This window comes from Telmatherina bonti (genome assembly GCF_933228915.1).
Source record: "Telmatherina bonti genome assembly, chromosome: 16".
Lineage (NCBI taxonomy): Eukaryota > Metazoa > Chordata > Actinopteri > Atheriniformes > Telmatherinidae > Telmatherina > Telmatherina bonti.
This window is the reverse complement of record NC_136614.1, coordinates 24,702,287-24,846,465: the sequence shown is the minus strand read 5'-3', so window position 1 is coordinate 24,846,465 and position 144,179 is coordinate 24,702,287. Positions and strand designations below refer to the sequence as shown.

At 39.1% G+C, this 144,179-nt stretch overlaps 3 protein-coding genes across 5 annotated transcripts; 2 read left to right on the top strand and 1 right to left on the bottom strand.

The window, feature by feature from the left end:
- Window positions 1–29,645: 29,645 nt before the first annotated feature.
- epb41l2 (erythrocyte membrane protein band 4.1 like 2) lies at window positions 29,646–72,435 on the bottom strand. 2 transcript variants are annotated; one of them, XM_079255452.1, is made up of 23 exons: window positions 72,295–72,435; window positions 60,064–60,302; window positions 59,721–59,906; window positions 58,099–58,356; window positions 55,539–55,643; window positions 55,341–55,383; window positions 52,927–53,002; window positions 48,385–48,481; window positions 48,093–48,217; window positions 47,541–47,628; window positions 45,328–45,480; window positions 45,136–45,233; window positions 44,401–44,573; window positions 43,525–43,610; window positions 39,024–39,083; window positions 36,830–36,994; window positions 35,071–35,139; window positions 34,030–34,656; window positions 32,771–32,899; window positions 32,390–32,488; window positions 32,002–32,082; window positions 30,558–30,672; window positions 29,646–30,242 (listed from the first exon to the last, which is right to left on the bottom strand). In XM_079255452.1, exons 2-22 carry the CDS (start codon window positions 60,286–60,288, stop codon window positions 30,568–30,570), a joined length of 3,048 nt encoding a protein of 1,015 aa, XP_079111578.1. In that variant the 5' UTR covers window positions 60,289–60,302; window positions 72,295–72,435; the 3' UTR covers window positions 29,646–30,242; window positions 30,558–30,567. The 2 variants fall into 2 exon arrangements, with proteins under 2 accessions (XP_079111578.1, XP_079111579.1); XM_079255453.1 differs by lacking the exons at window positions 36,830–36,994; window positions 39,024–39,083.
- A 14,110-nt stretch (window positions 72,436–86,545) lies between these two features.
- Window positions 86,546–111,377, top strand: itpkb (inositol-trisphosphate 3-kinase B). The gene is made up of 12 exons (XM_079255229.1): window positions 86,546–86,708; window positions 90,558–90,729; window positions 91,001–91,151; window positions 92,000–92,275; window positions 92,901–93,851; window positions 106,952–107,051; window positions 107,363–107,400; window positions 107,541–107,716; window positions 108,054–108,258; window positions 109,657–109,758; window positions 110,316–110,387; window positions 111,122–111,377. Exons 2-12 carry the CDS (start codon window positions 90,683–90,685, stop codon window positions 111,329–111,331), a joined length of 2,328 nt encoding a protein of 775 aa, XP_079111355.1. The 5' UTR covers window positions 86,546–86,708; window positions 90,558–90,682; the 3' UTR covers window positions 111,332–111,377.
- Window positions 111,378–116,141: 4,764 nt separating this feature from the next.
- On the top strand, window positions 116,142–134,903 carry coq8aa (coenzyme Q8A-a). Of its 2 annotated transcripts, none has more exons than XM_079255469.1 (17): window positions 116,142–116,224; window positions 119,118–119,217; window positions 119,809–119,891; window positions 120,050–120,297; window positions 120,387–120,582; window positions 120,680–120,746; window positions 123,656–123,730; window positions 126,810–126,938; window positions 129,099–129,184; window positions 129,353–129,493; window positions 129,842–129,923; window positions 130,447–130,540; window positions 131,810–131,951; window positions 132,093–132,200; window positions 132,318–132,383; window positions 132,502–132,588; window positions 132,910–134,903. In XM_079255469.1, exons 2-17 carry the CDS (start codon window positions 119,124–119,126, stop codon window positions 133,204–133,206), a joined length of 1,995 nt encoding a protein of 664 aa, XP_079111595.1. In that variant the 5' UTR covers window positions 116,142–116,224; window positions 119,118–119,123; the 3' UTR covers window positions 133,207–134,903. The 2 variants fall into 2 exon arrangements, with proteins under 2 accessions (XP_079111595.1, XP_079111596.1); XM_079255470.1 differs by lacking the exon at window positions 116,142–116,224 and adding an exon at window positions 116,519–116,575.
- The last annotated feature ends 9,276 nt before the right edge of the window (window positions 134,904–144,179 follow it).

The following is a 144,179-nucleotide window of genomic DNA, read 5'->3' as shown; positions in this document are numbered from 1 at the left end:
GGGCCTACTTCCTTTTTTAAACTCATGTTGCCAGCCAAGAAGACAAGAGGTAAGTATTACCACTAGCTGCTGAGCATTTAAATTTAGACACTTGAAACTTAAACAAAGTAAGAATGTACCAGAAGGTTTTCAATGTACCAATGCTGATTAAAATAGTCTTCACAGAGAAAGGAAACGCCAGTTCCCCTCCACAAACACCCATCAACAATTGACTTTAAACAATTTTCAATAAAACAATCAATCAGTCTGCTTACTTATTACCATCATTTATTTAACTTCTGTATCAACTATTCACTTTTCAACAGTCACAGGTGATGGAGCCACATATTCCATCCAATTAGCATTGTATTCAATATTAATTTATTGATCAATATTAATTGACAGTACTCTGATTAGTTCATTACAGCGCAACCTTTCAGGCAGAACTTCTTCAGTTCCTTCTTTAATGTGATTTTAGGTTCAGACGCCTTCCCTCGCATGTGAGCACATTTTGTGTTGGAAAGATAATTCCAGCCATGGGCTCAAGTAGCTACTTGTGTGTTTCATAAATGAATGATTCTGCAGTTCTGCATGTGTGAGCATTATCATTAACCAAATTGTTCCAGATGCAGCCCTTGGGGAGCTAAATGGACTTTCTGACAAATCAAGAGCAAGAGGAAAAACATACTTCAAAGCAGTCAGTGAAAATGATTTATTTCCCTCAAAAGGATTGCGTCTATCCCTAATACCTCTTTCTTTCCCAAGCATCCCTATCAAGATCTGCTCATCAGCGTTGTGAGAATGGCCGGGGTAGTATCCAAGACAAGTGGTCAGAAGGTGTTGCTTTTATACTCACTGATATCTTATCCAGAACAGCAACACCTGCTCCAAGCAGGTTAATCCTTTAGCATAAGTTACTGGGGTGAATTACTCTGGTAAGAGGTGAACCAGCATTGTAGGATGGAAAACCCCGGGTTAACCCTGTAGTTACCGCAATAAGACAAACACTAACTTTGTAATACAGGCTTCTAATCTAGTTTGTTGTTTTAGCATGTTTGGCAGCTACATTTTGTCAACTGATCATAATTTGGGGAATGTATTCAACAGCAACAGGAACATTTCTTAGCTGTTACTGTTCAGGTATGTAAAAGGTATGTAAATTCCTTATTGCTTCTCAACCTCTTTACACAACCCCACTTTCCTGTTTTGAATGCCATATTTGGTTAAATCATCTGTGTGTACCATTACCTCCATTTGAGCAATTACCAAGTCGTACTCTGCAAGTGTTGCCCTTTAAAACACTGACTGTCTATGACCTTTGCATTTATATGTTCAATGAGACAGCACTTGTTTAAAGTAGTTCCTGTCAAGTACGCCCTACATAAAGTAGCTTAACCTGGATTTATCTTTTGCTTGAAACTGGTGTTTGTTCTCTGTTTTGGTTAATAAATGATTAATATATCTGCGCGGAGGAGTGCATGCACGACACTTGGACAATCCCTTCATACTCAGCAACGGAGAACTGTTTACTCATGGTGTCAGAGCTTGTGGGGGTACAGCTGTCTTGGATCATGTGACTATAAGCCTGTGCAAAGCAAAGTTATTTAAGGGAACGCTGTTTTCACTCGTCTTATGAATTTATCAATCGAAACGAAGAAACAAACCAGTAGTGCAATTCTTGACCTTCTATGTGGTGATATCATGAACCTCTGGAGGTTCTCCTTACAAGGGAATCAAAAATATCAGGGCACGGTAACATTTCTGCAGACAAACATGCTAATGCTCAGTTCCCCTGTTTCGTTTTCTCTCTCATCGAGTCTGTCTACCTCCTCTCTGAGATGCACACATGACTCCATTTACAGTTATGAATTATACACAGAGCTGCCTACACTGAACTTAAAAGCTGGTGTGTATATGTGTGTGCAGTCTGTGTGTGTGTGAAACTGACATACCTTAAACACACTGCAGCCTGAAGACTTTGACTGTAACAGCTGAAAGACAGAGTAATTGTTCTTTCAACAGCATGTACAAGAACAAAGACCAGGTTTGAATCCAAGTGTTCACCTTTTAAGTCATTTAGAAATTATATAATGCTCAAAAAAAGCATCTGTAATTTAAAAAAAAACAAAAAACTGTGCACACATTAACAAAACATAACAGTGGTCAACCTGAATTGGGGGAATTAAACCATTTTTTTATTCATGCATTCCTTTTCAGTTTATATCATTTATATTTAATTGATCATTTTTATGATTAATAGCTATAATCTTATATTTGTATTTGAAAAGACCAGAACATTCAACACTGCTAATGTCTCTGAAAAAAAATCCACATTGCACATCTGTGCAACACTTAAACTATTTAAAACAATACAATACCATTATGCTGGGCTGGGTGGAGGGGGGTGTAATGTTAAAAACATTAAAAAGAAAGATTCAAACAAAACAATCCTTAAAGCCTTCAAATCATAAAGATGCTCTTGCAGCCAACAGCAGAACATTTGGTGTGTTTAGCTTGTAGCTGAGACACTGGAGAGTCAGCAGAAGGGGCTCCAGAGAGGTAATAACAAAGGCAGACTGGGAGACAGCTGGTCACTTGAAAATTTAAGAGGGTGGATCCATGCTACATGAGTGGATCTGTTCACCAGCTGTGAACAAAACTGAACTGGATACCAAACATTCAAACACTTTCTGATCTATTTTTATAAAGGAAAGAAACAACAGGATGAACTTTTTTCACTTTTCTAATGAGTTTTTACAAATACTAGATAGGTAATACTAATAATACAAAATGTAAAAACAAAAAGCAATCTTGTAAATATTTTTGATGGATACTGTCATTTAGTTTGTTGACATGACCTATTTATGTTGTGTCTACATGCGATAAGACAGTAGAGTGTTGAGGCAAAATTAGGATGTGTTAAATTGATTTCTCTTTATTAAAAAAACCGATTATGCTGTCTACATGATCAGTTGAATTATCTGATGTCTCTGGAAATAAGATTATGATCAGCTTTTTGGTGTGAATGTAAGAGGTTCAGTAATTCTGTTTATACCATAAAAAACAGAATTACAAGATGCAGCTGAGGGGCAGAGTTACCAATTTTACGTATTTATTTATTCAACTTTTTGCAGATAATGTGGTCTTATTGGTTTCATCAGAGTCCTCAAGCAAGGCTAATTCTACACACAAATCTGATTCAGTGTATTAATTGTCATTCCAAATTCAGAGCACAAGATGACCTCTTAGTCTTGAAGTGAGGTGCTGTTTCAAATGGAAGAGACTGAAAGCTTTTTTTTTTTTTTTTTTTTTTTACAAATGGGGGTAAAGCAGAGAAGAAGATTGACAGGTGGACTGTGAAAGCATCTCATCATGGGGAAGAGAGATATGAACAAGAAGGCAAAGCTGTTGCAACTACAAGTATCTACAACTATATCCTACACTCACCTATTGTCATTAGATGTTAGTACTAACAGAACGACGAGCTAAAATGACCTTTCTGTAAAGGGTTTCTGGGCTCACCCTCAGTGATTGGTGAGGATACTCAGCTGGGCAACAGCAAGATTCACTGTACATGATTTGGCTGTTTCGTCAAATGCTTTCCTGACACATTCCAGGTGGGGTATTTCTTAAAAGTCCTTTCCAAAAGAGGACTAAAAAGAGTCAACCTAGGGCTCATTGGAGTAATTATTCATCTCTTCTGGCTTGGAAACACCTGTAGGTCTTAAGAAATACTATAGCAGAGGTGATCCTTGAGGGCCACTGTTGTGCAGGTTTTTGATGTATCCCTGTCCCATTACATCTGGCTTGCATTGAATGGATCCAACAGCCTATGAAGTTCTGTACAATGACTGATTAATTTGAGTCAGATGTATTGGAGCAGGGATACATGGAAAATCTGCAGGACCCCTCAAGGGTTTGAATTGGAAGCCCCTGTGCTAAAGGATGTGGCTTGGGAGATGGAAGAGTACTTCGGCATTTGCACTCTTTTCGTGGTGCCAGAAAAGCAGCAGAAAAATGAATAAATGGTCAGTTTAATACGTCTAAAGCCAACTCTGATGGGATTGCATTGTCGTAGCAGCAACATGAACACACTGAAGATGCTTATAAGCTGATGTCTGGCTGTGATGTTGACCGTTTGTATCATCTCTGTTGTGGTAGGTAGCATGCTTTCTTGTTAGCTCTGATTAAAGTATTTAATCCCAAACAATTATTGCAGATATTTTAACTTTGGTTACAGGCCCCAGATTCAATATCAGGACATCACTATGAGATAACAATTAACTTGAGATGGTAAATATGTGTGCCTAATTTTATAACAACTCATCATAAACTTTTTGTTTTTTCCATTTCAGTTTACTGTAGTTTTGGAGGGAAATTAAAAGGTCAGTAATATTGTATAAAATATCTCGTCATGTTTATGAAGATTTTATGCAAACAGATCAGATACACCAACACACCCTTCCAGCATTAGGGCCATGCCTTTAGCACAAAATATGCACACATGTGAAGTGTGTAATTTCTACATTAAATTGACATACATACCTCTACATATCATAGAGGTCATTCCGTCGCTGTTATTGCACATTATGCAAAGCTTTTTTTCCTGCTCTCATTCATTCATTCATTCATTCATTCATTTTCTTAACCGCTCAGCCTGGGGAGATGATGCCTATCCCTGCAATCCACATGGTGCTCTTGTTTATCTGCCCAGAAAAAGTTAAAAGTCAGCCAAGAAAAAGTGCCAAAACAAGAAGAAACATTACCATTAGTAATAGTGATCTAAGCGCTGCTGGAGCAGCCTGTTTGTTGTTAAGTTGTTGCTACCTCAACCTGACTTCAGAAAAATTGTGTAATTTTTCAAAGTGAACAACTTCATCGCAGAGATCATCTTTAATCTTTATTTCCCCTTTCCCTGTGTTACTTTATCCTTCCTTTGTTGCAGTTACCCTCTCCACAACACCTACCTCTGCTCCCTCTTATCTATGTTTGAAACATTATCCTGGCTATTCTTCCCCAAAGATTCACCAAATCCTTTTTTTCTCTGCCTCTGTTCTTTTCACCCACATCATTTTCCACTTCGTCTCTTCCTCTGAAGTATGAATTAATCAATTCCAATTTCTTTATGTATATTTCTGTATGAAAAATCCTCCAACTCTCCTCTGTAAAGCTTCTCCAAAATTAATATTAAATGAAACACTGGATTAGAGATGCTGTGGTTCTCTATTTAATCCCCAATTTATTCTAAAAGGCACCCCTTAATGAAGGGGATACCTTCATATCCGTGCCTGCGTGTGTGTGTGTGTGGGCATCTACTTGTGAGACATGGCATAAATTCAAAGTGTACCCTTTACTGGGAACCTTCCTCATGGGGCTGGCACAAGGACTTGCTGTAAAACTACACAAAGACATGATTCATGCTCTTTTCAAAACAGCAATGAGAGGCAACTCCCTGGGAAACTGCCTGGTCTGAATTCATTTGAAGATACTAAATGGGGTGAAATACGATGAAGAATACTTGAACATGAAAAGCAATGATGTAAACGTCTAAAAGGATTCACTGAAATAAAGAGACGTGCAGATATATGAGCACAGCACTTGACTTTTTTTTTTTTTGGCGTCACCCCAGCACGTTACAAACCTCAGTTAGTCATCAAGAATTGTTTGCGTAAGGACTTTTTTCAATAAGCATGATTTGATTGTCATGAGGTGTAACAAATAGTTTCAGAGTTGTGAGAAGAATAAGAAGTAGCATATCCTGTACTTAAAACTTAAAAAAAAAGGAAAGTACCTCTGCTTTACATCTAAATAAGGTAAGGCAAGCATTCACGAACATCTGTATACAGCGTCCACCATGTCTAATGCTTGTTGTTGCATTACACATGGTGGACAATGAGGTGGGGGGGGGGGGGGCAGAGATCTGGGCATATAAGCACAACTTTCCGCTTTGCTGCTGATCAGACCGCTCACCTTACAAAACGTGGGTCTTTTGCACTCTTTGTCATCTCTGTCATTATGTACGTTGTCCTGATGTGGGGATAGTTGCCACCATGATGCAATGTCTCTGTAATTTAGCTGCAGCTGCTAACTTTAGTTAATCCTCCATTAGAAATCTCTTAAATCCTTGAACTCTTAACTTACAAATGTTGCAAGAGACCAGAACAAATGCATGAAGTGTGAAATTAAAAAATTATCCCAGTTGTTATTAACATGCTCTGTTTTTGTAACATAAAAAAAACATTTCCAGCTAGTAATATTGCCCCCTCTTCTTTTTATTCTTGTTTAGGAGGTTTTTTCTATGAGCATATGTGTTTATTACAAAGTATACCATGGACAATATTGGCCATCAATGGCTGGGAACATCTATCTTTAATCTGTACAGCACTGCCCACAGTGTCAGAAGACAGACGTTTATGTTCCACATAAATATTAGAACAAACAATCCTGGGTAATTGGCCCCCTTTTTATTTTTTTGCCTGAGCTCAGATGAACTGATGAGATGAGAAGTTATTGTAAGCAAGAGAAGTTGGCAAAGAGTGAATACATGACATGAAATAAGAAAACAAAAGTGTGTGTTAGTCTGACCAGATTTCAATAAAGCAAAGCTCTCAAAACTGCACTAAAACTGAAAGGGACAAAACAAGACAAGAATCATTATAAGATCATCTTTTGCTGGCTGGAGATATCTAACAGGTCAGGTAAGATGCAAGTTGGATGTCAAATGTGTGTCTTTAAGGTTTTATTTTTCCCAAAAGGTGTTTCTACCACCTATCAAACACAGCCGGGACTGCAGTTTTAAAGCTCAGAAGGAACTCTCACACACAGACTTGTTTTTCTGTTCTGAGACTCCATAGTAGAAATTTATGGCCCAAATATAGTGGCTGTCATGTATTTGGACACATGGCAAGTAGATAAAAATCACTTGATCAAAGAGAATAAAAGCATAAAGGTAATTTTAGTAAAGGGGATAGATAACAATACAGTTTTCAATGAGACATTAAAATTTTGTCATCAACCTGAGGTTTGAAGATTATGGTTCAGATGAGAGCGTTTTAGACATTTGATTACATGTCAATTAAACAAAACGTAAGGAAAGACTGTTTAGTTAAGAAGGCGGTTTAATTTGTTTTGGGTTTTTTTTTCCAACTTCATAGCCTGCCTGCATTTTTTTTTTTACTCTTTTCAAATGCTTCAGATGTTTTATACACAGTCTACAGCGATCAGCCACACTTCTGTGAAGAAGATTACCCTACATGTATACTGGGACAAGGATGGGTGCTTTGAGAGGGGAATTGGAGTTCTGGGCCCTCACTTGTGCAAGAAGCTGCACACTGTGAGAACCTGTGATTGTCATGTACCAGAAACAGATAACTATGTCACTGAGAGAAATTATTCTGCAGTTTTTCATATTGTGAATATCTTTTCATCTCTTGGCAACAGCCAGACAGACTTTGCTTAGATCCACAGGGTATAGCAACATCCACTGGATGAACTGGCACAAAATTTAAATGAAATGTAATTTATACACACATCAGTGGTTCCTGAACACTATTAGTGTGTGGAAAGTTAGTATCTTTTTGAAAAATAAAAATCAGTGGATGTTTTCAGAAGGAGGGAAGGTGCTCTACTGTGCTGCTGACAGCTTCGTGTCTTAGCAGGTACCAATGCAACCCATCATTTTTGTTGCACAAAGCCAAAACATTGGGCTGTGTAACTAACAGCCTTACTTAACTGATGCTCAGCTATATGCTCTGAATTTGTAGAAGTAACTTAGAATTACAGCTTCTATGACAACTCATGTGGCAAATTTGTCTGACTTTTAAATTATAAAGCGCCATGCTGGAAAGAAATAAAAGGAAAAGGGACTAAAGATGGACGTTACAATAAAAAAAAAGACAAGGAAATTGATGGAAATCTGAAACAAAGACAGGCAAGTATAAATCCCATTTTCTGTCTTCCTCTTCGTCACCCTCTTTATCTTTACCCTGTTTCTGGGTAACCTCTTTGACTCTGCCAGCAAAGCCTCCCCCCCATCCCCTTCCAACACCCACCGCTCGTCCCTTTTGTCTGAGGTGAAACGACCCCACTCAGTACAAGAGCATCATCAGGGGATGAGATAACCTTTTAGTCCATCCTTTTAATCTGTTTTACACACATACACATGCTCTCTTTGTCTTTGTGTTCTGTGTCTTTCACTTCTCCATTAGTCTCCAGCATGCGGCTGCTTGTGTGTCAGTGTGTGTAAATATGCAGCAGACTCAAATGTCAATGTGACTTATACAAGAAGATTCAGTTACAAGCAATATTTTTTCTCTCCTCAAGGCAGATTAATGTTTTAAGAATATTACAAAGAGCATGTTGATAAAAAGCTTTTTCCCTTCACCTCTTCCCACCGTGTCCCACGCCTTCATAAAGAGTTTGTAGCATCTGGTCATGCAGGTGCCACTCTAAAGTGATTGTGTCAGAAAAAATATTTGAGTTTCTGTGATCCTTGTTGCAACTCCTCGTCTGATCGTTCCCTGGCAGGAGTACACGACTGTGGTTGTACAAACAGAAGGTCAGTTCTGATGTGCACAACCAGCTCTGCTTTGTGGAAATACAGATGAACTTGTGCATCACTTTCTCCCACAGCTATGGCTTTTAATTGTCCTTTAAACTGAAATGAGTACACAGTTTATCCCATTTTTCATCCTTACCACTGGTAATGCAGATATATTTCAGCAAAGCCTGATTTGTTTTGCTGGAATATTGCTGCAGATAATTTCAACAATACATAAAAGAAGTATAAAATCTGGACAAGCTGACTACTTGCATGCAAAATTTTGTATGTCAGCAAAGAACCCAAAGAGACAGGCTTCTGTAAGTTTCTAGAGTTACAACTGAAACTTTAAATCAGGAGAAATATTTCTTGAAGTTTTGACTCGCCGTTTGGTGATTTTAGTGGTGGTTATAAGACATGAAGTGAGCAAATGGAGCCTTATAGACTTTCTGCAGAAACCTGTAGATAACTGATAGTACAGTAGCAGCACAACAACATGTGTCAACATGTGTGCATCCAATAAAAAAAAAAAGAAAAAAAAAGTGATCTTGATGTGACTTTTTATCGCAACTTTTAAAAAGAAAAACCTGTAGCAGCATTTGAAGTTACCTTTGAAGCATGGTGTTTATGCATTCGCTGGCCAATAGCTCAATTCAAGACCGTTTCTGTCATATTAAGCTTATAGGTTAGCAAACTACCAACATACGCAACACTGGACCAATTACATCAAAAGGCTAACTATTAATGTCACCACATGTCACATGTTTACAAGATGAGGTGAAGAGAAGTTGTCTAAGTTGGCCTGCACAGCAAGCAAAGTGGACATTTTTCAGTTGGAAAACATCAAATGACATTTACATCTGCTAAAGTTGGGATAAATACATTTTTAAGTCTATTTAAAATTCATTATTAAAAGATTTTAAATAAGAATGTCTATCTAAAAAGAAAATGTTTAATATGACTTAAAGAAATAAGACTTTGTTTCTCAAAACCTGCTGATCGACTTATATAGTAGCTTAACAGACACCACTATAATGTGGTGGTACTGATGTATGGAAATTCTATGTATATGTATATGTATATGTATATGTAAATGCACTTTAGGTAGTTGGAAAGACAGGTTATCATGTTAATGTATAAAGTAACAGGATATCAGTTAAATTTGCATTTAAGGAACTCCTTTTTACCCCAAACCCTTAGATATCTATCTACTTTAGGCAACATTCTTGATCAGGTATCACACTTTAGTAGCCTAAGCACGGATGAAGCTAAGAAAAACTGAAAAAAATCATCGTTGCCAGTAGGTATTTGCCGGACTTACAAAGAAATTTACATTTATATTAGTGTACAAGTAAAGAGGACCCACAGCACAGTGGAAGAATCAGCTGTTCGTCAGCTCATGTTGATCTAGTTAAAACACATATCATATTTCTAATATGCAGCTGGAATATGATGACTGTTTATCTCCACCACAGCTGTAATTAATCATGAGGATTACAGTAGCAGAGCTGTGTCTTGGAGATTAAAGGATGAAACCTGAGATATGAGATTTTCTCTCTGCACTGTGAGGTGTGCTCAAATGCTTCCACTCATGCAACTCATATGCACACACACATGCACTCAAACACACACTGTTGACAAGCTGATGAGGATCCTTGCTGTACCATTGTTTGTGTGTGTAAATATAATAAAGCATGCTGTTGGACACTCTTATGTAACCATCCTGCTGGCCCTAATGCTAAAACGTTGCTATAGCGATGTGGTCCTAAGCTCTTTCCTCTCTTCTGCTTCCTCGTGGTTTCATTACTCGCTGTCTTCACCTTTGTTCTTTTGTTCTTTCGTAACTTTTATTAAAATGAGCTTCACTGGAATGAAGTATGAGAGAACTCCCGCTCTCATTTCTTCCCAACCAGTCTGCTTCCCTGACTTCCAGCTGTCCTCCCTCCTCCTCACCCATCCTCCCCCATCTCTAATTCCCCTCGGGTCTTTTCAGCACAGCCCTCTCTCTCTCATATCCGCCCACTGAGTCTCTCTACCCTCATCATCCTCATCCTCCCTCCTTCACTGTCTGGCCCTCTCTTTCCCGAGTCCTCATCCTGTCGCTTCTTTCAGCTCGTCTCTTCTTCTCTTCATTACCAGATTAATTCATCTAAAACCCTTGTCAGTTTCTCACCGACTGAAAAAGTGATTCAGAAGATACGATACTGAATGTTTTTTTTTTCTTGTTCTCTCTGGCCTCATCACTTTTTCCTTCACGTCTCACACTTCCACCCACTATCCCTTTGTTTTTCATCTTTCCATTGGTCTCTACAGCAGTTTATATCTCTCTGAACACATTATTCTTCCCCATTACAATTTAATTAGCTGTTGACAGATTAATATGTTGGAATTTTGTTTATCTCTCACCCCTAAAACCGTTCACTAATTGCCGACTAATTACTAACGAATGTCATGTTTTATTACCATGCCACCCTTATTTTAAGCATCAAAATAAGGACATCAGGGAGACAAGAAGAAGATTGAAGATTTTTTTTCCTTTTAACCATCTCCTCCTTCTGATTGTCTTTAATTGACTGCTCACTACTCTTCATGTTTTCTCCTTTTTTTTAAATTTTTATTTTCAATCTTGAAATTTCAATCTGCCCCTTCCTTTCTATGCTCTCAAGAAAACAGGCATCAGAAATAACCTGAGGCAAAATCATACAGTATGTGCTGTTTTGTGTTTTCAGGAAGGACAGCAAACACACACTCCCTGGTGACTTCATTGGGTGTCTGTATATAATCTAACGGATCTTTTCCACACTTTCAGCACTTATAATGCTCAGCTGCTTAGTATTTACTGGGAAATGTTTAGTGGTTACATCTGTAAATGCCAGTACGCATGAAATACTGAAACTACAAACACAATACTGAGATAATACATGTATGTTTCTGTTAATCAAATGAGAAATGACTGAAATGCTGAATTTGTCTCTGGACTGTTGAATTATGTTACATTACATTTTGTACACTTTGTAAAAAAACAACTGAGTGTGATGACTTAGCACATCAGACAGAAAACCACTGTCATTCAACATGTTTAGAAGTAAAAAAAAATGTATATGTACATTTTTGTACTAGAGACACAAAGCTGTGTAGTGCAAGAGTTTCAACTGCAGCACACACATGACTTCACATTATCCCAGTGTCCTTGCAGCTTTATAATTAACAGGATGGTGATGGGAGACTTTTGATTGATGCAAATTAGAAAAAAAAAAAAAAGATCAAAGGTACATTTGTCTAAATTTGACAAGATTAAAGATAAGTAGCTGTCTCCAACAGGGATACCCCAGTGTGCACAGTAATTACAGTGAGTAAAAAGAAATGTCCAGCAAGAAGAGTTAGACTGGTTTAAACAGTTCAACCACAGTGTTTATTTTATGTAGTTATTCTTTAAGTACTTTAAGGCAGTTTTATGATATGCAGTATTTTGTATAATTTTAATGCCATCATTACCTTATGATTAGCTGTTTTAGAAGTTTTAATTGGCAACCATTTGACTGCATCTTCAACAGCTCACTTGCCCGTCACTGGGCTCTCCCTTTTCATCCACAGTGACAAAGCAGTCTGGATTTACAACAAAATCCATCACAATTATATTAACAACTCATCAAAATGCATATTAGAGTTAAACACTTCGTAATGAACGTTTAGTGCAATCAAACTGCAACCAGAGAATAAAATGATAATAGTGTGGGGGAAAAAAAGCAAGACAGAAATATAGCACATTTGTCTATTTTAGGTACAAGAAGAATGTAAACCAGAAATATAATGACATGACCAGACAACATTCAGCCAAAATGATGACATCCAAGTAATTATCATAATGACTGCACCAGGTCTGGTGCTGCTGAAACAGCTTTGACCCTTCAGAACGTAATTACATGTCCACTGGAAATGTTCTGCAGATGCTGAAGGGGCTTTTGCTAATATGTCTTGTTCCAACACAACCAGCGGGTGATTGAATCAAACTGCAGTCTGAGGAGTCTAGAGAATAGGTCAATGCCATGAGCTATTTATTGTGTCCTCGAGTCATCCATAAGCAATTTCTGTAGCACGTTGTCTTGCTGGGCGGAGGTGACAGCTGTAAGTCATTGTTGCTATGAGGGTGGGGTGGGGCAGGACAATCATAGTTGAATGTAAGGGTCTAAGGTGCAGAATGATGTTCAAAACTTGTAACCATCTGACTGATTGGTATAATGCACAATGCACATAGCAAGTACATCTGTATAAGAAATGGACAAACACAGAGACACACACTCTCTCAGAAAGGTACAATTTGTTCACCATCTATCCAGCCCTGCGGTGCAGAAGGAATTTAAACATCAGCGGGGGATCTTCACAGTCTCCATATAATAATCACAGATAGGAGATGAAACCAAGATAACAGAAAAACTACAAATTCATTGGTTAGAGTGAAGTTGGGGTTTTTTGGGGGTTTTTTTTTGGATCTCTCCCAAGAAAATAATAGTTGTGATGGAGGTGAAGATTCAAACTTATACCACAATATGCTTCAGTAAAATGTCTTGAAAGTCAAATGTTTTAAAATATAAAGGCAGCTATATCTTTTGGCTAAATCACAATATCAAACACTCCTGCATCAAATGGATGACAAAACATTCATTCCTTTTTAATAGCAAGATTTCCAACAAAAAATGGTATGGACATTAAAATATTATAATTCGTAAGGACTGGAATGCTTTCACCATCGGCGTAAACAGTTGCTAAAAATCACCGGGGTCAGGCATAAAAACCAGTGTTCACTCCGGAGAGATCAGGTCAAAAATATTATTAACAATCCTGATCACATACTGGCATCTCAGGTCAAGAGTTTACTCACAGGTTGCAGTTTTCATTAGCTCCTAAATAGATCAAACAGATTCAAGGGTATCTAAAGCCGGCTCTTCAGGGCCGCTGTCCTGCAGAGTTTCAAAGTTTCCCCACTCCAACACATCTGGCTTACATTAAATAGATCCAACAGCCAGTGAATTTCTGTACCATGACTGATTAATTTAAGATGTGTTGGAGCAGGGATACATGAAAAACCTGCGGGATTGTGGCTCTGGAAGGGCCGCTGTCCTGCAGAGTTTCAAAGTTTCCCCACTCCAACACATCTGGCTTACATTAAATAGATCCAACAGCCAGTGAATTTCTGTACCATGACTGATTAATTTAAGATGTGTTGGAGCAGGGATACATGAAAAACCTGTGGGATTGTGGCTCTGGAAGGACTGGAGGTGGACATCCCTGCTGCAAAGCTTATGTTCCCTCAGTCATCAGACAATTCAATTCCAATCAGGGTCAATCTCAATAATTTCAGTTCAACACTTTTAACTTTTCTTGTTTTTTGTTTACCACTTCCTTACAATGGATACTATGTCCTTGGCTTTGTTATATGGTATGTTATGAATGCGTCTGAGTATATCAAACCATCTGCTTGTGTGTCAATAGAATATAGATTAATTGGCCTTCTGTTACTAATGGTTTTCTCTGAATCGGAGTCTGCATAAATCTTGAGAAAACCAAAAGAGGCTAAATGACTTGATTTATTTTCTTTGAGATTAGAGAAACAAGAAGCATAAATGACATGGCACAAAAACAGAAAATAGATTAATATGTTGCTTTTTCTGTCACAGACATTTAAGTTCCACATCTGGACAGGAAAAACCTCAGACTGAACCACAACTTCCTCATTAGAGGACAAGTCAGAGTGAACAGCTGCCTCCCGAATGCACGATAAAAATGATTTATATAATCCTTTTTTTTTTTTTTTTTTTTTTCTAGTGTTCACTTATAATCTTATTGTTATATATTTTGTTATGGTAGCATTACAGCCAATCACAGGGTTAAATCAAATCCTACACGGGGGCCTGCATCCGAGAGACCACCATAATACTTTGACGTGAAAGCATAAATCCACCTTAAGCCCTTAAGGCATTTACTGACAGCAGCTGTTGTGCTGGTATTTGGAGTTAGAGCCGTTAGTGTTATTCTCTTCCTTCGAAATCAATCCCTATCAATATATCTTGGCGAATGCAGAGTCCAGAAGTGTCTCTGTGATTGTAGGTAAATGTCACACATCTTGGGCAGAAGCTGTGAATCTCATTAAAGGAAAAAAATCCCCAGTAACTATGGCAATGTGCATCACTGACGACCCTTGATGCAACTTATGCTAAAAAGGCCAAGAGGTTGCTATGACAACTGGCAGGAAAACAAGACAGAGGGAGAGGATAGAAGTTGGAGTTGAATTCTTAAAGCCTGCAGACATTCATACTCACATATATTATGAAAATAATCTTCAGTGCAACATCTCCAGGCATACAATCAAAGCAGTAAGGGAAAAAAATGTATGAAAACATAATACCTTGTTAATTTTCTGCCTCCAGACCCTTTTTTATTAATTGCTCTACAGGTATGCCTCCCAGCATGTGAACTTGTTAGAAAGTATTCAGATTAATCTTAATTGACTGTAATATTTGAGTTACTCAAATCTCAAATAACTCTACCCCTTGGCGCTTTAGGATTGGTGGAGGACTTTTCAGGACCAAGGCTCATTGGCTACCTCCTCTGCCACTCTCCTATTTAAGGGACGTCATCAGCATCATTCAGGGCAGCTGTGTTTGAGTGTAACACAGTTTGCCACTTTTGGACTGTTTGTGGGTTTTGCTGAGGTTTTGCCTTCTGGGACTTTTTTTGACTTGCTGTAGAGTTACAGAACCTGTTGTGTTTTGTCTGTGTTTACAGAGTTGTTTGGGTTTTATTTTATTAAGACTTTTTTTTGACTTGCTGTAGAGTTACAGAACCTGTTGTGTTTTGTCTGTGTTTACAGAGTTGTTTGGGTTTTATTTTATTAAGACTTTTTTTGACTTGCTGTAGAGTTACAGACCTTGTAGTGTTTTGTCTGTGATTAGAGTTGTTTGGGTTTTGTGTTATTGTATTAAGTTATCTCTTTTGTATTGGGAAGTTTTGAGTTATCCCTTATTGTTTTGGTAAATTCACCTATTTGTAAATAAATCTTATTGGTGGAATTTTAGTTGCCACTCTTTTGTGTTGCAACCCCCTTTTTTCCCCTAGACACCACTGGGGTCGTAACACTGATGAGCTCCAACATCAGACAGAAGATTATTCACATCATATGAATGCATTTCTTGCTTTGTATCTGTATTAATACAAAACTGCATTATAGTTGATTTCTCACTTTGAAATCCATGCCTCTCCATTCAGCTCTTCTACAAACCCAGGACAGAACTCAACCATCAGCCTTTATATCAGCCTGTCTGTCCCAAAACAACAACCCTCCTCATAACTTGCTGTGAAAAGAGCAGTGAAAATGGAGCATGGTATCTCCTGTTGGAAAAAGTCAAATCACTGACTGCTAAACATAATAAACCTTCTTCAGTAAATGTTGCTAACTTTAGGTGCATGAAATTGAACCAGCTGAAAAAAAAAAAAAAAACATGCATCCAGAGTAAAATAATTAGAGTTCATGGCAAAGAAGGTCATAAAGCGGTCATAGGCCACAACCACGGAGAGCTGCCTGGAAGGAAAAGACATTAGTGAAAGTTACAAATAGGGTTTTTCTGGAGACGTAAATTTAGAGAAAGGATGGTTGATGATAAATTACGTGATTCAATCTAAAATGAAGAAATGAATAAATTAAAAAAAATAAATTAAACTTTAATCACATTTAACATTTTCCCCTACCTTTATTCAACTATCATGCCAAAGCTTCTTCTTTCAAGTTTTTACGCAGCCTGTTGGTTTGACTGTTGATAGTAATAAAAATGAGGAAAGGAAAAGGAAGGCAGATGTACAGATTTCTGAAATCCATCAGCAATAAATTATTCAATTACAGTCTTATAAAAAATATCTTTAACAGGACATTTTTTTTACAACAATTAAAGCAACAACAGACACACATGAAAAAGATCTCCATGCTGTAACATGGGCCTTATTTGTAGCTGAAATCTATAACTTTATTTGCCGTCACTAAAAAGCAAAAAGAAAACATTTGTTAACAGTCACTTTAGATCAACCTTTTTGTTTGGTGCCTGTCAATTCCATAAAGAACTGGCTGCACTCTCATCTGCCTTCTCTCTCTTCAAAAGGCAGCACAGAAAATCAATCACAGCTCTGCCTGAAAAACAAGACAGGTTGTACTAACTATTCTATTAAAGATACAGGGAGGATTGGATGTGTGTTAACACCTCTTGGAAAGTAAACAACATTACACCACAAGTTTTAAAAAAAAAACATTTAACTCGGAGTCAGTACAAAGAACAGACTAAAATACAAAAACTAAGTACAACTTTGTTGATTACATGATCATTAAGAAAACATGAAACCTATGAAAACATGAAACCATGAAAGCTATGAAAGCAGAGGTTTTTGGGAGTTTACTGGTCTGGAGCATTTAGGTGTGTGTGTGTGTGTGTGTGTAACCTCAATGCCAAGGAGGAGAGACACGAGTAATGATCTTAGAGAAGAAATTGTTGCCACTCATGAAATTGGGAAGAATTGTAAGGGCATTTCCATGTGATTTAGAGTCCATAATTCCACAGTGAAAAAGACTATTTATAAATGGAAAGTCTTTAAGACAGCAGACAATGTTCCCAGGAGTGCATGTACCACAAAATTCCCTCCAAAATTAAATAAATGAAATGAAAAACAATCTAACAGAAACTAACCTGCCCAGATCTAAGTTATAATCTTAAATAAAGACATTCTTCTCATGATAATAATAATAAAAAAAGAACAAGTTTTATTTAATCATTCTTTAACCAGGAACGTCCCGTTAAGATCTGAATATCTCAGATCTACACCCTAGACAACTAAAACAGTAAAAAGCAGTATAAAAGGTTAAAAACAACAACAGGTTAAAATCTTCATTTCCAAGCAGGTCCTTCAGATTAGCATCAAATTGGGAAAAACAAGTATGACTTGTTTAAAAGAGTTGCAGGAGAAAGTCTCATCTTTTTTAAAAGATAAAGGTTGCACGGTTTATGTCGTGGAACAGGACTATAGTGGAGATGTTTGTACATACTTCACAGTGACACGTTAACTCAAATGTTAAGTTTACCAACCGTAAAGCACGGTAATGGCAGTGTGATGATTCGGGCATGGACACCTTGCAGTCAGTATTTTAAAGTCAAACATAATTTTGTTTGTGTGACGGCTAAAAAGAAAATCTACAACAGTAGGCCTGAAAAAAGAAAATAATAATACTGTGTTAGTGTGTCAAATGGCAGACTTCAGTATGAGATTCTGCAGCAAGACCTTAAAAGAGTGGATCCAAAATAAAATATACATACAGAAAATAAAGGTGGTTCTACATACTGCTGTACGATGGAGTGTTTGTAGATTTTCACACTGTTTGTAGCTGTCACCCTAAAACAAGTTTAGATTCTCATGTGATAATGTGATAGTTTTATTATATAAATTCAATATATCATGTTATATAGCGTGCTCATTTATTGTAAAAAACTGAAACTCATTATGTTATAACATGATAGTTTTATTGAAAAACGTTTAAACTAATTGCAATTAATGTGATAAATTTTGTAGTAAAAATGCTGAATATAAAGTGTATTTGTCTTTGAATGAGGAAACTGTTCATTCAGTAGATCTGAGAAATGTCTAATTTACCACATGTAATGAAGTTGTACTTCATATGGGAGGTTGTATAAGAGTGAAATTTGGAGGACACTGAAAAACCAGACAGGACTACGTCTTTGTGTCAGTAACTTAATTCTCCCAGTCCCAGGAGTACATTGCTTGCTTTTGGCTAACATGAACCACTGGTTTGCATCATCTCACTGCATGCAGTTTGGTGATGTGCATTGCTCATAACTGACCAACAATCCTGTGTGTACAACAATAAATCGGAGTACTGCTTAATGCAATAATGCTAGACAAATAGAACTTAAATGTTTGTGACTGATGAGAATAATTTTCATAAAATGTATTATCATCCAATATTTCAAACATATTCCAACATCTACATACAGTACTTTTTGTTTCACATTCTTACAATAAAACTTACTACTTATAACGTGATACATTTCATGTTTTTTCAATAGAACTACAACAATTATTACATGAAAAGGTCACAATTTTATTTTCAATTTGGGTGACAGCTCCCTGCTTCCGTATAAAATATACTGTTGTTCATCTGAGGTAATTATGGAACTTGATATTCAATAAATTGAACATTGTTAAATAAAAGTGGAATTAGCATAGGCCTATAATGTATATTTTTCTAAAACTTCAGATTCTCTAAAATAACTTTAAAAGACAAATGTGCTTTTAAACTTTCGCGTCTTCTGCAACAATCTACACCCACAACAAACACAACCTCTCTTTATACGTTACTCGTTAGGTTGTTTTTTTGTTTTTATCTGGTTCCAATTAAGTTTACAGCCTGGCTGTAAGAGACAGACAGAGAACGTTCATATGGTTTCACCTCACAATCGATGAAGCACCATTCTCACAGTACTTATGACACATAAGCACACCCACCAACGCATCACAACACACAAGCTCTCACACACAATTACATCGGACTGGGCTGAATACTGCTTCCTAACAACATGCAAAAACATGAAACCTTTATCTAACAGTGGCCAGTCTCTGACTTATGTTTCTTTACAGTTTCTGTATGAGCCCTTTGTCTCAAACTACCAACAGCAGAAAAATGAGAGCGATGAGGTAAAATAAACAAACTGAAGAGCCTTTTAGGCTGACAGAAATGCTGGTGATGCAACAACCAGAAAACAACCCTGTTACTCAGCGCTATTTGTCCTAGATAAGAGGAAGCTTGCAGAAGTGATCTAAAATTCCTGCAAGCATGAGAGTAAAAGTCTGGAAGATGCATTTAGCCTGAGTTCAATCTGCTCAGAAGAGTATTTTTAAGAGAGCAGAAACTATATTTACTCATTCCACATGGGTCACCTAAATGTTTCATCCATCCTGTCTAATAAATAATGGACATCTGTGATGTTTGTGTCCTCTACATGTGTTTTCTGTTGATGTTCTCACTCAGATTATTTAATTAAACATGGTATTTATCAAATGATCAAACAAATAAATAACAGAACTAATCAATTTCATTGGTCTTCATGATCCACATGATCTCATCACCCAAAGTCTGCTTCCCCCCCATGAGAGAGTAGTTCTGGTGAGTCAGGGAGTCTCTGCTCGATAACAGGATATCTTGAGGTGTCGGGAAACAACTGTACACAGAATAAATAAACATCTTGCTTTGGCAAGTGTGGAGGCCTCAAATGTGAAATATCCGCATGTTGAAGCTCCTGTAATAAGACTACCAAGAGTGACGGACATGGCCTGCTTTAGGTTTGTTGGCATGTTTTCTTTTTGAGAAGTGGTTTTTGTCAGGCATCTAGTTTAGCATCCATGTTCTTCTGTTTTATATACTGGCTAAGGAGCCGATGGGGTAAGATAAATGGAAGCTAATTTGTTAGGGCTCAGGGTGTGAAAGTACACCTTGAAACTGAGTCAGCCAAAGGCGTAATGGATCTAAACAGCTACTTGGGGCCCCAAACACCGGGGGCTTCACATGTCAAGATATTTTAGTTTAAACAAAAGAAAACTGAAAAAAAAACCACAAATATATATTTCATTAGTTTAAATAAAGTTGGTAACACACACATCAAAAACTCGAATTTAGATGATGAACCATAAAATTTCATAAACACACAAATATTTTTATTTGAATCAATCGTTTCTGCCTCTGCTGTTTGGTACATTCACAGTTTTTGTGCAACAGAGTCTTGTACAACCTTTGAGGTTCACTAATATAACAACATATAGACAAATTGGGAACAATTTTAAGTGGCAGATCACATTTCAGTGTACTTTTGTACCTCTGCTTCAAATTCAGAATTAATTAAACTGATTAAATAAATGCATCTTGTCTGCTGATATTTTCTCTCACTTAAAATTCACTACGCTGAACTCATACACAACACTGCATATTAAAAAAGTGCAGATTAACACAAAACCATATTTCTGAATTTTCTACACCAGGCCCTGGCAAAGTGACACCAGTATGGTGTAGGTCAAGTACTAATGCATATTAATCTGTGTGTTACATTTACCATGTATGATCAAACACATACTGGTACTGAGATTGTCTAGGGGTGCCTCCAAATCATATTCTGTTTGGAGCCCTGTAAAGGCTTAGACTGGCCCTGCCTTGAATCATCTTTCTTGAGCCCCCTGTTTCTCTCTCTTGCTCACTGAGGTAAAAGTCAAAGATAATTTAGAGTCTGCAAACACTTTCAACACTTCTAAAAAGCTGTGCGGTGCAGAGCCACAAAAGGAAAACAAAATTTAATCTCTTTCATATGTGCGCAGAAAACCATGGCTGATTGAACCTCAGAGGAACAGAAGCATTAGGCTGCTTGAGAAGAAAACATAGCCAAGGTAATTGAGATTTCTCATTCCAAGATCGTGCGTCTGCAGCAACGTCATAAAGCGATTGGACTGTCGATTATCTTTACACAGATTGGTCACGTTTTTTGTTTTTTTTTTTTTGCAATTCTGTTACTCATATGTGCTCTTGTTGTTTTGTTTTTTTTAAATCTTTTTTTTAAATGTATTTTCTCTTTTTTACTTATATTAATTTGACCTATATTAGGGACCAGCACCTTATTACAGCAACTGCAATTAAATTGTACCTGCAGCACATTTGTACTTGTGCAATGACAAAAAAGTTTTCCACATCTGAATAAATGTGGTCAGTCTGTGCTTTTTTAGAAACATTAAATTTACCTCATCTTACTTCAAATCAGATTTCAACCAGCATCACAAACTGATGCCTTGTCTGTGAGGCATGGTAGGAAATGTACTTGATTGACAGTTCTGAAATGAACTTACTTCGATATTACATAAACTTCACATAACTGCTAAAAAAAAAAAAAAAGTGCCTTTTTGTAGAAAAGAAAAAGCTGCCAAGAATAAAAAAAAAAATACTGTTGATATTGTTCTTTAAACAAAAACAAAAATGAACACGCATTATTGTCACAATACAACTTTGATAGTAGCTTTTATGTAACCAACTGCTTTCTCTCTTTATTTTGTTGCTGCAGCTCGCGGTTGTGTTATCTGCTCTGTTTTAAAGTAATCAATATGACCTCCAATCAAAAGGGCAGCAACTTTCTTTGTAGTGTTTGTTTGGAACAACGAGTCTTAGAAAGAAGGAATACAAAGAAAAAAAAACAGATTAGAGAAATTACAATTCAAAGTGAGGACAAGGACCAGATGAAAACTGTGTCTGTGTGCTTGTGAGTTTTTTATGGCTCAGCTTGGACAAAGGTCTAAGCTTCAGTGATCAAAGCAGTACTAAAGTCCTAGTGCACATGTGCACACAGTGTGATAAGCGTAAAATATATAATTCTTTTAACTCTTTTCATGTTTTCAATACAATTACACTTGGTTTACAGCCACAAAATATTTCCCTACTATACAGACAAATATACAAAAATACCCACAAACACAGGTTTGGGCGCTGCTAATCTTCTTACTAATCACAAGGCTTGACTGTTGAAACAGAACAAAGTTCACATTGTTAACAGCAGTAGCATTTATTTAGGAGACAGAATCACAGAAGAAGACAGAGAACATCGGAGAGCCAAAACTTTTGTTGTCATCATCGTTTTCTCTGGACTTCAGCAATTTGGGGCAAAAATCGGGTCTATCTACAACATACTGAGGCTGGCTGAACCCCGAATGTTTCAGAGTTACTCTCTTGTGAAACAGTCATTTACAAACCAACAAAGCTGAGCTTCAACCAAAGTCTGACTTCTGGAGGCCATTTCTAACATCTGTGGAGAAATATTCAAACCTATACATCAGAAAAAACTGTAAGTAGATCCTATCTCATCATTTCTTCTCTATCTAATTAATATTGTTTGGTGAGGGTTCTTGTTAATCTGTTTTTTAAATATATATATATTTCTTTTTGCACAAGCTTGTGTCACCAAAATGTTTTGTGTGAAAACCAGCTTAATTTTCTTGCAAGTTGCTGCTGGAACAACAGCTTCATTTAAAGTCACTGCATTAGCAGGGTCACAGATTCAGTGTATATAAAAAAAAAACATTATTATAACAACTTTTTTGTGCCACTGCTGAAATGAATCTGTGGGTTTCTGAAATGAACCCAGAGTTTAACACCTTTCTGTCAAGCTAAGTAACAAAGTACTGCATTAGTCTAAATTGCACCAAGTCTGGAAAATTGCATCCTGACAGCTTTAAATTAAAAACGTATCTTCTAAAGCTTAGTTGATATATATTTTCAGAACAGCCTAAATAAGAATGCTCCTACATGTAAGGGAGAAACAAAAAAAGTTCAATCTAAATTTAATATAAGTGCTATACATAAATATAGATATTACACCGCTTTTCAAAAGGTTAAAGTATTTATTTAAATGCATTTACTCTCATTTTCATATATATTGCTCTCTTTTACAGGTTATTATTTGCTTCTTTTTTTTTTTACTGTTCTGATGCAGTGACTTTCAGTTGTTAAGTTGTCCTTCAGCAGTGATATTATAAAAGAAATGTGAAATATATATAGAGTTCTGTTACAGTCACAATTAATCTATCCATCCAAATGAGTTCCTTACTGTGTTTTTCTTTGAGAATGAGCTATTTGGTTAACTTTAAGGTGCTGAAGAGTAGCAAACACGTAATATAGTTACAAAGGTGTACTTGTCAGTTTGAGGCTTCTGGCTGAATCCCAAATCAGGCAGATTAATGTACCATTATATTTTTTGTAAAAATCCGCATTTTTAAAGCAATTTAGTTGGAAGTTTGTTCTTTTTCTTTTTAAATTGCATCATCTTTGTGTCTAATGCAGCAAGAAACGAGAGAAAACTTGTAACAACAAAACAAAAAGGTTAAATACTTATTGTAGGGTCTACAATGTTTCTAACTCCCTAACCAAGTTGTTAACAATGTCTAACCCTAACCAGAAAACATAACAAAACAGCAAGGTAATGCAGTTTTTTTTTTTTAATTTGAACTGGGTCAGAACACAAACCCAGGTTCTCTGGATGTCGTCGGAGTCCACACCCCAACTTTTCACCAGCCTTTAGAAATAGCACATTTTGTCTTGTTAAAACTTTTAAACACTTTCAAGAAAGTGTCATGAAATGCTGAGACAGGACCTCCTTATGCAATTGATGCTCTGCCTACATATAAAAATATATACATCAATCTTAACATTAAACCATCTTTGCAGACAAGTCCTATTCCCCCTACAGGAGCAATTTCCCTCAGCGGGACAGCAGTCAGCCCCCTGATAAGCTACTAAGTAATGACTCAGGGAACACAATAAAGACCCGGTGTTTACTTGGCTTTCAATCTTCCCAAATATTAATATGTGGAAAGTAAAGTCATTCCACGTAAACCCCACCCATAAAGCGCAGGGAACAAACGTTTTACCAATGTGCTGATTCCATTATAACCTCATATGTGCTTTGCATACACCCTGACTCATCAGAGCTGAGAAAGATCTACTCAATTTTAAGATAGTAGTTGTTGGATTATAGCTGATCTGCAGAGATCTATAAATCTTGATTGGTCAGAACACAACTGGAACCTGATGTCCTATCTTCTTTTCTAGTGTAAGTATGGAGGTGTTGAGTGGGCCCTGGGCTGATCTGGCTCTGCTCCTGCGACAGACTGTCACACTGTCAAACGGCGAGACAGACAGCTTACTTCCTCTCTGGCTGTTCGGCCTGCTGCTGTTCCTGTCTGTTTGTCTGCTGCTGCTGCAAATAATTATCTTCTTCAGCTGGAAGTTGAAACAAGGTGAGCAAGTTCTTAACTTTTTATGTCAAGCTCTTCAGATCCATTGTTACTTTATGTTTAATAGAGAACCACATGACTAAATAGATTTCTTCTGCACAAATAAATAAATAAACAAACAATGTTAAGATGTGTAGAAATATAATTTCTTCTCACCAACACCCAAAGAAAAAGAACATATCAACATGTATCATGCCATTAGATCGTGAAACAGATCCAGAAATCCCTCTAATATTGGGAATTTCTCATAACATTATGTCCTTTTAGCAGTTTGTAACAAGTCTTGTCCCACTACAGGTTTAGAGAAATGCCTTTGGGTCATAAAGATCTACAAAGAAAAAGTGACATTTTGGGGCTAAATCTAAATTTGACTAAGCAGGATGTCAAGCAATCAACCACAAATGCATGTTTGAGGGAGGGCAGCTGCAGGTTTTGATGTATCTGAAGCATGAAAAAACTGGAAAACATGGGTTTTCTTTCATCTCTATATGTGCGCTCTAGTCAGTGTGGCTTTCCTGGATGAACCTGACCCCTCTCCTCTTTGGCCCGCTGTCACCATCTGCTCCCTCTCTTAATGGATTTATATAGAACATGTCTACAGTAAGATCCTCCTGCAATATATAAATTTAGGCTAAAATGCTTTATAATTTTTTTTAAAGACATTGTACTTTGATAACTTATTCAGGAGTTGAGAATAAATGAGCTTGAATCATTACATAATGTAGTCACAAGTGTGAATTTATCATCTACTGTTTGTGCCGAGGTCGATTAAAACCAATTACATCTAATCAAACACCTGCAGTTTGCATGTCTGTGGTACTTAATGTAATACTGCTTCACTAATGGTAAGAAATACATCTGCTCGTCTGTGACTTTAGGAAATGAAGTAAATTACTTAAGGGCTGATGTAAATGGTGTGCTTTTGTGTTATTTTGGTGCAAATTATGGTTAAAAGTTACAAGATGGTAACAATGTGCCCCACTTTAAATGTGCATGCAGTAATGTGGTGCTACTTACCGCAACAACATCTAAAATTAACTAAAATAACATAAGATAGAGCCCATATTAAGTTCAGGTGATTAGTTTAGGAGAGGTAGAAGGAAAAAAATCCATGATTCATGAATTAAAAACATACCCAAAGTGAAAAAAAAGAGGTTAAACATTAACATAACAATTTACAAGTTTGTTAAGATTGAGGCCTTATGGCCAAATTAGCTCTGAGCTTGCTTTAATTGCAGACAACAGTTGGATGTCTGTTTAACGCTCCAATATCAATCAAAATAAGCATAAGTGTTGTTTTGTGAGGTAGCTTTCAAAGAGAAGCACTTTTGTTTAATTTTATTAACCAGCCCACTAAATTACATGGGAGTTTAACTATAAGCAGGTAGTTGAACCTGCTGTGTAGAACAGGCTGACTTTAGCTACTCCTATAGCTGCATGTAGCATGCAGTTTGTATACTAGTGTACAGATATATAATGAATCTCAAAATACTAAATACTACTAGTAAAAGTAGTCATTTACAAAGTCCAGGCCTGAAAGAAAAGTAGCAGATTGTAGATTTATACAGTGATATTCTAACATCCCCATTTACAAGAAAGAACATTTTTTTCACAAATACACTTGTTTTTTATCCAATAATTTTATATTAAAAAGTTGGGGTTTTTTTTGGGTTTTTTTTTTAAAATATTTTGCTTTTTCTTTTCTGAAATTCACAGCTGAGGAAAGTCTAGCAAGGTTTCAGCAGGACAGAAGTGCCATCCACAGGCATCTGGACAGAAGTGCACATCCAAAAAGAAGTTTTGGGTTTCATTCATGTACTTGACATGAGATTTAAACAATGGACACATTTTAACATGGCGATGAGTTTACAGTGGACACATAGTGGACTATGCTGTTTTCTCAGTATTGTACGGCTGGACTCAGGCAGTGAACGCTGAGAAAAACCATCAGCTGTGACTGAAACTGCCGTTCCAGCTGAAATCTCCAGGGCCGTCTGGAAATCATACAATAAAAAAAAAAAAAAAACGAAATCTGTTCTCCTGCAATATACTGGAAATAATATTTATCAGTCTATATTATTTATATATCTCTTTCACAGATGTAGCTATAATTGCTGTCAAATTTAAAGCCCATAAATACAATTTTAAAGAGATATGGAAGGTTTGTTAATTAAGCATCAGGCAGACTTCACTGTACTCATTTTGCTGTCAGAATTACTGGAAAAAAGAAAAAGTTCTCACATCATGCACATCAACATGTGAATAAAGTGCATGTATGAGGAAAATAATTGCCACTAGAAATTTCATAGTATAACAATCCTTTATTTAAACAGTGTTACACAGGGGGAGAGGAGTGAATGTGTGTGGAGAAACAACACGATTAAGCTGATAGACCCCAAACAAAACAAAACAAACAAAAAAAAAAATCTACCAGTGATCACTGGTTAGCAAACAGGGAGCAAAGTGGCAGCTGGATGGTTTTCCAAAATTATGCTTTTTTTATGAGTATATTTATTTTTGTTTTGCTTGTTGGATAAAATACAAAACTGTGCTGGTTTTCTGTTCAAAGTATGAAACAAGGCCTGAGACTGAAGCAGAAAATAGACGCTGTACCCCGATTACAGTTTGGTCATGACAACAAATGTATTTGATGCTGTGACATGAAGATCCCTGACACGTTTCAAATCAGCTGGCAATGAATCATCAGTTGTCATGGTAACCCCAAAAAATGCTGTATGTGTGCTGTTTTTTCTGTTTTAATAAAAGTTACCAAAGTCATTAATATATTGTTTTTTTTTTACCTTCATAAAATGTTATAAGAAAGAGCTAAAAAAGCTAAAAACATTTTGGAAAACCTAACCTTGCAGCCCCAAAGCTCCTGCAGTTGTTTAAGCGACCCCAGACCCCCACCCCACCCCACCCTAAGTGGAGACAAACCTGGTGCTAAAACAGAAAAGGTAGTTGATTTGTAGTGGTGTTTTTCTTCATTGTCAAAAGTCATGGTGACAGCATTACAAATATGCAAAAGGGGGTACAACAACACCCACTTTCCAACAACTAAAAACCATTTCACACAGAAGTTACAAAGAAACAATGACAAAATCTGACAATATAGTTGCTGCGACATTACTTATTCTTTTTTTCTATTCTCATTATTATTATTATTATTGGAACAGCAAAAGCTTCCAAAGCTGCCTGGTGTTGGAAAATTTTGATTTTTTTTTTTTTCCCCCCCCATTTTTCTTAATTTTCTGCTGCTTTGTATCTTTGCACGAGGATGAGGAGTTAAAGCTTCCTCCTCATGGAATGTCGTTTAACTGCATAGTAGAAATCAGAGCAGCGTTACTCACAACAGAAATCTTGTTTTGAAATCACTCCGTCTGCTGTATTTTAGAAAGCTTTACACTGCAGAGGTGCCTGCTTACACACCTCAAGTCATATTTAATCAAGTTAAAGTCAGGCTTTTTCTTCCAGAGAATGTGTCAGTTTTGCTGAACTAAAGGAGTAAATATTTCTCCTTTTGAATCTCAATCAAAGAATCCTGCCAGAGGAAAGAGTGGAATGTATTTACTGTGGCACTTTGTTTGTTTTAGAAGAATAACTTCTTGCTTTTTGCTGCTCACAGAAAAACTCTCTGCCAGCTAAATGCATGAGACTAAGCTCCTCATTATCACACATTTAATGCCATTAATGATTACACAAAGTCACATTTTTGTTGTCAAATTCTGCTGTAAATTTGAGTAAAATAACAGAAAATAAATACACCACAACCAGATTCCATTTAAAGGTTTAAAGGGTCCTTTAAACCCTCAAATATTCTTCCCTTTAAGCTAATTTTTCCTGTTGTTTTGTAACTATCTTCTTTTTGACAATGGTTTGTAGTGTGGTGACAGATTAAGTGTTGTATTTTTGTGTGGTACAGTGATAAAAGATACACATGAATGCAATATAATGTAAACTGTTCAAAAAACATACAGAATGAATCCAGCTGAATATTTGGTTGCAGTAAAATAGTTACAACAAACAGCCAGAGTCATGTCTCATTATATTATCAAGTCATGCTGTACGAGCTAAAAATAATCTGTGATCTGCACACTCTCAAACCAATTAACACAGTAGCATCCTATCTCGACTCACTTACAGGTGAAACATGCTGAATTTAATCCCATATATGGTTACGTTGTTTAGGCTGCGTTGGTTTTTATAACTAGTAGAGAATGAGAAGAAGCTGGGAGCGGACAGTGCTGAGCTATGGCGACGAACAGGCAGTAGAAAGCAAGGAATTGGCTTGAACTGGAATTTGGGACTGAACCACTTTCAAGTTGTCTTCATTTTGGTACCTTTGCTAGTCGTAGCAAGAAAGCTAATATGAATAAAACCAAAACAGCGCTGTTAAATGTGTATGCAACATAATATGCTGAAATTCTTGCCATTTCCACAGAGTAAGGCCAACTTTTATTAATATTCACATTTGATTTTGTCCCCAAGTTGTTAGCTGGATTTTTCCCAATTATTCCTCCAGTTCACTGGTTATCTCTCCCAATCGAGGTCAGTTTTATTCTCCCGTGGTTTCCCGAGGGCCCAGTAGGAATGGTTAGTGTCGTACATAGGAAGGGCTTGAGGAGGATATTTAGCTTACGGAGAGATGCTCCCATTTAATAACCTTTACTTTTCTGTACAGAGTTGTATAGAGCAGCTCTCGAGTCTGTTCATTTTCAGTTATTTCTTTTCAATTTCATTTAAAAAAAACAAAATCATAATAAAAATTAAACAAAGTGTACCCTAAAATGCCGTAAAAATTTCATTACATTTGGCTTCCCAAGCTTCATGAATGTAAAACCCACTGACCCATTTAAGATCCCTCCCATTCTCACCCACTGTAAATGTTAAAACTTCTCCTCTGGTTAAAGAGCTGCGCTAAATGTCAGCACAACTGAAAATGAACTGACTCAGATGCTGGTCATACACAAGAAATGTGGATGAATAACAAACCAAACTTACAAGAGAGAAGAAAACAAAAGAAAAAGATACAAAAAAGAAAACTAAAAAAAAATCTGGATGATTTTCTTTTACTGCAATATTTTAAGTTACAGCTCCCTCTTTATCGTAACTACTAAGAAAAAAATAATGTGACACATCTTGGTTCTACTATTCAGCAGAATGTAAATGTGTTAAAAAAAAAAAAAGAAAAAAAAAAGTGAGAACTGTGAAGTCAAAGGTAAACATTTTTTTTTTAATTTATGAAATTATTGAGTTAAATTATATTCTATTTCATTTACATTAAGAAGCAACAGGGGAGTTGTAATTTAAAAAATTCTTTTTTTTTTTTTTTTTTGTTTAAAGACTTTTTTTTTGTTTGTTTTTTGTTTTGTGAGGGATGCACCAACACCAGCTTTTTAAAATGGATCTAAACAAAGCTTTTCTCCATATTTAGTCTGGAATGGCTATTGGTGCATCCTCATTTTTAATTTTGCAACACATGTGAGACACACTATTGTTACTCTTTTTGTAAACCAGTGAAAGAAAAACTAATAGAAAAAAAATGAAAATCAAGCTACAAATGTTAGGGTAACTACATGGTTCTTTTTGCTTCCTCAGAAATATTGAGGACATTATCATATTTCTTTTCCTTGGTTTTGCAGTGAGGGACTGAAATGCACCAAAAATGTGTGAGAAAGACCATCTGGGATGACAGTGACAACTTCGATTCCACTATCTTAACCCTCCTCCTCTTCCTCCTGTTCTCCAGCTCCTCTTCTTCTCCCCTTCTGTCAAGTTCAGTTGTTGCAGTGACAAAGATTGTTTTTTTTTCTTCTTGTCAAAAGATAAAACAGTCATGATGGGCCTTTCAACTCTAGGAAAAGCAGATACAAGGTGGTGAAAGGTGATGAAAAGAATAGCAATTTCCCACTGGGATTAATAAAGTATCATTCATGTCATTTTATCTAATTTTATGAGACTGCAGTAGAATGGTATTAACATAGCTGTGGTTTCTTTCCTGTAATCATCCCTTTGTACTCCGCTTTCATCTCTCCTACATTTAACATGTATTTCTTTCAAATAATCACTCGTTTTTGAAGATTTCATCACCATAAGTCAAACCTTTAAATATCCTTCTCCGGGTAACTAAAACCACAAAATAATAATGAGTCACAGTTGCTATTATTACCTGAGTTCAGTCAATCCTCCTCCTCAGCCAGTTCAGTTTCTTTATGAACCACCACTCTGGTAACAGACATGTCAGGATGTTGCTCTTTGGCCTCCTTAATGGCCTGTGCCAGTGCCTGCAGTACCGAGGGGCAACCACACAGTGGCAGCACCGAGCACAGCAGGCAGTGGATGGAAGGGAGGGGAAAATGGGGGGAGTTAAATGAAAAAAAAAAATGAAATAAGAAGCATAAAGAAAAAATAACACGAAGGCTGGATTTACTTGCTAAGTGCCATTTTACTTCCTGGGGTGAACAGGATGTTAAATAAGAAGGGTGATTCAGTAAAATGGCAGCGAAGGAAACATTAAAACTGATAATAATTTCCAACGCTATGTGACATAAATATATTTCTTGGGTAAATCCAGCAAATTAGAGCAAAGAAGCAACTTAAATAAAAAAGTGAAGCAAGTCTTATAAAGACCAAAACCTAGCCAGTAGAGATGGTTGTTTTTCCTTTTTATTTCCTTTTAAAGCTACTATGAGGGCACAGCAAGTATTTTTATTCTAGTTTTACAAGAAGAAAGCTAACAGAAAGTATCACTTAAAAGGAATGATATGATGAATATTTGTCTTGGCATAAAAATGTCGAAAATGCCAACTAAATTTATTCAATTAGATCTCATGATCATGTGGATCAGACTAGAAATCAATAGTGATGGCTATTTCTGGCTGAATAGTGTCAAAATTACTAATTTAAACCCATACTTCCAAATCTTTGGCACCAGTGGATGCAAACAGGTTCTCTTACTTTAATTATAAAAATATATGCTCCCATTTGGGAAAATAACCATGTTATATTAAAACCTATACTAGGAGAAATATAAAATACAACCCCCTTGTGGGAGGTAAACATGGTCACCATATAGGCACATTTGGCTTCCTCAATGTAGCTTTGGCATATTTTGGTTTGAAATTAGATTTTAAGGAACTATACAGCTTAAACAAAGACAAAGACAGCACACCAAATCTACCAAAGAAGCAACATATTTAGGCAAAACATGCAAAACTCCTTAAAGGTTAACACATTATTCTAGATGCAAGGATGGTATAAGGTGAAGAGGGAAGCAGATGCCAGTCAATGGATGGAATCTTTGTGCAGCTGATGGCTTGTAGGCAGGAATCCCCAAAAAAGAAATTAAAAAGCATTCAAACTAAAAGCAACATGATGGACATGTCACCAGACCTATTGTAGTTCCATTTGAGTCACAGACACATTATTTCCTGATTGATGTCTTCAATCTACAAACCTAAACCTGAATAAGATGCTAAATGCTGGACATGGCAAGAATATATATCTAAAACTAATTCTCTGAGGGGTTTTCACACCCCCCACAGCGACCCAATGACCAGATGAGCAGGGGTCTGAAACAGCAGGTAAAGCTGAGCGATGAGCCTAAAACTGACCTGATCGTGGTCGATGTCACAGTCGCCGGTGATGACGATGCGTTTCTCGATTCTCGTCTCTGACAGCCCGCCCTTTAACGTCTGGAACATAAGAATAACAGACGTAAACTTGATGACTGTCTCAAGTGGTTAACAGTTATCAGCGTGGATACAGCCGCGTCGTTGGCGCTGTGCTGCTGATTGTGTTCCTCGGTAAGTGGCTTCTAATGTCTTAACAAAGCAGAGATACTGATTTTAGGGCCCCAAATAACATGTTACTTAATACATAAATGAATAATATAGTAAAATAGGATATCATTAGTCCAGATATGATCAGAGATGCTCATGTTTGCAGAAGTACTTAAACTGCATCAGAAAGGAGAGTGTGTTTGGCTGCTGGTGTCGGTACCTTGGTAATGTGAGTGGTTGTGGTGGTACACAAAGACTCAGAGGTGATTGTCTGAGCAGTCATCAACACTCCAGGCTCACCATCGCCATTACCGTCCAACTAATGGGAAGATGAAAGGACATGGTTAGCTCTTCATTGCCGCCATGCCATTTCACGTAAAAACTCTTTTCTACACAACACAGTTGGAATGACTGATGGCACCAAGCACTGCTGCTAGAAAGGAAGGCCTTTGGGACATTTGTATCAATAAGCTTTCAAATAGTGTTACATCTAGACCAATGGATCATATTTGAAAAATGAATGCAGACACATAAAAAAAAAGGAAGAAAGCAAAAAAAAAAATAAAATAAAAAAAGCTCCCTGTGCTTCTTAGCTGTGCACCTGTGCAGCCTCGTATGTGATGGTCTTGGTTTCCGTATGTACGATGGGCACTTCTTTTGTGGCTATCTCAGTTTTCTGGGCTGCAAACGTGTCTGATATAGTCACCATTTCTGTCTTTACCACAGGTGGCTGGGGAGGGAGGAGAAACAGGAGTGAGGGGAAGAGGAAACACAATTAATATATTAAATCTGAGCTTTGGAAACAATGCTGTATTTGTATCTATAAGCAATCTTTGGCATGAAACTGACCTCTAAATCAATTGAAATCTTGTTTATCATTACATGAAAGGTTGATTTTTATCAAAATAAAAGCAAACAGCTTTATACTTCTGAATGGAGGTGATACAGTGCTATACAAACTGCTACACATGCAAAGCAGCAGCTGTAATGTGTAAACACATAATATATATGAGCCAATGCAACAAAAGTCATGCAAAAAAGCGAGAGCCCCCAGAATCATGCAACATGGTGTGGGGAAAAATATAATATCTACTTATTGGCAGCATCACAACCACAAAAAACACTGCTGTCAACATGCAACCCAAAATACAAAATGGCACAAACATGCATAAAATACAAGCCAAAAAAACCCAGCAGGACTTAAATGCCTCGCACACAAAACAGCTATTGAAATGTAAACAAGATGACATTCAGATGAGTGGAAGGCATTTCCAAAGTGGTTGGCACTGATGTTTTCCACAAATACAAAGAGACACATCGCTGCCAAACACAATTAGGACACACAAATACACACACACACGGCAAAGGTGGAAACCAGCATGCAAAGCAAAAAAAAGTGAACACCTAAAAGCATCATGCAATTCCCACTTAGGCCCCATTTACTTCACGACACCAAAAACGAGGTAAAGTCGGAGGTAACGACAGCAAAATACCACACTGTGTGGGACTAGCCATGAAGTGTGATGACAGATGAACATGAAATCAGTACAAATGAAAATAATCACTAAAAATCAAGATGGTAACTTAACATGAACACAGACACACCAAAAGACTGGTGAGGGATTCTGCTTTCCCTGTTTGTTTGTTTGTTTTTCTTAAAGGCTCGTTTAAAGCCTTGCAAAGTTTTTCACGAGATAAAGACGAGTGTGAGGACGTACATGGGGCTTAAAGATTCACACAAGCAGGAAGGAAACTGGCACGGAGATAAGCAGCAGGGGGAAAAAAAGTAGGAGTTTCTACAGCTGGTAGGAGGGATCAAACCCCAGGGCAGCTCCGCAGCTGGCCCGGTGAAGACTTTACCTCAGAGCAACAAATAACCTGCGGCCGTGGTTCCACTTCCACCAGTGAGGTTTCTCCGTTCATTTTAGGCTCCTCCTCTTCTTCTGCCGGGACAGCCAGACCGATGAAACTGTTGGGGGTTTCATCTGGTGTCACCATGGGGTCATCGGTGCTTTCCTCAGTCTCCTGCTCACCTTCCTTCTCCTCCTCTGGATTCTTTTTCTCCGTCTCTGTGTCCTCCTTGCTGGACTCTTGCTGACCGGTTTCTTCTGCAGGCTTGCAGACCTCGGCTGGAACGGAGGGAGCATCTGGATCCGACACCTGCTGCTCCGCGTGCTTTTCTTCCTCGTTATTCTCCTGCTCTTCCTCCTCTTCTGGTATTTGCGTATGAGAGAAGGACACGGAGACGTTCGGGTGGTACTCTGCCTCCTCCTCACTCTCACTCTCGGAGGACATGCTCTCCTGCTTCTTCTGGTTTGCTTCCTCCACTACCACTACTTCCTCTTCCACTCTCACGTTCTGTTCCCTCGTTTCCTGCTCTGCAGGCGGATCGGCAGGAGAACTAGTTGTAACTGTGACAAGTCCAGGTTTGGTTGTTCTGGAAACCTCTTGGATGACAACGGTTTCTTCGATTTCAACCTCTGTTGTCTATATGCACACACACACACACACACACACACACATACACAAGCACACATGTACACAAAGTGCACGGGATGCACACAATGAGGTGCACACACATACACAACAAACGCATGGGGGCGAAAAAAAAAACAAAAACACAAGAGCAGAAGGTGATCATTGAACATAAATCATAATAAACTAGTGTAGGTTAACTGTAAATAAACTGACACAAAAGTAACATGGTGGGAAAAAAAAGGACAATGAGGTTCAACTGTGGACAAGGAGACATGAAGACCTGACAGGATGATGTAGGAAGGTAAAGAAAAAGGAAATTTCATGCTGTCAGCGGGAAAATGAATGAAGGTATGAAGGAAGCAATGGGTTGTATAACATCATGGGAGAAAGGCTAAAAGCTTTGTGAAAGAAAGTTAGGAGCACCTTTGCAGGTTCTTTGGTATCAGAGATGGTGTTATCAGCTGAGGGTGCTTCTGTTTGTGGCTCATTGACCTGCGGGAGAGGGAAGTTAGCGTGACATCATCAATCACACACCAATCCTGACACCATTATTTACATTAAGCTTTACAAGGATGCTTGTTATCACATCATGGAGATTGGGACTGCCTTTGTTATGTTCTCTCCTCTTATTCTCTTACTGTTCCTGCCTCTTGGTGTGTCTTTCATGCACCATCAAATCAGTCTCAATACAGCAAAGGTCATTGTAGCAGGCAAAAAGGGGATGGGATAAAAGATTTAAGAGGAGGGATAGAAAATGAAAAGATGAAAGATGGACTGAAGAGAATTTTTCCATCAATAAAAAACTCATCTTCGCTGACAGAAAAGAAGAAAAAAACGACAAGGTGGCATTGAAGTCAGCAGTGCCTTTCAAAACGACCGCAAGAAAAACATCAGAGCATGATGAGATTCCTGCCTGAAAATGTGTTTTGTGCCATTTAAAAAAAAAAAAAAAAAAAGCTCCAGTAAACAGGCACAGAATGAGCACATTATGCTCTTTTTTTCTCTATTCAAGCATCACAGAAAACTGCTGCTTCAATATCCACTGCCTTCAGTCGAGTAGTTTTCACCCCCTGAAGGAGCAGATTGTTACATTTGCATTCAACGCGCATATTTAATCAACAGAAATGACACCCTAAACGCCATGCCTTTAACAGCTGTCTGTTGATGCGGATGCGATTCATCACATCATTAAAGATGAATGGTCCAAAACACATCAAATACCGCTACTGTTCATGCAGCATCCACAGCAGGCATTATGGGCTTTAAAACACATCTGGCAAGCATCCTTAACTAACCAAAAGCATTGCAAGGCGTCAATTTACTTTCAACTTGGAGCATTGACATGACTGATTAGAGTAGATCTAATCATAAATGGTGTTTTGCGGATGAAAGTAAACCGACTCCTTAATGATCAGTAGTAGCAGAAGCACCTCTGTGGCAGAGAGTGTAGCAGTTGTGGAAAGAGGAAGGCTGCAGAAAGCATTGGGAGTGGTAGAAGCTGAACATGTGCTTATAAGAGCATCTAGTGTTGGTTCAGGAATACTGCAGGCAGCTTCAGCAGCTGAATAAAAGCCAGTGCCGGTGTGTCTGCTGAAAAGCTCAGAGGCTATCTCCTCTTCCAGGCTCTACAGCGAGACACACAGTGTAAACAAGACAGAAGTGAGGAAAGAAAAGACCAATCAGCCTCAGCAGATAAGACAAACACACACACACACAAAGCCATGCTTTTTGTCTCCACTACTGAGGACCAGAATAAAAGTCATGGGCTGTTAAAGCTAACACTGCATTAATAGTCCACCTCAAAAAGGGAAAGAAAAACGGTTAAAGTTAGGTTGATTTGATATTTGAGCAAAGTCAGAAACATCAGTCATGTGACGAATGAGATCGTGGAAACCCCAACGCTGCCGAAACAAAAGAAAAAAAGCTTTCAACATTCAGAGAAACAAACATTTATGTTACAAGAACAGTAAGGAAAAAGACTGAAGAGAAGAAGTGAGAAAGCTTCGAAGTTGTAAATCGGATCAAAACAAGCACACGGGATCTTCTTGCAGGAAAAACAGAGCTGCTGTTTGTTGCAGCTGAGAAAAATGCAGCTTCAATCCTCTGCAAACGTTTGCAGACAAAGTGCCTGTAAATTGTGAGTCTCGTTGAGACAAACAAAAAACCATCCAGACAGACGTACCACTTGTTGCTGCTGAATACGAATCGTAGCAGGAGAGGAGGTGAGACGTTTCTCCCATTGGTTGGGCTGAGGAGGAGAGGGGGGTGGTGCCTCCATAAAGGAGCGTTTGAGCTGGCTAATGCTAGCTTGATGTTTCAGAACCTCGTCTTGGGTCTTATCATGGTCCTAATGGGGGAGGGGGGAGGGGGGGTAAGGGAAAAGAAGGGGAAAGCATGGGGTAAGGAGTGGATGCAAAATTAAATAAAGTAATTATGGATGAAGGATGTAAATATAAGAGGTGATGATAGATGAGGTAGAGGATGGAAAGGGGCGGGGAAAGGAATGAAAAGGTAAGTTAGGGTCAGTGGGATCAGGAGATGTGATGGGAAAGGAAGCAAAGGAGGGAAATGGAAAGAAGTGGGGAGAAGGGAGAGGGGTGGGACAAAAAGAGAGAGGGATGAAGAGGGAAAAACAGTCATAGGAACATCAGTCTGTCAATCTGGAGGGAAACAGGATGGATGCTGTGCCTCACTGAAGCCATTTTTCATGTGCCCTAGAAAACAAATAGACTTTTCACGTGTTTATATGATTCTGTGTGTGAGTGTGTGTGTGTGTGTGTGTGTGTGTGTATACATGAGCAGGCTTCAGTGAAACAGTGCCCCTCCATCTTGTTGAAGAGTTTGTTTTTTTTCTTAAATGAGGTCAGAAACAGCAAGACAAACTGCACAACATGGAGCTGATAGTAAAGTTTCCTTTCAACTCATGTTAAATTGGCTCCTTTTGGTTCATTTCAGTGGTTCAAAGTCCATCTATTGACTTCCATTTATTCTTTACCCTGTTCATACAAACTAAGTCCAAAACAAAGATAGGTTGAGACAACATACTGCATGTAGGAGGTCTAGTCAGCAAAGAAAAAAACAATCTTCATTTATTCTTCTAACTCTTTCAGGTGACACTGAATACGCAGTTTATTACTGTAGTGCAAACCCAGTCGATCACTATCAGCCCCATTTTGCACAAGCAGGTGGTGTTTTAGTACAAAATAAAACCACACATATTTCAACACTGGCAGGCAATCACCAGAAACCAGGAAGGAAGCTCTTCGTGTACGTTAGGGGAAGGCAGGGTTAGTTAAGTTAGTCGCCGCTGCCTGGCAACGATGAAGATCTTTTTCACAAAGGATTGTACAAACAGCAAGATAAAATGGTTTTCCACATGCACAGAGCATGCATTTAAACCGCACTGACAAAACGCCGCTCCTGTCAACACAGCAGCCATTGTAAACAATCAGTCTGGGAAATTTTTAAAGTCTCTACTGAGATGTGCAGAAGTGCATCTGCTCTGAATGGCAAAAACTCAACAATAAAAGCCTCTTAGCAGCCCTTATAATATGGCATCATTTCTTTTTCTCTTCTTTATTTGCAAACATTAGAACCACTTAACCTTTGTGATTCAATCAATTCAAGCAGTTAATGTAGTTCTTTTTCCAAAGACTGCTGCAGATCTACTAAGTGCAGCAGTATTCTTCATTAACCTGCATAAAGTCGCATTCATCTGCTTTTTTATTGCTGTCTTGGTGCAGAAATACAGCAAGCTAATAAAATGCCTGGGCCTTGAATTGCTGATGTGGCTTAAACCTTTAATAAGCTTTTATTAAACTAGTTTTTGTCTAATATTCTTTCCTCTTAGTGGTTTATTCTCCACAAAGCCCTGAAGAAAAAAAATTTGCCTCACTACTACAAGCCCTAGTATGCAGGTTGTCTTCTCTTATGTTGTCTGCACAGAACGAACGGTTCATACTAAGTGTTATAAAGCTGAAAAAACAGGTAAAATTGCAGCCATGCATTTAAAACTTTAAACAAAAAAATGCTGAAAATTTGAGCTGAATACGGAAGAACAGCTGTTCATAATAGCTGCTGTGTGAATTGGAACAAAAAGCTCTGGGCCATTTTCATTCAGAAATTTTTCAACACAAAGAGTTGCTGAAAATCTGGAAAGTGTTTAAGTTGAGAGTAAATTTAATTTTAAAAAAAACAAAAAAACATCCACACAAGATCACAGCAGGCATGCACACAGAGCCTGAGAGTGCGAGAGGGCAGCCGTCTTGTACAGTATAGTATAGTATAGTATAGAGGAAGTTGTAGTTCTGATGGTGTCAGAGTACACAGAAACATGTAATTCCTATATTTCACCATCAGCCGATGCCAGTACCAACCTCCAACATTAAATTACTGTGCCTCACATAAATATTGTCCCCATGCACTCTCAATCGACTCTGGAAGGCAGATATACAGCACAAAATAAGGAAAATTATTTTTTTTTTAAAAAAACAAAAAAACAAAACATGTAGTGTACAAACATTCAGTAAATAAATCCACAACAAAACAGAACAAATAAAAAAAAAAAAAAAAAGGTAAGGAAACACAATGAAAATTCTGAAAGAAAAGAAAGAAACTGTGACGTCGGCCCACTTTGGCAGAAAAATGTCCCAGGCTGAGAGGAATAGTAGATGGGTACAAGCACAGTTAACATTTTGATATCTCTTACAACCAGGGAGGTGTTGGTGCTTGTACCCATGTAAACATGCATAAACCAAAGCATTCAACCCCACAGCACCAGCAGACATGTACTTGAACCCACAAAACCCCATAATAAATCACACAAACCACAGATGTAAACCAAAAACCTGTGTAAAAATGTGAAAATGTCAGCCACAATAGAGCATCGGAAAATAAAATTATCGGATGAAAGTGCCCACTCTGGATCAGTTTTTTCTGTCAGACCGGATCTGAAATCCAAAATGAAAAGCAGGTCGTATAGCTCTAAATATGTTTATTATTTAATACACTCAGTTGTTTTTCTTTTGAATAAATTGGATTTTTATTAACTTTTCAAACTGACTCCACATCACATTGGGGCAAATTCAACCATCACACCAACTTGCACGAGCAGAGGAAACAATTGACAGAGCAGTACACAATGAAATTACCAATAACAGTATATGAACCTGAGAGAGGGCAGGCTCACTGCATCCGGGTGACTGTCATTGGGGTAAAGTCGGGGAGAAAATAAGGACAGGTTAGGTCGACTGCCTCATCACTCCACCACAAAATCAGTTCCACTGAATATTTGGGACCCTAATGCTCTCATGTTAATAGTTCTATTTATCCTATTAATTGCAAAACATGCTGTGTAAATACAGGCCTTACAGACCTGGGAGGGCATGGCTTCCGCATCGCCAGGGCACAAGTTCACCTCTTTAACCTTCAATGTGGTAGTCATGGTGATGGTAGTCAAAATGAAGAGTGTAGGGGGCACGAAGAAAGAAAACAGTGACATGGATGATGGAAAAATGTTCCTCCCCAGTGTTGGGGGAGTACTGCTGGTCATGTGACCTTTGACTGGATCTGCATCATGTAAGAAGTCAGAGATGATCAAACCCCTCATAAAAACGATAGAGCGAGTGTAAGTGTATCTGTGTGCTCTAAATAACTGTTTTTCCATACATCACAGCTGATTAGGAAGTAATATCTAATCAGTTAAGTCAGGTAATAGTGTTTCCATCATATTCTGTTTGATTAATATCTGCAGCTTTAGTTAATAAAAATAAAAAAAAGAACAATATTTTCCCCAAAATCACACAATAAGTCAAGAGATACTTGCAACAAAGGACCAGGGTAATTGTAACACTGTTTAATATCAACATTCATGAGCAGTAATATGCTAATGCAATATGCTTTAAGTGCTATATGTTTGCAGGGGTTACTAGCCATACTCTGTGAAAGCATCTGTATGCCTGACTCTAACAGTCAGCAGCTCCTCTGCCAGAGACACGATTTTTCTGCACTGCAAAAGCAAAATTATGCAACTGAAAACCAAGCTGAAAAGAGGTACAGCATAAAAACATTTCTAAATATCTAATAACTCTGTAATTTAATGTGATGAGTTATTATGCTGTGCACCCACACAGAGATGCCGTTTTTGGTCATATATGACACACAGTTCACTCTTGCAACTGTCCCCTTCGCTTAGTCTTTTTTTTACAGCATCTAAAACACTTAATATGTCTAAGTTTAGTCTACATTAACAATATAATTTTTTTTTTTAATTTTTTTAAATATTACTTATCCTTTTGTTAAATCTCTTCTCGGTAATCTTACTTATTCTAGTCTGTTCTTTATAAGTGACACAGTGGGGTTTGGTGGGTTGTGGGGAAGATAAAAAAAGAAAGGGGCAGAGGAAGTGCTCGTGGCAGGGATAAATAAAAGGAGTAGATTTCCACAAACAGATGATTTACATTTTCACAGGGGTAAAAAGAAGAAAGGTAAAATATAAGGGCAAGTTTGATGCATAAATGTGATTCTGCATTTATGCAGCAGGATCACACAACTCCTGCATCCAGGTCGCATTAGCGTGGTGCCTGATGCGAGGAGGCGTGTGCGCTGGCGTGAGAGGTGGCGCTTCCTTGCCGCAAGCAGGGCTTGACCGATTCTCGGACTGATCATTCGGCTTGCCGTTGATAAACGCAGGCAAAGCTGGTTTTCTTTGACTTGAGATGGCACTCTCTAAGTAACACAGGGTCAGGCCGAGGGGTGTGGCTAAAATCAGGGCTAAGACCAAGGACTGGCTCGCTGTCAGCATCACAATGAGGAGGAAGAGCACTAACAGGAAGGGGAGAAGGAGAGGGGAGGGATTAAGGAGGTAGCGGTGTACAGATGCAGCCAGGTTGGGAGGAGAGAAAATAGCCAGAGGGGAACAGGAGGAGCGAGATGAGAGAGCGAATGGCAAAGAAGAGAGAGGGGGGAGGGAGGAAAAGGAGGAGACGATGGCAGGGCAGGTAAAGGAGGACACAGTTGGCAAACGCAGTTGTGTTGGGTGTGAATGTAAAGCAGCAACCAAGTTACGAGGGATAAATTGGGTGAAAAATGCCAAAAAATGCGTCCATTTAAAAGCCAAACTGTTAAGTACTTTGTGTAATTTAGATGCAATTATGTTAACGAACCCAAATTTCGGCCTGGAGATGGAAAACGTCTTTAGTTTTGTTACTGGCCTTGACATTTGTTTGAACAAAGTGGGAGTAAGGACGCTCAGTTTCCTCGTTAATCCCGAAAATAGCTTGTTGGGCGAACACCTGCTTCCGTTCTTACCCAGTGTGGAGAAAAACAGCCAGATGAAAGAGACGTATTTAGCCACACCCTTCAGAGGAGACCAGCAACGCCAATTTGCCAGCCCAGCTGCTATTCTGATTTCAGCCTCGCAGCCCTCCTCGAATTTCAAAAGCTCAGAGCTGTTTGCCTGGGAAGCGGTGACTGGATGAGTGGATGGAGGGTTTTGAGTGAGGTGACCAAGATCAGCCAGCTGCTGATCTGAGAGAAAGGACAGGGTGTTTGAGGGAAGGGTCCATAGCGTGCAATTGGTTTCCGTATCGTTGGTATGATCGCCGTCTTCGGAGATGTCTGAAAGGCAGTGGTCAAGCTCGGAGATGGAGTCAAGAGATGGGGGCATGGATGAGAGGGAAGATGAGGAGGAGAAAGAGAGAGGAAACATGAAAATTGACTAATGGAGGCAAATAGAAGGATAAGATAAAAGGAGGGAGAGACATGAGAACAATATGATGGAAAAAAAAAAACCACACAATAGAAATAGAAAGGTGATCCGTACACAAACCCATAAAGTGAAGGCGCAAATTAAGGTAAACGACAAACCAAAAATTACCGGAGTGATTTGTTTCATGTAAAGAAAAAGGAAACGTGAGACCATGCGGGAAGGATGTAGGATGAAAAGCAAACAAAAGGGAGTGTATGAAGGAAAAAAGAGAGAAGGAAAGAGACATTAGTCAGTGAACAGCACACCACAACAGCTTAAAAGTGAACATAGCAGGGCATACAGCAGAGTGCCAAACACAGTGGACACAGGTGTTTGCAGGAACAGTGTCAACAGAGGTCACCACTGACAGAGACTAAGGTGGTCCAAGGTGCTGGGATGCGAGTGAGGGTTAGGGGGAGAGGGGTGAGGAAAGGAAGGTGATGAGGCGGCATGCGTGGCATACACAATATAGTCCTGTTCCAGTGATAGACTGACTCGTTTTAGTGGTGGACAGTGTACCCCTCAGTGGACACAAGTGCTTCATAGAAAGAATATAAAGTAGTTAAATCATTCATTTATATATTATAGTATCTATCTGAACAATAACTAAGGTTGTGAAGGCATCTTTGGTGACTGCAATAAGTACCGCTCACATTCGAAAGAGCAGAAAAGGAGCTGCCTTCTGGTTTTGAATGAGGTTGCCATTTGAAAACAGAAATTACAACAGAAAGGGCATTGGCATTAAGGGATTTTAACTTTCTGTATCTTTAAAGGAGGCTCAACCGGTGGGATTTATGGTTGCAAATTGCAGTGGAGTCTTCATGAGGTGGGCTGGTGTAGAAATAATGCAGAAATTCTGGCAGACCACATGTTACAAGTTTTACATAAAATCAAACCAGGAAAAAAAAATATTAAGAATGTTGGTTAAACTTCTTTCAGAGTTCAATAAGTCCGTCTTTTAGAAGCTAATCTGTATTTTTCATAAATAATTGAAAAACATGTACTTCTTTCCTATGTGGCAATGTGAGATGTGAAACCAAACCACATAAAAAGAACATTTTAAAAAGCATTAAAATCACAAATCAGTCTGACTGTCACTACTTCTACACACATTATATGTGAATACACACCTTTGAGTCCGAGTGAAGCTCCAGGTGGGGCTCACGGCCATTCTCAGTGCTGTCCCTGCCAGCTTCGGTTATGCTAATCACTGGTGCTGAGAAATGAGAAAGATATACCAAATATATGCTGATTCTTACAATGATGGTTGCATTTTGCCCCAAGTTACAAAGCTCTGGCATTAAACTGTTTTTCCTCTGAATAGCACTTGTTGTTTTACACACTGTGCTGCATTTAAGAAGGATAAGCTTCATTGAAAAAACAAACAGATGACAGTTTAGCAGAGACGCTAGCTTGCAATAGAAGAATATGTCCAGCAGAGGTCACTGTAGGATTGTGTAACAATCTGAAGCATGTGAGACGGAGGCATGGAGATGCTTTTAGTGGGATATGCAAGCCAAATTTAGAAAACTAAAGAAAAACAATGTGTTGATTTTCTCAAGAGACAGTAAAAAGGCTCTTTAAAGATAAGAACTATATCTGTAAACATACAGAAATCCTTGATGCATTTCCAGAGAAGCTCACCGTACTGCGCAGGGTCACTGTCATGATATGTTAATATCAGTCACTGCACACTGCATTACATCATCAGCATTTTTCTTTGCAGGGGGTTTTATTTCTTTTAAATAAACAGAAACATCTGTCTTTTTGTGTCTTTCTCCTTATTTGTCTGCACTGCATGGCAGGAAACATTTGCAGGGGCTATTTCCTGTATCTGTTCAAACTGAGCGTTTTGCATCCATTTAACACACATTTGCATTCAGACTTGTGTAATCTCTGAACAACCATGACCCCACTCCCAGCCATCCTTCATTCCTTGCACTCCTGTTTTTATCCACCTCTCCTGCTCATTCGATGTCTTTACTGGAGCTGTGCACTTGTGTTACCTCCATCCAAACTGCGGCTGATGCGTTTCGATGAGGTTCGTTCAAAATTGGGTGCAGGTCGGTCTATGAGGGAGCTGGCCAGGCGGGTCTGGGCCTGAGTTCGCCCGCTGTAGCGGAACTTGGAGCCCAGAGTCAAGAAACGGGCCTTGGTCGGAGGTTCTGGTGCATTTAACCTTTCAACAAAGAAAGATATGCTAGACATGAATGTTTGATTTAAAAAAAAAAAAAAAAAAAAAAAAAAAGGTTAGGAAGAGTGATTTCCTTTTAAATGAAACGTCGCTGTTGCTTTTCTGACAATGTGGAATGAAAAATGTTTCCAGGCAGACTTTCCTCCAACAGGATATTAAAGCTTATTCCACTTACTTACAAACCTTCCCAGCAAGCACTTGCAGCAGAAATGCTGCAATCATGGACACCTGTCTTATCTGTGCCTGCTTGTGTGTGTGTGTGTGTGTGTGTGTGTGTGTGTGTGTGTGTGTGTGTGTGTGTGTGTGTGTGTGTGTGTGTGTGTGTGTGTGAGTTAATGTTTATCTGTTGCCTCAAGCATCAGACTATGATATGCACTCTTACACAGACTTCTGCTGAGCCCAATAGAGTATGTTACCATGCTGAATGTTATAAAAATTTTAAAAAAATTTAAAAAAAAGAAAATTGTGTCTCTTGACCAGCAGACTGGAAATCTACGCTCCTTTACTGGGTGTACTTCTCAGTAAATGTTCTTGTGTTTGTGTCTACCTGAAGAAACTGTGATTCTCTACGCAGACTTTCCACAGCCTTTTGGCAGATCGATGATTCTGGAGTTTGAATCCCACTGTACTCTCAAACTGCTCAGTCTAGCATGCAAAGAAAAAAGAGCAACATTAGAGGGGGAAATTGTACAGCTGGGAGGATTAAATCCCAGTATATTCACTTTGCATCAGTACAAACCTCGCCTGGTCTGATCTTAATATAGAAGTTGTTCCTCTTGTAAGAAATCTTTAGTATTTTGGGCCAAGCGAAACGATTTATCCGAAGTCTGTCTTTGTACACCAAGAGTCCGTTGGCACACACACCTAGCATGATGTCCACACCCTCTGAATCCTGTGAAAGTCACATACAAACACACAAAAGAAAGAAAATTTTGACAAAGGAATTACTCATTAATATTAGCAAAACATCTGTATGCAGCACCAATTTGTCCAAATCTGATTATGCTGTACACCAACTGATTTTTAAAGTAGTCTCCTTAAAGTCACCAGAAACTCAGTTACTACACACAAACTGTGTTTCAGTCCAACTGCAACACAGTTCGCTGGCAGACTAACTCACTGCCAGAGCTTTTAAATCCAAGGCCAACTGGTAATGGTAAGGCTGTATTGATTACAGTAGTGAATGAGGAGAGGAAAAATCTGTTGGACTAATGGACAGGGCAATATGTTGATAATGGACAGTTTTACTGGAGCACACACTTGTCACATGGCATTTGCCATGCTAAGAGCTGTTCATCGATCTGCGTCCTTGTGGTGCAGCTAAAGATACATTTTAGCTCTGGCTGATTACACTGCGAGTTATCACCAGCTCAAAAAGTGTTAAAGCTTGCTGCCATGGAGACACTTAGCGTGGTGTAAATTAGCCCAAAGGTGGGACTTTGACTAATGCAGCTAAAGCATGCAATGCTTACTCACAATTAACAAGCGCCCCATCGCACCAAGTGTAAAGCTGATGATGTTAGTATTTTTATGTTGCTTAGTATTCAGTGCTACACATGGATAGCAACCATAGAAAGTGTACCGTACATAAAACATCTGCATAGGTGCTTGTTACTAATACTCCATGAAGATACAGGAAACAGTGGGATTTGATTTGTTATGGCGAAGTGGTTGTTGACGAGAAGTTTTTTAAGTCTGCGCTGTGGGAACAAAGATGCACCGGTGCTCTCCCCAATGTTTAACAATCTGACCAAAACCTGAGAAGATTGTAGTTTTTTCAATCCACTTTCTATCATATTTGTTGTATGTTTGCTTTTTTTTCTGATTTCAGGTCCCCACGCACTCAGACTTTCAGATAATAAAATCAATCTAGAACTTGCTTTTGATTTGGGTAATTTCTGTCAACTCCTGATAAATATGCCTGCTACGCACAAAAAACTAAGCTAAAAGCTATTGTAGGGTGACATTAACATTATGTTCAAGAGCAAGTTTTGTTCTGTTTTTAAACTTCACGCTTGTTTTTACACTTTTGTTCACAGTAACTTTTTAAAGTAAGTGTATCGGACATTTCCTGTTGGTTCTAGCTTCACTCTTCCTGCTCTTATCTCATCTTATCTCAGCATCAAAGTGCTCCAACTCAGTCATACAATATAAAGCTACTTTGCTATGAAATAGCAGTGAATTAATTACTTCTTAAATTAGAATTAATTATATTTATATCATGATAATTTTCTATTGGAGGCCACATCCCAGCGAGATGATGTTAAATAAATCTGAAAGCTTAAAAACACCCACATCAAGTCTGACAGGAAGTAATGGATTTCACTTTTCATTGTGGTTAATATGTATAAAAGTTTATTATCATTTAATACACAGGAAAAAGTTTGGCTGGGTTTGTTTATTGTCTGCTTTTCTTATTTAACCAATAATGTTAGAAACAGCTTCGTTATGGGTTTTGGGGTTACAAACTTGTACAATATATTAATAGAAAATGACAGAAATAGATCGACTTCATGCATTCCCACAAGTTTGGTATGCAGTGAAAAAAAAGAGAAAGGTTTTCTCTGCTGTGCTCATCTATTCACTTTTCTCTGTTGCACACATGAGAAGCATGTCCTTAAAGGGGACCTGCCTCAATCCACCATGTCTTTCTCCCCCAGTCCACATCCTCTTTTTTCAGGCCATCTATCATGCATATTTTCCACTTTTTTCTTTCTTTCTTGCAAAATCATGGAAATATGCTGACTGCTGACGACCTGGTATCCCAGAGTGTGTGAGAGAGAGAAGCTGTTCCCATGGCAATGGCCTCCCTGAGTGTTTGTACAGCTGACACGTACAGATACAGCAATGCAAACACGCAGACACACCAGCACACTTTCCCACATCAAAGGAAGTGTGTTAATCCCCACATGTCAACAGCAGAGAGGAGAAGAGTCATTCATTTACTCATACCTTTGCGTGGTGCAGATCCACTCCGTACATGGACAATTTCTTGGCATTTTCTAGAAACTGGGTGTCGGCCTGGGCTGGGGTCATTCCCCTATGAAGCAAAGAGAAATGCATTAAATAAAAAAAGAAAAGGCAATTAATTAATGCAAAAATATATTTATTCTAAGAAATAGTATAAATATATATATATATATATATATATATATATATATATATGATAAGAACAAAAAAATAAGTGTATATGATATGATATTTAATAAATAAAAAATGTTGCAACTTTCCTCTGGAATATTTTTAATTTCTTTTTATTTAATACATTTTTAAAATCTGTAATACAATTAAGCAAAATAAATAGAAAAAATAAATTAGATATCCATAATATTAAGGGGATCATTATATCTATAAAGCTCCAATTGGAAAAGTAAATTAGTTCAGCAGTGCACAGCATCCAGACCATCGTTCTGCTTGCTTCAAAAAAAAAAAAAAAAAAAATGCTGATACAACCGGAAGCTAATCCTCAGTGTCCTCTGTCTCCATGACCATGTATTCTCTAACCTGTGTGACTTGTGGAGTTCAAGAATCTTCTCCTCCATCTCCTTGTTCTGACTCGGTGCAAAAGTCAGCTGACTGATGAAGTCCAGAGGGCGAGGTTGGTCAGGTTCGTAGTCACCAAATTCTGCCTGTAAAACCATTTAAAAATTTTTTGAAAAAAAAGAAAAAAAAAAAAAAAGAAAGAAAATCTAGCATGACAAAAATTTTGCGGTTACTCACCTGCATACCTCATAAGTGCCTCCATACCAACACAGGATATTAGATAAGAAAAAGAACACAAGCACACATACTGTACCTGCAGTGTGTAGGACCCCAGCAAGGCATGAGTGACAAATGAGCAGGGCAGTCGTCCAGAAGCTACATCATCACGCAGCTGCAGACACAAAAGATACCTACAAGAAGAGAAAAAGGGGGAAACAAGAAACAGAACTCCTTTTAAGCTACTTATAAGTTAGAACACATCTGTTGTTACATGATAATAAATCTGTATAAACCAGCTGCCTTTGCTCTTAAAGGTCTGCTGATGTATGCTTTCCTTGGGGATGTGCCTGTGGCTCAACTTTATTAATGTGTTAATGCATTGTGTTACAGCCATATGTCTAATAGCTGCTGTAGCATACCCAAACAAAGGATCTGATTTAGCAGCTGTGAATCCTCCGGTAGTCAATGTAGATTTAGGGATTTATTCTAAACTACCTCTGCAGCGACGCTTTGTTTGGAAATTTGCTGTTTGAAAGCAGCATTGTGTGAGATCTGGGAAACGTATCACAGTGGCTGCAGGATAAATGATCCGGTCATTCAGTTACATGGCTCCTTGTGCACTCAGAGGGAAATGCAGCATGTCAGTGTTTTGACAAGATAACAGATCCCTAGAAAGGGAAAAACATTTTAATGAATTAGCTACACAGTCTGCAGCATCCTCTCCCTGAGCCGTCACCTTATCGTGGTGGAGGGGTTTTTGCGTCCCGAAGATCCTAGCAGCTATGTTGTCGGGGGCTTTATGCCCCTGGTAGGGTCACCCATGGCAAACAGGTGTCTAGGGGAGGGACCAGACCAAGCACGGCTCATAGACCCCTATGATAACGACTAACCTGGGCATGAATGTTCCCTTGCCCGGACGCGGGTTACCGGGACCCCCCTCTGGAGCCAGGCCTGGAGGCGGGGTACGAGAGCGAGCGTCTGGTGGCCGGGCCTTCGCACATGGGGCCCGGTCGGGCTCAGCCCGAAAGGGTTACATGGGCCCCACCTCCCGTGGGCTCACCATCTGCGGGAGGAGCCGTAGGGGTCGGGTGCAATGTGAGCTGGGCGGCAGCAAGGGGCGGGGACCCTGGCGGTCCGATCCCCGGCTGCAGAAGCTGGCTCTAGGGACGTGGAACGTCACCTCTCTGGTGGGGAAGGAGCCTGAGCTTGTGTGCGAGGTTGAGCGGTTCCGACTAGATATAGTTGGACTCACCTCGACGCATGGCTTGGGCTCTGGAACCAGTACCCTCGAGAGGGGCTGGACCTTCTTCCACTCTGGAGTTGCTCATGGTGAGAGGCGCCGAGCAGGTGTGGGCATTCTCATCAGCCCCCAGCTTGGTGCCTGCACGTTGGGGTTTACCCCGGTGGATGAAAGGGTAGTTTCCCTCCGCCTCCGGGTGGGGGGACGGGTCCTGACTGTTGTCTGTGCTTATGCACCGAACAGCAGTTCAGAGTACCCACCCTTTCTGGAGTCCTTGGAGGGAGTGCTGGAGGGTGCTCCTTCTGGGGACTCCATTGTTCTGCTGGGGGACTTCAATGCTCACGTGGGCAATGACAGTGAGACCTGGAGGGGAGTGATTGGGAGGCATGGTCCCCCCCCTCTGAACCCAAATGGTGTTTTGTTATTGGACTTCTGTGCTTGTCATGGATTGTCCATAACGAACACCATGTTCCAGCATAAGAGTGTCCATATGTACACCTGGCATCAGGATTCCCTGGGCCGCAGTTCAATGATCGACTTTGTAGTCATATCGTCGGACCTGCGGCCACATGCCTTGGACACTCGGGTGAAGAGGGGGGCGGAGCTGTCATCTGATCACCACCTGGTGGTGAGTTGGCTCAGATGGTGGGGGAGGAAGCCGGTCAGAGCTGGCAGGCCCAAACGTGTTGTGAGGGTCTGCTGGGAACATCTGGCTGAGTCCCCTGTCAGAGCGAGCTTCAACTCCCACCTTCAGCAGAGCTTCGAACATGTCCCGAGTGAGGCGGGGGACATTGAGTCCGAATGGGCTGTGTTCCGTGCCTCTATTGCTGAGGCGGCCGGCCGGAGCTGTGGCTGTAAGGTAGTTGGTGCCTGTCGTGGCGGTAATCCCAGGACTCGTTGGTGGACACCAGCAGTGAGGGATGCCGTCAAGCTGAAGAAGGAGTCCTATCGAGCCTTCTTGGCCTGTGGGACTCTGGAGGCAGCTGATGGGGACCGGCGGGCTAAGCGGCATGCGGCTTCGGCTGTTGCCGAGGCAAAAATTCGGGCATGGGAGGAGTTCGGCGAGGCCATGGAGAAAGACTTCCGGACGGCTTCGAGGAGATTCTGGTCCACCATCCGGCGGCTCAGGAGGGGGAAACAGTGCTCCATCAATACTGTGTACAGTGGAGGTGGGGAGCTGCTGACCTCAACTCGGGACGTTGTGGGTTGGTGGGGGGAATACTTCGAAGACCTCCTCAATCCTACCAACACGTCTTCCCATGAGGGAGCAGAGCTGGTGGACTCAGGGGTGGACTCTCCTATCTCTGGGGCTGAAGTCGCTGAGGTGGTCAAAAAGCTCCTTGGCGGCAAGGCCCCGGGGGTGGATGAGATCCGCCCGGAGTTCCTTAAGGCTCTGGATGCTGTGGGGCTGTCCTGGCTGACACGCCTCTGCAGCATCGCGTGGACATCGGGGGCAGTACCGCTGGATTGGCAGACTTGGGTGGTGGTCCCCCTTTTTAAGAAGGGGGACCGGAGGGTGTGTTCCAATTACAGGGGAATCACACTCCTCAGCCTCCCTGGTAAGGTCTATTCAGGGGTCCTGGAGAGGAGGGTCCGCCGGATAGTCGAATCCCGGATTGAGGAGGAGCAGTGTGGTTTTCGTCCTGGTCGCGGAACAGTGGACCAGCTCTATACCCTCTCTGGGGTCCTGGAGGGGGCATGGGAGTTTGCCCAACCAGTCTACATGTGCTTTGTGGACCTGGAGAAGGCATTCGACCGTGTCCCCCGGGGGCTCCTGTGGGGGGTACTCCAGGAGTATGGGGTACCGGACCACCTTGTACGAGCTGTCCGGTCCCTATACGACAGGTGTCAGAGCTTGGTCCGCATTGCTGGTAGTAAGTCGGATCCGTTTCCGGTGAGGGTTGGACTCCGCCATGGCTGCCCTTTATCACCGATTCTGTTCATAACTTATATGGACAGAATTTCTAGGCGCAGCCGAGGTGTTGAGGGGATCCGACTTGGTGGCCTCAGGATTGGGTCCCTGCTTTTTGCGGATGACGTGGTCCTGTTGGCTTCATCTGGTCGTGATCTCCAGCTCTCGCTTGAGCGATTCGCGGCCGAGTGTGAAGCGGCTGAGATGAGAATCAGCACCTCAAAATCTGAGACCATGGTCCTCAGCCGGAATAGGGTGGATTGCCCTCTCCGGGTCGGGGGTTCAGGTCCTGCCTCAAGTGGAGGAGTTTAAATATCTCGGGGTCTTGTTCACGAGTGAGGGAAAGATGGAGCGTGAGATCGACAGACGGATCGGTGCGGCGTCTGCAGTAATGCGGACTCTGCGCCGATCTGTCGTGGTGAAGAAGGAGCTGAGCCAGAAGGTGAAGCTCTCGATTTACCAGTCGATCTACGTTCCTACCCTCACCTATGGTCATGAGCTGTGGGTCGTGACCGAAAGAACGAGATCTCGTATACAGGCGGCTGAAATGAGTTTCCTCCGCAGGGTGGCCGGGCTCTCCCTTAGAGATAGGGTGAGGAGCTCGGTCATCCGGGAGGGGCTCAGAGTAGAGCCGCTGCTCCTTCGCATCGAGAGGAACCAGTTGAGGTGGCTCGGGCATCTGGTCAGGATGCCTCCTGGACGCCTCCCTGGTGAGGTGTTCCAGGCACGTCCCTCTGGGAGGAGACCCCGGGGAAGACCCAGGACACGCTGGAGGGATTACATCTCTCGGCTGGCCTGGGAACGCCTCGGGATCCCCCCCGCAGAGTTGGCAAATGTGGCTGGGGAGAGGGAAGTCTGGGCTTCCCTGCTTAGGCTGCTGCCCCCGCGACCCGACCCCGGATAAGCGGCAGAAGATGGATGGATGGATGGTCTGCAGCATTTCACGTGGAAACCGATATAAGACTGCAGTGACTTGCGGCTACCGAAACAACTAAAATCAAGATTACAGATGTAAAACACCTGCTCTATAACGTATGTGAAGAATTAGCTCATTTTGTAGCAGTTCAGTTAATGGCTTGTTTGTCCTTGTCCTTATTTGGCCTTTAGCTTCAGAGCTGGAAGACATCAACATCACACTAAACGCTGTGTGTTTCAGAACACTTCGATGTTTGTGTTCATATAACAAATAAAGTGAACAATGCTTACCTTGCTGTTACACATTTGCTTTATTCTATTGTCATTTATTTGGTGTTGACTCAGCCTAATAATGTTGGCACAAGCAAATATCCCCATGGTAACAATCGGCCATTTGTATGGAGAGGAAAAGTAATAAAACCAGAGCTGTCGCCCAACTGTGCAGTTTTCCACAGCTCTGTGGAGCCTTACATCGTATGACAACTCATTTCTTTTAATGCAAAATTGAAAAAGAAAGCTAAAGAGAGAGCAGATCACGGTTGGTGGAGACTGCAATTAGGTCTGTGTACCTCGTAATGTCCTCTGTGAGCAGTGAGGGGTCAGGAGGGTAGAACTTGACATTGAATGCAAACTGCCAGTTGTTACCTGGAGAAAAAGAGATGTAGCAGAAACGGGTGGGCATCATCAGGATGGGTTTATCACAGCCATTTGGGTGTAGTTTTATTACACAGTCATAATGCAGAACAGCTATTTGACAGCACTAAGCATATGCACTCAAATAAGCAGATCTGGTATTGCATAACCTTGTTTTAGCTTTGCCAAAATACAAACTGTAATCCATGTCCGAAACAAAGAAACATCACAGCTACCATCTTTCTCACTGTGACATAACGTGGTTTTCATTTAGCTCCTATTTGCTGTTTTTATTCCAACAGAAGGCTGTGGTGTCATCTTCTTTACCCTTTCTGTCCTGCTTGGCTCCACCCAAAAAAAAACTCTCACCCATGCACACAGAAACACACACTCACTAAAAGACAAAGATCACGTCATCTGGAAAATTCAATCTGAGACAAAACCTGACATCACAGTGCAGCCATTTCCTCCTCCAAGGTCACCCATTCACACACACACACACACACACACACACACACGTGGACAAACCCTTGCATGCACATGCACGACCACATGCAGGCACGGAGCCAGCAGGAAGAAAACAAAAAGATGCAACACATTCACTGAAAACTGCATGAAGAGATCTTTATCGATGACTTCATTTTCTCCAGTTGCTCTCATCATTAGCGATTCTAACAACGAAGAACTATAAAGGTTAGTTTGATGATGTAGAAAACCCAAGCTGTTAAACATTAACAACAGCCACATCCACAGCTGAGCTTCGACTAAATCCAGTTTTCCAGTTTTGGCATGTATTAAAATGGATTTCTTTTTACTTTAGTTTGACTTTAGTCATCTTCATCTCTCTTTTTTTTTTGGAGATGGAGGATGATGATGCTCTTTATTGGTATACCTGAATCAACAACTACTTAAAGTATCTTTTCTTTGTATTTCTCTTCATTGTTCTCTATTATTCATCTGATGCCTTCAGTATCTGAACGGCCAGCAGCTCATTACAACTTTCAACGATTTTAACTGCACTTGCTTTGACCTTGTTTCCGTTATCCATGATGTTGAAGACTTGTTTATCTCTTAACCCTCTTGTTTTCTCCCATTTTTTTATCCCACCATTAAACCAGGAAGCTGGAGACAATAAAAGCAGACTGACTACACAGTTTAGGTTGTAATGACCTGCACGGTGAGCAACACACGGCGCTAACGCTGACTGTCACACAGAACTCTGACCCTGATTCAACACAACGCCCAATGAAACCTGCAGAGCAAACCTGTGGCTGAGGTCACGAGCCAGGATGTATTAATCTGTAAAACATCTGAAAAGATAACTCCATTCTTCAATTGTCTTCAAAGAGATTGTTGAGTTTTTTTATTTCAGGTTCTTGACTCAACGTTTCCTTAAAAGTGATGATCACTACTTTCTTTCACAGTGCTTTGGAGCAAATCACAGGCAGCATTTTTCTTGTTTTTAAATAATCTAAGTGAATAAGAAGTTTAACTCTCAGCCCGAAATGTAGCAAACCAGAGTCAAGATGTCTGATTGCAGTTTGATTTCAGTTTGGAGCTGGACGGTGTCAACCCTGTCATTTACATGGTGCTCTGTAAACACATACACAGAGGCGCTGTGTGCAAGCTCAAATGAACATCGGCCCACACGGTGCAATTTTTCCTCACACTGTAAACATTCACACACAGAAAAATGTGCTTAAATGAGCACATACAGTCAGATGCACATCACTTATCCTCGAACCACAGGCGCACATGGTGACATGGCCACAAAAATGCAGGCGTTTGCGCACACATCCTACTCAGCAGTGGTCCACACTTACTCTTCACACATCCAGACATCACAACTAATGTTAACCAATTTGAAAATTGAAAACATTTCCACAACTCAGTTGCTTTTTTTTTTAAAATTACAATTACAGTGCTGCATGCATCTAAACCTAATACAAAGCTTTTTATACTTAGTAGCTGCCTGTTAGTGGCTGTCAGATGAAAGAAGCAACACCTCATCTTACAGTAATAATTAGCAACAGTAAATAAAACGGTTGATAAATAATGGAGCAGGATGATCACACCCCAGTAGCCTCTGCTACGCCGCCAGACTGCCCTCATTTGGTTTCAGATATCTTAAGTCTTTGTTTAATTGTAAAGCTGTTTGCTTTTCCACAGATATGAAAGGACTTGTCTTAGTTTATTAATTCAGCATTTATATTTTATTCATTGTTGTTTAAGCGACAGATTGTCAGAAAACTTAAAGATGAAGGAGGAGAGTGGATGTTTGGATGGATTTGGGCATCTAAAAGTTAGACAACACCAAAGGTAGGAATGTCATTTGAAAAATTAAACTTACTGCGAATCTGCCTCTTAATTTCCTTTGTGGGATCCAACCAACACTGGTGAATCAAAGGATTGGAGACACAGAGGACAAATGAAAGTTAACATCTGTCAGACACAATCCAGGATTTCATATCTAGATTTTTTTTTACAAGTGTGAGTTACTGACTTACCTAGCACATTATATTCAGCATATATAAGAACACATATATACCTTCTGTTCATGGCTGTCCTTGTACATCAGACCAAAGTAGTCTTTCTCCAGCAGATTAAGGTGTTCACACACCTTAAAGAACAAGTACTGACCCTTAGCTCGTTTCTGCAAAGAGACACAGTTAATAAAAAAGAACTTTTTTTATTTTACAAGTCTTAAAGTAGCAGGAAAGAAAAAAAAAAAAGGCATTTCATTATATTTAAAAGCTTCCTCTGAAGAAGCATTTGGGTCAGCTGGTTGAGCAGTTGCGTCGTGTGTAGACGTTACGGTTCCTCAGTATGGTCGAAAAAAAAAAAAGACTTATTCTGTCTTTTCAATGGGTAATTCAAAGGTTCAAACTTCCCTGGCATCTTTATTTGTTTGATTCTTTGCTTTCTTGCTGCCCATCTCCACATGTCTCTGTGCAGCACATTACTTCATAAGCTTGACATGAGCCTCAGCCATAAAATCCTTCAGACTCAGCTATGACGATGACATTTAGCCCACTGCATGCACGGCAGACCCTTCAGACAGAAGGTCAGGAAAAAAAGAGGGTGGAAAGAAGGGAAAGCAGCGACAAAGAATCAAGTGATTTTTTTTATGCTCATTTCTTTAGTTAGTCGGCGCACCCTCGGTGCAACACTGGTGTACAGACAGCGCAGCATAGCACAGACAGGCTGACAGACAGGGCAGGGAGCGTGGTGGAAGTGGAAGGAAGAGGATGAAAGAACGCATTTTTCTTCTTGTCCTGGGACAGCTGAAAACATCTGCGGTATTTTCCTCTACTCACGCGCCACATACACGCACTCACGATGGAGCTGAACAACCAGTGAATGTGAGAACGCGACCTTTTAGAGTTTCCATGTCTGGGTCTGTGTGCCTCCCAGCAATCCACTACCTCGGGACTAAAGCACGCTATCGACCGATGTTTTGGCGTCACTTATGGTCTGGTCTGTCACATCAAGAAATATTTAACTCATCAATATGAATGGAAAGATGAAAATAGGTTTACGTTTCCATGCAACTATAAAACTGCAAGATCAACAGGTGCAGCCGAATGCAAATAAAGGAGGAGGGTAGATGATGGTCCTATAAAAACCGCAAGAGATATTGTCTGTTGTTCCATTTTGGAAAAAGATTAAGTCAAACCAGCAGAGTCAGATGTGAACAAGTGTGCAATCTGAAACCTAACGACAGTCTATGAATTGCTACTTAAGCCGTGTGACACAAAAATCCTGTTGAAACCAATTCTAATGAAGTTCTTAGAAACAGCATTAGGACCATGTGACACTAAAGACTTCACTCTGAACACACCAGAGTCAGCAAATGTCTGCTCACAGTTTCCATTCAAAAAGAACCACAAGAAACAAAGTGTATATGAAGTTACAAACCTGGAACAGCTCTGATACCAGTGGTTAATAGATTAGATTAATAAGGATGATGGAAGAAAGGGTAGCGGGTCAGAGTAGAAAGTGTATTTGTGTGTGTCACAGGCCTGCTGGGCAAAACAGAAAATTTAATCTCTGGAATGCATTGTGCATCTCTCCTTCTAGCAATCCGAACTATGCCCGCATGTGGACGGAGGGCAATAGACGGATAAGTATGGGTGTGTGTGCACGAGTCTGTGTGTGTCCTATGGGACAATAGCAGTTAGTTGCACTATCAGCGTTATCTGTTGTGACACAAAGCAGCTACTGTTCAGGCGAGCACAGACTCTCCCAGGCATGCTGCTGGGCTCTGGAATACTGTAGAGCAGGGAGCAGGTTTGGCAACAGTTAGATTCCCAGCGTACAGTCACCGAAAACCCTCATGCTGGAGTCTTGTACTGGTGTCCTTCAGCCAGAGATGCCAGCGTTACGAGCCCCAGTGAACCTGCACACTGGCTCTTCTAGGCAGCTTCCCACTGAATGAGAACAAGCATGGGAATGTGTAGGGGTGGAAGGGCTAAAAATGTGCAATTGCTACAAACTTTTAAACCTAATCTGTGATGATAATGAGAAAAAAAAAGGATGTAAGGATGAAACTGCTGTAACTGCCACAGTGAAACATGTATACAGCTATATAATACTGTCTATATGCTCTAGACAGGGGGTCTAGAGAACGTGCTTGTGATTGAACAACAGATGCAGAAAACTAATCTGGTGAGACCCCCCTCCTAATCTGCTGGGTGTGTATGTGTGCGTGTGTTCTAGACACCAGACAAGCCCCTGCAGCGTGCGCTGCTTTGCACTGAATTTATCCCCTGAACTACGCCCTGACCAATGTGAGGAGGTGATTCCACCATAACTGCACTTTGGGTCAGAAAGTTACACTCCTAAGGCCCCTCTTCCCAAATTCATACTTGCATACACACACACACACACACACACACACATACACACACACACACACACAAACACACACACACACACACACACTGCATCTGATCCTATTAAGGATTACATCACTGACACAATGGCACTTAGGTGTCGCTTTATTGACTAACAGAAGAAGAAGAACAGACGATGAGCTGGGCCTTTTTCATCACAAAGAAATAAACGTGTCTCACATGAGGAAAGTCTGCAACGTGTCCAAGTCTTACCTCCACCTCGCAGGAGAAGTCGGTCCCGTCCAGGAGGGCTACACGACACACCACCACCTTCATCTTAGGCTTTCTCACCAGACGAAGAGGAGACTGGAAAATGGAGGTCTGGCCTTCTCCTCCCTCCCCTTCAGCCTCCACCTGTCCTTCCTGCTCCTTCTTCTCCTCCTTCTCCTCAGCTCCTTCTCCCTCTGTTGTCTCCTTATTCTCTTCTGGACTTTTCTCTACGCTTTCTTCCACCTTTTCCTCCTTTGCCGGCTGGAAGGGGGGAAAAAAAAAAAAAAGGAAGAAAACAAAAGAGTTGCTCACTATGGCTTCCAGATACACGCGGTCACTTCTTCCTTAGCATCTATTAGCAGGCGACTTCAGCTGTTTGTTCCAAGTTGAAGTTTGTTTTCGCTCTGTCTAATTCCCCGTCTGTTGTGAAGTGGTTCAAAGAAAAAGGCAGGCGTTTCTTTTGGACTGATCCCTAAAATGTTGATGTCACTGGGTGGGCCTGGGTGGCTTTATGTGATCACTGGATGGAAGAGTTCATGTGTGCATGTGGAGAGCAGCTTTGTGTGCGTCTTATTCTTCCTCTCTCTGGGCTGATGAGCAGTTTTAAAAGGGAAAAGCTGTGTAACAACACACCACCTGCGGGTTCTTGTTTATCTGGTTACCACAACATGTACCTGACTAAAAGGGAGGTGGGGGGGGGGGGGGGGGGTGTTCGGTCAAAGTGTTTTTCATCACAACAAACTCGATGGATAATAGTAACTTTAAGCCCATTAAGTCTAATTTTATTTGTATATCATCTGAACAGATCAAGAGTTCTTGTTGCTCCAGCAGCGGCTGAAGAAAAATGTCAGTAACTCTGTATTAGTTGCTCCAGTCAGGCAAATCAGGCATTTCTATGGTATCTAAATATAGTCAATCCGCCTACGATACGCTCCTGGTTAGACATGACTCTACATGGAAAACAAACCAAATCGTGTTGCCAATAGGAAGCTGTAGAGCCATGTGGGAATCCCAGATTAAGAGCTTGTGTTTAATTTTCTCTGCTTGAAGCCAGCTGACCCTCCTCTTGGCCAGATTTCCATCCAGTCTTGCTCAGGTCAGTGAATCGCCATAATTTTTCCAATATGAGGCAGGTTTTACAGCTGTACACATAGCTCAGCACGTTACGAATTTCTTTGTCCTGATGCGGTTGTAGGACCAAAATGAGGTGCCATCAGCAGGTCTGTACCTGCTGATAATGCCCCACTTCCTGCTAAAGGTAAGCTGTTGATGTGAGGGCTGTTTAATGGGTAATATGCATTAATTTGCTGTGATTAAGCAGCACATGGATGTTCTTTGGTTCTCAACACACGCAGCTACCAGCAGTTTAATCATTACACTGATGACTTGTGACATAGACATAAAGTTATAACAGCTGCAATAGATTCACTGCAGGAGCTGCCATTACTGGAAAATGAAACCACTACACTGCAAGGTTAGTATTACACAAAGTTACATGAAACGTGCGATATGCACACAATAAAAATGTAAGTTTCAACTTATCTGTGGCACAACATCAGTTTAGGCTCAGGTCACTGTTCTACATCTCATAACCTTGTGTATGAACCTGACGTCCCCCTGAATACCTCAGTGTCTGCACTGGTGTTGGAATGAGATTCTGCTTCCTTTTCCTTCACTTGCTCCAACTTTACTTCCTCCTTCTCTTCCACCTCCTCTGCGTGACCGTTTACTTCTGGTGCAGGAACCTCTTCTTCCTCCTTTGCCTTGCTATCGGGCTCCTCAGCAGGCAGGACCTCCTTTGTTGGGGAGGTCTTGATTGGCCAAAAGCAGACAAGAAAAAAAATGTAAACATTTTCACTCCAGATGTTTAATAATTCATCACATTGTAAAATATTTCATTCTTTAAAAAAAAAAAAAAATTAAATGAGGTCATAACAAGATAACAACAAAAGTATAAATTTACTCTACCTGACTTAGCGACTTCTGCTTCTTAAGCCATGTTGGCAGGTATCGGGATATTCCTTTGCTCTCTTTTCCATCCTTTGACTTCTCCTTTCCTTTATCCTTCTCCTCTGCCTCGGCGTTTGACACTTCCTGCGTTTCTTGCGTGGCGTTCTCCGATTGGTCTGGCTGAGCAGCTGACTCCTCTGCTTTCTCCTTCACCTCTGTCTCAGAGCCCGCTTCTGTTGTCATGGTGACGGATCAATCTGAGGAGACAGAGAAGAGCGATCGGTTTGTTAGATTTATTTATTTTGAACTGAAGGAAATATTTTCTATCTGATAATCTTCTTTTGTTCAGTGTTTTTTTTTTCAGTCATCATACAAAGAAAACCAGCCCTGAACTGATTATTAAAGTTGTACGAGCACACCAGTTCTGGTTCTTCGGCCTACAGCTAAAAGCAAATGAGCTCATAAATGTTTGAAACATTAGCTCCTGGATTTGCTTCCAACTACACAAAAACACAATAGTTTAGGATGTCTTTATGCCTCAAGTTTCATGTAGGTCAGCTCAACAGCTGGTTGCAAGCAGTCAAATACGCATGCACACAAAATTGCTGAATTCTCACTATCTGAGTCACTGGTTTTACCCTGCAGCTATGGTCAGCACACACACACTCTTCAACCCAAATACCTCTGGCAGCACTGTCCACACACACACCCTATCACAGCGTCTGAAACTTTTATCCGGGGTTGACATTAATTTCTGCTGATGACACAATGTGACCATGACATCAGCCTTGAAGGGAATTTCAGGGCATCAATGTGGAAATCGACCCACTGAGCGAGTCTACCTGCAGGCGTCTGGTGTTTTCTTTTTCTACACAAGCGGCTTCAGGCAGAGGGATAAACATGAATCATACACGGCTAAGTCACTGTCACTCGCCGTCCTTTCCATTGTTCTAAATCTTCTGCTTTTGTTTTTTTCCCCCTTCTCACACAGACTATGTTCGTCTTGCCTCGACCCTCTGATTCCATTATTCATAACGCCGTCTGCATTGTACTGTCTGACCATCTTACCGGTTTCCTGACTTTCTCTTTTCTACGCTGCCACCTTCAATAAGAGAGGACACACACACACACACACACACACACACACACACACACACACACACACACACACACACACACACACACACACACACACACACACACACACACACACACACACACACACACCAACATCCACAGTGTAGGAGTGGTGTGGAAGGAGGGGGGCGGAAGTAAAAATAGAACAGGTCTTCTTACGCATGATTGGCTAACGAGGTAGGGAGGGGAGGAGGAAAGATGGATGCGTAGAGGTGTGTGCAAATTTCAGGGGGTTAAAAAAAAAAAACATTTCAGAGTGAAAGAAAAACGAGAAGAAAAGAGATACAGGTGGTTTTATGCAACTGCAAGTCTCATATTTAATATTTACAAATAATCTTTTCATAAACAGAGTCATCAAAGCTGCTCTGTCAGTGCATACTGCACTTTCTACTCTCTAGAGATGCTGTGTTTCTCGATGGACTAGATCGTAGCGTGTGTCTTGTGAGCTGGCATCGCTGAGGAGCTTCGTCACGGTGACTTAGGCCTGCTTAAAACTCAGCCTCCTTCTCTACAACTGTTTAACACCGAGAACCTTGTTCTACTGCTCCCTAAACCTCAACTCACTCTCCCCTCGTCTCTTTTCCCTTTTAGCCCCCTCTCTCTTAGTTTCTGCTCTCCATCCCAGGGTGCCTCTTTCTCCTTTTCATCAGACATTTCCACTCATCCCTCTCCTCTCTTCCCAGGCCCAATTCCAACTCCCCCCCCCCACCCCCACCATCTGCATTATCTCCATCTAAATTCCTCCTCTTTCTCTCTTCTTCCCACAGTCCATATTGACTGTATCAGTGACAGCATCACAGCCTCTCCGCATAAAGACGCTGAGGAGTTGCTTGTGTCAGGAAAACCATTTTTTTTAAAGGAAACGCTGTGAGTCAAGTTTCACACTAATGAGGTCAAACGAGGGTTAGACATCCTGAATTGTACGCTTGAAAGCGGGATCATGGGTTTTGTTGCGGTATTATTAGAGGAGTACATCTTTGCTTACAATATGTGTAAAGCTCATATTGTTCTTTTTAGGTGTCCTAAGAAATTCCATTGCTATTTCACAATTTCAGGAAAACAAACTGTCCAAACTGCTTGGGTACACTCACATATCTACTGGCCTAGCACATCCCAACTTATTTAATCTTTAATCATAAGTTTATATAGTATCTAACTACTTGCCTTTTTTACTCAACCTCCTCCATTAAAGAAAAATTAGGTCACACCAAACTATCACAGGAACAAATATTAGCTTGTTGTGTGAGCCCGATTAGACCTGTTAAAGTTATACGAGAGTAGTTTTACTGTTTTACTCCACTAAACCAAAAATCTGTTCCTCCTCCACCTGTTACATTCGTCTTGGTAAGCTTTTATTTTAGAAATAGATGGCTGAATGAGTGGTTAAATGACCTGATGGACTTATGACCTTACCTACTGTTGTTTGTCTTGCTGTTTCACCTTGTAACTTCTTTTCTTTTTCCCTCTTCCCTTCACTTCTTCCCACTTTCTTACTTACTTTCTATTCCCCTTGTTTCTTCTCACTTGCTTTAAAACTGTTTTTGTCTTTCTATGCTTCACTTTCACATCCCACCTCCTAGCAAATGCCTGTCCTCCAAACTGTCATTGCCATTTTCTCTCCTTCATCCTTTCCTCCCTCACAGCTCTTCTTCCCCCGAGACTATCGCTAAGAGAAACCAGGGCAGAAAATGAGAGAGAACTTGAGAGGGTAGGGGGTGGAGAGAGTGGTGAGAGAGTGAAGGAAAAAAAGAAAAAGAGGAAGATGCACACATTAAAGAGAAAGCTCTCCACTATCACCATCTTACTTTCAATCAATCCACAACCTTTAACTTCAGTCCTTCAGATACGTTTTAGCCGTTAGAGGAAATTATGGTTCTTAAAAGGATCAATTTTACTCCTCCATTCATTATTCCACAATAAACACAATACCAAGCTAATACTGCACATTGTTGGACTTTACAACTACATTTCACATCCTATGATAGAAAAAAAAAGCTACTCTATGAAGCACCATCCATCAGACTTTTCTATTTTATCTTAAAATTCCTGTGGTGGGGACAGCATGTTTTATATAGGCAGATGCCGGCCAGATTCTTCCCCTTCCACACTTGAAGAGTCGCCATATTTACTCCTACAACAGCATACTGCAGTCAAACAAACATATACAAGAGCTCTTCCACTTGCAACTTTATGGCTGTCTGACTGGGTGTTTGGGCTGTCATCCTAGCTTCTTGGTTTGGCCCTGTGGCCAAGAAATAAAAATTTATGACAGCCAGATGCAGGAGGGAAAAAAAAGGATACACACACAGAGAAAAACCACTTGTTACCCCGCTTGGTTTTATTTTTTTTTCTTCACTTTCTTACTTTATAAAGAAGTTAGGACAGCTCTGCCTCCTACAAAAACATATACATACCCATCCACCTTACTCTTATAGGGGAAATGTGGTAAACAAGTGGAGGAACTGGTTTCCATGGTGAAGGCATTCACGGACTACAACAATAAATCCCCATGGAGACAAGAGATTACCACGGCAAAAATACAGATTAGTGGAAGAGTGCATAGATGACAATAGAGATTATTACCGTGTCTAAACCCATTTCAAACCGCATCAGATTTACAGGCACTATTTCCTGCTGGACCTACCAGAACTACAGCAGATCCAGTACACTCCCTCCTCTCCACTTCCCCCGATACAACACACACCCAAAAGAAAACAGGTGCTTGGTTTACACAGGATCTTCATCTATGTGTGTCTCAAAGTATTAACTCTGCAAGCTCAGTCATCATGATGTCACTGATACTTATTTCTGTTCATTCAGTGTAATTTTCAGTCGACCGACACATTGTGTTAGCTCAAACAGACTTATATGCCACTTCCATCTAGCTGCTTCAGTCTTACTGTGTACATACGTTATTCGATACCTCAACCAAGGGAGGGGAAAAAACTAAGTGTAAGCATTGCATTCCTCTAACGTTTTACGGATTCAATAGTAAAAAAAGATGTTAGATCAGCAAATATTAGGACATTGATACCTTAAGGAAAAAATCCATCCACATAGTTATATTCAAAATACTTCCTTTCTGTAGCTCCTAAATAGCAAAAAAAAAAAATCCTTTTATAATATACTGATACATGCATCTTGATAGTCAACATAAAACACAAAGGAAAAAAAAAAAAAAAGGACTTGTGTGTTTGTGTGGCTTTTAATCCGGGCTTTGTTTATTCACTTTAAAAGTGGGGTTTTATCTTTAGTCAAACAACACACACACACACACACACACACACACACACACACACACACACACACACACACACACACACACACACACACACACACACACACACACACCACTCATAAAGATCATATTTCAACCTCTCCACACCCACCAACCATCATCCACTTTCAACCTGAGAATGGTGAAGACTAAACTGAAACAATACAATAGGCAAATGCTTGTTGCACACATTTCCTTGAAGATCCATATTTAAAGTTGGGCTGATCGTAAAAACTTAGTTTTGGCATTCCCAACAGTACAGACCATGACTTATTCTCTGCAAGTCAAATTTACTTCTGCTGTATTACGCTTCATCATTACATTTCACTCAAATAGGATCACCTCAATATAACATCAAAACATTCAAATTCAGTCTGAATCACAACTTTTGGCCTAAAAGAAAAAAGCAAAAGGGCCAAAACCTGCAAACTTCAAAGATTTGAACCAGCAAAAGCACCCCAATTCTGTTTACACAGATGCACAACAGATATGTTATCCCCAAAGCTGCAGTGTTCGCTTTTTGTTTGTTGGACTCCACAGTCCTTTCGCTCATCCAACTGTGTGTTCATAAACAATCGCAGTATTTTAGTGCAGCTACAAAGTTGTTTCAGGCAGCTGGTGGTGTACACGGAGTACAATGGGATCTAACAAACAAAGAGCTGGAAAACTGGCCATTGGCCTCCATACAAATGAATTAAAAATACAATCCTGCACATCGCATGGGGACATCCAAAGTGCTGCACACCGAGGCAACAAGCTTATAGCTTTTCAAAATACAGCCAGCAGCTGACAGTAACAGAGCCCTGGTTTCGAAATAACCACACACATACAGAGTGCAGGATCCTAATCTGTGCTGCTCTCTTGTATGATCTGTCCATCTGGCACGCAATGTCACATTCACACAAAAATATGCCACGCACATACGCAAATACATGTCAGCACAGATTAAACATATGTGAACGCATAATCTCTGAATTACCTATTTAATTTTTTTCATTTTATTTGTTTTATATCTAAAGCAAGCACCAGAGATGGGTCTATGATGTCAAACAAATTGTCACGCATGCAAATGCACAAACACATAAACACTTATGGTGTGAAAATTCGGACCATGTCTGTCCCTTTACACAGCACTCTGACCCTCAAACCGAGGATTACACAAAGGATAATCCCTGTGTATGTTGGTGTGTCTGTCACTTTGCCTGCTTGTCTGTCTGTCCATTCATCCCTCCTTTCCATTTCTGTTTCCATCCACACCTGATTTCAACCTCGGAGACAACTCAGGCAGCCACACAAGTGCCCTCTGGAGCCTCATTTTCTTTCAATTTGAGATTTTAAATCAAAGGTTGCCTCCAAAGCAATTCTTATGTGACCAATACTGTGTTATTACATTTGTTACTTTATCATTATAGTCAACTCATAACTGCTATTGTCTGCAAAGCTTCATTCTTCAGCAACAGCAGCTCCCGGTTTGCTATCTAGCATGATCGTATATTACAATTCAAACTGCATTACAAATACAGAGAACATGCTGATCTTTTATTTATCTGATGTGATGATCAGAAAGGACTTGAGTAGGCCAAACCACAGACCAAAACATTTAAAAATTCAATTTACAGCAACATTAAAAGCAGACAGAAGCAGCAGATTTATGCAGTTGTGTCTATAAGATGGTTTTGGACACTTGTCATTGACAAAAGCGTGTAAAGCTTTAGTAACATTATAGATCTGAATAAAAACTGGTGATGCACAAGCATGAAAAAATTTAATGTATCTAGAGTGTGTCTTTTTCTGTGTGTCTGGGAGGGGGGTGAGAATAATGGGTCAGCTCATAACTACTATTGTTAACTGCTAAACTCCCCTATTCAGCGATTAAAGCAGTCAGGCGCAAGTGCCCTGTCTGTGTGAATGTAGGAGTGAGGGACTGTGTGTGCATGGGAGACAAAGAATGGGCGGGTTACACAAGTGCACATGAGGGGAGTTGCATTTTACTGTGAGACGGAGAGAAAACGATGGAAACTGAGGGGTGGAAAGAAAAAAAAAAAAAAAAAAAGCCAGCATGAGTCGAGCAGGGGTGAAAAAAGGACCAACTAAGACAGTGAAGCTGATGGTGAAGTTGCACAGATCACCCAGTGGCTGTGGGTGTGGTGTTACTATGGCAGCGAACATCCTGTAGAGGGAGGTAATAATGGTGCTTTGGCAAAACAAATGACTTCACGAGCATCAAGATGTGACACCAAAGATCATTTTCCTGCAGCACTGAGGTGAAAGTCGATTCATGGATTATGAATATTAGTTCGGAGGGCATGACAGCTTTGCAGTCGGGCAGTAAACTAACAAAACTGCTCAAATTTTCACTATTTCACATGAAAATAATGAAATAAGCAGGAAATTTGGATGAAGAGAAGCTCAGATCAGAATTTATTCAGTAAATGCACACTGTACAAAAGAGTAGCTGCCTGTCTCAATCCTCAAACCTGGACTCTAAAATTAGCTAGTCCCCTGTTGAACAGTGCAAGATGTCCTCGTTCTTCCAACATGTTGCCATTTCCTCTATTCGACTCAAGGACACTTCGCTGCCAAACTCAGTTCACACACTTTTAGGGGAAAAATATTGCAGAGATCAGCTCTTCCCATGTGAGCAAAAAACATGACCAGACTGATTATTTAAGCGTCTGGTATCAACTAATCCCAGACCAGTGACCTCTGACCATTAACCAGGAAACAGGAAGTAACCATCCCCCTGTTTAACCTACTGAATCTCTCATCCCTCTATCCATGTCTTTCCATTTTTACCTTCAATTTTCAATTTTTGGCCACAGGTCTGAGTTTCCAAGGCTCTTTTTCTGAAGCCAACAACACACAAACAGGAAACAACTGAGAGCAAAACATCATTAAACTCATGTTTTTCTGTGTGTCTGAGTTACATCACTGATCACGAAGCAGTCACATCTAAAACTCAGGCAATGCTTCCCCAACCTATACAAGATCATCAACGGTCAGGAAAGCTCAGTACATTTAAGAAATTAAGCTGATCGTTTCTCTGACCAACGTCTGTAACTAAAACTTCATTTTAAAAGGCTTTTGTCAATTATTCTAACATGGTAAATTTATACATAACAGAACTATCTGACGAAGCTTAAAAACAACATAACCTGCGGGCAGATTTAGGAGAAAGTTGGTGCGGTAGTTACGCAAAAAAATTCCTGATCTCATGCTCATTCTGTACATGCAACATCACACCCGTTACACGTGAAGGAAATCAAAAAATCTGTTTCAGAGAAGACAGAATACAAACATGTTGCAAAAATAAGAAATCGTATTAATGGATCTTTTGCTAACAAACAGAAATAAAGAACATATTCCACAGATAAAAACCACAGTTTATGCTGCAGTTTTTACATCTCATACGTTTCACTGCATGAGGGGTTTATCACTTCCTATCACAGATACTTTTCATCTGGAGAAAAGACTGCAAACACAAGCCTCTATCTGCCGCTTGGACACAGATATTCATTAAGCTGTGATGGTTTACAAACTTCAGAGCATCTCTGCAGCTAAAGTACTGGGAGCTAGTTAGAAAGACTGGACTACCTTCAGTCTTCTTGCTCCAGATACTCCTCTGAAGACGGACCCATCATTCCTTCTTTATTTCACTTTTCTTCCCATCATCTTTTCTTCTCAAACACTTCCACAACTTCTTTTTAATACAATGACCCAATGAACAAATAGTCAATATATGATGAATCAATTAATCAACTTAAAGTGGAAGTTTCTATGAAAGTTAAATCACGCAGTTAAGACATAAAATACAGCTAGTCTTTGCTGATAATCGTGTCAAACTCTCATACAAGCTTTAAAAGTATGATGCATCACAAAACTCGTCATTGCAAAGTTTTATTCTCAATGATGCAACACTATAAAACACTGAAATTTCCAAAGACATCTGTTTCTTTCATGTTGAAAGATCCATCTTTTCTAAAGCTATCATCAGTCTAACCGCAGTAAAAGATTTGCTGCATATATTTGGGGTAACAAAGCTGGATTAAAGAATTTAATCCATCACAACATTTCTCACTTTGACGCTCTTGCTTTTGCTCAGCAAGCTTATTGTAAATGCAATAGAACAAAAGCAATTCAGTAATTAGACATAATCCTTACAGGTCAACTGATTATTGACACGATCAATGGCAACAATACAAATAGATCAATATTCCAATATGAACTCAATTAAGACATTTCTCTGAAGATGACGTATTTTCTGATTACTCTGACTAAAATAAGGTGATGTTTGCCAGATAACGAAGGTTTAACTTTAAGTCTTTTGCTTTACACTCTTATGAAGTCAGGTTGATTGATTGCTCTGTGTCAAGAGATGCGGAAACTCCGTCTCCAGCAGCACAGCTGACGTGGATAAAAATAAAATGGGTTTTAGGGCAAAAGAGAAACCTGAGTATTGCTCCATCTTTTGGAAGATGGACATAACAAATGACCATATTGCAACAGTGCAGAGGGATGTAACATGAGCATGACTCTTTAATCAGACAAATAAACAGGAATCAATGCAACATCCTGTCTGCAACTGCACAAAATAAGATTAAACACTCCCTTATTCATCATAACTACTGATGCCTTTATCATATTAACCTCGAATGCACATAAACATATGACGCTGCATTTCCCCATTTGTCTCAGCTTGCCTAATTTTAGGCTGTTTCGAGAACGTGATACAAAATCCGACATCATTACAGGCAATGATTTTCTGAGAAGCAGACACAAAACTCTGGGCCAAAGCTTCCTCGTGTTGCTCTCTCGGTTGCAGCCTTTAAAAGATGAAGGCTCTGCCCTGTCCTGCCCTGGTCTGTTCAGCCTCTCTCTGTGAGAATGTGACCCTTTGCTGATTAATCGCTTTTTAACTATGTTTGGCTTCATGCCAAAGCCACAGGCCCACGCTCTGTCTCTGTTTCTTACTCCATCATTTCTTTCAGAGTTGGACACATGCTGGGGAAGGCAGTTTGCCCTCTCTGTTCCCCTCTCTTGATGCAAAATGTTACCATTTAACACAAAGGCTTTCTTCTCTTCCCTGTCGGACCTTCTTATTTAGGCAAAAAAATGACTCAACTAATCTCTGCAATTCAAATCTACTGTCACACTGCATTGAATTTAACCTGATTAAGCTCGCTAGTTTGACACAATTAAGAAGAAAAAAGCAACCCCATCACACCCACTCATATTTTGTTCTCTCCATCAAACATCTTAATCCCTCTTTCATTCTCCCCACCACACCCTTTCACCCACCCTGCAGCACTCACTGTCTCTGTAATAAGCTGAACATTGCATTACAGTTTCCATTCATCCATGTCCCTCTGATCTCATGAACACGGAGCCCTGTGGTGCCCGCTGGCCGGGCAAACCTGAAAGCTAGAGGCTAATACTTGCCTGTCATGGCTGACTACACCATGCAGTATGTCTGCCTTAATAATTGTTGTGACTGCCCTGATGTCGCTACAATCATGGAGGAGATGAAGGCACTGAACTGTGCTTTGTGATTATATGTGCAATGGGGTTGCCGACCTGTGGATTTTTGACACTGGCTGGATGACTTTTTTTTTTTTAACCAACTTTTGTAAAAGACTGTATTCATTCAAACTAACGACAGGTTATCTGAGCTGATGTGAGCTGATGTGACGTGTTTTGCTCCCATTGAACCCACAAGGACAGAATGAAACCACACATATGCACACAAACACACACACACACACACACACACACACACACACACACACACACACACACACACACACACACACACACACACACACACACACACACACAAGGATGTTCCCATAGCCTTTCCGAATGGTTAAGCAATATCTTTCACCCTTTCTGTCCTGCTAACTCAGTCTCTTTCTTTTCTTATCCACTTCCTCTCTATGTATGCCTTGCTTCCTTTCCCTTTTCAAACATCTCAATATTTTTCTACTTGCCCATTTTTGTATCCCTGCAAATCCAAACCTGCACAGAATAATAGTAAAATTGCAGCAAAGTTGAAGTCTTCCAAGTTATTTTGTTTAAGCTTAGATGAACCATAGGAAGTACGATAAATACTTACTTCACAGGTGCTTACAGTACTTAGTTTCAACTTTATATCGACCGACACCCAAGTTCTAGAGCAAAAACCCCCAAAAAGTGTGGTCAAAATGATAATTTTATCAGATCTATGGGCCAAAAATATAAACAATGTAAAGTCTGAAGCTGACATCAGCCATATCAGAAGAAAAAGACTTCAGTCAGGCACTCATTCTTGCAAGCCCACAGTCAGTTCCTGCTCTGTTTAATGAGCAGATTCTCCCCTCCAGAACACCCAATTAAGGCTTCTCATTAGTGGGTTTAACAGAGCTGCCACTGTTCGGCACATCCTGAGAGCGACCATGCCACTGGTGATTACAGATAAACTGTACACACAAGTGAGGGGCCTGACAGGAAAAACACACCCCAGAGACAGACATGCTCACTGCTAGCGCTCTCTTTCATGGCCACCAAATTCAAGATTCACTCTGCTTACACCTGCAGGCTGCAGCTTTGTCTGTCCAAAAATAAACCGGTAGGTTGGAAATCACTTTCAATGCCAAGAAGAGAAAAGAAAAAAACAGAGTTAGCAATAAATATGAATGAATGAGCAATCTACAATGGTTGTGATTGGGGGGGGTTGGAATTCCACAGGTTTTACTCAACTCTTGTGATGGCATTCCTGTCCTATTTCTATCCATTGTACCTTCCTTTCAGACAAAACACAATGAATCAGTATGCAGCAATGTAGTGTAAGGAGAACCTAACAACACACTGAAATGCATAATTAGAGTGACTTTAAACAACCAAACCAAGATCAGAGATCCTTAAATTAGTCTGTAGCACACAAGTGCAGGGGGAAAAAAAAGCCACTAATTTCACAGATATTGATCAAATCAGATGCTTGATCAAAATAACATGGATGAACAATCTCAGCTGAGCCCTAACTGAGACTTTATCTGTTAGTAAACACACTTCCATTACACTCAGACACTCCACAAACCACATGCTTATTCTTTAAATCTACCATTACCCCAGCCCCATAAATCATGCATCATTTAAAAAATATATATTTAGTACACAACCATATAGGATTGCATTTCCAAGGCATCTTTTTTAACCTTAAGATGTTAACATTTATAATTAATCGCTTTATGATAAAAACACGTTCTGCTACGATGAGAAACAAAGAAAAACTGCATCAGACGATGAATATGTCCGCTAATGAATAAAAAATATAAAAGTTTAATAAATTAAATCAAACTCAACAGTGCACATATAAACATCTCCTACTTGTTATCTTAGCGGCAGGAAGCAGCTACGCGTGTTGTCCTACAAAAACGGAGCCGGATGTTTGAATAGTCTCTCAATGCAACAAAGCTAGCGTGGTGTTAAAAGATGACTTTCTGAATCAAGCTGGATCTGCGTGATATCAAGGTTTCCACGCGGGCTACGTAAATCACAACCCACGAGAAGGCAGTAAAGGTGATGATCACAGGGATAGCATGGAGGAAGATAGGCGCCATGAAGCGCCTTAAATCGTAGCTTTGAAACATTTCAGAGATAAAGGGTTTCAGTAGGAAACGTGGTGTTTGGCTGGTTGTTTTAAGCAGGACTGGTTATTTGTGAAGGTTGAACATAGCTTCTTTTTTATCCCAACAAAGGCGAGTATTTTATACACAGAGACCATCCAAAAAGCAATTAACCAGCCGCTGTCGCTGATGTCTAAATCACGTGACTGTATGGAGGTGGAAATATAACAATACCTGTAATAATTTCCTTCGATGTATCAGGATGTTTTCCAAACGTGGAATTGTAGTTTGTTCTCTGGTGAAAAAAATAAATAAATACCCCCACTACCTCAGGCTCCAAAATCTCAACCTCAGTCCACACCGAAGATCTGGCCGGAGTTCGAGGCAGATTTGTCTATCATTCTCACAACCCACCCCATACAGTGAAAAACATCTTTTGGCAGTGTGTGATTGGCTGAGATGAAATACTGTATTGAATACTGAGGTTTAATTGGTTGTGCTTGCTGTCCATCTGACTCAGAGGGACGTTTGATGTGGATAGAGCAAGTTCGAGTGTAACAACATAGCGCCCTCCAAAGGCCAACTTAAGAATGTTTTTTTTTTTTTATAAATTTCCCCCCAAAATGCTGTTGACATTAAAAGCTGTTATTCTTTTTCTTTCTTTCATATTGGCAGGTGTGTCCGAAATAAAGTTGAATACTACATACTTTTTGTGGAAAACAGGAAAACAAAAACTTGCAAAGGATAGATAGATAGATAGATAGATAGATAGATAGATAGATAGATAGATAGATAGATAGATAGATAGATAGATAGATAGATTTGTATGTGTACTTCATTCAGTAGTTGTACTTCCTGCTCAATAAGCTCAACGTTTAATGGTTTTAATTATGTAAAAGGAATTTATTCATACCTGTGATTTCTTTATAACGGATTGTGACAATGAAAATAGGTACAGAAATTAACTGACACATTTAAAATCATAAATGTTTTTGAGGACGCACTCCAGACTATGCTGACATATGCCAGACTTTAAATTAATTATTCTTTGTGCAACAACATTTTTATGCAAAAGGTCTATTTGATGCCAGTCATACTGTTATCTTTTGAATTTCTCACAGATGCCATCAATTATGGAAATAAGTGTCAAGTTTAAGGTTTATTCCTCAATTCAGATATCTTCTAGATAATTCATAAATCTGTGTCAACTGGCCGAACAAGCATAAAGCAGAAAGCTTTCCTGAAAAGGGTCACTTACAATGATTGAACTTTAAGTGAAAAACCAGCCTGTTAAAATACCCAAATCTTTCACAAACCTTGGAAAACGGTTGTTCCTTTGAACAAAAATAGGAATGAGGAGTATTTCTAGATTCTTAGATAAGATATACGAGTGACTAATAATATGAACATGTGTTTCACTAGACGTGCCAATGAGACAAATGGGACACAAGTTGTACTATGGCATCTCAAAGTTATTGTAAACTTTATAATAACTTCTAACGTTATTGTTTGAATTTACTCATATGGAACATAAAGGATGAAAATGCCTTTTTGGCAATAAAATCGATTTGGTAATAGTTTTGGGCTTTAAACTAAACTTTTTCCATTGATTTCTTCTTTAACAATCAGTAAGGCTTTTCCTCTCAGCCCCTTTCTGATTCACACGAACACACATGCAAAGGACAGATTTTTCATTGCATAACATAAGGTACTGTTACTGTGTGTGCACGCACACACTTTTGCATATACACACACACAGATTAAAGAAGCTCAAGTAATTGGCTTAGAGTGGACAGCAGCATGCAGATTTGACATCTACAAAAAGAGGAGTAAACAGCCACACAAGGGCAACAGTCACGTAAAGCAGGGTGACGCAAACCTCTAAAAGGAAAACCTGTGTGTGGAAAAAACATTTTTTGCTATTTCTAAAATTCTCTTGTCAAAGCCGGAAAACATAGTAGAGAACATTTTTTTCAGTGAAGAGTGAGGCGGAGTTTGTTTCTGTGGACTCACCATTAGTGAAGGAGTGTGGATCCAAAGTAGGCCAGAGCAGCGTGGACACACAAACATAGATGGCTTAGGACAGACACCACTTTGAAACTCATATTAGCAGCACATCAACATGTTCATAAGCTAAAGATAGGCATCTCAGTTGGATATTAAGATTAAAATCAATGCTGAGTAATTACACGAAATTGCAAATCAGATGTGACTTCAAATTTCCTTTACTGTTCCTGTTACTAGGAGCATGAGAAGGTTTTATCTGCTCATCAGTGAAAATGACAACTGGTTCCTGTCCATACATAACTCCTAAGAATCACGTACATGACAGAAGAGGAGCTCCTCTCTGATGTGGCGGTGGACAGACTTTTATCAGTCTTGCTTGCAGTAAACAGAAACAAACCAACAGTGAGCTTACAACTAAGTAAATGCCAACTGAATAAAAATCATCCCACCCCCCCCCCCACCCCCACCCTGGGTGCTTTTATATTGTCTGGCTTGAAACAAATTGGGTGTTTTTGGAATTGATTCACCCATATGATGATAAAAACTAGTTTATCCATAAGGAAAAAAAGTAAATCAATTAAATGTTTTTATAGTTTCATGCTGTTTCTGATCTACAAAGATTCCCAAAAAGCTATAAAAGTCAGATATGTTTACCTTATTGTTAAAGGTTCCATATTGCAGAGAGGGTTCCCACACTGATTTAAACAGTCTTCAATCAGCAACGCCAAACAACCTGCTGTGATGTGTGATCTCTGAATCGCCTTCTCCTCGACTTCTCTGCTCCTTGCTCTGTCTCTAGACCTCCTCGCCTCCTGTTATGTCCTACAAAAAGCTCTCACTGCACAGCTCACAGTGTGGAGCTGATGGAAACTAAGCGATCTGTGACCTTACTGTAAACCAGCAGACTGTGCTGCTGTCTGTAAGCCAGCCGGCTTCGCTGTGAGAAACTCACAGCCAGGAAGCTCCTGTAAACTAGATGTTCAGTTCGGTTTCTCATGTAGGCATGAGATCAAGCTTGTTCAGATTCCCTGGAGGATTAGCGAGGAGCCCTTCTGAGGGGAATTACCCTGATGCAGCCATCTGGGCAGGAAAACACTGCCCACTAGAAATGTTACAGCCCAGCCAAGATGACTTGATCTGAGGACAAGTCAACTATCATCTTATCATCCTGTAACACTGACCTCAGGGTGAAAAAAACAGCATTAAATCCAGTGCCCTGTTACATAACTAGGTAATATTGGCTAAGGCAGCTGTGAACATTTAAATCTGTCACTCTAACAGTGTATTGGGTTGGTTTATACTGACAGCATGCTTTAAGGCTCTGAAATGAAATACTTCTTGATGTCTTTCATTTAATTATTCATGACAATTACTTAATTAACCATTCAGCTCTAAAATGTTCTTTTTTTTAAATCTCATTTTACTGTCCTTTACTATGAAACTTGATACATTTAACTAGCTCAGTTAGAAGAGTTGGTAAATGAAATGTCAGTGATCGAGGTACAATAAGAATTTTAAGACACAAAACTGAACATTTAAGCAATTGAGTTATTACATAACCTCTGCAAAGCATGATAATAAAGATGTCACATTGCTTTTATACTGCACCAGGTAAGATTTCTTCATATATAGCTTTTATAGCACCAATAGCAAATGTTTAGTAGTCTGGTAGGTACTTTATAAAACCACTGTTGACAAGTATCACGGCTTGTAAACATCTTTATTTAGAGCACCCACAAGTCCCAATTTGGGAATTTTCATCCATTCTTGCTACAAATAATTTATCTTATCTTATCTTATCTTATCTTATCTTATCTTATCTTATCTTATCTTATCTTATCTTATCTTACCTTCAGCCCAAGTCTCTTGAAATATTTCATCGAGTTTTCCATTTTTAAATTGGGTCACTATATTGTCTTGGATGCCATTTTCTTCTTTTCCACCTTCAGAATGCGGGTGATGTGATTCTTGTAAAAGTTTGTTGGTGTTTCATTGACTCATTCTCTTCCCTGCTAATGTGGTTTCAAGACCAGCTCACTTTGCAGGGTTTGTTTTCACAATGCATAAAGCTTGTGTTTAGTCACTTACAAACCTCTAGTACTTGGGATACAATAAGAATTCTAGCCAGATTCCTCTTTCCTAAATAGTATCTGTGTGTGTTTGCAAGTGCACAGAGGAATAAATGCAACTTCACAAAACTAAAAAGAGGTTTTACATTTAATGCGTTTATAAAAACTTTTGCGTGTGCTCAAAATGAATAGAATTACTGCATTTTCAAGGCTTGAATATGTTGCATCCCATTGGCTTTTGTTGGTAAGCGAAGCCATTCAGAATCAGAAACTTTCACAAAAGTAATATTACAAAAGCAGGAACATTGCCATGAACACACTGAAACAACAAACCGTACAAAATGTTATTATCCTAAAATCTTTACTGTGGCATTGCTAGATTTTGGACAGATTGTGGTTCAAAACTGAAAACATGTGAAAAAGCAGCCAAATGTCCAAAGAAAGGCACTCCATGACCTTTAGAAACCTAGAAAACCTTTTTTCTGTTTTGTCAGACTGGGATGGTTGGGCAGTGCAACACCACACAGACTTTGATTTGCCTTTCATGTAATTCAGATCTCTCTTTTAGAAGATTTTCTTGATTTTCAGACTAATGTCTCACCTTAAGTTCCTGTTAACACCATAAATGTTTCAAAACTAAAATAGGGAATTAGGAACCACCTCTCCGGGTCTTCCTAGATATCTTTTACCTCATGAGCATCATTTTCTGTAACCTTCAGACTGCGTTTCAGCGGAAGTTACAGGGAATATTACAGCACAGAATACACTGAAATATTGCCTTTGTTCCTCAATACTTGATGCTGTGGAAGTCACTGTTTGTGGGCAACAATATTGAAGAATGTGGAGTTTCATGGTGTCGACTTGAATTCTATGTAAAGCGTTGTGCCGAAATGATGCCTATAGCACCAATACACAAACTGAACAAAAACAGTCTGAAAATATCTACAGCTCTTGTCCTACTAGCATAAAAACATAGTCACACACTCATGTTGCTGTTTTACCTTCAAGCAGGTGTTAACCGGCTGGAGCAAGAATTTCCACATCTTACCACTTTTCTTAGTCGTTGTATCTTCTTACTGTTAAACAAACACCAGTGCTCCAACGAAATATTCCTCTTCCAGTAAACATCTGTTCGCTTAAGGTAATGTCAACCACTCGTGCCCTCTTCCTTCCTCTTACATGTGTGTGTGTGTGTGTGTGTGTGTGTGTGTAGTAACGCTATACTCCAGCATCAGATGTCAGGATGAAAGGAAGACAGAAAAAGAGAAACTAGCAGATGGGCAGGCAGATAAAAACAAGCCAGCACTCAGCAATACAAATAAAGCCAAGATTTTGTTTATGTGCGTGCTGTTCATTTTTCGGGACCATTAAATCCTTTAAGAGTTCCGGTTTTGGATTTTGTTTGAGGCAAGAACAGGTTACCAGGGAGTTAATGAAATGTAATCCAATGCCATTAAACAAGTGTGTGTGTGTGTGTGACTGTAGGATGCAGCTGTAAGTGTATCTCAGCAGCAGTTTAAACACGAGAACAGTGTTGTGTGTATGCATGTGTGAATGTATCTGTAATTGTCTAAACTTTACACACTTAAGTTGTGAGGTTCTGAGCAGCAAAAAAACTCCTGTTGAATGACAGAGGCAAAGCATGGAGTACTAATATAATACAGAAGTTGTTTGAAAACCAGCTGGATTTCAGAGGGTGGAGTTAAGGCAGTGTACGTCTGTAAGGTAACACAAACACTAAAATAAAAATTAAAAACATTCATAAAAAAAAAAAAAAAAAAAAAAAAATCAGAACACGTTTCATTATATTGTTGATTAAGCAACCAAAACAACATGTTTTTGCTGCTCCTGGAGCCACACCAGTGGAGTGTTTGAAGAGAAGTCAGTTGAGACTTTTCATTCTTCAAAACAAACATTTTTAACTAGATACGATGTGTCGTTCCTTATGTGGATAATAAATTTGCTATATCAAATTGAAAATGTCCAAAAAGTGGCTAGAGGTTTCCACAGCTTGCAAGGTGACCAGCAGCAAGTAACAAAGTTCAACCTCTGGCCAGAGAAACCACAGCTTTAAGGTTTTTTTTTGTTTGGTTTTTTTTTTTTTTTTTTTTTTTTTTGTCTTGTCCAGCATTTAGGCAAGCAGAATGATGGTCTGGATGCTGTGTTCTGCTGAGCAAATTTTCTCTGCCAAGGGAAGCTTTATGATCCCCTTGACTTTCTGAATTTTTATTTTATTTCTATATTTATTTTGTATTATTGTTTGAATTGTAGAGTTTGTACTGCTGGACCAGAGAGGACAGACGAAAGACAGAAAGAGAAAGGAGAAAAAACACCTCGTCAAAGTCAAAGAGATAAAGGGAGAGAAAAGGGAGAGAAAAAAAACTAAAAAATAACCCAAAAACAAAAAGAAAGAAAACAACCTACAGATGTATACATACACACACATACATACACACACATACATATACACACACATACACACGCATGCATACACACACACACACACACATATATATATATATATATATATATATATATACACATACATACATATACACACACACACACCTCTATGCACACACATACACGCACATACATACGTACAAACATATACGCACTTGCCAGTATTAACACATATACATACACATACAAGCTAACTTTAGATCATAGTAACTAAACTATGAATCTAAAAAGTTAAATATAAATGAGAAACAAACAGAAATGAGAAAACTAGCTGCTACTAGTGAATAAAACTGCGTGACGACTCGGTGACTGTGTCACATGCAGAACATGCAGAGTGGAACGTGTTCCAGAAAAGGTGATCATGCCAGTGTGACCCCTCCCACAGGAGAGACAGACCAAGGGCCCACCGCCCCCACACCCCCAGGAGACGCCCCCACCCAGAGACACGTTGCATTCCCTCCTCCTTTACACACCAACACATTCACACCCCCTCACCATCAGCCTGGTATACCCACACATCTACACACAGACACACTTACAGACCCACACATACATCTATACACATACACACCCATTCTAACAGATATGCGACCAAAAGTTTAGTCCACGTCCAAAACCCTACATCCCACTCACCCCCCTGCCCACCACAAAACACCCCTTCCCATTCTACCTACCCTAGAACAAACCACCACAACTCCCCACTTTTCTCACTGAAGTCCTACCCCCTTCATAATCATGACCCTTCACCCCCCTATACACCTACATACACATGCACCCCCCCACTCCCCCCTACACACGGACCACTACCCCCCATACACATGCACCTCAATACTCCTCTATATACACACCCCTATCTCCCATGCATTTAACACCAGATTCCCCACACACAAGCCCTTACCCCATCCCACACACACACACACCACCCACTCCCTCATCCACACCCCCAACCCCCCACACAATCATGTACTATCACACTCCCCAAAACCTCCACCCCCACACCTACATGCCCTAACACACTCCCGCTTACAAACAACCCTACCCCCCACAAACTCATGCTCCACTACACTCCCCATAAACCCCCCACATATAAACCACCACACACCTCCTACACCCCACACACTTATGTACTATCACAGTCCCCTAAACCTCCACCCCAACACCCCTCACATACTCCCGCATACACACACCCCTCACCCCCCTCACCCTTCATATATACACCACCGCACTCCCTCATACGTACCCCACCTACACCCCACACACTCATGTACTTTCGGACTCCCCTAAACCCCCACCCCTACACCCCCACACATACATGCCTCAACACACTCCCACATACACGCACCCCTACCCCCCATACATTCATGTACCACTACACTCCTCCATACACACCCCATATATACACAGGCACCCCCCCATCCTCAACTGTCCAAAAAGTGGCTAGAGGTTTCCACAGCTTGCAAGGTGACCAGCAGCAAGTAACAAAGTTCAACCTCTGGCCAGAGAAACCACAGCTTTAAGTTAAGGAAGACTTGATTGACTTGATTTTTACCTGGTTATGTCCACCGTCATGACAGCAGACTGATGGTCTGCCTGCCCCATAGTGCAGAACAAATGTACTTTGCCAAGAGGAGCTCTGTGAATATGAACCATCTAAAGCTTTGTGGATATGAAACTTTCCTTGATCTTGTGTTTGTTCATTTGTTTATTGTTGAATTTGCAAATTGATGGTGGATCTGAAGGGGCATAGAAAAGGGGAGAGCTACAGGAAAAAAGGAGAAAAAGTGGTGAGAAGGAAAAGGACACTATGTTTATCTTTTAAAAAACACAACAGCCCAAACAACTGCAAAACCAAACTAAAACTGAAAAAGCTTTAAAAAAAAAAAAACTTACTAGGAAGTATCTTAAGTTAAAAAAAAAACAAAAAACAAACATAGCATAACATCACCAGGAACACATTTAGAAAGACAAAATGTAAAAAACCTGATCAACAACAATCACATGTATAGTATTGGAGAAGTGCTATCCTCATTTATGCAGCGATGGATCAAATCCACAGGATAATATTTAGTTTTTTTCAGTCATAATTTCTTGAAAAGAAGAAAAATGAGTAAAATATCACAAACTGTCAACTAAAATCAACTAAAAACAGTCTTTAAGGTTGTGAATCAGACAGATTTGTGAACACAAAGTCAAATCACTCCATACATCATCTTTTCTAAATTTTTCACATTTTCAAAACCACTAAAGACAACACATTTACATGGTGCTGTTGGCTGGATGGCTGCTTGCTCTTCCATTTCTTTCTCTTTGCTGGACTGTTCAACCAACCCTCTGTAACTCTTCAGCTGTTAAAATGCACTGCTGACATTCATTCATTCATCAGACTTGTGTTTGTTTCTGAACAGCCTGTCAGCTGAGCAGTTTGGTTCTACAACAACTTTGTTAATGTGTAATGCAATCACTTGGTTTTTAGCTAAATCAATGATAAAATCTTGTGTGTTAATCTTTGGATTAACTTCTGCCACCCAGATTGATTGGTAAAGCTTCTTAGACAAATACTGGGCAGCTGTTTCAGAGCAGAACAACTAGCTTAGCGTATTTTTGCTGGAGTTGTGACATAACTTGAGCCTGACAAGAACAACAAACGTAATGTATATTACAAAGACATCTTGCTTGTGTGCAGATGTTTAGCATCAAACAACCGCTTTAATTTCTAAGATTATCTATTTAATTGGACTGAGGTGGATCTTGGTGAGTTTGCAGTTAGTTGAGCAAATGGCATTTTTTTCCCTTCAGATTGAGTTTGGTTATTTCCAAAACATTTAATCAAAGTATATTCTAGATATAAACGGACATGCGTTTGTTGACATATTTGACTAAATGATCATGCCCTACCTAACAAGGAAATCTTTCAGGAATGTTTGCTGAAGGTTTCAGTTGATGCAATGCGCAGCAAATGTTTCCTGAGGTAGAGATGAAAATTTTCCTTCATGTTCTGTGATCATTCACTGAAAAGAAAAGTTACCTTGGATATTTCCTTGCCTTGCTGAATTCTATAACAATATATTTGCATCCCTTGTAAGCACAAAAATTCTGGACGAAACATGCATCCAACTACTTGTCAGGTACTTTCAGTCACTTTCTTTTGTCTTTATGTCTCTTAATTTGGAGAGTAGTTTTCTTTTAGGGTCGGAGTGGAGGATGGTGGAGTGGGTGAAACAAACACTGAAAAATTTATGTGAAGCATCTTGTAATTTTACTGCTGCTGTAGCCTAATCTGACCAATTATAATGATGCAAAATGAAATCGTGTTTTCAATACCCTTCTTACAAATTCACAACAATGATCAGATCATTTCCTAAGCTAAAATGAAATATTATATAGCAAGCTGTTTGTGTTTTCTGCTTTGTGCTCAGAATAAATTAAACACACACACACCTGATGACAATCTTCTAAACTGAATCTAGTTTTTTTTTTTATCTGAAACCAGCTGTGACTCAGACCTTATCTCCACTCTGAGCTGATTTGACTACATATTTGTTTTTCAAATACAAAGTAAAAATGAAAGAATATTAAATGTTTTGTCTTTCCACCTGCATCTGTAGATGTTAAGCAGTTGGAATGAGATTCTGATTGGCCAACAAATTACTCCACCTATGGGTGCCATTTCTCTTTAGCATAAGTTGAGTCTACGTTTATGTATTATTTAAAGGGATCAACATGTGAAAAATGCAAATGTGACAGACAAGTTATGATAAAAAATAGGTTAAAAAGGGCGGGGGGGGGGGGGGGGGGGGGGGTTGGTCTGCAGAAACGTCCATAGGTGTTTCCCAAAATCATCATCCATCCACCAGTATAAGCTCAGCTGGCACTAAGCTAAGAGACTTGACACTCCCTAGACACCTTGCCTAAAAATGAAAATATGAACTGGTATGCTAAACTCATCTGGATTCCATTGAGTTTATATACCCCATAAAATAACCAGTTCATTTTACAGTCCTATGATATGAGGTCATACTTTGATAGACATCATTACACACCCCACAAATTCAATTGTCACGCTGCAAATATCGTTGCAAAAACTGTGAGCAATGTCATATTTTGAACACAAGAGGGCGCTGTAGCCTTCCAACTCATGTGTATCTACACAGCAGATACACGGTTCATGGATTGACAGCAAACATGACTGCAGGATTAGAGTTCCTGGAGTATTATCTTTTGGGATTAGAGGATACCTGGAAATGTTTATCTTCCTCTGAGTGATCTTACTTGTATAGTTTGCATCCAGTTTCATTTTAATGCAATAAAGCAAAATGCATCCAATTGTTTTTATTTTAAGATGCGCTTGATTGATTTGGTCACCACTTACTGAGACAAGAAATTTCTTGTGAAAGATTCTAGTATTAGCTGTTTGTTCTTTTTTTTTTTTTCAAGTGCATTCAGTGTAAACAGAAAAATAATCTGTTATTATCAGTGTATTAACATTTTAATTACTGGTTCTTTACCACATGATGTTTTAATGGCTGAAATGCAGTCATGTGTTATTTAATTTGGGGTTATCTTAAATATTTATAGCCTTATTTTATTTGGCTGGGGAAAAAAAGCAACCCTTCTCTTGTTTCTCCAGCCAGAGAACTTAACAGACAAGAGAACAAAGAGGTTTAACATTGTCCTATTTCTGAGTGCCAATCAGAATTAATCTTCCTACCTTTATCTGTATTTATGCAAGAAGACTGCAGAAAGCAATGACAGACTTGTGGTTGCATTGTTAGTTTTGAAGAGATGAAGAGTCTGAATCCTGTTCCTGTAGGTTGGTTGTTGGCTTATCTCTTATCTATAACCCCTGACCTTAGACTGCATTTCCATTCAGAGATTTTTTGTTTCATTTATCCCAGCAAATGCATCATTTCCCTCAAGTGTTTCTTCAGTACTTCATAAGCCTGAAAGAACACCAGTACTGACGTCTACTGTGAAGTAGCTTTGTCTCATGGACAGAGGAGAAGCCTCTGATGCCAAAGACAGATTGTGCAGCTTGAGCTAACATGTTTGCATTATCACAAATATGCTTCACCAAAGCTGCCATTAAGCAATTGAGCGAAAAAAGATTTTGTCTTCCCTTTAATAACAGCAGTCCTAAATGAATGTAAATTATTCGTCCAACAGCAGCAGAAAAAAAATGACGTTTCTTTTTCATTTATTCACATATTTATGTATTTGCTATCATTTTAACAGCATGTTTTAAATTGTGGAATTTATCAAAAGCCCAGTGAATGTTGGAGAGTTCACATGGTAAGAAGTTTCTGGCAGCATGCAACACGCTGACCGACCACTAGAGGGAATCAGCTCCTTCTTGTATCATCAGCCACTTTAGAACCCAGGACAATTTAGAAGGGGCTTTACATTTCACTGTATTTTGATCAAGTTTTATTGATTAAAATGAAATTAATAGGAAATAAGAATATTTTTTTATATAGAATATATATACATTTAAATTATATAACTAATTTCCTGTGTATATATTTTTCTCATTCATTCCATATAATCTCATAAGCCACAAAGGAACAGCAGAGACTTGTAAAGCAGCCATCAGTCATCCAGACTGTAGCCTCACAAACATTAGAAGCCAAATCAAATGTTTCATTATTAGATGCTTAACTTTGTACAGTGGTCACATCTGGTGGTTTTATGACCTTTACATGAAATGTAAACAGATATGATCACCCACACAGGCAGTTGGTGAGATGATGTTGCATATTTGTTGCAGTATGATCAATAATATGCATGATGTTGATGTAGATGTAGAATGTCATATAAAACATGTAGACGTACAAAACATGCTGCATTCACTTGCACATGGGCAACATATGTTTACCCTAATAAAAAGCCCACTCACAATCCCGATGTACCAAAGTTATTTGACTGAATGAGACATTATTCAAATTATGTTATAATATTTTTGTGATGTGTATTTTGATTTAACACAAACAGTTCAGTGCTGTTGCCTTTGATACTTCTCTGTAAAAAAAAAAAAAAAGCAACAACAACATTAAAATAAAAATAAAACATGAAAAAAAAAACATGCAGTGCTGCTAAACTGCTCTCTGTGGATGGAGAGTTCATTTTACTACCTCTGCATTGCCGGCCACATTCAAATTAACACTTCCCAGCACGGCTCTCATTACAGAGACGCAGACACTGAGTAAACAAATATTCAAACATAGACACAATAACACAGACACAATAACAATCTTTCATCCCATCTTGTATTGCTTTTTTTCCTTTAAATGTTTACTCAGTTCAGTTTAAATTAACACCTAATTATTATAGCTACTAATCAGCAGTGTCTCATTTGAGTGTCTGGATTGGTCACATCACAAATGCAGTAGTTAGGAAGCTAAATAAGGAACATTTGAAGTATTGCACAACAACTCAAAACTGACTATTTTAAAGTATAAGACATCAGCATATTTGGACATTTTTAGGAGCATGACACTGTACTGTTAAAAGAAAGCTGGTAATTATTTGCTTATTTTCTTTTAATAAATGTGTAAACATTTGATAATTTGAATACACTGACCTATGACATTACTGGGTTTCTGATCTGGGGTAGCTGATGTGCGGGTGTGGGGGGCTCTTTTAGTTCTGTATCACATGTTAGTTAGTTCTCCCTTGACCACTTGTTCCATCAACAAGTCGGCCTTAAATATACAGTAAGCTGTAACCTACCTGTAGTGTTTTGCAGCTTTTTCTTGTGTTGCAGTTTGCTTTCAATATGGGTATCCCGATGGAGACATCTCATACACTCACAAATAGACAGATACATATCACCATGATGGATCCAAAGTGGACTTTTTGGGAGGGATGGAATTCTCTTAAATCCAGCAAAAACTTTCACAGGCTGTATCTATAAAGTTTGCTCCAAAGAGACAAATAATTTGCTGTTTCATTGCTGCAGAGTAATGCCTACTCATGCCAAGCAGTCTATTTAAATAACAATCATAATATATATATATATATATATATATATATATATATATATATATATATATATATATATATATATATATATATATATATATAATCCACATAAAAAACTATATTGCCATAAATTTAAACTGCAAATTAAGGTATAAATGAGTGCAAAAAAGCTACTCAACAATGGCATTAACACCCCTGCACATGAATATATAATGCATAACAGTATAAGTAGTATAATATGAGCGACATCGCTAAATAACAAGACTTTTTCCATTCTTGACCTTGCAATATTTTACTAGTTTAACTTGTAGCCTAGATCTTATTTATTTACACCAGCAGCCGCCACTTTCCAGCTCAGAAAAATGTATGGAAGAGCCAGCAAGGTGAGGAGTACTACAGCAGCAGTAACAGCAGATATTTCACTTTTGATTATGTCTGTTTCTTCTAATGGAGTTCGAGCGCGCGTGCACGTGCGTAAGGGTTTCCCCGGACAGCACGTGCACACACAATCGTGTTAAATAGAAAAAAAAAAGTGTCGCTCTGTTCTGCTCGGCTTTTCAGTTTTTTATCCTTCCAATGAACCGAGTGTGTGAGAGAGGGAGGGAGAGAGTTAAGGCAGCGCTTGTAGCTTCCGGCTTCAGACTCGGAGACACACAACGCTGCTGTCCGACCGACACAGAGGTGTCGAGCAACGCGTGACAACAAGACATCTTCCCCAGAAAGCTACACATCCCCCGGGCAGGCTGTTGAGGGGTTTCCGCTGGACGGCCCAAGAGGCTTGGAGGTTTCTGTCGGAAGCAGATAGTTATATGTGGAAGATGAAGGCATTTTGAGAGCTTTTGCTTACGCGGAGGAGTTTTTTTTTTTCTTTTGAGGGGGTGAAAGTAAAAGAAAAAGGTGAAGAAGCGAAGAAGAAAACCGACGCCTGCGTCGAAATGAGTTCGCTGGGGATAAAATGATAATTAAAAAAACGTAAACCACACTGAAAACAATAAGTTTTGGCACCGCGTCTATTTTGCATCAGACTGGGACAAAGGAGTCGACTTCTCTGTCCTCTGTTCGTGTCTGGCTGTGATATTACCCAGTAATAATAATAAAGTGTCCAGCCTTGGAGAGGACGGGACTGAGGAGGTAAGATAACACCGGGCTACTGTCATGTCAGCGCCTCCATCTGTAAACATTGTTCTTACTGGATGTTGTTCTGCTTGCTTTATTGCACTTCAATAACACCACGACAGGCTGAAGAGGCAGCAGCGAAAGTTGTTGAGAAAACAGGCCTACATCCTTTCAGTTCGTCGTGAAGTCAAACTATTTGAGGAATTTTAAAATGAGTGTGTCCTTAAACAAATATTACCTTAAATTAGACCCTCCTTGCGAAATTTCCACCCATCTTATGGGTGTTTTGGGATTCTTCTCTGCTATGCAAAAATAAACAGTACTGTATACTCATTTCCCCTCCTTTTCTTTAAAGAGATACGTTTTAAACACTTTATCTGGACATTTTGAATGCCAAAAAAGGTTTATAATATGCAGGTGTACAAAAGTTCAAATGGTGCAGCTCTAGTTTTTAACCATTCTTTGCAATGAACTTGAATGAACTGTTTTGTTTAAAAATTGAACTGCAGTACACTGTTTGGTGGAACAATTTGCTTAATCTGTGACTTAAGTGGCCTGAATACATTCCCGGATCCCAAAATTAGTTGTAGGAAACTCATCCTAGAAAAATGGTTTGAATTTTAATCAGCTCAGAGATGATTTTATTGCTGTAACTTAAGAACACGTCTCACATATTTTACTTCTTTTTTTTTTTTTTTTTTTAATACCATTCGGTAACCTGTAAAATAAATTTTTTTCATCCTCATTAAGAGGGGTTCACCTCTAGAATATCTAATTTTTACATGACTAGACAGGAAATACTAATTTGGGAGAATATTGAACAGACAAATATGCTTGTCTGAAATCTGATTTCACTTTTAATTCATTAATTTAATTAATGAATGAATGAATTAATTAATCAAAATAATTATTTAATCCCTGTGATGGCTTGGTTTTGATGCCTTGTGTGTAATTTCAACTCAAGGCCTTGAGTTCTTTACCCCTGAACTTTAGGTGGAATGATGAACTTGATGGGAATCCCATCTAGTAGGAAGGGGGGCTAAATGAGTTTGCGCTGTGGAATGTGTATATTGCACTATTCAGATCTTTAATTTTGTTCTCGGAAATTTATGGAAAATTCACATCTATTGTGTGATTGACACAGTAACAAATATGTCCATGCGATATTATACTATGAAAAGATATAAAAATGTAGTTTGCCATCATTTTGGCACACACAATGACATATAACTTTCAGCAGCTAGCTGACACACCCAGACATATAAAATGGGTTTAATTGTCTAATGAACAGCATGATAGTATATTGCTTCTTGCTGTAACATATCCTCTCACAATACTGCCTTGTAAAATCCAAGAAACAGACACAACTGTGGTCCTTTTTTAACTTCTCCATCATTTTTCTGTTTTAGCAAACTGTATGTATGTAGGTTTTTTGCCCACATGTGTAGGCAAGTGGATGGTTTGAATGCTCATGCAGTCCCACTCAATCTGACAAATTAGGCTGAGCTGAAGCACACACAATACTCTGAAGTGCTTTAAGTGCTCTAAACCCAGTATAAAGGCAACAGTGTTTGTTGCAGCTTTGATCAGTTTATGTGTGCTAAATGGAGCACATTTGTTAGTGGGTTTAGAGGTTGATGCAGGGTTTTTAGACATGCAGATAATTGTTTGCATCTCTGTTCTGTTTAATGGCCGCTGTCAGTTGTCGATTGATACAATAAATGCATGTATATAGTTTCCTTATAGACAATATTTACTGGAGACAGAGAAGGGCACACACTAGTAATGAAGAAGCAAAGTATGTGTTCATAGATATTCTTTCTTTCATGAGGTATAGTTCCCCTTTTGTATGCTGGTGTGGTGCAGTTAATGTCCTCAGATCTACTGTAAAGCACCTTAGAACGCATGCTGGACCAGTCAAGACAGGTTTTTGAAGAATGTCTCCTTTTTAAAAAACTTTTTCTTCTGTTTTCACTGCAAATTTTTGCAAGCGCAAAGAGGGGAAGAGTTTTGTGTCTTTTTCATTCGTGGACATTAGCATCATACAAAAAAAGTCCAATTGTTATGCAGTGGGAAAACAAACATACAAACAAAAATTGCATTGGGGCTTCAGAGAGTCAAACGGGCCATTTAGACTGTTTTTCTGCCACTTACTAACTGCGTCACTCCCCAGTAAGGAAATCCCATGTTTATGCCATGGTTCATGAGCTGAATTATAAAGTTATCTTGAATAAAAACGCATGCCAAGACAGTGTCTGGCAGCCCACCGCATGACATGAATACTGATGTGCTTCAGCGAGCTCAAGAACTGGACTGTATAGTACTTGAAAAGTTTTGGTATCCATCCACAAAAGGGCTTCAGTTTTACTATCCAGATAAGAAAAATACTCAATACTTGGCATTTGTCATTATACAGTTTATCAAAATTAAATAATTTGTATGTCGTGAAGGCTGATTGATCACAGATCTGCATGGCTTAAATGACTGACTTGCTTGAAAAGCTCAACCAACTCTTCATAACCACCTATATGTCTGAACATGTGGACATGTGGCTCTTAGGGATGATCAAGCTGACACATAATCTGAAAAATGTGAAAAATGAGGAGATCAACCTTTCTTTCTGCAAATGATGCGTGGTTCACCACTGCGCATCAAATACCAGTTGTCAAATCCTGTTGCACTGTGAAGCTTATTTGCATAGCTTATTTTACAGCAGGACAGGATATCACAACCTATTATTCATCGCTTGAACTTATCCACAGATGCAATGTAGGCTGTGCTATCACTGTCTGTGTGTCCGTTCAGTTTTCTTTGTAAAATACAGGCTCCTTCTCTGCTGTTAACTTCTATTCTGAGATGGCTCAGAGATAAACATGTCTTCTTTTAGTTGCAAAGCATGCAGACCCATGCACTGTTGCAAAGGTTAAACAGAAATCTGATTGCATAGTTGTAATAGTGCATGTGACAACATGAGCCTAAAGTTTCAGACCTTTCATGCAAACTTTCCCAATTTAAGCCACAGTGGGTGTTTTGTCTGTGAAAGGGCAATCAGCAGTTCTGTGACTGTCCACATCTTTATCTGCATCAGTATGTAACAAGGAGTTTCGACCTTTTGGCTCTTCTTCTCATTTTTAACCATTTGCCTCTATTTCTTTGCTTTGAATCTCTGCTGCAGCTCCTTTTTTAAAAGTCCTCCACTTCTTTACTCACTGTCCCTTTGTATGTCTTTTTCCATTTTCATTGTTTCTCCATCATATTCCCACCAAGAAGATGTTTTGTTGTGAAAGGTTTTGTTTGACTTGAAATTCTGAAGGTTAGATCAGGTTACTGTCCCGTTTAGTATCCAGTCTTCTTACACGTTTTTTACATAGTTTATTGTGTAAATCTTTAAGAACTTGCAAAGGGTATATGGTAAAAACTGGAGGGAAAACTGTACTAGGCTTTGTCATAAACATGAGCATGATAAACATCTCTGCTTGAATGGAACTCTGACTGGAGAAAAGGCTAATTATTTCCAGTGTGAGAGACATTTTGCTCGCTCATTTTGTTGCATTATTTATGCCTTCATCGCTCTCTTTCTCTCTGCCTGCTTGTTTTCTTTTTTTGTCACTTTCAGTTTATTTCTTTTAGCTCAAACGATGCCATCTCTGCTACTAACAGCACAACATGAATTATCTTTTTGTCAGCGAAACAGTTTTGGAGTGGCTTTTAGGGAATGGAAAACCTGACTTCGAGTATCTTCCCTTGTTGGATGAGGCTTTTATCTAAAGTGATTCCTCTCAAAGAACCTTTTTAGCTTTCGTAGTTACTTGAAGTTGTCATAATTACAAGAGTTAGAGACAGTAAAGTTAACTTTTCTTGCAGTGTGGAGCTGCTGCTGCCTGGATGCAGAGGAAACACTGAGAGCAGTTCTGCAGACCTCCCTGCAGCTTCAGGGGAGATAGTCAGATGTGTACCCAGCACTCAGAGCCCCTGGCCTGGCCGTGGGGATGGCAGCCTCTGCCTTGAACCTGAACAGTCTTGGAGTCATGAACAGGTATCTATCTTTTTCTTAAATGGTAGCGGAAATGCATGCTTTAAACACGTTTGGTTACTACAGTTTGTTCCAGTTCAAAAGCTGCTAGACCAGACTAACAGCATCATGTTTTATTTCTAGTGCGTAACAGGGCATTCAGAAATTTTCTTGTCAACGATAATGAATGTTTTTAATGCATGTCACAACTTTTGGCAGCATTTTGTTATTTTGTTGTTTCATTTTACTTAAAAACAAATGAACTTGATCTTTTTTTTTAAATTTATTTCTGCAGTAGTAATCAGTTTCACACCCAGCCAGGCTCCTCTAGCACCACCTCTAGAACCAGAACCAGCCCAGTGGCACGGCCTGTGCTGCCGGTTCCAGATCGAAGCACCTACTGTCAATTACTGGGTGGCGGTCTCTACAGCCCAACAAGCCCCAAGGTATCCTAGTTACCACATCTGCCCTGAGAGAGCTCAGGCTGAAAGTGGGTTTTCTCTGAAATGTCATCACCTAGACCACCAAATCTTCTAGTGATGCTTGCACTGTGACAAGGCTACGTGTGTTACTTACTTTTTTTTTAATCGGTCATCTGACAAGACAGCACTTTCCTGCCTGTGTGACTGTTTCACAGCTTTAAGGTTTTACTGTGAATGTCCTTTCATGTCCGCAGTGGCCAGCGTTTAGACTCATATTAAGGAAAATATTTTTAAAAAATGGAACAACTAAAAGAAACATAACTAATAAGATGTGTTCTTACTTTTAGTTTTTGCAGTATTATGTCCTATAAAAGTTAAGTCCATTGTTTCTAAAAACCTCTCAATAATGAAGATTTGCATTAGATGAGCGTGTATAGAGGGCGCTACTCTATTCAGTCTTGTGAGAGCCGGAGTCCGGGTTAGATGTGTTCCTACTCCAAACACACATTGATTCAGATGAGTTACCTGTTGATGAGTTATTCATTTTATTCAAGTGTAGTAAACTAGGATTACCTCTAAAACATGCAGGACAGTGAGTTCTGAGGACCAGGACTGAGAAACATTGGTCTAGAACTGGTCTAGAATAAGAAAATTTGTGTTTAAACTTAAAATTTTCTCACAAAGGATTAAACTACTACATTTTTTTTTTTTTTTTTTTTTTACTAAAATAGATTTCTAATAACTAAACAACAGCAGGAACATAAATTGCTGTTTATGTTTGTACAAAGGGCAGACAAATAATTGAAGCTTATTTTCACCCAGCTTGTTTATTATGGTGTACCACTAATCCCGTCTGGTTTTTCTTCCCTCAGACAAGCCCTCGATCTCAGGGGCAAACATTCGTTTTCCCCACTCCATCCTCGCTCTGTCCCAGCCCTACGTTTCGCTCTCTTTCCTCTACAGCACGAAGCCCGGAGCGTCTGGGAGTCAATGTGGGCCAGCGTGTTCGACGCCTGAGTGGTGAAGAGGGAGGGGAAGGAGACGGGCAGGAGGAGACAGGAGGAGAGACGAGAGGAGGTGGGAGGCGAGAGGAGAGGAGACGTCAGGCACAGCTGCTGCAGATCCACAGAGAGCTACAGAACGTTGAGGTTACTTCATTTACTTTTTTTGCAGACTGTCTTTACCTGATAAACCCAACTCCAGGCAATGTGGTGATGGATTAAAAATTCGAAGGATTTTCTTCTTTTTCTTGATTTGGTAACCAAATGATAACACCAGCAAGAGCTGTTCTTGCTGATTTACAGTAGGTAATGCAACATTTACTCAATCTTTGAAAGCAGAGTAGAGCAAATCACATATGTTTGGACTCTCACAGTTCTCAGCTGTTTCTTTGTTGTGTTTTTGTGATAGGAAAGCCAGGAAAAATGTAACTATGCAATGAAATTTGAAGGGAGTCCCTCTGTTTAAATTGTCCAAACAATTAACTTTCAATTTCATAATCTATTGTCCTTCCCTGTGGCATCCATTAGACCGTACACATTTTAAATAATTACAATAGTCATGGAAGGTATTTAAAGCTTGACAACAATTTGTTTCATAAATATCTGTCAGATGATAAAAAAATGTTTCTACTTTCTTTAATAATGGTATGTTTTCATTCTCTTTCCTTTCTCTCTTATCAGTTTGAAACATGAAAAAAAGCGTTGAAGTGAATGTATTTAGAATTAGACCAAACTGTAACCAAAATTTGTCCTCGTTTTCTGTCTCTTTTAGGTTAGAGGAAAAGTGGGCATTTTTGAGGCCCAAATTTCTACAATCCGTGCCCAGGTGCTGAATACCGAGCTCCAGCGCAGCCCTCGGTCTTCCAGGCGAGCATCTAGTGACACTCCTTCCATTCCCAACCAAGGAAACACAGTTCTCGAAACCCCAATGACCCACCCACAAGAGACTGAAGTTCCCTCTGTTGTCCAAAACGGCAATGAAGTGGAGGAAGGAAGGACGGATGGAGAAAGAGGAGGAGAAAGGGTTGAAGTCGAGAAGGACAATAGTGCTACTAAAACAAATATGGAAAACGAGACACTGGTTGATAAAGATAACTGTCATATAGAAACAGCAGGGCAAGCTCCCTGTGCTGGTGGACTTTTTGTGCATCAACCTGAAACGTCGACAAAAGATGCAGCAACAGATCATGAGGTGAAAGGACACGTGTTGAAAGAAAGGGGGGGAGAAAAAGAGCAAGAAGAGATGGAAAACAAGCAAGTGGTTGGAGGTGACAAAGAAAGGACAGATGAGAATAAGGGCCTGTGGTGTCCTAAAGTGCTTCTTCAGCCAGAGGGAGACAGGTTGGACGTTACCCGTCAAAATGCTGTTTTACCTCATGTGCAAATCAGTGAGAACCCTCCATGTTTGATGGACGTTGCTGATCACACCTCCAACCACTCTCCCTCCATCCCTGCAGTCATAATAACTGACCACGGTTTGGAGACCTCACTTCAAACTACTGAAGGCTTGAGCTCCGACCAGGGACTCTCCTGCTCCCCGAGCCCCACTTCTAGTCCCATTCCAAACTCCTCCACTCGTGCACTCAGGAAGCTGTCTTCTTCCTCTGCTTCCTCAGCTGGTTTTTCTTCTTCTTGGGAGGAGTCAGAGGAGGACATTTCCAGTGATACGGAGAAGGGAGAGCATCTCCTAAACCCTGCCCTCATCAGTTCTCAACAGAAAGCTGTAAGTACATGAAAAGTTTGACTATGTGTGTGTGTGTGTGTGTGTGTGTGTGTGTGTGTGTGTGTGTGTGTGTGTGTGTGTGTGTGTATGTTGCCACTATTGTGTTGTTGCTAAATTCAGTGGACTTGATTTCAGAAGGCTTTGACAACAGTGAACTATTTTCACATTTGGTGTTTAATATCTATTAGAGCAAAGTCAGAAGGGCAGCTAGATTTTCTGTGAAAGCAACCCCCTTATCCAGTTAAAAGACCAAAGCAGTGGTTTTGCAAAATGCATCTGTGAACATATTTGTGTTCACACTTTAGCAACATCGGTTAAGCAGTTGATGCAAATTTGCCAAACTTTCCAGGACCTCTGTGGTGTCTCGCTTCTCTTTACTAAACTGTCGAAATCAAATCAAATAGAAGAGAGCAACTAAGGCGGCATAACGAAACACATCTTTACTGTTTTTGTTTAAGGATTTTTTTTCAAGGGAGAATGTGCACTAAGGAGTGTTTTGTGTGATACTTGTAGAAAAAGAAGTCTGTACAGTCTCAGTCCAGATAATCAGGGGGGAATTCTAACTAGGAAGCATTTCCCTTTTTTGTTTATGATTTACTAACTGTAATTATAATTAGTAGGGTTTTTTTCTGGGGAGGAGAGGGTGCTTATAAAAATATATAACAGTAAAAAAATATTGGCAAGGTGATGTAAAAAATGCTGTTTGAAAAAGCTGAAACATGTTAAACAGTGATGCATCTTTTGGATTTATCCTCCGTCCCAAAATTGATATTTGTAGAGTCACCTTTTGGAGCAGTTTCAGGTTCTTTGGTGTGTCTCCTTGAGCTTGGCACATCAACTCACTGGGACCAGCTTTTCTTTGTCTGTTGTCATCTGACGAGAGGACATTTTTCCATGTATCTGGGTAGTCACCCAAATGCAAAAAGGTCAGCTCTGTGGAGAGTTTAGGTTATAGATTTCCGATAAGCTGATACTATGGTTACTTTTGTTCTTATTGTTGTTGCATGAACCATGTCCTTGCGTCTATAAGTTTGGTAAACTACCCCTCTCTTGGGTGGTTTCTTTGTTGAGCCAAAATCTTTTCAGTTTGTGACCATGATGGATTTAAGGTCCTTCTTATTCAGGGTCTTTATAGCAAACCAGATGAATATATGCTGGATACAGTCGCTGCGGTTTCAGTTTTTTACTTATTAGAATGAATGTGTTTCTTTTCATGTCACCTCATCAATATAGACTTTTTTGTAGTTTTTTCTTATAAATCTATTAAAAAAAAGAAAAATACAAAAGAATAACTGCTTTTATCAGCAACAGTAATCACAACAGCGACATGGGAGCAAGCTCATCAGATCAAAAGCAATCCAAACTTTAGAAATTCAAAAAAGTTAGCATAAATGCTATATGTTTGGGGTTTTATACTCTCTTTTATACTGCATTATCATCAAACAGTTGTTTACTACGTCACATTTTTTCTCAGCCAAAGGATGTTTCTGATGCCACACATAATATACAGATGATAGAAGTGCAATGTATCCTTTAGGTTGAGCTGCTAAATCTATCAAGAGTCGTGTCAGACTTGTTGGATTGCTTAGTGCTCGGCATAATCTTTTTCAGATTTAAAAACTAACCTGTGTTTCTGCTTTTCCAGGCTTCGACTCTTTTTTGCAGTTTCTCAGTGGGTATTTTTGGATTAAGATGTCAGAATCATAACCCACAGCTAATAAGCAGCAAGATATATTTTGCAGACTCCTTCATTGCAACGCTGTAGTGCAACACCGACAGATGTTTCTGCTTGTAAAAGTTTATTTATTTATTGACCTCACAGCTGAGAACAATATTAGCTAGCACATAAAAGTATGATTGAGCATGGGCGATCGGCATGAAACATAAATAAAATCAGACTTATTGCTAACTGTGCACATGTCAGCATGTTTTTTTTTCATTTTTCAGGCTCCTGTATAATTAGTTTAGAATTTGTATTTAAATTCTTTATCATCTAGGGTGGGATAAGTTTAAGAGTTTCTAGGAGTAGAAAGCAACTGAAGCTTCCTCACCGTCGAACACACCGAGGGAGAGTCAGGAAGTGCAGATGCTGCAAGCAGCTGAATACCTGGGACTCCTAACCAATATGGTGGTAGTGAGGTTGCCTTCTGTTTAGGTATTTGGGTTATTTTTAAACGCTTACAGTCTTCGAAACTGCATGGTAGATTGCCAACCATATTAAAACGAACATTTATATTCCCTGATAATCATTCGGTTGGATGAACTTGTCCTTATCTTTCCTCTCTAATCAAAACTATAAGCATTCTTCTTTTTTCTTCTTTTGTACTGCAGGTGTGCTGAATAGCTGATAAAGTGAGGGTTTGTTTTCTGTTTTTTCATCTTCAGTCAGAATTAAATTCTAGAAGAAGTTTGTCTTAACATGTGTTTTGTGTGTTTATATTAATTTATTTATAGCATGTAGTCACAGGGAAAGTCAGTCACCGTCACTTCCATTCAATGATGTAAATGAAACTTTCGTAGCACATTTTTAAACATGCTGTAGAGATTGTACAGGGACATAAAGAGGTAACCTTCATCGAAAAACTACAGGCAGGTAAGATAGGAAGATTACGCCATGCGTGTGAGAAGGTAAACTTGTTTCAGAAGCCCCTCAGTGTTAAACCTCATCACTCTGTCTGGATGTGCCTGTGCATGTTTCTGGGACCTCCTGTGTCAAGTTGGCCTGCTCTCTGCCTGAGAAAGTTGGAATACTGACAGCAACGAGGCTCGCTCTGTGTCCCAACCTGTGCGAAGAGGTGTTTTTTTTCTTTTTCTTGTTATTATGTAGCAAGGGTCGGTGTGTGTGTGTGTGTGTGTGTGTGTGTGTAAGACATAAACAGAGAAAGCAGGAGAATTTGCTGCTCTCAAATACTTTTCATTGGTTTTGCCTGCATTTGAATGGAGTTAAAATACAACGTTCAAACCTGTTTGACTATGAAGTGTGTATGTGTGCGTGGGTGTGTGTGTGGGTGTGTGTGTGTGTGTGTTTGTCTCTGGGTGGGTGGAAGTGCGTTTCATTCGTAGCCAGAACATTTATGAGGCTATTTCACTTCTGCTTCATAACAAAATCACACAGAGGATGAAGTAACATTATTTGTAGATTTTTAAACTCTCACCAGTGGTTAAATGACAGGATCTTACATAATTTCACCAGTGACCCCACCCTAAACCAGCATCCCAGCTTTCCCTTGCTAGTTATTTGTTTAAATTGATTTGGATGATGGATTTGAATATTGTTTTGTTATGGTGTTTGCATATTTCCGCTCACTGTTTTTTGTTTCATCCAAGCAAACACACAAAGTCAGAAGCTGCAAAACAAACATTTTTAGTCCGTAGTACATGTGTTGATTTCCCCAAAATGTTCATGCTCTTGTTTGCAACTTGTCACAGTTCTGATCTGTACTTTAAGAAAACCTGATGTGTGTGTGTGTGTGTGTGTGCAGGAGGCAAACGTGCAGAAACACATCAAGCATGCTCACTTGTGTGGGTGGTGTGTAGGAGCAGGGAGAGGGACGGAGAGAAGAGAGTTATACAGAGAGAAAGACGGAAAGAGCAGCAGAGTTAGACTTAAATTGGGAGGGAAACTGACAAGAAACAAAAAGTTGTACGATATGTACTGTATGTATTCACTTCAGCCGACATGAGAGGACATGTTTCTTATCACGGCTATTGAGTCCAGGAAAAATATCTGTAAAAAATCCAACAAGAAAGGCAAATATGGACACACCAGGCACAGTATTTCATCACTGTAGAGGCATTTATCTTGACACTTTATTTATAGCTTACTTGATTCATTTGCCTGAGTAAGCACAAATGTGATTTTCAGTTATTTTCCTCTTATTTTGTTTTGGATGAACCCAGTCAAATTCATCTTATTTGTTATGGCTATTTTTTTTTTATCTTTTAAATAATACCAACACATTATGTTGGTCATACATGGGCCTTCTTTTGACTGAAAGCCTCTCCCCAAAGAAATATGCTTGTACATGTGCTGACGATGGTTTCCAGTTGACAAATATTTTACCGCAGCAGGGCACCTGCTCTAGATCGGTATCAGTATCTTTTTTTTTCTTTCTCTCTGTAAAATTTCAGTTGAGTTATGGAAACTTACATACAAAGGTATTCAGCAGAGTAGCATCTTTAAAGAGATGACACTCAGCTGATGCTGATGCTGCTGCTTTTCTGCGTGAAATACATCAGTGCTACAGGTGAAACTTCCCAGAAATAACTATACATGTAAAGACTAGAAAATCTGCTTGAGTAATATCTTCATGGTTTGTTGATATCAGCCATTTATCCTGTCTCACAGCTCCATCAGTGCTTTCTGATTGACCATCTTAAGTATAGCTAAACTCAAAATTAAACAGTGTATCCAAGGCTTTATTTAATTTGAAGGCGTCTCAGTCCTACAAACTGGACTACTCCTCCCCTTGTTTGCATGACACACTCTCTTACAGGAGCTTAGTACATAAAAAATAGTGGTTTAACCTTAACCTAAATTTAACCACTATAACAAATAACCGATCATTTGGTTGGTTTAGACACGTGTAATGCTGTAATTCTGACTGTTGTGAAAGCCTGATTGGTGAATTTACAGTAGCAAGATAAATACTTTTTAAATTTAAGCTAATAAGTCAAAACAGCAGCTTAATAAAAGCATTATAATAAAAGTTAATGAGAATTTGGAAATAAAAACAGATGACAGCTATATTCTTTTATAGAGTATTAGCTAATAAAATGCAGTCACTTCATTTTTTTTAACAGTTCAGATCTGCGATCTGCAGAAAAAAAATCCTTTATATTTAAATGCATATGATTATAAAATGCTTAACTTTTAATTCCAGCTTTGATACAGATTAAATTAGCTAGAAAAGATTTATAATAGTTACAATGTAAGTAAATTGAATTGTTTGGTCTGTAAAGTTTGGAATAATTTGCGTTTTTGGACACAATTCCATAAACTTTCAGCTGCTAAAAAGATGCACCTATTAAATAAACATATTGATTATATAAACAGAAGTGCCTTTTAGAATAAAGACCACACCAACACTGCTACAACTGTAATATAAACTACATATGCTTCCCTGACACACCCTCTGCACACATCACTCTACAGCTTGATTAGTTTAATTTTCTATGCACGCAATGCTGTGCACACAGAAACTGCACCAGTTTGACTCACATCCTTTTTATTTGATTCTTTAAAAAGTGTCAACACACTGACTTAAAGTTTAGTTTGTAAAAGCCAAAGTTTATCCTCTACATATCCATTAGCGTCTCTTCCAGAACCAAAAGGAGACATTTCACTGGTGTCAGACTTTACTGTAAGTCCAACACTCTCACTCAACTGGATCGGCACGAAAAATTAACACACACCACACACGCAAACACACACACACACACGCTATTTGTACTGCAGTGGAAAATCTTCACCACCACGACGGCAAGTTGCCTAGCAACCCTGTGACGTCAAACCGAGTTTCCCTCAGACAGCTGTACAGCATGTTTGTATGCGAGACAGAGTGTGTAAGTTTGTGTGTGTGTGTGTGTGTGTGTGTGTGTGTGTGTGTATAAACTTTGTGTTTGTGTTGCATTGCCTACTTAGTTGACTGTGAGAGGGGAAGCACCGGTCAATTCTTGATTAGCTGTGTTTTAGCAGTCAGCTGGAGAGCACGCATGTGCATGTTCGTGTTGACCCCGGCATGCAGGAGTCAGGTCTGCACGCCGTTACAAACACTGACATTTTACCTGAAAGTGTTCAAGTCAAAGCCAGTTTTGGTTCCACTTTTTTAGGGTGGGAAAATTTGCGGGGAAAAATAATCTATAGTCCATCTCATGCATAACCTGAAAATCCACAAAATAACTGAAGACTTTTGCTAAGTGACCAAATGTTTTGGTAAGCTGCTCAGTGAGCATGTAAAGAAACCCTGGTTTAAGTGTTGCAGAGTCAAGATCGAAAGTCAGATTCTCCCTTTAATGTTCCATTGTGACCTCAATTCGGAAAGAAGCCTTCTTATCTGTCTTCAGCATTTAGCTACAACGTAACCGAACAACGGCCTCGCCACAAACATTCAACCCATTTTTCTTTGAGGTGTCCCCTTTTCTCACCTCTCTAAAGCTGTCACTTTTGCAAAGCTGTTGTTCCACTGGCCATCCTGTGTTGCTAAGAGATTTATCATGCTTCTCAAAGCACGTTTTTTTTTTTAGCCTGCATCACCCTCCCTGCTGCTCAGTTCAAACTTTGCAGACTCAGACATGTGCAGTACTTGTATCTGTGAGGGGACCTTGTGGTGAGCGATATCAAGCTTGTTGTTTCCTCTGTGACTCTCCATTGAAAACATCAGCATGCATCAGTGTTTCCCCTGCTTCTGCACATTACACATCAGCAGTCCAGTGTTACCCTTTGCTACTTTCTGCATGCAAAAGGGGGTTATGTGTGGTTGTCCCAGTGTAATCAAATATCCCTTGGTTAAAGATTTCATTTTGTGTGCATTGTTTGAGACAACATGCATTTGACTGCAACAACTAAGAAGTTTGCAAAGTTTGTTGCTGATGCAAATGCAAGTTGCTGACGTGTGTGTTGAAAAACATGATGCAGATTTCTAGAGATAATATTTTAGGGTTCAATAAACACTCTCCGCCCCAGTGGCTCTGGGTCTTTTTTTTTCTTACTCTGTTATATCGGTTGTTTACAGATGTCAAGGCTTTTTTGTGTGCCTTTTTTTTTGTTTGTAGTCAAGCGGCGGATGTGGAAAATACTGTCGCTGAGGCAAGCGGCAACCCCCCCCCCCCACTTCCTGTCTGCAAGAAGTTCCTTCACTTACAATTTCCTCTCTTTCTCTCTCTCTTTCTTTCTTTCTCTCTCAATGGAAACTTCACTGTTTTTCCTGTTCTCCTCATGTCACACATCTGGTTTGGGGACAGAGATAGGAGAGGCACAGCGAGGCAGAGAAAAATGAGGGAAAGACAGAAGCTGAAGTTCAGGGGAGTTTTTGGCAGGGAAAATGATGAACTCTTCATGTCATTTCTAAATGCAAACTTGACAAATAAAAAAAGAAAAATACATTTTTTGCAAACATCTAGTGACGTGCATGTAAATATTTAACATGTTTTTAGGCAAGATATGTGATCAACAGTTTGAACATAAAAACAGTGACACTGACAATTAAAAGTCAACCTATTTATGAATTGTATGCATCCACAAGTGCTTGCTTGTTTTTTTAAATGTGGAAGAAACATTTAGAAAGACACATTACTGGGAAAAGATCCTGAATGGGGAATGTAGCTTGTCAAGCCTCGGGCTTACACTAGAAAAAAAAAAACTAAAAAACTCAACTCAGCTCCACAACTATACGGCCAAACTGCAAAGTTTTGGTCTCTCTGGTTAAGAAACGTGAGACTTCTGAAGTGCACTTGGTTTCCTCAACCTGATTACTGACTGATTGTGAGATTTGAAAAAAATGTCATCTGTCACATTTTATTTCTTAAAAAGCCACACCCAACAAGTTGTGTTCCAGGAAGAAGAAGGTACAAATAAATTTCCTTCATTTAAAGCACCTCATATCTTTGCATAAGTCAAGACACGGTCACCTGCAAAGTCAGTTTGAGGTTAGAATATAATCAGGGATTGACTGAAAAGACATGAAACTGTGAGAGATGGTAACCTTTTTATATGCAAACAACACATTAAACTTACTTAGGTCTTTCACAAATGTTCCACATCCATAGCTCAGTCTCATCAGATCAACAAACTCTTATGAGGTAACTGAACTGGAAAGGTTGACTCATGCTGATTCATACCGTCTGCGGGCCAAACTATGTCCCTATCCACTGGACGGCCACAAGTTTGATCTTATATTTCCTTAGTCCATATATTGAAGTGTTCTTGGGAAAGCTACTTTACTTCAAAAGTACATATGTTACTTGTACTATGTATATATATATATATATATATATATATATATATATATATATATATATATATATATATATATATATATGGTCTATTTTTATCATCTATTTCATCTATTTTTCGGTTAAATGAGCACAGATACGTTAAACAGTGAGTTGCCTACCTTCCTAAGCAGCAGGTTCTTGTATAGATTTCTAGCCAAAGCTTGTAGTCACAAAAGATCAAACAGGGGCACAAACTGGGTTATAATAAAGTATGGTGGTACAAGCAGTCGCTTACATTACATAAATACTTATGGATAGACTGTGTAACTTAAATAAGCATATGTTGAGGATTACATAATGTTTACATTTAACAAGACAAGAATTATGATTTTACGAAGCCTCGCCGCTTCTAGGTGAATAATACTTTGGCGTGTAATTTTCTTTTTTGATCATGTGACTGTCCGTTAAACTGAGGCAGCAGTTTTTATTGTGTCAAATAAAAATAAAGCTGCAAATGACCTCATCAGAGATGATCATATCACTCGCTATGTCAGTGTTTCCAGTAACCACCAGGAAGACAGTTGAGTTGGTTAGATATTTAGAGAGTGCTAACACTACTGATAAGACTAAACCCCATACAGTATTATCTACTTGTTTTCCATTTTAAATCACTGTAGGTAAGGTTTGATTGGTTTACTTTTGTCAGGCATTCTTCAGGCTAGGCAGTAAAGTGATTATTTGGAAATCACTTTTTCACTGTAAAGTAGTTTTTTTTTTCTCAGCCAACATTTTTTTTGGTTCAAAAGGTGCACTCCTACCTTCTGGCTATGTTCTTATTGTTTCACAACCTTTTGCAAACTCACAAGTAGATGGTCTAAATCTCTTTATTTGCACAGGTAGTTTACTTTATTAAAATCTAAGATCAGTTTGTGGGACAGTGCTGTAACCAAGAGAGCTAGAACAGCATGAGTGTGCGTTACAGCAGCTTCAGTAGCTCACTATAGTGTGTGGAGTGTGTGGGCGCTGCTACTTTGGATGTTTCCTTTTGTTTGTTTTAGCCAGTGTATTGTTTGTCACAGTGTTTCTGTGTCTCTCAAAGAAAAAAAACACAAGCAATTCTTTACATATTGATGTCTTCATTAATATGCTATGTATAAAAGTTGAAAGGCATGCTTAAGTAAATAGGATGTGTTTGTTTCTCGACTGACTTTCAGTCATTTCCCAGTAGTGTGTATTCAGCCTTCCTCTCACACACATATTTAACAGAATCTTTCTTTCAGATGTTGAGACCTATGCAGTAATTTGCATGTGCAGATTGTGTTTACCCTCTGTTTTGCCAATCAAATGATCTACAATTGTTTTGTTTTTTTCCCTCTCTGCATACACTCGGACGTGCAAGTGTAAATGTTGTGAAGCACAGATAGTGAAGCTAAAGTGCTGGGTTGTCCACCGTGAGACAGGGACAGACGTTGGACAGCTCATCGTTCCTGTCGGTTTGTCCGGCTGACTGAAAGCCCATTGGACACGATGTGGTCTACATGGTTATGTTCAGTGTGGAGTGTTGTTGTTTCAGTCGGAGCCATCTTTATCATTACCATCATCCACCTCTGCAGCAGCCGCCCTCAGGTACAATCACCTACGCAGGAGATTTTACTTTTGTCTTAGAAGAGTACAGAAAGCTTTTAAACCTGGTTTTAGTTCTTGTTTAGTCTTATTTGACAGTTCTGCTGTAGTAAGATTTTATTGAGCAGTATTAACTGCACAGTGTCTCGTTTATAGTTGAATCCTTAAGTGTTTTAGATGAGCAGATTTCTCCTCTCCTGTCTTCAAAGTGTATTTAAATATCTCCAGCTTTTAAATGTACTTGAATGTCTGTTATTACTCACAGTGGAGATGGTGCAGACTCTCGCCCCTCCACAGTTCACACTCGCCAGCTCTTGGTGGGCAACATGGTACAACAATGACATTCTGAGCTAACAGAGAAAGTGCAGACATTGGCAACCTATCAAGCTACAGTCTAATCCTTTCCCTGGCTAAAAATGGTGGAAAAATTAGATAAGGGGAATACCATTCCCTTAAAGCCTTGCTTGATAATTCAAAAAGGGTAATCATTGCTGAATTTTGTCTAAATACAAGAGAAAACATGTTTGCTAATCTTTGTCTGAAGCAAAACAACCTGCTGAGTCATTTCTTTTGCTGAACGTTGCTTCTAAATTTTCCAGTCAGACACTAATAATCCTGGTTCACGAGTTTAGACTTTCTGCCCATTTCAGCTGACCTCACTATTAATGAGTTTCCATCATGTGATTTCTGCTGAATGTGTGAGTATTTTACCGGTTGAAGGAGGTATTCTTTTCTCAATCCTCCACTGGTGCAGAAAAAAAAAGCCTCATGTGACGCTTCACCATCTCAGACAGAAAAGTGTGCGAGTACATGCATCTACCCATAGATAGTCATGATATCAGCTGATGAATTTCATCAGGTCCAGATTATGTGGCATGGGTTATATGTCTCCTTCTATGGTCTTTTCCTCTCTTATCTCATCCTTCTTCTCTTTACTTCTCCCATTGCACCTTTTCTTCTCCTCTTCGGTTATTTGTAGAACGAACAATATTTTGCCTGCTGTTTGTAGACCAGAGGAAATCTTAGAGTGAGATCATCTTTCACATTAAAATGAAAACAACTGTATTTCAACACATTGAATCAAGAGATAATTATATTAATTTTTCCCCACATAAAAAAGCCTGAATAGTTTGAGGATTTTTTATACTTCCAGTGTTGCTGCTTGTGTGTCTCCGTCTCAGTGCTGTACAGCCGAGCATTGTTATGACCCACAGATTTAGATGTGGAATCTTTCCATGTGATGTAATGCTGCTGGTGGAAAAATGGAAAGAATCTGGGAATTTAATATTTTTCTGACTTTTCTGCTGCAGTTTCAGTAACTATGACAAGTCGCAAAAATAAGTGCATAGTAAATTTAAATCAAATGTTTAACCTCACATGGTTGATTATTAGTATTCTGGGTTCATCAAAGGTAAAATACGTTAATCACGTTATAATTAGTAACAATATGCTCTGCTTGTTTTAACACAGTCTTTCTCAATCCAGGCCCTCCAGACCCACCGTCCTGCAAGCTTTGGACATATATTCCCTCTCCAACAGGAGTCAGATTATTCAACTTTCTTTTGTTAAGTTCTTTACAAGCCTGTTAACAAGCTCTTTGTTTCATTCAGGTCTGTTAAAGTAATGTTACCTCTAAAGCATGCAGGGCAGTCGGTGTGTAGAACCAGGTTGCTTTAACAGACGCTCCTCATGCCTCATCAGCTGAATATTAACAGAGTTGTTCAAGAAAAATATGACAAAAAAAGAAAGCTGGGAAATACAAAGAACCCAATCTGAAGCAGAAAAAAACTGTTTATGTTAAAGTAATGTGTGTGCTTCCATTTGTGAGTGAGAGTTTGTGTGTGGCAGGACTCCACAGTTCAGTGTGTCCTTGCCAGGGACAGGGAGAGCCTTTGGTAAAAAACGGTGTCTATTTGTGTGTGTGTGTGTCTGTGTTACCAGGGGAAACCCCAGCACAGAGCTCCAGAGTTTAGTTAAAATGTTATAAAACATCTGAGGGAGAGTGTGGGATAAGCAGGCAGTTCCTCGGGGTCAGGGATACCCAACCTTGTGTGTGTGTGTGGTTTTGTGTATTTGTGAATGTGGGTCTCTTTGAAAAGATTTGTTTTGCCCATGGCAGTTTAAATAAAGGAGTAATGAGGACTGCATTAGCCAAAAGGTTCACAGTACCAATAAAATGTCTGGCTCTTCTTTTCCTATAAGCATGAAACAACAAAGATGGCTTTAAAAATATGGTTAAAATATCTCTTACTTCTCATATTGCTTTAATGCATTACCCGATCATGCCATTTTTTTTATATATATATGTACATTTCTTTTTATGTTGCAAATTTCTTGGAACCATGCATATTAATACATGTTAATATGTTTAAAACCTCTTTGGCAGGTGTCCAGAAAAGCTTCTCGTCAGTGGATTCTGGTTTTGTCAGATTCTTTGGGCATTTCCCATGCACTGCTGTTTTGCAATCTGAGATCAGATTTGTTGATGTTTAGCTCAGATGATTGTTAGAAAGCAGATGATTGTGTGCTAGCTTGCTTCCAGTGGTTCTCTGTGAATCTCGGTGTATTTTGTTATAAACGCCATCCTCTCTCAGACAGCATGGTGTTTGTCTACAGAATATATTACTATTTAGTCAAATTTGTTCTTCCGTTTACTAATGAAATGGCTTTGAACTTACAGCCCAAAGTGATCAGTTCCCACAGTGGAAAATTCTAATTCATGATTCTTCTTTCATGACATTTTGCATATGCAAAGTTTGACATAATGAGTTTGGCATTCACATGCGGCCATATCGGTCTTAGTTTAGTCACTTTAGTCACTATAGTCAGAAGTGACTTTATATGGATAAGACAGTAGAGCAGAACAGGAGCACTTGAAATCTTATAGAATAAACACATCCTTGTTTAATAACCCCTGTGTAATTTGTACTGATTTTCTTACACAGACTTTATTGGTATATGTATCAGATAAGATCAAACAGCACACAGACTGTTTGCACCTCCTTTTGAAACGTATTAAATATGAGCAAAATTGCTCTCAGGTTTGATGGATCACATTGCGGGTTCTAAGTTAATTTAGAGTATTTACATTTTCTCCTCCCAACACACACAAAATAGTGTGTGATGCCTTATAGATACTCATTGTGGCAGACGCACTGACTGGATGGAGTCACACTATTTTGCTGTTAGTAAATCACTGTTCTTTTTTTCATCTGCAGTCAGTTTGCACACGTTTTTTTTTGCACGCCTAACCTTTAGTAGATTAGTATAATTTTGTTTTGAGGTTCAACTTTAAAATTGAATTTTCTTCATGACGACTGAAACAAAGCTCTAACAAGCAAATGAAGTTCTGACACCATGGTGAAAGTGTTGCCGTAACTCAGATGACTCAAGTTCCAATTCGCCCAGTATTGTTTAAAGTAATTAACATGATTTCTTTAACCTTAATGCCTCTTAGAGAAAAGTTAATCTTGAACTTTGCATGACGAGTTTGTAGCAGAGCCTCATTTTAAGTGATAATCACTGTGTGTGTTTGCTTACAGCACAAGTCATGGAAGAAGATAAAAAACATGGTTCATTGGTCACCATTTGTCATGTCCTTCAAGAAGAAATATCCATGGATTCAACTTGCAGGACATGCAGGTATGTGGACACACACGCGTATACATCACACATGTTAAGAACATGAAACATTTCTTTTGAATCACTGTGGGTGGGAGGGGTTTTGAGCTCAAGCTCCCAGAGAAAGCTTGTGGGGACGGTTGATAATGGGAAATATCCACCAACACCTGCTTCTCATAAATTTCTTGTAGGATTCAGGTTCAAATAAGTCCAGCAGGCTTTCTTTTTATATAATCCAAACTTATGTCAGTTTAATGCTGCGTTTTCCAGCACTGCTTCAGCTTACCAAACTTTCTGCGATAGGTTGACTGTAAAAATTTGTGTGTTTGCAGGAAGTTTCAAAGCAGGAGCAAATGGTCGCATTTTAAAAGTAAGACCTCTCTTCACAACTGTCACTATTTCTTTGTGAGCAAAAATATTTGCTTTTAATCTATTCTATTCTGAGTTTCCACATTACTTTAACACTGAATGAGTTTCACCAAGTGATCATTTGTTAATTATGTCTTTCAGAAACACTGCGAATGTGAGCAGCGCTGCTTGTCCCTTCTGATGAGGGACGTGCTTTGCCCATATGTCCCTGGTTACCATGGAGATGTGGAAAAAGATGGCCAAAAATACAACCAGATGGAGGATCTGCTGGCTGAGTTTGACTACCCATGTGTGATGGACTGTAAGATGGGAGTAAGGTGAGATAATATGCACATAATAATATTTCATGTACACATTTGACTGTAATTACTTCTTATGGGTTTTTCTTTACTTGATCTGGTGGGAATATTCAGAAAATCAAGAACCTATTTGTAAATGTCAAATTGAAAAAACTATCTTTTGGGGTGTTCAGAAGTATAGATATCTCCACATTAAGCAGTTGTGTGACACAGTTTGAAAAAAAAACCCACCTTATCATCATCCTATCCATCACCCTTACCTCTCATCTCTGCCACCTACCTGTCATTCCTATCACCCACCCATCTTCTGTTCTGTCTTCTTCACCACCCACCATCTGCCTCTCTTACGCTCCAGGACCTACCTTGAAGAAGAGCTGACGAAAGCCCGTAAGAAGCCTTCACCAAGACCTGACATGTATCAGAAAATGATTGAGGTAGATCCCAAGGCACCCACATTAGAGGAAAACGACCAGAAGGCGGTGACTAAACCGCGATACATGCAGTGGAGAGAGACCATAAGCTCAACAGCTACCCTGGGATTCAGGATAGAAGGAGTTAAGGTAAGACTTACAAAGAAAAGGATGTCTGGCCTTATTTCCCTCATTTCTTCCAGCGTTCTGCTGTGCGTCTTTTAGGGGCATGATCTAACTTCCTGTTTTGTCCAGAAACTTCCTCTGAAGTACATGTGTGTGCGTGATTGCCTTTGTCACACATGAGTCCTGTCAGTGGCAGCTGCATGTGCCTTGACATATGGTACCGACATTGTACGCACACTCACAAATCTCCTTTCAATTTGAGGGTCATTGCTATATATAGACATTCACGGCCTCCCGGTGGTCCGTTGCCATGACATTGAGGGTTATCCCCACAAACAGAAATGTGTGTGTTTGTGTGTGGATAATGATGTATGGATGTTTTCAGGTTCTGCATTGCAAACCAAAACATGGGTCTATAGCTACTGTATGTGTATATGCTATGTATATGCAAAGTAAATAGTATGTAGGTACGATCTCTGTGTGAGTGTGTGTGTGTGTGGGCGTGCATGCGTGCGTGAGCGTATGTTGAATGGAGAAAGAGAGAGAGACTCCTGTGCTCCAACTGAAACCTTAAAGGTAAAAAAAAAAGTTTTGTTTTCTAATAGCTCCTTGTTGCCTGGCAGCAAGAAGAAGAAGGAAAGCTCATTTATTCCACACTGATCCACTTAACTGGATGAGGACCCTCACTTTTTCCCTCTTCTGCCTAAAATCTGCTAGTAGTGCCACAACTTAGTTACATGTTGCCAAGTGCCACAAGTTTCACTATCACACAAGTACTACTGTATACACTGGTACTTCCACATTTTTTGTATAAAAAGCCAGGAGGGATTTTTGATGCTTTGTGTTGCTTTCGCTATTAATGAATTCTTATTTATGAGAATTTCTTTTCTTTGGCCAATTCTAAAAAGAATATTGTTAGCATGATTCCAGTAACACACTTGCTATAGAAAAGAATGGTCTGTAAAAGCCATATCGTAACAGCAAAAACCAGAGATTATGCCACCTTGGAATTTCAGAAACTAAACATTCAGTTAAACTTAGTTAAATAATTGTCAAATAGAAGGAGGACTTTTTTTTAGCTCTTGAAGTCAGGAACCTAGAGTCAAATCCCCTCCTCTGCTTTAAGGTTAAATCTCTAAAAATACCTTATCTTCCTTGTTTCCTTCCCTCCACACATTGTTGTGCTTTTCTTGTCCATCCTCTGTTCCCTCACCTCCCTTCTTCTGCTCTCCTCTCCTAAACTCTTAAGCCTTAAAGCTGAAGTTAATCGAGCCAAAAAAAAAAGAAAAGAAAAGCTTAAATCACAATGCTCCTGACATAATGCATTAATGTCACATTGTTCATTTCAAGTGCAAATAAACCTGCAGATATATTTTCACGCTGTTATGTTTCATGCTGATACTCTTCTCTTTTCCTCTGCAGAAGGAGGACGGGACGGTCAACCGAGACTTTAAGAAGACAAAGACGAGAGAGCAAGTCACTGCAGCCTTCCATGACTTTGTGAAAGGAAACAAGGACATACTGGTGAGTGTGATTGTGGTTTACTTTCTGTGTGTGTCAAAAAGCCTCGACCTTTGTGTTTGAGAATAGCAAATTCAGAGTGGAATTGAAAGTCAGGGTGTTTTACTAACCCTACTGGAAACACACATGCATTACTGTAAAGGACATTACACTGTTTTCAGTCTTGGTTTAATTTCCCAGAGACTTTCATTTTAACCATTTAACACTAACTGTAAAACCATAAACCACGTTGAATTAATATGAAATGATTCATTTAATGAGATTAATATTTTTCTTTGGAAGAGGCCGTTCCCACAATGTTTATTATTCATTATTTATAATTGTGCTGGCTCTTTTTGTATATCAGTAATAATGTCAATTAAATTTTTGCAAGTGTGAATTAAATAGTTTTAATTCTTTATGATAAAAAACTTTTTAAAGCTTCTGAACACTGTGCCATTTCTTTTTATGGATTTAGAAAAATCCCTCATAACTGAATGATCCTGAAAGTAATTACAAAAATTTCTGCTTTAAGTCCGAAATACCGAACACAGAATGAAAGCCTGTTTGTCTGTTTGCAGAACCGTTACCTAACAAGGCTAAAAGAAATCAGGAACACTCTGGAGATCTCCACATTCTTCAAAACTCACGAGGTAAAGACACACTTTAAGTGGTACTTTGCTGGATTGGAAATTCAGACAAATAGTTGCATTTTTCTTTTTAACAAGAAAAAGATGTAAAAGGCTGCGTATGCATGTAACACCTTAAATGTTAAATGTTATTTTTTAGAAGAAAAACTGAAATGTTAATTTTGACTGGAATCAAGCTTATGTTTTTTATTTTTTTGTTGTTTGTAAAGATATTTTACTCAAGATATTTTATTTATATTTTTTATGAAATGCACTTCATGTTAAAAAAAAACAAAAAAACAACTTTAGTTTTACCTGTTTGGATTTGCCATAAGCCAATTGTGTGTCACGGCTAAATTCTTTATGTTGCAACGCCGAGTTTTCTGCATAATTTCCTGCATTCCTGCATTAACTTTCATGAAAGTTGCACATCCTTTAAACTGGAGAATTTGTTCCTGTACTAGTGAACAGCAAGTTAGTGTTGTTAGTTGGTGTGCAGCACATTTTAGTGGCACAAACACTTGCAGTGTTGGTCTAGTCATGGAAGTTCGGACACATCATCATCATGCACACCTATGTTTTGTTAAATACTGACATGCATGCAAGCAAACAGATACGTATGAAGCTGATGTCACGAAACAGGAAGTGAGATTATGTTTAAAAAAATACATAAACAGGCATTTAAAGTTGAGTAAGAAAGCTTTTTTAATAGTTATTTCCTGTTTTCTTATTCATCCTGCCTTTGTGGGTTTGTGCAGGTGATTGGCAGCTCCTTGTTATTTGTTCACGACAGTAAAGGAAAGGCCAAAGTCTGGATGATCGACTTTGGGAAGACAACGCCTCTTCCTCAGGGAGAAGAACTGACCCACCGAGCATCATGGGAAGAGGGGAACAGAGAGGACGGCTACCTTTTTGGACTTGATAGTTTGGTGGACATCATTTCATCAATGGTAAACTCTGAGACTTGAAGTATGAGAGTTTTGTTTCCTTTTTCTAATCCGAGGAAACATTTGGACACACAAACACTTCCATTTATTCTTTGTTACTCCTGGGAATGCTTTGGACTTCCTTAGTGACTCCTTGAACTCTTCTTGGAAACTGCATCATTAAAAGCCAATGGCTGGGATCATTCAGGTCCAGTGGCGAGTCATTCCAGCAAAAACACAAATGGGACTTTTTAATATTAACAACGGCTCTGTTTCTGTCAATTTGTCGCACTTAAGTTTTTACACGCTAAATGTCAACATGTAAAAAAGACCTTCTTTTACACTCACAATCCATGCAACACAAACTTCTTATCAACAAAGTTCATCATTTAAAAGCAAAACTTATAAATCTAAATGGGAAACTGTGCTTCATTGTTTTTGTTGCCAACTGTAAATAAATCCCATAAAAAGGCCAAAACCAACTATGTGTTACCTGCTATTTCAAAGTTTATGAAACCCTCTGATTTTTAGCCTTATGACACTCTATCCAAAATGAACTACGATACTCGTGCTGATTATAAATCAAACATGTCAGGCAGCTGAGTAACATCAGACCTTGTCTTGTTCATTATTGGTTTTGGTCGTCCATGGAGTTTGTTTATAACTTCAACATGAAGGAAAATGATGTCTGTGTTAATGGAAACAGAGTTATTTCCTTGTATTTATATGGAATTTAAAATTTTGATTTACTGTGGTCCTGGTTTTGCTGTCAAAAAGAACATTGCATTTGTTTAAATTGTCATTTGTCTAAACTGCAGCAGGCTCTAAAAACTGAATTGTAACATGCTAAATTACTAGATTGGATCTCAAGGTGGCATTCCTGAAGATATCAACATTGCTTAATTTCGTAAAACCTCTGCCTTTGCATTTGCATGACATTGCCATGTGGTAACTCGTACTGCTCAGGGAGGCAACCAAGTCCTTTCACTGCTACTGTAACTGCTTCCTATTGTTATATTACCCCCTGCAACATTTCAAAGTGACATGCTGCCAAAAAATGCTGAAAATGACTTTTGGTTTCACTTTAATAATTACAAAACCTAAATTAGTGTATTCCTGTTAACACGGCATGAGATAACTCTTTTGTTGGCATAAAAGTTTGGTTTTCACATATAAAACTACAGAGCTATGAGATATTAGTAGCTGTTCCATTTTCTTGCATATTTTTTGTATATTTTTGAATGTCTCTAGGAATTTATTTTAGCAAATGAGTGGATAAAACTATACAGTGTTGGGCATATTTTGACTACACTAATTACGTGAATTCTCTGTCCAACGGTGTTTATTAGTTCATTACTTCAGAAAAAAAACAATAAAATTCTTCAAGACTTAACATGTCTTAACCCTTTGACAAAATCATAAACATTTAACCGATTATTTGGAAAACTAATGTCATAATTCCTCACCTCCATTGACTGGAACTCCCCTGAATCTGTTTGGAGTAAATTGCATTTCTACCAAACCTTTCTATTAGGGATGTTCGATATTGGCCTTTTTACCGATATCTGATATACTGAATTTGTCCAACTATTCATTTCCAATACCGATATTTTTGGGGCAAGTTGTGCCAAATAAACAAAAATATGAATTACATATCTCATAGTTTGTCATTTTGAGTTAGAGGAGGTGCAGCTGAAAGGTATATCTATATAAATATATATATATATATATATATATATAAAATCAGCTGCAGATGTGATTGTATCACCTCATTCAGTGGCAGATTTTTCCTCTAAGACAAACTGCCACTGAATGTCTTCACCGCCCTCCTTTATCTGTTCGCCTCCTCGTCAGTCACCATCGCTGTCAAACTTAGCTTTCTTTTTCTTTGTTACCAGAATTGATCTCAGCTTTATTCACCATGTTGAAATTTCTCTCAAAATATGCACTTATAACATTTTTTGTCTAGTATTTGTGGTTGGGGGTTTGCATTTTTAATTTTTTATTTTTTTTTTTGCTAGTCAAAACAGATTTAAGCTATTTGGAAAGAAAATGTTAGCTTTTAGCTGATTTTGCTTGTGTCAAGACGTTCACACTGGAAGCTGTGGCAGAACTTAGATGCTGTACATTGTGTATATTGCTTGCTTCACAATAGTTTTGCAGGAAATGGCAAATAGATAGCTTTAATAAAAATAAACCTCACAGCAGTTGCATTATGTTTTGGAGAGCATTGTTTTAACGTACAGTATAGGATATCTGCCGCATCCGCAGTTATTTGGTTGATAAACACTTGACACGTTTCTCTCACTTAGTTGAGATGCCTCACACTGTACAGAAACGATTATTTAGTTCAATGTGATGTTTTTTTTCTCTGATATAACGTTATTTTAGTGAAACAATGTGGAACACTTACAGCCATGAACAATCTTATTTAAGCTATACAGTGCCTTGATCTTAAAAAGCCAAGTCTGACAACTGAAAATGTGTCTTTAAATGTTGCAATGTTTTTTTTCCCTACTTCTTCTTGTTCTAAATGTGGATTTTCTGTGTTTAGTTCAACAATGGGTGCATGTTTATTATTCTCTCAGATGTTTGTTCTTAATTTGTAGTTTGCTTTGCTCTTATTTAAGGCACGTTATCCTATGTTTTAGTTCTCTGGATGCTGTGACATTTTTCATATTTGGGTTGTTAGATTGTTTTGTCTTCAAGCATGTGTTACAATATGAGTGACAGTCAAACTGTGGAACATCCCATACTGGAACCAGAGAAAATCAACAACGGTCACTGAAGTAAAACCATTTATGTGGATGGAAGATACTAGCTATTCTGTAAACAAAGGCTGTAGGGATGAGGGAGAAATCTCTCATAATGTAACAGATTCTTGATGAACAATAAAAACTAAAAAGTGTGGTCGTTGCCTCTCATTCATTTCAGCAAAAGATTGATATAACAAAAAAATACTGCAGTTTTATGGCTCACCTTAGAAAATAGTGACAATTGATTCATTAAATTCTATCTGTCTATCTCTCTCTCTCTTTCTCTCTCTCTCTCTCTCTCTATCTATCTATCTATTACACCCTCACTTCCATACCTGACAAGCCCCCCCAGTGACTCTGTGGTGCTGTTTGCCTGCATTAATTGCTGTGTTTGCATGAGGGTTATTTGCCATTCAAATCACACCTGTCCACAACAGCAGCAGCGTCCGGAGCGAGTGGGAAAGAAAAGACGTGATTCATGGAAGGTTCTCTTCAGAAGAGGTTTTTGAAAGGGGGTTTGGCCTAAAGTGAACCTTTAAGGGTCTTTTTGCAAACAGATACATTTCAAGGGAAGTTTCTTTTTCTTTTACTTTTTCCACTTCATGGACTGCTGAACCTGCCATGTTTTATACCCCATAAGTGTCAGCCTTCATGAGGGATTTGCCATCTGTAGTACCATTTTCTAGAAAGGTGAAAAAGTTTACATTTTTCTAATGCCAAATTGCTGTAAATGACAAAATGTATCTAACGATATCTCCTCATAAACCATTTTTACTCTCAGAGTGGTTCTGCTCTGTATGGTCTTAAATTATTGCTTCACAAACAATAACAATAACAAACAATAATATATATATATATATATATATATATATATATATATATATATATATATATACATACATCTTGGGTTGTTAGATTGTTTTGTCTTCAAGCAAGTGTTACAATATATACATATATATATATATATACACACATATATATATATATATATATATATATATATATATATATATATATATATATATATATATATATATATATATATATTACTTATTGCACAATATGCCCTTCTTTTATAAGCGGATTAACCACAAAGAATAGGATAAGTTTTCTTTGAATAAAATTGTCACAATGAATATATTTTCACTTCATAATTTTACTTAAATTGATTAATTAGTGTAGCTTCTTTTCACATTTAAAAAGTTCAATATCTATCATTTTAAAATAGTTTTTTTTGTTGTTGTTTTTGTTTCAGAGTTATTCATATACTGTATGTAAACTGGAATTGGTCAACCAGAAGGATGTTTAAGTTCTTTTCGTCCAGGAAAAAGTTACAACCTTGTTTACACAACACTATATAAAGGCTACGTAGCGCCCCCATTTGTCTGTGCACTGACATTGCAGCAGTCCAGAGAGAAGTTTTGTTTTGATTAATTTATTTGATAAATTTCTTTAATTTGTCATTCATTTAGAAATAGCATTACCGTTTACCAGATAGGCTACACCTATATACGTAGAAATCTGATTTTTTTTTTTTTCAAATTAATAGTAATTGGAATAACACAATTCTATTTCTATGTTTTTGCTCTGCTAATTGATAAGTAGCATGAATACCATTCAGCACATATCTCACTGTTTTACTATTTATCGAGTTAAATGGATACAAAAACAACACAGTCAAGGAAGGCGGAGGATTACAAGAAAACACAGGGCCTCACTGACCTCAATGCACTATCTCTTATCATCAGCAGATGGCAGCAGAGGCCCATTTAGGTAATGGGTCAGTGGGTTTATTTCTGTCGGATGTTTACTGTTTGACTTTACCCCATCGTGTATTGCCACGGTTTGGGGGGTCTTTACGTCCTCTAAACGCAAATTTTGATTTTCGTTACCGGTTGTGTTGCAGGAGATAAACATCCGCATCCAATCAGCACTTTGTTTATCTTATCAAGCAACAAGCAGCTGGGCGCCTGCGTGTGGTTTTAGCTCCTCCTCCTATCAACAGACGAAGAAAGACCAATAGGAACAGAGGGCGGGCGTGCGAGTGAAAACATACTAGAGCCATGCATAATCAAGGTTAAACCAAGTTTATTCCATCGCTTCTCCCTATATATACACCACAAAAGAAGTTTAATGATTTCGTGGGAAGAACTTAGTGGATAGAAAGGTAAACTGGAAGGTAAGATGGGCGGAATTTTCCTCTTTGTTACATGATGTAACAGATGTGCGTTAAGTGTGAGCAACTTGCTTTCACTAAGGCTCTGGATGCAATGTGACGTTGGTAAATACGATTTGACCTCGTGGTGACAGACAAACTGGATTAAACGCTGCCAGCAGCAGCAGCTGCAGTAGGCGTGGGACTAATAGCAAAGAAACTGTAATTCCTGCTGCAGTCCCTTTAAACTGAAAAAGAAATATCCAGAGAGCGTTGTTATATAAACAAGGTGCGTTTGGTTTGAGTCGCCTCTCTCGTTTGACCTCTGGCAGACTTGGCGAAATCGGTAGCAAAGATCCTGCACGACAGCTGGTGGTGAGTTGTTTGGACACTAACACAGATTTTCAAGAATTAATGGTCGCAAATGCAAAATATAGCACTTAATATTTTGTTGCACCTTTTTGCAATATCTCCACCATCGCTTTAACCTAGAAAATCATTACGTGCAGAATTCCGATGAGCGTGCTGACGTGCATGATACATGGCGGATCTATGGCTTCTTTTAGGCTACTTATGCACAACTTAAGCTAGTAACAGTAACTTATTCAGTTAGGCGAATTTGCATAACCCCACTTTATCTTTTTTTTTTCCACGCTCAGTCTGTGAAAGCAGCGCTAATGCTTGTTTAAACTGTTGCCACATAAATGCGTGGCACGCGTTTATTATTGCAGAGTCTCGTGGACTCAGGCCCGCGAGGAAGTCTTTAATCTCAGATTTTCCAGGGGACCACTCTCGTTAGTTTGAAGGCTTTTGTGCAACAACGCTTTTAAAAGGTGAAGAGAAGTTGTTAGCACAGTTAGCAGTGAAGGTGAGGCTTATTTAACATTGTTTCTACTCTTTACCTCGTGACAAATATGTTTTTTACTTAAGTAAACAAACACTCATTAGAATATCTTTGTGTTCAATCAGCCTGTTTGTGTCTCTTTTAAAATGATTACTTTTGCATTTGTGACCATTATATGGTAATTAGAGATAAAATTAAGTTTCTCTGTGTTAATCTGACTTGTTTTCCCATTAACATTATACTGAATAAACAAAGTTGTCCATAAAGCTTTACATATCTATAAACCTACTTTGGTAATTTTTTTTTTTTTTTTTTTTTTGTCTAGTAGTCGTGGAATAAAAAAAAAGGTTATGTAAATGAGTTACAACCACCAACCTGTTAATATTATGATAATAACCACAGCAGTTCTTTTTCAGTGGAGGATGAAAAATTGGAGGTTTTAAATAAACCATGTGCTGCATCTTTGCTATATAAAGAACAGTACTCATGGCTTATTATTAATTAATAAGTAGCTATTATTTCATCCCAAAAACATTTCAACCACAGATTGCCTTTCCTGTTTTGTAATCTTGCAGGGAAAATGATCTTACTCACATTCCCGTCCACATTTCACCACCGCTCAGCTACTGGAAGCATCACCCAGTTTAGGCTCAGGATCAGTAGTCAAGGGCAGTGATGTTTTTCTGTTAGAGAGCCATGAGGTGTACTGAACAGCATTCAGACACTAACGCTCAGTATCTATTTGGAGCCAGACTACAGCTTGTGCAGCAGACAACAGCTGAGGCTTAGGTGTTAGTACTGAGGATGTACCACACAATACATGTGGTATCGCTGTCAGAGTAAAAAAAAAAACCAAATTACCTTTTTAGTTTTTCTCTCTGCAAAAAAGGGAAGAGTCCTGGGTCCATCTTGGGCTTCACATCTGCAGTAATAAGTTGGAAATTGCTCAATAAATGACATTTGGTCATAAACTACCAACTTCTCCATAAGAGGTTTCAGGATAATCAGTTAAATCTCTTGAGGGAGTGTTTACACTTAGGAAGATACATGCAGAAAAGTCTGTATGTGTAGATTTAGGACAGGAAGTGTTTTAGCCATATGTAAGCTCCCAAATAATAACATGTTTATGTCAATTTACAGCGAGTTAATAGGTAAGTTATTTCTTAATTCTCAGTGTTGACCATAATTTATTTCCCTTCATGCTGTTTTGATAAGTAAGACGGGATAGACACCCCTGGTTTTGAGTCTGCTGTCGGAAAACATAGAACAACCCTGAAGGAGAGCAGATGACCCACTTACTGGCTGAGTCAGTCTGTGTGTGCAGGGCTTCACATATTGCTAAGACTATCTCAGCCCCAGCTTTTTTTTTTTTTTTTCTCCCTCTGGTCCAAATCCTAACTGAGCTGGGTTAAAGCACGTCGTCACACTACGGGAGTACAGCACCTACACTACAATAACAGCAGACAATTGTAATTTATGGAGATGGCAGTAAAATCTCTGCTGTTTAGGTAAGATTCCTGGATGAACCATGAGTTGTATTCATAAACATCACGGTTCCTTTTAGTATTAGGCCTTAGTTAAGCCTTAATAGAAAGCAATCTCACAGCCCAGTAAGTAATATAATGAAAGAAAGACCTTGAACATGAACCGTACACATGCACCCACGTTTTGCTCATGCACTGAAATAGCTGGAACATTCACTGTATCTTGCACTCCTCCCCTTTCGTTTCCAGTGACATTTTCAGATGAAGTCCTGGACTGCATATTCACAGCTTACATGCACGGGATTGCCTTTCCTTTCTTGTGTGTGTGTGTGCCCAAACAGGGACTGGAGGTCACGCATATTTATAGGCAAAGTCAAGACAGCTGTGTATGATTGTGTGTGAATATATCTGTTGGCAGCGCGGAGCATGCTGACGATAGGTCTTATTTCTTTCCCTCTTTAGGTCTTTGTCCTTTTATCTTTCCTGGCAAGTTAATAATACAGTTATGTATAAAAACAATCCTTCTTTTGCCTGTGTATTTTTAGTTAATTTAACCTACATTACTCTTTTCTCTTCGCTTTGTGTTCAGCTCATCATGGCGAGCGATATGATATTATTGATGCGAGGTTTGGCTAAGTTGAGCCAGGCAGTAGTAGAGACTCAGAGCAACACGCTGCGCAGTGGTGCAGGTAAGTTACAGCCACCCTTTTTTTCCCCGTTTATGAAAAATACTTTGTATAATTTGAAGGGTTTTTTTTTCTGCAGGTCGTCATATCACTAAAAGAAAATAGAAGTGTCATTGTTGGACCCATTGTTAACTAGCACCATGACGATAGAAAGTCCACTGGGAGTTTCCCACCTTAAATGATTTGGTAAACCAGCAGATGAATTTCCCTTTAAATAAACACATAAAAAACCCATTCCCCTTCTTTTTTGTCCACACTGGCAACCACAGTCTCACACATTTAAATAGAAACAACACTGATGGCTGGTGAAAGTGGCATGATGTCTGGCTAGTTTTCAAGGCTCTGCAGCCATGTTCTGAAACTAAAAAACCAAACAAAACTTAATTCATCCCAAACAGAAATAAAAAAAACTATTGCAGTTATAACCAGTGTACAACGGTTGCGCTGCTAAAATGTTCCTCTACGGCAAAAGTAAGCAAATATAAACAGACGTCTGTCTGGCACTTATAGACCAAACAAATACCAAATGGTTTGGGGACAAATGCATACCGTTACATCTTTAATAAATTGTTTTATTTGGTATTTGTAACCCAGCGGTCCAAGGAGTTGGTGCCGCTGTCCAAAGTGTCCAAGTGGCTGCAGAGCAGGGCATATCTGTGGCCATGGTAAAGATGCAGGTATGTCTGTGTCTTTTGGGAGTCCGTAACATTCTGAACTTCTGTGTAGTTCTCAGTATTTATGGAGAACATTTTCTTGTCCTTAGTATAGACAGGAGGCTGTGTGTTTTTGCTTTGTTAAAGCGCTACTAAGTACCAGCACCTTTTTGTTTTTACAGGAGCTCTCCGGTCAGCAGCAAACTGCCTCGTCAGAGTCTGAGTTTGACTTTCCTCAGGACGATGTTGCATTCACGGCATCAGAATTAGGAGAGGAAGGCGCTGACTACTCGGCTGACCATTCAGGAAGCAGTGCTCATGCAGCAGCAGGGGGGAACCATGTCAGCGGTGAAAAGTCCATTTTTGAGGGATACAAAGATCCCAGTAAACAGTTTAGTGGCCACACCAGATCGTACCATCAAGACGCCAGGTATAAATAATGTGTGCAGTCCACAGCTCATTAGTTTTAATGCTACTTATCTCAGGTGAATGTAATCACTTGTACTTTGTATGTGGCAGGCATTTCCTCGTGAAGCATCAGCTATACAGCCAAAGCCTGAACAGACATGTGTGGCAAGAGGTTTATTGTAGACATTCAGCGAGTCAGCTCAGAAGCTACCATCAGGACCCACCCTCAGTAGGGGGGCTGACAGCTGAAGACATAGCAAAGACCAGGCAAAGCAAAAGGGCCGATGCGAAACCACACAAACAGATGGTAACTCCTGCGCCTCACTTCCTTTTCCTAAACATACATGTGCATAGGTGTTCGTATGAACTTTGTCCACTCGGTGATCACACTGTGTCTCCCCCAGCTAAGTGAAAGAGCCAGAGAGAGGAAGGTGCCCGTGACCCGGCTTGGCAGACTGGCAAACTTTGGAGGTAACAACTCTGTTCCTGGTTCTGACTCTTGGATGATTCATTTGCTGTATTTCTGACTATGTCTGTAGTCATGTGTTGCTGCCTCTCTATGTGCAAGTACGCATGTACATCTGCAACAAAGTGGGCATTGTGTAACCATAGCTCAGAGCCTGATGCATTGTCTTTGTGACTTTTAGAGGAACACACCCCAAAGGCAATTTTTGTTACCAGAAACTGTTTAGGTCTTAGATATATTGGGATTCGTGTTTTTTGTTTGTGCTGCTTCCTCGACACAAGCTATACCTGACTCCTGTCTTGTTTATGCTAGATGCAGAGAGAGATTAGATGAGTGAGTGACTGTCTTGTAGCCTAACAATGTAGCTTTCAGTCTGATTTAAACCTGCTACTTGCCTCTGGGATCACTGGTTGTAGAACAGTTGGTGTGTTACTCTGTCTTGAGGTGTATACAATGAAGACGCCACTGTTTGCACAACAGCAATGTAGATACAAGAAAAATTGTCACGTTTAGCTGGAGCTTCACGTAAACAAACACTTTGAGCAAGTAGGTGAAAGGTCTTTTTAAAGGAAGTTGAAATATTCCTCCCGACGTTGTCTCCGTTTTCACTGGCCTCTAAAGTAACGTGAAGATTTAGTCTGCAGTTCTGTGCTGGAGATGCAAGAACTACTGAACTACAGTTACAAAGTAGGAGTAAGTCCACTACTGCTGTGTTTACTGTCCAGGTAGTGTGGCACCTTCCTACAGAGCTGCTCTGCTGTTCATATTTTTGTACTTTTTTAAACCTTTTCTAGAGCCTCATTATTTATGAATGCAGAAAAAGTGGTGAAAATATTTAGAATTTGACAGCAAAATGTATAAATATTGTTGAATTTGCCCACATGAGGTTGTGATTCACTTTATACTAATTGAAAAGTCAAGTTTCGCCACTAAATGAACAAGAAAAGCAAGAGTAGAGTGGAGCAGATTTTGACCGCTGCGACTGCCTGTTGGCATAATGTCACCTGCACTGGCAGCACTCCATTGTCACTATGAAGTCTTACTGAGACCAAAAAAACACCAAAGCTGGCCAAGAAATGAAGAAACTTTAACCCTAAATAGCTCTAGAAAAAAAAAAAAAACAGCAAGTGTTACAAACATGGGGAAGTGTTGTCAGAAACCAAGAGCGGCGACATGTTGCAGCTGCTGCTAGAGGTTGTGCTGATTAGTATATGAAAATTTATCTTGGTATTCATTTATTTTGAAGAAAAAAGTGAAATAAGTGCAGTGGTGATAGTTCAAATTCCAGCCAGGACCCATTTTCTGCACCCCTTCTGTCTCTGACCCCCTTTTCAAACAGTTCAGCAACTGTCCCATAAAGTCCTCCAGAGCCAAAATAATAAAGTTCTTTCTCGTCTAGATTGCTGCAGCTCAGCATGTCTTTTAAATAATCATTCTTAAATCCTTTAATATGTACGCGAACACTGATCAGCAGCTTGTAACTTCATTTCAGTGAGATGAGAGGTGGGTAAACAGCTGACACCAAGTTAAACTGGAAATATGAAGGACAACATGAACTGGACAAAAGTAAACCCAGAACAGTCTCAGATAAATCAGAGCGGCCTGCCAACACAAACATGTGCAGCAGAATTTAACCGCAGCTCATTTCTCACATGTAGGATTTACTGTGGCTGCACCGTGATGCAACACGGAGAGCCGAGATGATTCAGCATGTTGACAGTGGTAACATTTAGAAGGTGTTGAAAAGCGGGGGCGAGGTGGTGGAGGAACGTGGCTTCAGCCCGTCCTTCACTCTCCTGTGACGTTTAGTAACAGTTTCATGCTGGTTTATTTCTTTTTATTTTCCACAAATGCAGGTGCAGATTTCAGACATTTTGAAGGTGTGAGATACACAGCTCTGGGATTCATAGTCCCATTAATGTGCTGGCTTGTTTCCCAAGCAACGGCATTTATAGTAGCCTTGTTGCTATGCGTGTTGCTTTTGAAGGGTTTTGCTGAGGTTTGTGTAGGCTTTTGAGTTTGGGTGTGAAATGCCATTTTATAGGACAAGAATGGCTCTCTAAGGAAGGCACATGGCAGTGTTTATGCAAACATACTCCTGCCATGTTCAGCAAATGATGGACAGACACTTGTGCTTGGTGTGGAAAAATACCTGTCACTCAGACTTGCTCCAAGAAATGCTGACCTCTTTCTTTCTCTGGCTGAGAGCTGCACGCTCTGACATCATACAGCAGTATAGATGTTGCTGACTTATTTTCTAGATTTATTTTTGCACATCTGAAGTCCTTAAAAGCAAACGAAACAAAATACGGAAATGTCAAAACGCTGGATATTGAATAGGTCACGCAAGTTAAAACGGTGCTAAACTGCATGCAGATCCTGTCAGGGATTGTGGCGCACGTCCTCGCTACCTCCAGGCACGTGGCGTCTAAAAAGTACAATCTTTTAATGCTTGTTACAAACAAGGCAGAGCTAATTCAGTGTTTATGCAAGACACACAAGCACAGTGTATCCTGCTACCTTTACATCTCAGATTTGTTGCTTTATAGAGACCGCTGGCTGATTATGTAATTTGGGGTTATGTAAGGTGGAAACTTGGGATGAAGCAACTTGTTCAAAACAATCCTTTGGCGTGTACGGTCACAGTTGTTCATGTTGTCAGTTCGGTTTATTGAAATACATAAATAAACAATGCTGAAAAGTTTCTGGTGGCTGTGACAGTAAGATCGCTGCCTCTGGGTTCCCTGATGGTTTTACTAAATAGACGTTTGTACATCTTTGCATCACTGTACTTTTAAATCCCACTACTGGTACAAGTGCTTGTTTTTTCTGTATGATAAATGCACCGATGCATTTGTCTGCATAGCAAGCTAGTTCACACTGACAGCTTTCCCTCTGTCTGTGTCTGCAACAGGACTGGCTGTTGGTTTGGGTCTTGGAGCCTTGGCAGAAGTCGCGAAGAAGACCATCGGACTCAATGGTGCTGCAGGTAAGGGCTGGTACATATCTCACAGGTGTGGGACTGTTTGTTTTGGCTTTCCACTGCCATAGTGAGGCAGTGCTTAAAAAATGGAAGACCTTGTTTTGTAAGTGCATCTTGGTTTTGTTTATTATTTTATTTATTTTGGATGGTAGAGGATGTTGTAGCAGGTGATGCTTTTGTGCTCACTAGATTAACATCTGGAGGTTTTATCCTGTTATTTCTTTATTTATTTTTTACCACAGTTGAGCCTTCCTGGCTTGAGTTAACTTCTAGCCAGTCAGCATTCAGTCAGTACATAACAACAGCTCCACATCCCGCACATCCATCAGGCTCTGCTAAGGGACATGTGTGTTAGCAGCATTATGAAAAAACACACCCCACTGGCTTTTAGAATTCATTTTATAATACATTTCTGACTCTTTCATTATTAGTTTTTAATGGTGGAATAATTCAGCAGAAAATGAAAACTTACCTTCTCTTGTCTGTGAGGTGAAATAACAGCCACATAAATTTGATCAGTCATGTTGTCAGCCTTGGTTTTGAGTCTGTAGCGGTCTAGAAAAGCTACCTCTTGTAGTTTGCAAATATTAGTTTCAGGGCAAGGTTGCCTTAAATTTGGAAGAGACTAATGGTGGGTGGTTCTGTAGATGTAACGCCTTTAAAGTCTGAGGTCAAATGATACTTTGGTGACCACTTTTTGCACCTGTATTTTCATTTCAATTTTTTTTTTCCATGTTAAGGCTCTGTTTTTTTTTTTTTTGGTTTTTTTTTGTTTCATTCACAAAAAAGCCGAAAAGACTGTCTTCTTTACTTCTTTTAGGCATCATAGTGAGATTTTCCCCACCAACCGCACTAATGGTGGTTCAGAGTCTGACTTTGAACTTGTTCTTTCTTTTTTCACTTGCTGGCTTCAGCACTGGAAAAAGGGTGCCATTGTAAGCACATCTCCACGAAAAAAAAATAGCTAAAATGCTGTGACCACTATGTGTAATAAAAATCCAGAGCCTGTATAGCTTTTCAATATTTAATTCAAGAGAAAACATTTAAGAAACTAAACATATCCATAAATGTGAACTGGAAGCAAAGAAAAATGGCCCCAACGTTTCACTGTTTCTTTTTTTTTAAACTCTGTTTGCGGCTAATTTTTAATAATGTCAGGTGTCTTAAAATCTGCTGGTGTTGTAGAACCTGCCAGGAACGACGTGTATTGTTGCTCTCGAACATTGTTTGTTTGTAAAAAAGTTGATCATCATTGTAAAGGACATTCAACATGTTTAAAACTGTGTTTGGAAACTAGATGGTGATATTATGACAATCATTTGTTGAGACAAGTCAAACAGTGTAATCAGTGCTTGTTTTTGTGAAGATGAACTGTCTCACTGCACCATGATTCAACTTAAAAATTCATATCACACTACAGGAAGGGTCAGATATATGAAAAAGTTGTGTATTGACTGGCTGTGGAAAGAAGAAACCAGTGTTTATCTAAAACCAACTTAGAACTGGCTCTCACCCGGTAAACAACCTGAGGGATTCCTGCGTTGTTTTTGTCCCTTGACAGGCTGTAAAAAAAGACTCGTACCACAAGATAAGAAGGGTAGAAAACAGTTTCTAAACTGCTTGAAAAGCTGTGTAGCTTTAGATGAAAAAACGAGCCCATGCCTACTGATCAGCAAGATAGTTTACAAAGGTTTCATCAGAGCGATGCATTTCTGTCTTTTTTTTTTTTTTTTTTTAAATTTTTGTTTAGCAAAAGAATGTGGAAGGAGTTGTCCATCTGCTTTCTTAATGAGAACACACCCCCCCCCCCCACACACACACACACACCCAGACATGCACACACCCCTCATAGAGGCAAACCTATTTTCTGTCATGCATGTTACCACATGTTACACACACTTTGAGTGCTTTTTTTCTTGACCAACTTGCCTCTAAAGCAAGCGCCCCTACTCTCCTCCCATAACCTACTAATCCAGCAACAGAGACTAAGCTGAAACAGTGTGCACGGGAGTAAATCTGTGACATTTGTGCATCTGCTGGTTGGTATTTATCGTTATGTGTGCTTTAATCCCACTTGGAACGCTTGTGAGTGTGTGTGACGAGTAAATCTGTTAAAGCCTCGGAGGGCAGACCGCAAAACACACTACCTGACGGCCTACTAACACACATACACGCTGTTGTACACTGTGTGAAAGTACATTTTTGTACACACAAGCATATGCTGCACAAACACTAGGATTTAAACTGAATTTTTTTCTGTCTAAAGGCTTCATGTGTACAAATACACTGCATACTGACGTGTTTCTCACACAAGTCTGTCTCATATTGATTCACTGTGGCGACCTGCAACAGTAGTCATGGTTTCACTGTAAGCTAGCCCATTCTGTCCCATCTTAAGTTTCCCTACCTGCAGGGGTGGTCAGCTCACTATTGTGGAGATTCACAATGTTATTCAGATGCTTCTTCAGTCAGTCTGTTGTCGGTCGGTGTAACTTAAGCCTCACATCTGAATATCTCGTCCCCTCACTTATTTGTCACAAAGTTCTCGATAATTAGAGCATTTGCAGCAAAAGCAGGGCTGGATTGTAAAGTTATGAACAAAATGTGGGTGTGTCTTTCCACATGTGAGGCCTAAGGTCTAAAGTTGGACTTTTGTGTTGAGACACTTTTGTAATAGAGCGGCTTTATGTTTACCTTGTGATGCAGCTGGATTCTCACAGGATCATGAAAGAAGTTATTGGCAGGCTCCGTGTTGTGAGGCATGTTGTGTCATAGTCCTTTACTGGCAGCTACAGGCAGGTTAGAGGTGTGGTGCGAGTCAACAGTGGTGGTTTCCACACAGACTAGCTTTAATACAGGTATTTAACTAAAAAAAAACAAAAAAAACCACAAAAAATAATTTTTTGAATTGAAAAAAGAAAAGTTTTCTTTACTAGTTTTACTTGGACACTCAAGCATTGATGTGATTGGTTAAAAGTTATCTGTGGTTGAAAGACGTATTGAGGTCACCTGCTTGTCTTCTCTGCTTGCTCTTGTTAAAACGGTTTCCAGTTATTCTAATCACACCATTGTTGTGCTTTCTCAGGTGAAAATAAGAAAGCCGTTCTGGACTCGAGCCCTTTCCTGTCTGAGGCCAATGCTGAGCGCATCGTCCGAACCCTGTGCAAAGTCAGAGGAGCTGCACTGAAACTGGGACAGATGCTCAGCATACAAGGCGAGCCACAAACGTCCACCTATTCACACTCACACTCAACCTTTTTTTTTATTTATCTGTTTATTCTAAATAAAGAACTTGGGAATAAGTCCGGCATTTTATAAATGCATGACAAGCTTTCTTATAGGTTTAACAGATTAACTTCAGCTCTTGTGGAAGGAAGCAGTCTGTATATTAATATTTATAAAATGTTTTAAATCTCTAAATCCAGTCCAAGACTCCTTCTCTATCAAGACTTACCTTAATGGGAAACATCTTATTAGTGTCACTGACAGTGGCAGCAATTTAGGTCATATACTCGCCGTAGAGGTTAAAAAAAATAGCTGAACTGGCTTCAAGCTGCTCTGTGACAGCTGTTGGATCGGCACTAACACTCTGGTAATTTGATGCTGGTTTGTGTTCATACATAAACCCCAGATAATACAGATGCATGGCTAACAGCAGTCAGTAAACATTCCTTTAGCACTGAGGTTACGAAACCAGTTCAGGTAACAGGAGTCAGCACATAACGGCTTTGTTTATTGCTGTTGCCCCACTGCTTGACCTTGCCGAGTGTGAGCTTTGTTTTTTTTTGGTATTCATGCTGTGAGCTGCAAACTTTGCACAGACAGCACGGTGCAGTAAATGGAATAAGCAAGCGCTGTAGCAGAAGAGAAAAGGACATGGGCCTCTCAGTGTTTCCAATAAGGGTTCAGCTTGATGGACGGACCTAACATACATGTGCATGGGTACCACTGGAGCCGAGACCCCTATCTTTCAAGCAGTGACAAGTCCGTTCTTAAATCATGAGTAAAGAGGTTACAGGAGCCTCACTGTTTTTCCACAGGGACTGTAAATGGTGGAGATAACTCACAGTAATGATCTAAGTGAGTGGAGTTGTGTAAATGTGGAGATAAAAACACTGCAGCGGTCATTGCCCTCTGCTGACATTTCTCTGTTATGGCAGGAATTCAGCGGTGGGCAGATGACTCGCCAGCCACTGTACCCTTTTGTGCAATACTAGAATAGTGTTAACCTTGAGGGGTGTGAAACGATTTTTAAATGGTATGTAATACTTATTATTAATACTGGCAGTAATGTTAGCCAAAACCAATCTTAACAGCTGACTAGAAGAATAGTAGGACCTCAGTTTGCCTCTGTGACTTACACAGTAATGCAGAGGTTCCCAAACTTTTTCGGCATGGCCCCCCTTTCATCAACGACAACAATGTTGAGCCCCCCCGTCCCGTCACATGAACCAAAGAAACATACTAAGAAATGCGTCATTTGTTTAGTGACTGTTATGTAGTTAAAACAATGTCATTGTCAGTATTATGATCCCTTCTTCTGCTTTAGTTTGAAACGTTTTAAACCAGGAATCTCTTCAAACTTCTTCAGGTGAGGCGAGTTTTTTAATGAGACGGAAGCTGCTTTAGTATAACAACTCTGCTAGATATGATAGTTTATTTTACGGTTTATTTCTAAAGTAACTGCAGGATTTTCTTTGTATTCATGATGAAAAGTCCCCAAGTGGTGTTGTAACTTGTTGGACTTCATAATATTAGAATATAATATTTTGATACATGCTAAAGACTGTGGTCTCTCCATTACCCATCATTGATTATTACTACTACTTGACTGTTACTTGGTCAAGCAGGTGTAGATATGCTGCAGCATATTTTCTCTTTTCTTTTGTAGTACTTGAAGTCTCTCTTGTTGATTTATCATCATTGGTACTTTTACAAATTTGTTCAGTGCCAAAACTACCAAGTTTCATTCAGCTTGCTGCATCCCCCTTGCCCCCCCCCCTCCCACCCGTTTTGGAACCACTGCGGTAATGTAATTTAACTTGGCTCTGTAAAGTTATGTGTCACATCAGGAATGCAGCGTTGTTGGTTAATAGTGCTTGCTTTATGATTCCCTAAATCAGTGCATATTTTAATACCAGATCCTAAATGCTGATCAAACATTTCAGTAAATAAGCAGCTTGATATTGAACTGTTGTCACAGAGCCGATGTTTTAGATAACAGGCAAACTACGATGTCGAGGTTTTGGTGAATATCTTCTGAAAACAATCCGAGTTATGGATCGGTTTTACAGCTTTTCTCAAAAATTCAGATCTCTTGTCAAATGTGTTGTCTGAAAATTTTTAGTTTACTGGCTGTTTTTCTTTGTTTTAGATGATGCATTTATCAACCCTCAACTCGCCAAGATCTTTGAGCGTGTAAGACAGAGCGCTGACTTCATGCCAATTAAACAAATGACAGTAAGGCCCAGATTATTTTGCTTAAACTTGAATCTATTCATTTTACATGATGAGGTGATAATGATTGTCTCTGGAACGGTGACAAAACTACTATAAAATAACATTTCATTGCATCGGTAATTGAAGAAACAATCTGTAAACAAAGTACGTTTACTTGTCTGTTTACAGAAAGCTCTGAACAGTGACTTTGGTCCTAACTGGAGGGACAAACTAGAATCTTTTGAGGAACGTCCATTTGCGGCGGCCTCCATAGGGCAGGTTCACCTGGCGAGGATGAAGGATGGCAGAGAGGTGGCCATGAAAATACAGGTTAGGATATAAACGTTTTTATGCACTGCATTCTTGTGTTAGAAATATAAACACTGCAGCTGGAGCACTTGTGTTTAAACCACAAATAACCTGAACTCCCTTATCTGCTGACTTCATGTACAGATCACATCAGTCAAGCAAAAATCATACGTTTACTTGTTTACAGAGAAATACCTGAGCTAAAGTTGTTTTCTGTCTAAACATCATATAAACTCGCTTCTAGAAATTGTGTGTAACATGCTTCTAATAAAAGCATGGGGGGATATTGTATTACAGATAATAAATATAGTTATAACTGTTTTATTACAAGTAAATTCAAATGCACTCCTCCCTTCTGTCTGGTTTCAGTATCCCGGTGTGGCACAGAGTATTAACAGTGATGTTAACAACCTGATGGCGGTGCTGAATATGAGCAATGCTCTACCTGAAGGTAATCACTGCAAGTATATGTATAGACAGGAGGTGACATAATTAACTTGACCTTCTTGAGAGGGCGGGAATTGCCATTGGGTGGGTGCTCCCCTAATTTAATGGTAGGGAAAATACGGTGACAGTCTGCTTGGACCATGTGACATTTATTTTTACATACTAATAGGAATAGACTTGTATTAGTGCATCACCTGCTTCTCTTTAAAGGAATAATAGTATAATCTAAACTGTTGGATTTTCACTTAACAATGTGCTTTTGTTTATTTCAAATGCCATAAAGACTTTGTGAGTAAAAAGTCAAAAGGGGTCATTACTGGTTCTGCTTAGACATGCTGAAAGCGGTTTTCTACTGCTTTTTTCCCCCCGATCACGATACATTATTATAGATTAAAATATATTTTTTTGACAAGATATTTAACAAAAACTCTTAAAGAATGTGTTTTTGCAAACTGTGTTCCCATGTGTTTTTCTTTTTTCATTTGTTTTTTTAAATTATGTTTTTAAGCTACTAATTTTCTCTGCAGGTCTGTTTCCAGAGCATCTGATTGATGTGATGAGGAGAGAGCTTGCACTGGAGTGTGATTACATTAGAGAAGCCCAGTGTGCGAAGAAGTTCAGGTACTATTGCACACGTTGGAATTAATATCTGTCATAATCTTTGATGTAAAACTACACATCGCGTCTTATACCTTTGCTAGCATTCAGTTTTCTTTGTTCCAAATGCACTCTGGAACAAGACATGATGTGCCAGAGATGCTAAATTGGATTCAGGTCTTTAGGTCAGTCCATAGCATCAGTGCCTTCGTCATGCAGTAACTGCTAATACACTCCAGTCACAAGCATTGGCGTCCATCAGAAACCCAGGTCCAAATGCAGCATCTGATCTGGCATCAGATCTGAGGATCTGATCCCAGCACCTAATGGCAGTCAGGGTAAAGTTTTGCCAGTACTTTGAGGTCTGAGTGGCCCTCCATTGATATGCTTCCTTAGACCATCACTGACCCACTGCCAAGCCAGCCATGTTGTAGGATGATGTAGGCAACAGACTGTGTCTCCAGACTCTCACCTCTCACACATGTATTCAATGTGAACTTGCTGTCATCCACGAAGAACACTGGGCATCAATAAATGAATTTGCAAATCCTACTGCTGTCTGGCAAATACCAATCAGGCCCTTGTAGATGTCAGACTCTCAGACTATCTGACTCCTCGTGGAGTCAGCTTCTGACTATCTGAGTGGAAACATGCATGTTAGTTGCTTCCTGGAGTTAATTTTTGCAGGGCTCTGCCCAATCTTCTTCTGTTCCGCCTTGCAAAAAGGAGCAGAGAAGTGGTCCTCCTGCTGGGTTGTTGTCCTCTTATAGTCCCCCTTCATGTCTCCTGAGTCTTGGCATCTTGTCCATGTTTTCAATGCTGTGCTGGGAGACACAACATTCTTGCAACAGCCCAGACTGATGTTATCCTGGTAGAGCTGCACTACCTGAGCAACTTCTGTGGATAGCTGACTCCGCCTCATGTTGCCTCTAGCAGTGGAAAAATGCAAACCTGCCAAAAAATCAGCGAGACGGGGTGAAGACAAGGAACAATCTTGTGGCCACCGCCCGCTCCACCATTTCTTTATAGTGTTGTTTGCTGATAGACTCTTGGTTCCACCTGTTGTCTCAGTGTTGCATAGTGATATCCCAGAAGTGTGAGAGACTTTGAATTACATGGTAATGATGAAGCTTTCCCTTTTATTTTTTTGAACAGTGTAGTTGAATTATTTAATTTCTTTTTTCCTTTTTTTTTTCTTAAACATGTTCATCTATGTATAAACTCAACACTGAATAAGGTGTAGCAGTATGCTCTGGTGGTACTTATCGTTTTCTCTGTTTGTGTTTGATTCAGGGAGCTATTGAAGGATGATCCATTCTTCTATGTCCCAGAGGTGATCGAGGAGCTGAGTAGTGGCCATGTCCTGACTACTGAACTTGTCCCTGGATTTCCCCTGGATCAGGCAGAAAGCCTCTCTCAGGACCTGAAAAACGAGGTACGGCTAACAGACCAAAGAGAGGCAGAAATGACAAGATGTACTTTCTAAAGTCATTTTAACGTTCATTTTCATTAATCTGTTAAAAGGGATCACCCCATCTTGTCCCTTGAAACTTATACTTGTATGTTTCTATCTCAGATCTGCAAGAACATCCTGTCGTTGTGCCTCAGAGAGCTGTTTGAGTTCAGGTACATGCAGACCGATCCAAACTGGTCCAACTTCTTTTATGATCCACAGACACACAGGGTGAGTCTATAAGTAGTTATCCCAGGAGTTAACTTTATCTGTTATTCATGTTGGAAGATGCATCACAGACATTAAGATCAGACACTAAAGAACTTCATTCTTCTGCTGAATCTTTAGGTGGCTCTTCTGGACTTTGGTGCCACAAGAGGGTTTGATCAAAGTTTCACTGATGTCTACATAGAGGTAAGAGCAGGCACCTGAGCCCAGTCAGTCATTTCACAGTTAATGCTGCATAAAGAACTGAAGTGAACGTCACTTGAGAGCCTGAAGTGATTGTTGTGATGTGTGTTTGCCTTTGTAGGTAATCCGTTCAGCTGCTGAGGGCAATAGTGAAGGAGTTCTGAAGAAATCTATTGAAATGAAGTTCCTGACGGGGTACGAGTCTAAGGTGATTATCTTTTTATGTCACTTTGCTCGCTCTACATCACATACCGTGCCTGGGATGCTGAGAAAACTGAGCTTATTCATTAAATAGAAAGCGATATTTAAGACGCAGCTGTTCTTTGCTCTGGTTTTGATTGTTTAATGTTTCTAAACACTGTGATGAGCTGAGAATAAAAGGGGAGGATGTTGCCATAAACCAGGCAAATAGGACATACTGATGCTTGTTTCTTATCAAAATGGAAGTGAACTTACACCTTGTTTCTGTTTTGTGACCACTACAAGGATGTAAACAGTTCTTTTTTTTTTTTATAACTCTTGTGTCCAGGCTATGATAAACGCTCACGTAGATGCAGTGATGATCCTTGGTGAGGCTTTCGCCTCTTCAGAGACCTTTGACTTCGGGGCCCAGTCCACCACTGAGAGGATCCACAACCTCATCCCCGTGATGCTTAAACACCGCCTCACCCCTCCTCCGGAGGAGACGTACTCGCTTCACCGTAAGATGGGTGGCTCGTTCCTAATCTGCTCCCGTCTGAATGCAAAGCTGCAGTGTAAGGATATGTTCCAAGCAGCATATACGAAGTACTGGGAAGGTCGCACACCCCCATCTAAATCTGCCTAAAGCCAGTCAACGTCAGACGATATTGATGGATTTGTCCTGGGGGCCAACAGCAAAAGTGCCCGTTGATGGTGAGGTTGTTGGGGGGGAAGATGCTGAACTGCAGAGCGAAGGCCATGCTACCCGCCCTTATGTGGTGATCAAGCACCAGTGTGTCTTTCCTATTTTGGGCAACCAGCTATAAGGTTCTAAAATACCATTAAACATAACTCAAAGGAAACTTTTTTTTTCTGTTATAGGGGGAGCAGCAACATGGTATTTACCATGTTTTAAGCTACGTGTGTATTGCCAGAACAAAAACCATGAATGTAAAAAGTTGTTGTTTTTTTTTAAAAGTTTTATTTCTTCTCTAGTATTGTCAACCCAATTCTAATATTTTTATTGCATTTTTTATTGCTGTGTTAGTTTTGTTGAACTAGTAGATAATCTGCCCAATTTTCCATTTACCATACACCTCATTAATGGTAACCATACAATATAGATTGTATCAGGCGAAGAGACCTGAGCTTCAACTGTAAACTAAATACTGGAAAGATAAAGCAGTTGACAGTTTGTGAGCAGCACATGTCCAGTATTTGACCAGGACCGATGTGTCTGCATCACCAATAAGTTAGTTTCTAGTCATTACAATTTGATTTAAATTGTCTGCATATTAACAAGACAACATATGTTCATGTGTCATACATAGAGAAACTTTGATATTACTGAAGCCATCCAGACTGCAGCGGTGATGATGCTGCTTGTCAAATTCTGTTGCTGTTTATAGCTCATTGCTTCTTAGATGATTTATTTTCTGGGCATGACATTGGACTGTTGTAAATGACAACAAGGATCTGTATGATTTTATGAACCTTTAGATGAGGTATGATGGCATAAATATATATATTAATTATATACATATATATATATATATATATATATATATTAATTATATATGTGTATGTATCTGTTGTCAGGGTTCTGAAAATGTATTTAAACTGTCCATATGGGCCACATTTGTCATTTAACTCCAGCTGATTTTTTTTCCAGTGCACTACATATTCTCTTTTTCAGCATTAAGGTTTTCAACAATCAGTTGAAAATGGCCTAACTAATTGATAGTAGGATGCACAGGTCCATGTTCCTCTTTTTTTTTTTTTTTTTTTAGTACCAGGTTTATTGAAATGACAAACAAATCTTGCATCCACTTTGGGGCCCGGGTATCATCATGAATGTTGGTTAACTATAGGGATGGTTAGCCCTCGTCGTTGTAACGCACAAGATCAGCTTGTGGGCTCACCTCGCTCCCACGAGTCTGTGATATCGCCACTTCTCCTTGGGTACAAAATCTACCTTCACCTTGGAAGATGTGTGAATGTGAAGGTTCTCAATGTTCTGCTGTGTGGATACAGGTATAGCAAAGTTTAGGTGTGAAAAGCGGGGGAGATAATAAATAAAGATTAATGTGCCTGTTGTTTTCAGACAGTTTATAGCTAGAAAATATTAACTTTCTATTTCATATTATGTCTCTGGTTCCAATTTTATAATCAAAATTCAATTTTAACTGAAAAATGAAATAAAATATTATATGAATAGAGTAATTCTACCTTTAGGAAGTGGCTCTGTGTGTGTTTTTTTATTGTGGTCTCAATACTTTAAATCGGGGGTATGTACATTTAATTTAACTGCAATCTGGTCTGTTGACGTTGACATTTTTATTTAAAGGAAATGTAGAACCAGACCTGCCGTTTGTCTTGCTTATTTAACATTAACTTGGCCAGCAGTTGAGGGATTGATAAAGTCCCTGGAAAATTTGATACACATTTACAAATTACAAGCAATGAAACTTGGATATCTGGATAGATAAATCATGCCAGTAAATATGCAAAGTAAAATAATTACAATACAGATACTCTGGAAAACACTGCTGTGATTTTGTAGTGCTGCAGTTCCCCTTGGTGTCCACTATATGGTGCTATTGGATTCTCCCACAGAGAAAAAGTAAGATCCAGCAAGTGCTAAAACACACTGCGTCCTCATAAAGGAACAAAGCAGAAGCAAGACAGGCAGATAATTATCTAGAATATAGCTGACTGTGTGTCCTTTAAGACATTTGAAATGTAATTTCAGCTTTATTAAACAACATCCTGTCAGCAGACATGGGCGCCGTTTGACAACAAGATGATTGCCTAAAGCAGCAGTGATTGAATTAGGGGGTGTGCCACCAGAGAACAATGACTTCTCACAAAAAACTCATAAACTTGAAATACTTTAGGCTTAAACCTTATAATGGAAGCTAAAACATCCTGAAGAAACAGACTGAGCTACTTTTGTTATGCCCTTTTTTTTTTGCAGAGGCTTAAGCTTTTCCTGGATTTTATGTAATCTAACTAATTCTATTTATTTACAGTCTTCAAAACTCAATTTCAGAGCTACTAGCTGTGGGTTGACAGCCAAGATCACATGACAGCCAATTTCTTCCATTTCCTAAAGCTGTTGCCAAGGTATTATTGTGTTCAGGAGACACTTTACTGCTGATTACTGTAAAATGTTAACTAATACATAGAATAGGCTAAGCTTTTCCAGCTGGTTATTTAAGATGAAATAACAATTTCTGTTTCAATAGAGCATCTGAACAGATGTTTCTGTTTTGAGAGAATTTGCCAAATTTTGTTATTTGCATTCATTTATTAAACATACATTTAAACAAGCAGTCAAGATTTAATTACATTATCCACTTATTTTAGAACTAAACTTGGTGTAAAATCCTAATTTGTGCTATATAATATACAACTGTAGTTTTTTTTATCTTTATAATAAGGTATAAGTTTAGGACCATACATCTGTGGAATGAGCATCACAGCTGACTGTGTGGTTGGGCCAAAAAAATGCCGTTTTTGCACTCTGTGCTAATATTTTATGCTCATGGAAGTCAGGCTATGAATGAGACATGAACAAATGTTTTTGGTAAAACCTTCAGCGTATAGGGAGGAGTAAACATGATTGCTCTTGATAGGCTAGTAAAAATGCTGATTGTAAGTTCATGCGTCCTCACATAATGGAACAGGTTATTTATGCAAAGAGTTGACTCATTGTGTAATTTCAAAATGCATTTATTTGTATTTTAAATGTTTTGAATTTTACCATTTTAAAGGCTCATCTACAGTAGTTTGGGACAGATTGTGTATAGCTAGAAACGAGAAATTTTGCCACCCTCTCATTCAGTCACCAACTCTGACTGTGTGAAATTCAGATGGAGTTGAAACAGTTTTCCACTTTGTTTTTCTGTTTTACATCTCAGTCATCTCAAAATGTTTGGACTTTCTGGATTGAGAGTTGTCCAGTATCAAGCTGCTGTAAAACAGCCAGACTGGTTGTGTTTATAATACTGAAAGGATGGTGGGAATGCTGGGAGAATGTCTGGTCAGAAAGAGCCAACAGTAACAAAGCCTTATTTGGCAAGAGAACAGTCAGCAAGTCTCTGCTTACAACTAAAACTTTACCAGTTCTCTCTGTGACTTGGCACCAGTTTCATTATTCACTAGCATCACAGTGCAGATGGTTAATGAGACTATTAATAATGCCATGAAAACAGATATAATCCACTGATTTTGTGATGGAATGAAGAATAGGACTTCAGGGACTCTAAGCTTGTCTGATTGAATTACTTAAACAGGATGAACGGAATGGTTCATGCATCTTGCCACATTTGCGGGGAAAAAGCCAGAACCTTTTTATAGGGATCCCTAAGGGCATTATGGTTGCAAATTCAGATTCCAGTCTGCATTGACTCTGTGAAAAGATAACTACTGGTGTTGACATGCAACCAAGTGGTATGCTCCATACACTCCTTTTTATTTACCAGGTAACAAGATATTAGCCATTAGCTGGCACTCACCTTGGTAACATCACTTTGTACAAGTTTGCATTGAAACGTATTTCATGCCGACTATATAGCAGAATGACGATGTCACAACACATTGTTCAGGGCAATGTTACCCAACACAACATGGCTTTAGAAGCCAAGGCTGAATCACCAGTATTTCCATTAGTAGCTAGAAAAAAGGACTTTACTTTAAACATTAGGCTACGGTGAAAATATTCTCAAAGAAAAATGAAAATATGCAAAATTTCAAAAAGTCAGCAGCAGTGACAGCTGTCAGATGGTCTGCAGTGAGCTTGGTAGCTTTAGTGGGACTTATTCATGAGACAGATGTAGCTTCACAGCTAACTTATTTCCACAAATATGAACATACTGTCCATGTGAGGATGGTAGTTGCACACAAAACAGTGGCTGCATGCCATCTGAGCATACAGTTTTCTTTTTGTCTCTCATGGCTCTGAGAGGAAGTCTAAACCAGCTGGAATAGAGAGAAGAGGAAATATCTTTTGACAGCTTCACAAGAATGACATGAAATCTGAAACTCCACTGGTTTGGAGCAATAAATAATCACTAAGTGCACTGGTATATTGTTGGAATGCATACAGGACTGAAAGCATATCCAGTAAAAGTTCAAAACAAGGACAAGCACTGATTTAATAGAAGTGAGTCACATATTTGCAGGAGCAAACGTACTTTTAATTGCAATATTTTCAGTAAGCTCAAACTGCTTAAATTTGTTAAGCCACAACAATAAGCCACAATCTTCAAATAAATAAAGTCTGAGTGCATATGTGTTACTTTGCTGACTCCAAAGATGTTCATGCGAGGAAAAAAAAGGCTCTATGCTATTCATTCTACAACCAAATAAAGGACAAAAATAAAGAACTAAAACTAGTGCTTTGTTTAAAACAATAACTAACCATCCACTGATCTCCTAATCACACATCATGATAAGAATCCTAATAACAGTTCTTTTCTTCAGAGCCTTTTAAGTGTGATTGTTGATATGTAATTTAAATCCTGCACATAAAATATTATTTTTTTTGTGATAAAATAAAATACTACCAAAGAATCAGGGATAGAGTACCTTTATGATAGCAGCTGATAGAGAATCTTTAATTAAACCTCATTTTAGGTTGAATTAAATTTTATGGAGACAGTTTACAAGGATCTTGAGAGCCAGTGAATTAAATAATCTTGAATAAAATTACTTTGGTCAACTTGAAACCCAAGAAACGCTTTTATACATACTGGTGTTATACTGCAAGAATAATTCTGTGTCACGAAAATTACCTCTGTCTTAGTATAATTTTCAATTAACCACCATAAGGTGGCATTTAATTATGCCAAAAGCTATCCCCCAGTCCACGTAATAACTAAAAAAAAAAAAAAAAAAGAAAAGAAAAGAAACCCTGTTGAACATAGAGATATAAACAATATTAAAGTTAATTTTCATTAGGGTGCAAGTCACCTTAATTCTTAAATTTTTTACTTGTCCTTTTTCATGCTTTTTTTTTTTTTTTTTTTTTTTTTTTTTTTGCACTCAAGATTTTAAAGACAAAAAGGCAAAAACTATCATTAACAGCCCTTTGGGGGCTCCATACAATTAGGATTAAAGTCTACAAAGTTCCCCTGAAAAAAGTTAAAACAATGTAGCACCACTCCTACAAAAAAAAACATACTTAATCAGTTGTAAGGCATGATACATGATCACTGTTACAGGCATCATCATCATCACTGTCTTCATCTTTATTCTCACAAACACTGCACAAAATGTATACAGTCAAAACATAAAAACATTGGTTTTCTCACCCAGAATACAGCAATATCATCTAAAAATATTAAAATAACTCAGATAAGTAAAAGCTACAGGAATTGATATAAAAGTCAGAGTAAAACATCAATAGTACAAAATCAAATGAAGGTGAGCGTTACAGAAAGAATTATTCACAGGAAGTTTGAGCTCATAGCCAATCTTGCCATAAATACTTCACTGTCACTTTCTGACTTACATTTTTGGAATGATTCAGTTTTGCTGATATTGGATCAGAATGCAGAATTAACCACTTATTGAAGCCAAATTAATCAAATAAAATAATTTTTATATCTGTTTTCTGAAAGAAAGTCAAATGTTACAATTATATAAGCTTACATTTAAGCTAGTATGACTAGATAATATCAAATATTTTATCTGTAAATTTACATTGTTACACTTTAATACTTTTTACACTGTTATAATACTAGATTATTATTAATGCAAACAAATGTGGTTTTTACTGTTGTTTAATACTTCCCAAAAGCATTGAGCTAAAGTCTGATGAGTTTGCACGAAAAACATTTGTATGTTCATACACAGGATTGTTTGGAAAAAAAAAAACAAAAAACAACTGAATAGGTTTACATTAAAATATTACCAGTGGAGAAAGTAGCCCAACTTGGAAGAAATCAAATATAGACTGGTTTGGTTGTAGACCCTGGAATTATTTCTTTAGCCAGTCTCAGACTACTGTGGTTGAATTATTTATTTCTTTATTGTTTCAGGCTCTTTGACCTCTGGCACTTGTGGATATTTTTCATGGAAACTGGCCAGTGATGCAGTTCATGAGAAAGCTGATTAGATATCATGGGAAAGCCCTTGTTTTGATCAACAATTCCAAGGCAACCTTCATGCAGATGATCAAGAACTGTTTTATTTCTCCTTATTCTAACCTACGTACTAGATTATAGATTACTGCAATGAGGAAAAAAAAAAAATATAAAAACAGCCTCCTCTCATATTCTCTACTATCTAACATAAAGTTTACACATAAGTGCAATTAAAACAAGTATATACATACATTTCTATCTATCTATCTATCTATCTATCTATCTATCTATCTATCTATCTATCTATCTATCTATCTATCTATCTATATATATATATATATATATATATATATATATATATATATGTCTGTGTGTGTGTGTGTGTGTGTGTGTGTGTGTGTGTGTGAATAGGCATTTGAATAGCATAAGCACTAAGTTATTCAGCTTTTATGTAACTAATTTAATTTTACTTAAATTAAGTGGAGCGCACGGCTACTTGATGCCTTTCGCCACAAACCAGAATAACTAAGCTGTAATTATATTTTTGCCTTAACATGACAGATAAGGTTGTGACCAGACAGGCAAGCAGATATTTTAGACCTGTTAATTAAATACAAAGCTTGGAGTAAATGTGTAATATTCCTATGGCACTGATTTACACCTCTTAGAAGTGTGAAAATAAAAATAAAATGAAAATGAGGAGGGACCGATCATTTTGAGTCTTGTAATTTGTGATGACACACACAATCTGAGTAGAGGTATGCACAATGAAAACCAAACATAGCTGCATGAGTTACAGGCTTGTCATTTACTTGCAACATACTAAATAGCAATTAAACTCTACTGTTAGAGACTAAATAACGAACATTATGGTGATAGGATTAACTGAAATGGAAAGGCATCTGCAACACACTTGAGACACTGAAGCAATTTCTGTACCAGGTAATAGCAAACCTCTCCACTGAAACCAACCACTACAGTAACAACTTCCAGTTCAGTAGCAGTAGACCTGGTATGCCATGCAGTGCATTTACAAAATGAAAATCTACACCGCTGCGACGTTTCATGACTAGCCAGCATTATATTTACAAGCTAAAATACAGATGTTTCACATGTATAAATAAACAACTTAATTTGATCAGAAACTGAATTAAATACATTGCAAATTCATTTTGTTGGAAACATATGTTAGTTTTGTGTTTAGAATTAAAAGAAAAAAGAAAATCACTGTTATACGGCTCCCAATAATACACTGTTTTTCTTAAACTGTGCAGTTTTTATGTCTTTCCCATTCCCTTCCTTTAAAAAAAAACCAAACACAGTCTGGCGTTGACCAATTGGCAGGCAGTGATTGAAGGTTTTCCTGTAAGGCAGTCCCCTGATTCATTCTTTTTCGCCATGTCTCGCTCTGTTGTCAGCTATGGGACAATTTGAAGGTAAAGGTTGCTGCTTAGTTTCAGGGCAGTTAAACAGATCAGAAACAGATGTGTGATCCGTCAGTAAATACGAGAGCGGCTTTTCTCAGACATCCTCAGGAACAGCCTGGTCTCTACAACCTGAAGAAGGAAGGATCATAAGAGAAACAGATAAATAAAACATACTCATCCGCTTGTAGAGGTAATTGGTTTAAATGCTTAATGGCAAGACATGAAGAGCTGATGCAGCAGAAAGTATTGATGCATAAACTGAGTCATTATCCTATCTATCTTCTCTAGAAAGGCAAGCAATACTGAGCAACACCTGGCTCACAGGTCCAAATATTTAAAACTTCTTATACTGATATGAAGAAAGAAGATTGTAAAAAAATAATATGTTATAGCTCAACCCAGCAGAAAGGGGAGAGGGACGATATGAAATGTTCCCCTGTGAGAAGGCTACAAGCAGTGACTACAGGTAGATGGTGGGTGAAATGATAAAATGCTGTCAGCAGCAGCAGCAGCAGCGTTGCACTTGGTGAGCACAGTGTTCAGGCATGTAGCACAAAAATAAGTACTACACTGACAGCTTTAAGACATAATGTCATGAATAAAAGGTTTTAGCGGTACAAAGTACGTCATGGTAGACGACTTGAGATGAGCTCCCTTGGTCCTTGAGACAAAATTTCCTTTTTATTTTTATCAGCCATACATTTAAAGAGCTAGTGAAAATGATGTTTCTCAGATGGCTGCAGTTCTCAGCCTGACAAAAGTCTAACAACAGGACCATGCTGAAGCCACTGAGATGTTGCTGAGTTACTAAAGGTCCAAAAAAAAAAAAAAAATCTTTCCTTGTTTATCATTTGGTCCCAAAGTGAATAAATCTAAAAATGCCTCCAGTTTGTGTTCTAGTTTACAACTCATCCACAGCTGTCTTAAACCAGTGTTTCCATATCCCCAAATCTCACTGAACCCACATGTGCAAACTATTCCATCTTCATTGAAGTAAAAAAAAAAAAAAAAAGCAAAAACTAAATAAGTTGTGTCTCCTTATGCATGTAACCTGCTACAGGAGCTCCTCTCTAGTAAATCTACTAGATGAAGATCAGGACTTCTTGAAGCCAAATCACAATCATATATTAGTAAGGAGTTATTATTAAGAATGTGTTTTTGACAAAAGATCATCTCTATGACAACTCAGGACTAGTATATCTTTTAAAAAGCTTTAGTGTGACATTTAGGATCAAGTAGGTTCAAAAGTTGGACTCAACTCAATCTGTTGGTTTCCTTATATAGGCTGTTATGAATTGGCCTTCATTATGTTTTCCCCTCTGTCTGTAAAGCGTCTTGAGATGGCATTGCCGTGATTTGACGCTATATAAATAAAGTTGAATTGAAAAGCTGGACTAATAATCTCAAGAAGTCTTTACGAGGATATTAAAGCTACTGCCCAGTTCAGATTATATGTTATTTATATATCTTTTTTAATCCTGAGAAATAATTCGCTTTGGTTTACTAAATATATGCACTGAAATCAATGAAGGACAGCAGATAGAGAAAAATGAAAGAAATACCTACCGTCAGAAACTTTCATGAAGCAGAACCGAGTGGGAAAAAAAGAGACAAGAGACATTTAGCTTTTATCTGCATTACTTTTTCGTTTTCTTCTGTACAGTTGACTGGATTCATGTACAACAAAACAGGGGGGAGGCAGTTCTTCCAATATAATCTGACCTCAGTTTTGATCTGGATCAAATAAACATTACTGCTGTAAGACAACCCTGGTGTGTTGGATCAATGAGAAAAAAAAATGGCAGACAGAAACGTGAGGAAGATGATACAAGTACAAAAAAGAAAGAGACACTGAGGCAGAGGGGGACTGGGTGAGTGGGAAGAAAGTGGGAGGAATAATATAAGAAAAAGCAAGAGGGGGAGCAAGGATATGGTGAGATCAAATAGAAGCAATGAGAGCATGAGAAGGATGGAGGATAAGCAGTATGGAGGAAGCTAATAACGAGATTATTAGACAGTTAGAGGAAGAGAAGTGAGAGAAATGCAGTTATATGAAAAGTGAGAAAAGAGAAGACTGACAAATATTCCACATTTTCAGAGTGATTCATGGCATGCATAAAGGAACAACAACGGGAACAGTTGCAAAGGAGCATAAACTCCCAAAGCTACCGAGACATGCGTTCTGGTGATGAGTAGTTGGAAAAAACAACTGATGTTCCTACCAAACAGCATGCACGATTTCACTTTCACAAATTCATAAATATTCAACAGGCTGCTGTGGCTAATAGGAGTATAGATTTTAGCATCAACAGTTGAAGAAGATGTAAGCCCAGAGGCCAGAAAAATGGTAGGGAGTGGTGAACAAAACCACACCAGGGGTGTGGAGGCAGCTTACTCCCACACACACAACTACAGTGCTCCACACACAACAAGCACACAGTCTTAAAAATGTGCATGAGAAAACACACTTTAGTGGCACACAAGCAGTAACTACCTCACATGTACTACACACTTGTGTATGCCCACAAAGAGTCAGTGCTCTGGTAATTCAAAGGCTGCCTTGTTGCACGGAAGAATGGTGACTGTGTGTGTGTCTGCTTGTGTGTGTCAGCGCTAGTTTGTGCATCATTCTCAAAGAACGACACACAGAGGTAAAATCTTCCCAATTCTTCATCACTAAATGTATGTTTTTTCTAAATTTGCTCTTGATTAGTTATTATTATTTTGTGAGATTAATTAGGACATAATTTTGAAAATAATTAATACATTTTTCAACACAAAGCTTGAAGGACTAGACAGGTGCCACGCTGTACTATTGTTTCTATGGATACATTTTAAAGATAAAAACTAAAAGCAATACAACTCCAAATGCTTGGGGAGAGCCCCCAACCCTCATAATTTATCCTTTTGGATCCTTTTGAACATGTATGATGAACATTTGAGAAGCACTGATGAGTAAGCTAACAGCTACTCAAAAGAGGGAAGTCAAATGAAACAATATATTTAGGATTTTTATCCTGAGTGACTTTTGTATGAGATGCTTTGTCACAACTTTTCCAACCATTTTTTCTCTGAAATTGCATGTACAGTAGCTAGTTAGC

Coding starts and splice junctions, on each gene's coding strand:
- epb41l2 (XM_079255452.1), bottom strand. CDS start 60,288: ATGACAACAGAAGCGGGCTCTGAGACAGAGGTGAAGGAGAAAGCAGAG. Junction 55,644..58,098: donor ACTTCTCCTGCGAGGTGGAG/GTAAGACTTGGA, acceptor GTCTCTTTGCAG/AAACGAGCTAAGGGTCAGTA. Junction 45,234..45,327: donor TTAAGATCAGACCAGGCGAG/GTTTGTACTGAT, acceptor TTTGCATGCTAG/ACTGAGCAGTTTGAGAGTAC.
- itpkb (XM_079255229.1), top strand. CDS start 90,683: ATGGCAGCCTCTGCCTTGAACCTGAACAGTCTTGGAGTCATGAACAG. Junction 93,852..106,951: donor TCAGTTCTCAACAGAAAGCT/GTAAGTACATGA, acceptor GTTTGCTTACAG/CACAAGTCATGGAAGAAGAT. Junction 107,401..107,540: donor CAAATGGTCGCATTTTAAAA/GTAAGACCTCTC, acceptor TATGTCTTTCAG/AAACACTGCGAATGTGAGCA.
- coq8aa (XM_079255469.1), top strand. CDS start 119,124: ATGGCGAGCGATATGATATTATTGATGCGAGGTTTGGCTAAGTTGAGC. Junction 129,494..129,841: donor AGGTGGCCATGAAAATACAG/GTTAGGATATAA, acceptor GTCTGGTTTCAG/TATCCCGGTGTGGCACAGAG. Junction 132,384..132,501: donor TCACTGATGTCTACATAGAG/GTAAGAGCAGGC, acceptor TTGCCTTTGTAG/GTAATCCGTTCAGCTGCTGA.